Genomic DNA, 142,567 nt, shown 5'->3' with positions numbered 1-142,567 from the left:
TCAGTCAACCAAAATGAGCAGTTGGGTATTTCCACTCTGTCCCTAAATTCTCAATGCGCTGGTAACTAATTTGCACAGAGTTACAGCAGTTTGGTCTGTGGAGCTGTTTAGATTGTACAGCTGCAAGAGTTGAACAGATTCTCTAGCGTTCTGAATGCTGGTATCCAACTCTAGTTTGTCTTGACAAGCGGGTAGTGATTTAACAGAGCCTAACTGTACCTTCTGTGGTAGAGCTGGGGCTCTGTTACCAGTAGGTTTGCTGAAACTCCTGGCTCCCTGGATTTTTGATATTTGTCCCTACTTAAGTACTGCATGTATTTTAAATGGATAACTTGGGTAGCTATTTAATGCTTTTGTTGTTGTTGCTTAACTGTCTTCCTTTCTATTGCCGTCGTAGAGGATTAACCTTAGTTTGAACAGCAGTAGTTTTCCTGAGTATTTTAATTAGTAAATGGGCTTCTCAAGGTTCAGATACCAGTAGCCCTGGAATACAAATGTTTGTAAAGCCTGTGCAAATGTACGCTTCCCCCTTAAAAGGACATTCAGGTAGTCATTAACTGTTGCTTATGATCTCCTAATTTGACAATGGAATCTCCTTCAGTTTTTAGCAGGTGTCCATCTGGTAAAAAGTAATTATTCCCAGTGTGGCTCACAGAGCCCCTGTCTGATACCTGTGAAAAAAAAAAAAATCCTTAGGTACTAGTGAGCTGTTATCAGTGGTGTTGGCAGAACCTTGGGAATATAGTTAAGTATTAAACTAGCTAGAAATTCTGGTTTAATATTTGATGTTCCTTAATTTGCCATGTAACTGTGGGGAAGAAAAAAGTTCTTAAAAGCAAACATGTTTCAAATGCAGAAACATCGTTAGCCTAAACTATAGAACAAGTGCCTCTTAGCCTTCTTCAGGAGGTGAGCTGGGTAGAAGAAAATTAATTACAGCTCCAGAGAATATGCCTGGTTAATATTAGAGCCTTAGAAGAAAAATTTAAAGTTCATCCAAATGGTAATATTAGCCAGAAATTACTGAGCCCAAAGCATTTTTTTTCATAGCAGCCTGAAGAGAATAAGCTCAGCTTTGTTGGCTCAGTTTCTTGTTTTTCATGTTCTGTAAACTAAAACAGTAGTGTTTGTAATTTTACGCTAGAAAAATATTCTAGCCTATAAATGCAGGGTTCACTTTAAAACTGCTCCGCTTGATCTTAATAAACCACTTAACTGCTGAAGAGCTAATACATTAGGCTTTAATGTACACAGCTTAATGTAGTTTAAAATGCTGTAGACTGGAAGAAATAAATGAAATTCATTTTTGTATTCTTAATGCTTCGAAAAATCAGCCAAACTTACGTTGTTTTTTATAGCAGCAGGCAAGCAGCACTCATTTGTAAAGTCCAGCTTGGAGCATGAAAATAATCTAACCTGAATATAAGGCTGGCTTGTCTTGCACTTAGAGGTGTTCCGCAGGACTACAGAAAAATTAAGTGATATTCAAAATTAAACTAGAAAATAGCTCTCAGTTGCAAAGCATTGTGGTACCCTTCTTTGAGGGCACTGAGAAAAATGTGTCATTTCAATAACTATTTTGAGCAAATTAAAAAAAAATTCTGGACTATGTTACATTGTAAAGTCTCAAATTTTAGTGTATATGCTGGAGAGGTGGACATGTTAAAATGAAATTCTGCCTGTAGGAAGAGGAACACTAAATTGTAATCATTATTTAAAATACGCAGATGTAACAAAGCACTTGCCTTCTGTTTAGGTAAAATTGTTGGTAGATAGGGGGTGGGAATGTACATTAAATTTAAGTGATATTTCAAAGTAATTCCTTTCCCCTTTAAATTTGTGGCATACAAGTTTGGCTCTGATTAAAACTTGTTTTGATTTGATCATGTCAATGTAATGTTTTGACATATACTTTGGGGACACAAAGATCTTAACATATACTTATTTTTAATATTCCTATTAGTTAGCTCCATGCTATATGGTGTCTTTTATGCTCCAGATGGCCTCTCTAGATTGTTTTGTAGTATGATCAAAATTTCTTCCTTATTTATAGGCTCTAATCGATATGACTCTTGATTTTTACAGGTGCTGTGAGCGATGTTGAGATGCAGGAACATTATGATGAATTCTTTGAGGTATGAAAAAGATGTGAACATACATTAAAGTGTTTGTGGATTTGTCAACATAAATGAGTTAGATGGTTTTGGCGTATAGCACTATTAGATAGATTTAAGAGAAAAGTGCTTGTTTCCTCAGGTGTTTGTATAAAACTTACAACTTCCAGTGTTAAATATTTCCCGGTATAATCTTTGTTAGTGTGGTTTTAACTTTACTGTTTATAATAGACTTTGCTTAAAAATCAGCAACTTAAGTGGTAGTGTTTTGATTCCATAATCCCCTCCTTTCCTGTAAATTTAAAATACACTTAATTATTTGTATAGAAGCAAATTAAGTAAAACTATAGCATATAGCTTATAGGTAGTGGTTTTGGTGCATCTTACGTATTCTGTAAGTACTGTATGCATAATGTTTTCCATAGCTTTTTATTGTATGCTGTTAGTGCTGAACTTACAGATGTACGCAGTACAGGCCAAGCAAGTACTAATTTTAAAATCAGAAATGTAAAAAAAGGGGTTTTGTATTGCTTTTTTTTTTTTAAGGAGGGTACTTACTAACAGCTAAATGCAATACTTCTGTGCTTATAACTAATGAGCTGCACACTTTTAATTGGTGGCTTTGTGCTTAGGAGGTCTTCACAGAAATGGAAGAAAAATACGGTGAAGTTGAGGAGATGAATGTTTGTGATAACCTTGGCGATCATCTAGTTGGAAATGTATATGTAAAGGTAGGATAAAGAGATATGCTTATATGATCAATAGGGGTGGTATTTGTTGATTTATAATTTTAAAAGCTATGCTTGTAGATTTTGTGATAGTAGCTCTTCAGGATGTAAGTTCTTCAACTTTATAAAGTAGAAAGAGTGAAAATGTGAATGGAATCTGAAGGGAATGTTAAGAGACGATAAGCCTGCTTGATAGTCAAAATCTGTGTCATTTTCATAAAGATTATGGCTTTTTTACATTGTTATAAACAGTTACCACTGCTGGACTGCTTAGTTTACTGGGATTAATTTGGGATCTGTCTTCACACTGCCTTTTAAGCACTTCATTATGAGCAGAGGTTTATTTGCAACAGCTATGTTTATTTTCAACAGGTGCATTTATTTTCCAGCTTCCCAGTTGTAACCAAGTTACATTTGGCAGTAGCTGTGTGGTTTAAGGTGCAAACTGGAGCACTTAGGTTTAGCTCTTAAGTCACTGGTATCTCTTGAAGAATGAGTACAGAGTTGTCACCTGCAGAAATTTTTTATTGTGTGTACAGAGTGTTGGGGAGGTGCGAGAGTTTGTTTGAATATTTTTACTGTACATTCCCTTAACTGGAAAGTATTTTCATGCCTAAAATTCTCAGCTGTGTAGGTCATAATCAGAAATAAAAGTTGCTTTTAAAAATTTGCAAGTGGTTAGCTGTGTGAAGGAATTTCAAATTTTAGTTTTATATTCCTCGTAAAACAGGATCAGATTTTTGTAAATTCTAATTGAAATGAACGAGAGCTTTGGTTCTCATGCAGGTTTCTCTTAAATGTTTGAAAAAATCCATTATATTTGGAGCATTAGTGCTCTAGAAAGTACTCTTAAGCATTCACTTTGTTTAAAGTTGTACTAAGAAAACAATATCTACTATTGTATTTTTTTAATGCAAGCCACAAAACTTGAAAGACCAAATAGAACATAATTAAGAGAAACTATCAGTGTTTTGATTAGCTCTGAGTCCTGATTAATGAAAAGCTAGCTGTACCCTTGATTTGATGGACTGTCCCAGGAACTCTGAAGTAGTTTCTACTTTGATTACTAGTCCTAAGCCTCTGATACCACACAACTGATTTGATAGTAATCTTTGATCTACATCTGTTGCTTCTCTAACATCAGAAAATGTTAATTTTGCTTTTAGTTTCGCCGTGAAGAAGATGCGGAAAAGGCTGTGATTGACCTGAACAATCGCTGGTTTAATGGACAGCCCATTCATGCTGAGCTTTCACCTGTGACTGACTTCAGAGAGGCCTGTTGCCGTCAATATGAAATGGGGTAAAAAGTGACTTCCTGTTTGCCCGTGACAGTATCTTTGAAATGCTTGCACAGACAGGGTGGTTGCTTGGGTGTGGCTTTATGTGGAGCTTAGTGTAGGAAAAAAACCACTTAAGGTAATGTTAATGTGGAGGACCTGTGGTGAACCTCCCGACTTTTGCCGTCTTCTTAGGATTTTGATCTAGTAATGAGTCTGTGTCAGTAATTGATGCTTGCAATTTACTGGTTTCAATGTTAGAGGTAACTAACTACCTTTTAGACGGCTAGAGGTCCATTAGGGCTTAGGGCAACCAGATACAGTTTAGAGCTGGGGATTTTAACTGTCTTGAATTCTGTTTCAGAGAGTGTACACGAGGAGGTTTCTGCAACTTTATGCATTTGAAGCCCATTTCTCGAGAGTTAAGACGTGAGTTGTATGGGCGTCGTCGTAAAAAGTAAGTTTGCTTTTAAACACAATTAAAACAGGTAAATTAAGGATCAGTTGCTGAAAACTCTGAAGGCAAATCTTTAAACTTGAGTCCTCTCGTTTTTCCTAATGCAGTTCTGACACATGCCGATGAAAGGGCATCAAGTAAAGCTAGCAAGTGGCCAGTTCAGAACAAAGGAATAGGTCTTTGTTAAAAAAAACCCCAAAGTTATGGTGCTTCTTGCTCTGCGGTGCTGTGGACAGTGAAGGTTGATGTGGCGGGGTTCAAGAAGAACATTCACTGAGTTACTAGGTACATAGGGACCTACCTGTGGTTCAAATCTCCAAACTGTAAACTGTTACAGGCAGACATTATTTGGGAGAAGTATTGCTTTATGCCTCTTCTCTTTTACTTTTCTTCTAAATGTGTTTGCTGTGGCGTCTGTTAGAAGCAGGCTACTTGGCTGATGGGCATTTTGACAGGTTCAGATTGGCCGCTTCCAGCATTAGTCAGGCATATCTATAATGATATTCAGGACCCAGCCTTACTTGTTTCCAACAGTTAATGGCTCACTTTTCTAGCCTGTATTCATTCGTTAGTAACAAGCAGTCACTGTACTGAGCTCACTTCTTATTAATGCTAGCCTCACCATGTGACCCTTCTTGATAGGAATTCTCAGTAGGGCAAAGGAATAGTAATCTTGCTTAATCGCAAAAAAAAGTGATAATACTTTTTATTATATATTAAAATATTTATTAAGGTACCTTGTATAAAATACCTGCTGCTGTTACTATGATACCTGTCTTGTGGATGGTTGCCTTTGAACTGCATTCAATCTCCGTGCTTTTAAGACCTTGCTATTTAGGCTAGGCATACAAAATTGTTGAGCTTCCTTTTATATAGAGCACAATTTTGTAGGTTTCTTTCAATCATAGAAGGAGCCTTGGATTATGAACATATTTTTCATATAAATGTCTCTTAATTGGCAGTGTCTTAGAATTTGTGAGGATGTATTTAACTTTGGAAAATGTAGATTGTGTTGCTTAGGTACATGTATTTATGCCTAAACACTTTCCTAAAATATCCCAATTAATATTAATTTAAACATAAAAGTAAGCTTTTAACATGTGTGATTTATGAAAAAGACTAAGTATGCTCTTGTATTAGCTTTCTGGCCACTTCTATGAATCTGAGTATCTCAGACTTAGTAATGCTGTGAAAAGGTATCAACTTTTATTGCAAGAAAGATCAGACTTGTGTGTTAGGCTTTGGAATATGATTGTTTTACCCATAGCCTAGTTTCGGTCTGTGGTAAAACAAATAAAATAGCTGAATCCTCCATCCAGTTTTGTCTTTATTGGCCCTATTTAAATTCTTTGTGTAGCTAAAGCTGTCACGGGTTAGCAGTAAGGCTTGATACACAAAAAAAAAAAAATCAGTTCTTTTGTCAGTGGGGTTTCACAGGTATATTGTATAAACCGGACTGACCTGAAGGTAGTTCTACACAGTATGAAATACATCAAAGTTTTTTGAGCAGAAAAAAGGAGGGTAAACCAGAACTTTTGAATAATAGGCTAATTTAGTAATTCTGGACAGCTCAGGGGTATGCAAGAGTTATGTATGTGTCTGTCATAGTGAAATCTGTCACCGCACACACTCCCACCCCAAAACATCTCACCATGGAACAATATTCTGCAAACTTAAGACATTTGTAGCACTTGTTTCCCTGAGCTTTTTAGTTCTGCTGTAATTTCTACATCTATTTAAAACTGTACTATTTACCTATTTTATAAAATTGACTTTTCTAAAATGCTTAAAAACATTCAAATCACTCTTTTCTTTGACAAGTGCCATGTCAGCTATAAATCCATAGTAGCTGTGTTAGCAGTATATTCTGGGTGGTTTTAGCTTTCTTCCTGAACTTAAGTTATCAACCACAGAGACAGGGAAGATTATTTGCAAATGCTGATGGCTTCTGGAAGGGTGGGGGGCAGGAAAAAAAAAGGGGGGGGGGGGGGGGATAACAGAGTTGTAATTGCTAATTAATGCAGTTGATTTAATAGGAGTGGACTTACAGCTGTAGGCTTTTGCTGTGTCTTGCTAAGAGCTATTCATAACTGCAAAAGCAGGTGTCCCCTTCTCTTGCTGCTTTAACAGCTGTGTTGACAGTGCATTTGGTTCCTCCACATGCCTTTGCTAGAGTTTTGCACATCCACTGCAATGGTGACTGGCAGTGAACAGTTGAGTCTCTTAACAGTACGTGTTGACTCTTCAGTATTATGTTTGTTCAGTTTGTAAATATGTGGCTTCCCAGCCTGAGTGCCAGTTTACCGATTCTTCTAATGCCACACTGTCTCTCTTCTCGCTTGTTACCTACATCCTTAAGTGTTCCACTGTGTGGTACGACAAGTAAATTCCTGAACGTGATGAAACAATAAAATGTTCAAACTTTCTTTGAAGGCATAGATCCAGGTCGAGGTCCCGTGAACGTCGGTCTAGATCCAGAGATCGTGGTCGTGGAGGTGGTGGTGGAGGAGGAGGAGGACGTGAACGTGATAGGAGGCGGTCAAGAGATCGTGAAAGATCTGGTCGATTCTGAGCCATGCCATTTTTACTGTATGTCTGCTAGAAAGTGTTGTAGTTTGACCAAACAAGTTCATAATGAGATTTTTTTTAAAGATGGGCTTCTGAATAAAAAATTTGTAGTGATACAGTATTCTTTGTGTAACTTGTTTCTTGTGGGGGGAGTCTTTTTAACTGTCATTCCTCTATCTTGACAAATACCTGGATTAACTATGCCTGAGGGAAAGGTGGTAAATGTATTGGAGGAGCGCCAGTTTTGGTTTTGTTTTTTTTTTTATTCGGGTATAATTTGAACTGTTGATGAAAATGTGTGTGTATATAATATAAAATATTATATACATAGTAAAAATAATATACTGCTTAAGAAACAGTTACTCACATAAGTTTCCCTTTTCTGCTATGCTGTCTGCTTATTTAGGTTAGTTTAGGCACATTAAAAGGAAGGCTGTGCAAAATGCATTTATTTACCAAGTAGAAACGCTTAGTTACAAAAATGTATGTTTGTTTGTTACCAGAAGTCTGTGCTCTGTCTATCAATGTGACTGTGGCATTTACAATAAATCCAATTTCTTGGTGTAAAATCTAAAGCCTATTTTCTAAGCACTCTGGAGTAGTTGAGTTGCTACTCCTGGCTGTGCCAGAGTTCACAGTTCAGGTTTTTTTATGACTCTTGACTAAATTCCTTGTCTTTGGCTGGAAAGTTTCCTAGTGCAGTGTGAAAAAAAGTAATACTTTTATTGGAATGATTCATAATAGGCAGGTGAGGTTTTTTAAGAAAAATTCATGCTCCATGCAACATGATACATAGGATCTATTGAAGGAAATGCTAGGTCCTAAATACAAGGACCAAATTTCTTAACAGACTGATTTTTTTTTTTCACTCTATGTTCTCTTACCCGTCATTTAATGAAAAGCATTTTGTTAGCGTTCAAAGTCATAGGAAACTAATTGGATGCTAGTGGAAAATTTTTTTTTTCCACCTTTACTCACTTTCTGATGGTCTGAAATGCAATAAAAGCTAATGGATAGATGGCAGTTTCTTCACAAATAAGACATCTTTCTGTCTGAATTTTAACTGAATTGCCCAATAGCTATATATTGGAGGTTGTGTATCTCTTAAGGAGTTAAAGCTCTAAGTGAAATGTTGCTGGAACATCTTGAGAGACAATTTGTACAATGGCTGACTTGCAGTTTAGCTTCATGTCTGCTTTTATTCAAAGTGTAATGTACTAAGAAATTTTGGTCAGTGGTCACATTTCTGCAAGGTACAACTTTATGTACATGAAGCTATGTAATACAATACAGCTTTCCAATGGGGGAGAGAATTTACTAGTGCTTTTTTAGTTCCAAGTCAGATAACTTGCTTAATGATAAATCTGCTCCCTGATTTAAAAAAAAAAAAAAGAAATAGAAAGGATACAGAAGTGTCACATAGCCAGATTAACAAACCAGCTCTTCTCTGCCCCCAAAATAAGTATAAAACCATTTTGCTCACTGGAACTTGGAGTTGGCAAACAAAATAATATTGAAAAATGAGCTTTTCTGAATTAGTCTGCTTTGCCTCTTACAACTAAATTCTTGTACCAATTCAATTTGAATTTTGTTTGCACTGGATGGCTTGGCCAACCAGATTATGGAACTTTGCCAGTAAGCTTTTTAAAGAAATGTATCACTCTATGTGAAGATGGCTTTACTGCTTATGTTTCGTTGCAAGTACATAAATGAAATTTATGCTTTCTTTCACTGGAAGAAATTGAGCAGTGCCTGGCAATAAATGGCTGAACTGAAACATGTGGTATTTCTGCTAGGCATTAGGAATTTAACATTGATAATTTAGTTCTTGCAGTTTACAGGATATTGATACAGTTCCATTTCCTCTTCAGTGAGATTTAGGATTATTAGTGAGATAACTTAAAAGTCAAGCTCAAAAAGGTGAGGATAGTCTTTCTGTTTTTTTAAATAGTACCTAGTATAATGTGGATACTATTTAAAAAGGTTTAAGATCGTTTTTACACAGATTAATGACACAAGCTGGTTTGCTCTATAAACAAGTTTTAAACTAGTATAAATGTGTCCCTGTAACAGCTTTCATCTGTTTGTCTAATCCTGTTAAACTGCAGGTATATTTTTATGTGAAAAGATAGCAGAATGTTGATTTCTCCCTTTCCTCCAGTACTTTTTTTTTTTAAGAAAGCACTCTTGAATTCCACCAAATGCATTATTTTATGGTATAATTGCACAGCTACCCAAAAATTAACCATGTAACTGGAATATGTCATAATGGGCACTGAAAGCAATGGATTTTACTGGATACTCGAAGGAAAAAACTTGTGCACTGATCACTACCTGATCAGGTAACAATTACCTAGTGACAGCATTCAGCATGTAAATTAAGATCATGACATATCTTCAGTTAGGTTCACTTTTTAAGACTATATTACCAGTAAAATTCATCAAACATTAAATTTCAAGTCCACAGATTTGGTTAAACATGGTATTCAAAACTATTGGTTTACCAATACAAACCAAGTGAAAATCCGACCTTCCCCTTCTATTGTTGCTCATAATGTCTTAAAAGTAAATTTTTTTCCCCTTCTTCCCAAAGGTACCTACTTCTCTCAAATATTTCATTGTTGACTCTTCTGTTAAACAGTGGATCTTAATTTATGGAATTGCTTTACCTCAAATAAGTGACAGCATACAGTATTTTCTGAAGTCTGAGTCAATTAGGTTGAAACTGTTAATCCCAAGTGGCTTCCTCTTCTTTGTATTTGGCTCTTATTCTGTGAAAATGCTGCTTGTCCATGAATATGATGTATGTTGAGACTGTAAAACCAAATGGAGAAAACTTGTTCAAAATAAAGCCTTTTTTTATAAGAATCTGACAAAAATTATCCCTTTCCTTTAGATGGAATGCTGATCTTTAAATGACTAATGAGGACATAGACTACAAGTTTCAAATTTTTGGCTCTTGAGCTATTTTTTGAGTGATTCTTTGTCTTTTGTTTTTTAGAGCTGGTGGAGCATGTCTTGAACTAAAAAAAAAAAGCAAACAACAAACCTCTTTTTACTTGATAAAATTGAAATATCAAGAGAGTGCAACTTGGGGTTGGGAATTGGGTAAGGGTTCTGGTTGAGAGGTCCTGCAAGCTTCTGTAGCGGTGGTCTGTAGAGAACAAGAAGGCTCGTTTTTGATAGAAGGAGCATGTTTAATTAAATGAGTTAACTGAAAGGGGTCATGGCTTTTTAAAGATGATTCTTCCTAGCACTGCAAAACTTTGGGTGTAAACGACTGTGTCCATTGCTGCTATTTTACATCAGCACCTTAAACTGAGTATACTGCCTTTAATGTATTAGAAATGAAACTGCTTTCATAGCAGTTGAGGGAGGGGGTTTAATTCACTCTGTTCTCCAGATGCTTGTAACTGCTGCTACTGCTGCACTGATGACTGCCCCAAAAAACTGTCATGTTCAGGAAAAGTCAGAGCTAAAAAATGCAGCTGGTAAAGAAGTAATGCCTAATAGGTAAGGATGTCAGAAGAGAATGTTTGTAGCTGTATTAATTTGCCATTTATTGCAAGGATGAAGCTGAGCTGTATTACTCCAGAGCACAATTTTACCTTGGAGTGCATGAATTTCAATTTGGAAAAAAATCAGAATTGCAGCCAAATGTTTATAGAATAAATCAATGTATCTTCATGTTGGATTGATACATGATGCATTCTAAAACTGCACAAGTATTTCTCAATTCATCTGATTAGCCAAGGTTACTTTTTTTACAAATGTCTCAATTCTTTCTTTTCGCAATATTCAATTTGTTAGATCTACACATGTGGAAAATGGAGCATGCCTCCTGATCTATGTGGACAATCCTTCCTTGTCAGCAAGGCACTTACCAGTCATAAACATCTAATCCCCTGTTAATACATGTCATGCTTTATTTCTTATAAAATTGTAACCTCCAGCAAGAAGAACTGCTAGTGAAAGGACGCTGTCATCCTATACCGCAGTCCCATAGTACTTCTGCAGCAGCGGCAGAACCACCTTAGAAGGTGCTTGTTTTCCTGCTGGAGGTTACTGCCAAAAAAGGTGTTAATCTGACTGATTGAAAGTTTCAACTGGAAATTGGATTTGTGGAATTGGTTGAATGGTGGAAGCTAACAAACCAGTTCTGCTGCCAACAGAGGAGCTCTGGTAGCCAGTGGCTTCATTTCAACATATGTGAAGTGGGAGGGGGAAGGCTGTGCTTATCTCTAACTGTTAAGATGCAAATGACTACTTCTAGCAGTGCTCTGATAATCATGGGGTTCAGTACTTTTTCATAATTTCAGTCTTGGTGTTTGCTTTCTAACTAGATCGTTTTGACAGGACCAAAAGGCAGTTACATGCATTCATACGCCAGCAGAGCAGAAAGGTGCTAACTTCTGATGAAATGGTGGGATGCTGGGGACAGCAGCTTCTCGGGTGAGCTGGAGCCCTGGAGCAGCTTGTGTGAGTATGGTTGGCCCTTTGATCCAAGTACCTTAAAAATATTGAGGGCTCTGCAAGCTGTTCCCACGAGGAAGAGAAAATTAATATGATTCAGGTATTCCTTTGGGACAAACCCATGTGTTTTTGACAAAGGTATGCAGAGTGCTGTTTTCCTCAGCACTGTGAAATCGCTGCGCTGTAGGCCACTTCCAGCTCTCTGTTTCTAAAACTGCACGTTTAGTTAGGTCTGGAGGAAAAAAAAAACAGTTTATTCTCTGGTTTCAGTGAGCCGCAAGACAAAGTGGGGAGAAAGGCAGCAGATAACAATCAAGCTGGTCTCCCTACCTCTTTGTTTTTCACAGAAAAGCCTTTAGTCTACCAGGCTTAGGCCTGCTGTGCCTTTGCCAGCACCTGGCTTGATTTCAAGTTTTGCTACCTATGCAGCTGAATATTGGACATGTTTCAGATCATTCTCACTTTCTTCCTGGAGCTGTCTGGGATTCCGGCCAGACGGAGGGAGGGAAGGAGGGAGTTGCTCCCACTGCAGCCTGCGCACCAGCCTCCCTCCTGGGCCTGAGAGCTGTGGGAAGAGCCAGGGGGAGCGACCGCTCCTCCCTTTTCTACCCACCCTTATTTCACTTGGGAGCTAATACTGCTCGTGTCTAAGAGAAAGGTAAGAGAGAGCTTCACACATCAAAACAGTCCTGTATTTTCCATCATTTCCTCTCCCTCCTTCCACTCTAGTGAACATGGAGGATGCTTCCTCTCTGTTTCCTCTTGTGTTGGTGGAGAAAAAAGTCCTGGAGCTGCAGGAGGAAGAGATTTGATAAAGGGACTCTGAGGCAGGACATGAACAAATTTCTGGACAAAGCACAAGTAGAAAGTGAGCAGACAGCATTACTGACTTTGGAATCACATGCAACATTAATTGTTGCATTGCTGGACTGGGGATGGGCAAGGGAAATTCCGAAGTCTAAGACAGGCCAAAATCTGACCAAGTAGTAGTCTCATTAATGTCTTTTCATTCTGGAGGGGTTTGACTCATTATTTTTGACCCTTTCATGTGGCTGTGTTGACCACAACAAAGAGACATTTAATTGCCCTTCTTGCTCAGCCTCCAAGGAGGTAAGCCTTGGACAAGTCTGATTCTCAAACACACACATAGTGTCAGCTCTAACACCTTACAGAAAAAACATCTTCAGCAAAGGGAATAGATCTGTAGTGAAGAGAGAGCAGCAGGTTACATCCTCCTTGTACTACTAGTAGATGATTTGAGCAAGGTTTCTGACAGACTCTCGCTCCACCCTGGTATCCAACCTGGGTTATTATCATCTGCATAGGTGGCTTGTCAGATGAGAGAAAAACTGGCTGGGCCATTGGGTTTAGAGGACAGTGATTAATAGTTCATACCCTCCCTGGAGACCAGTTATGAGTACCATATGGGTCTGTGCTGGCATCTGTCCTAATATTTTTATCAGTGACTTAGAGGAGAAAATGAGTGCATCCTCATTGGGTTTGCGGATGACACCAAACTAGGGCGGTGCACCTGACACACAAGAGGGCAAGGCAGTCATCCACAGGGACCTGGGCAGGCTGGAGGGATAGGCCAGCAGGAACCTCATGAAATTCAGCAAGGACAAAGTCCTACCCCTTGGGTGGATCAACCCCTGGCAGGACACAGCCTGGGGACTGCTTGGCAGGGGAGCAGCACTGCAGGTAAGGCCCTGGGGGACGTGGTGAGCAGCAAGCTGGACGTGAGGCCACAGTGTGTCCTTGGAGCAAAGAGGACCAACTGCATCCTTGGCGGGATGAACAGGGACAGCCAACAGACTGAGGGAAGTGATTATCCCCCTCTACTTGGCACTCATTATAGCAGACCATTTTGAGCCCCCAGTATGGAAAAGACATCAGTAACTTGAAGTGAGTTCAGGGTGGGGGAGAGGACCTCCAAGATAGACAGGGATGGAGTGGTGGCCCTGTGAGGACAGGCCAGGTAAGCAGGGCTTGCTGAGCCTGGAGGAGGGATGACTGGGCGGGAGCCTAACAGCCACCTCCCTGTGCTATAGAGAGGTCAGCAAGAGGAAAAGTTGGTCTTTGCTAAAGTCATAAATTGAAAGAGGGGAAGTTCCAGCTGGGTGTAGGGAAAACTCCCTACGAGGACAGTCAGACGCTGGACTGGCTGTGCAGTCTCTGTCTTGAGAGGCCTTCAAGACCTGACTGGACAAGGTCTGAGCAACATGGGTTCATCTCTAGATGGACGCTGCTTTGAGCAGGAGGCTGGAGTGCAGATGTCCCAAGGTCCCTTCCAGCCTGAGCAATGCTGTGGTTTGGATGGTTATCCTAAATCCGCGTTCCTGTAACTTTGACCTTTTCTACTTTCTCCTACTCTTGAAGGAACATAAAAAATGGTTTATCCCTTTCTCATTGCCCTTTAGCTAAATGAAGTCAGTTCTACCTTTTATTCAGTTTTCTCTTCTCTGAACATCTCCACTTCTTTCAGTCTTTACTCCTGGGTTGTGTTTCTCTCTACACCTTCCTCAGGCCATGTCCGACATGGGCCATATCTTTTTTGAAATGCAGCATTCCAGATGGGAGGTGGTACCTCAACAAAGCGCACCAGAGCTGAGAGTGCCATGTGTCCTGCAGACTATATTCCTGTTTGCATAACCCTGTATGATGTTTGCTTTTTTCACAACAGCAGGGCCTTGTTGACTCACATTGAGGTTGCATGGCACTATAGCCATACCTTCCACTCCACACAATTGCAGTCCAGATAGTGGCTACTTGAGCAGGTGATTGCTCCTGTCTGGCTGTAAAATTTTGCATTTGTCCTTAATGGCTAATTTCCTATTTTACTTTCTCATTTCACTTCTCCAGTCTGTCAAAGATAATTTTGAATTATGATTCTGTTCTCCCATGCAGTTAAAATACAGAGTGGCTCTTCTTGGGCTGCTTTTTTCTCCTTTTGTATAAAAATGTTTCCATGAGCTTGTGCAATAGCCTCGTGCTCTCCCTTCCCAACAGGGCTCTGGGTACCACCAAAGCACCATTTGTTCTTTGGGTGACTTCATTAGTCGCTCACAGAAAGCCTCCTCCACCTGATCGTCCTCCTTCAATGATCCTACCACAACAGCATTTACCTTTTTTTTCCCCCTCCTTTTGATCACTGATTGCACTTGTCCAAGGGATCTCTCTCCTCAACCTTTCAGCCTTCAGCATGTCTGCTCATCACTGATACAAGAAACAACATTCTCTGCTTGCTGTTCTTAAGCAAGCTGTTTATTTCTATGTTAAAATTCCAGATGGTGTCACATTGCCGCTATGCTGATCAAATAATAATTTTGATTATATACCAATCCTCACTGCAACTCCTCTTGTTCCTTGGGAGAAAAATAATCCGAAGCATTGTCAAATCTCAGGAAATGGCTTAAGTGGCTCCACTTATGAAATTGGTAGTGACCTGCTGATTTATTGAAGTTATTTGCAAGGCTGGGTTGAAGAGTAATCTCAGTGTCCCACTGATTGGGCTCAGCTATAATGGGTCTAATTAGTGGGCAGTGGGGTGAAGAAAAGCTTTGTGTATTCAGTCCCAGAGACCATGACTGATTTTACTGCCACTAATGCCAATGGCACAGTGTGTGTCTGTGTTGCTGTGGATATATTTTAAATCAGGTTTTCTTTTTAAAGTCAAAACTCCCATTTTCTTGTTAATGTTGTCAGTTTACCTTCACCTAGCTGCTGCCATGGTGAAGGAGATCGAATTTTGAGTGCAGAGCTGTGATGCAATTACAAATCCCTCTCATTATGTTCAGATAGTTTCCGACATGCCTACCGCTGTCACTTGGTCTTACAAGTTTCCTCTGAGGTATCTGGTTTGCATTTTACAGGATCTGGCAAATCCACCTGTGCTGCCGACTTCATATCTTGATGCCCATCTGCCTGAAGTTGCAGTGGTTGCTGCGAGGCTGCCACTTTTTCAGCTAGAACACCTGACTCAGCGCCTCTTCCCTCCATCCCTCCTGAAAGGCATGAAAGGTATGGTTACCCTCCCTGGCTACCCTCTGTGGGTACGACTGCAGTTTTCAAACCCTTGCATGCATTCTGTTCCAAATATTCATGATTTTTGCTTTGCTGTGCTTTGTGGCTGGACCTCACGTGTGCCCTGGTGTCTCACGGTTTTTCTGATATCCGTTTCAAGGGCCAGGCATTCTTAACATCACCGTCTTCACGTCTGTATTCCTCTTGTGCCATTCTGTAATTTAGCTGCACCAAATGCAAGCCAGAATCTGATTCCACATGCTTTTCCAATTGATGTTTTTCCAGTGGGACTGATGGTTACTTGTGCAAACATCACTTTACATGCATATTTCAGACATAATTAGCTAGGAAAACTGTGATTTGAAGTAAATAATTGTCTTGTTCAACAGCAGTATTTTCTAGTAAATCTTTCTTTAGGAAAATGAGGATAACAACATGGAATTCAAAGTAGGTTTGCATCTACTTTGATCCAGAAAGGGGCAAGGAAAAAGCAATGTCATTTGTTATCAGCATGGATTTTTCTCTGTAATTTGTGTGGACTTTTAGCATACGTAATGAAACAGTTGCCTCAGTGTCACTGTTTATTTAAGGCCAATATAAAATACCTGACTTTTGATTTGGTTTTAATTGCTCAGTGTTTTTTCTGTGGTTTTTCATAAATTTCACCCCACATTCTAGTCACTGTCCATTTTCTTACCAGAGACACCCTCAACTTTGTAACCCTAAGACTGGTCAGTCATTCAGCTTCAGACCAGTCACATCCAGTTATAAAGTCTCTGCCGTCATTTTACCACTTGATTAAAACATCCTGTTCCTTACTCTTTATTTTTATACAGCATGCAATACTCTCCAAATAGCTATACTACGTAGTATCTATATGTACAGATGGAGGCATACAGTTGTCTCCACTCCTTCAATTACCTAAAACACATGGAACAGTTCAGGGTGAATCATGTTCTAAAATAAAGCTACCTTGAATTGCTTTTCTCTTTATTGGTTATTTTTTATAGATACAGAAAAAAATTGCTTCTTGGACTTCCTACAGCAACAAGCTACGTTCCTGAGATCTCTGGTAAGCCTTTTTGGTATCTCATGATTTCATGCAAGGATTTCGGTTTTGGTTTTTTAACTTTCTGAATAATCTGGAGCACCTTGTGATTGTAAAGAATTACTCTGTGACAATTTGCACTGAGTGTCTTAAATTCACCTGCACCCCGTGTTATATATCGTAAAGCTCCATTTACAACAGTGCAGATGCAGCCATTGTGACCCTGAGCAACTTCCCAGGCGAATACCTCATTAGCACATTCTCAGACACCATCAGAAGTGTAACAGTTACATCAGAGTATAGTAAGTATCTGTTACATTGGTGACATAAGGACTCGCAGAGATGAAGGCAATTCAGCTAGGACACAGGCCCCCCACAAGGCTCAAGATGGCTGCTCCTTCTTCACAGGCAGCTCGCAGCCTGCCTCTGTACCAGCAAGTGCATCAGCAGACGGGTGCCAGATCGTAGGCAACACAGGAGCTTCAAACAGAGAAAGTGTTTAGGTGTTTTCCAGCATCATGCTCAGGGCTTGGCACCTTTTGGGGTAAACACATTTCTCCATTTGTGGCACAGCTACTGCTAGTGAAATGTGGTGGGGGTTTGTTTCAGCGACACACTTGCGCTTGCTTTCAGTAGCACCATTTCCAGCCTGCATCTCCCAGATGGAGGATTCACCGGCTCTTTCTTGCCCCAGGCTGGGTATTTCCAGGCTTTGACATGAGACCAAGAGACGCCTGGGCCTTCTCTCTCCACCGATGCCGACCTGGGCAAGCAGAGACAGGGCCCACACCGCTGGTGGCACAAGGCCGGGTGCCCTGACGCAGCGCCCCCCGGAGACCTCTTCAGGGGCTTCAGGTGCCGGAGGAGGGGGGTCTGGCTGCAGCTCCAACTGTGACACCCCTCACAGCAGCCCCCTCGGACGCGGTGGGTAGTTTTTTTTCCCAAATCAGACAAGCAGCCAGTGACACAGGCCGTGCGTGGGAGTTCCAAGCAGTCTCTGTGCCTGTTCCTCCCTACGGCCGGTGCCCACGGGCCCACGGTTAAATGTCGCCTTCGAAGGCGGGGGCCTGGGCACCGGCCGTAGGGAGGAACAGGCAGAGACCTCGCCTCGGGCTCCGCGGAGGCCATTTGGAGACACCCGGGCCTTTTGGTCCCGGTTTCCCCTCACGGCTCCGGCCCGGCCCGGCCGCCCCACGGCTGCAGGCGGCAGGGCCCCGTGGCCGCGCGCCGCCTCCCCATTGGCTGTCTCTGACTCGCCGACGCCCCCGTGACGGCCAATCGCTGCGCGCGGTCCCGCTCCCTCCCCCTCCCTCGGCGGGCGGGCGGCGCGGGCGGGGCGGGCGGGCGGGCGGGGCCGATGCGCGGTGGGGCGGGGCCACGGCGCTCGCGGGCTCTTCTTAACCCTCGCGCCGAGGCGGCCGCCGCTGCGCCTCTGCCTCCCCGCCCTCCTCTTCCTCCTCCTCCTCCTCCTCCTCCTCCTCCTCCTCCTCCTCCTCCTCCTCCTCCTCGCCGCAGCACGGGTGGGCGGCCTGGCCGTGTCCTGGGGAGCGCCCGGCTCGCGTGGGTGAGGTGGCGGCCGTAGCGGCGGGGGCGGCTGCGTCCCCCTCGCCGCCCGTTGCATCATCCGCGGGCGCGGCGCGGAGTGGGCGAGGAGAGCTGGGGGTGGCCGTGCCCCTTCCCCCCCCGGCCGGCCGGGCCGCGTTTCCCCTCAGCGCGGGCGACCGTTACGCGGCCGGTGTGGCGTGGGGGTGTGGGGAGATCGGCCTCGGGGGGCTGCGGGCTGGTGGGTGAACGTGGTCGTGCTGCGCGGTTGGGCTTTTAGTTGCTTTTTTGTGATGAAGAAAAGAGAGACGAAGGGGCAGGTTCGGAGCTGTTCTGGGTGAGGGGGGAGCCCTGGAGCCAGCCCCGGCGCTGGCGTCCTGCGGGGAGGGCGGGAGCGCGGGGTTCGGGAGGGTGCGGGCTGCTGGGGATGCTCTGGGCAGGCCGGAGGGTGCCTGCGGGCTGCCCCCTCTCAACAGGGAACAGGAGGAAACCTTGGCCGCCTGCTTCTTATGCAGGCTTGCATGATGACACTGTGCCTTTTGTTTTTCTCTCTGGGTTTGACACCAGCTCTTCAGCCCTTCTCGGGCTGTCATCCATTGTTCTCCTGGGTACCCTGAGGTCTCTCGCCAGTGTTTTTGGGGAAGCCTGGCTAAGGCAGTGGACCAAGAGGCTTCTTTTCTTACATTTTATTTCATACATTGCCCTTCACCTGTTGGGAAGGGCCTGAACTTGACTAAAACCTGAGAGAGCTACTGGCATATTGTTGAGCCAGCTACTACTTGAAAGACAAGTGATTCTTTGCCTGTTCCTGTTTGAGTATCTATGTTCTGTATATCTCTCTAATCCTAAAGTCTTTGACTATGGAGGTTTTGGAGTACTGGCCCTATTCCAGCAAAGTTGCTCAGACTGTTTACCCTTTCAACAAGTCTGTTTGCTGATCTGAGGCATGAAAGCTCTGTGTTCTGCAAAACTTGTGCTGCAGAAAGGAGGGAAAACTCAAGGGTATGGAGATAGGTGAAATCTGAGGATTTTATGTCAGAGAGGAAAGGTATATCCTGGGAAACTGAGACCTGCTTAGAACCTGGTATTTCTCAGCAGGAGAATGGCTGTAGTGAGATTACTACAGGTGAGGTATGGTTTAGGTGCTAGGTTAGGTCCTGTACTTGGAGCGTTTGGACAGGTCATCCTTTTTTGGTATTAGTTGGTGGCTCTTTAGTATCACCCTCTGCATGTGAGTTAACCGGCCTGCTTTCCTGAAGCCAGAGTACTACTTCTAAAAATCGTGGTTGGTAGCCAGGGTCATGGGGGGCCTGTGGCCTGGAGCGTGCCAGCTGGCTCAGGTACGTCACTAGTCTGGCGCTGGCAGCATAGCAGGCTGCCAGGACGGCTGGGACGGGCTGGCCTCTGGCTGTTGGCAGGTGCCCGCTGTCTGCATGTGAGATCCATAGGAACTAGGCAGGGCGTACCGTGCTCATGGCTGCACTGTGGATGCCTGCCAAAATCTCTACAGATGTAGCTGGAGTGGGTGGCAGCTGGGCTTTCCCACAAAATATGCATCAGCCAAAAAGCTGGCTTCCTGCCCAGGCGGAGATGACCAGCGGTTCTCTGGCAGCCTTCATCTGAGGTCCCCGGGCTAACAAAAGATGTGATGCCTTGTGGGGGGGCACCATAATGCTGGGGAAGGGGAGCTGTGCTTCTACCTGTTTTACAGACTTGGTCAGAAATTGAGAGCCAAGCTCCAACTCCCTCTTTTTGTTATGCTGGGCATCTTAATCTCTGAGCCTCTGTTACCCTACCTGTAACGCTTCTCTCCCTGTACTTGGAGATCTTGGCAGATCAAGAGCACTGTTCCGGCTGTAGGTTGGTCTATCTTTGTGTGCTGACTAAGAAGAGGGAACTGGAAGCAGGGAAAGAAATAGTGAAAGCTTCTGACTGCAGCAGGTAAAAATGCAGATAAGGCACTCTCCAGTCTTTTCTCTAATGCTGTTGTGCTCCTTGAAGACATCAGTGTTCACTCAGAAGACTTATCAGCTGAGTCCAGACAGGGATTGGAGCGCACTCAGGAAATGGAGGTGTTAGAAGACACCTGCTTTAGGGCTGCATGCACAGCTTCCCTTCTGTGGGGGGAAGGCAGTCTGAACACTTTCATGTTTTCACTGTCTGGTTTCTAGCATAATGATTGCTGTACCGGTGAAAGTTGTTTTGCTGTTGAAGTTTCAGTATCTTTGCAATGTTACAGAGGCAGGGGCATTAAAGAACTACCTATTTGTTTTCAGGAAGGTTATGAGTATGCCAGTCTGGCCTTGAAAGAAAGAGTGATGATTGAGAGGACATGCATGTGCTCATCTTCTCTGTAGAAGAAAATGGAAATAAGACTTTTGATTCTTGAAGGAGCCCTTCCTAGAGCCACAGTGTCGTTAATTCATACCCCAGTTACTTCAGGTCACTTGATGTCTCCTGACACAGGAGCGATGGCTGCCTGCTACTGAGGAAGTAAGAAGGGGACACACATACCCAAAACAACAACAAAATCCCAAACCAAATGGTTGACTGTCTCCTGAATCACTTATAGCTGTGGTGTTTCTGAACAGCTTCTAAAGGCTGAATGGGTACTGCTACATCTGTAAAGGTCCTAAAGCTCTCTGAAGACCCTGCGATACTCAGAGTGAGCAGAACAGCTGGTTTGTAGTGATTGTTCACAGAGTAAAGTACCTGCTTAATGTCAAAGTTTCCCATTCTCAGGCTGCAGCGTAATGGAATCCTGTATCTCATCTCTTGCTGAGTAGTCAGCCCTTGGGGCATCTCTCTCTGATCCACCTCATACACCTGCCTTTTAGACAGCTTCATTTCTGCTTCAGACAAGACTCAAGTTAATTAGGTTCTTGCATACATGATACTCTTTAAATATCTCCATTAGTGCTGACATCATATACTGTTAACAGCCTTAGAAACTTTAGCTCTTAACATATCTGTTTGAGGATTAATTTCATTCACTGGCCTTGAACCCTGTTCTGTAGGAGTTGAGAAATAGTTTAGGTCTTGGGTTCCCTGTGGAGATGGATCCAGAGATGTGAGCTTTGCCCATGAGGCTTTCTGCATCTCGTACCTCTGTCTATGTCCCAATCCCCTTCGTGACTTAGGTTTAAGTGACTTTGTAAATCGTCTTTCTGATTTTTCTGCCTCATGTGCTCTGCAGATATAATGGCAGAAGTTAGTCAGGCTATTCTAGTTAGACTCTGCCCACACCCCCAGCTAGTTATGGGAGTGTTCTCTTTTACAGCAAACCTAAATTCAGACTGATGGAATTTCTTTCCTGAAGGTGGGCAGCTCTTCCTGCAGCTTATCTCCCTTAGACTCTTCTGAGCAGCATTCAGTTGCAGTTAGAGTAGCAGAGCTGCCATTCTTCTGCCCTGTCTCCTCAGCCTGTGTTCCTAGAAGAAAGACGGAGGAGAGGGTCAGACTAGCAAAGAAGTTGCTGTTATCCTCTGTTTTGGTGATTTCTGCTCACTCCCTTTCCTTTGTTCCCCAAAGGTCTCCACAGTAGAAAGGTACACCAGCTTCCCATGGCCTGATTTGGACCTGTAGGCATAATCAAGGGGGGAATTTGGATGTCCTAGATTGACCGCCTCTGCCCTCTATTGTGCTGAAGTTCCATCATCTAGGGCTGTAAGCGCCAGTTGGATGTTCTGGGTGGTGTGTCAGGAAGCTCATCAGTAGCTCTGAAGGAGCTCAAAGATCTGAGGTCTTCCTTTTGGTTTTGAACATGACAAGTCACTCTTGGGCTCTTGACCTGTTTCTTAAGTATAACTGTAAGCCATTGCAGGTGTTTTTATGTCTCTGTTGAGTGCTGTAGTAAGAATTCCCCTTGGAGAACAACCAAGTCTGTCCTAGGACTTTTCTGTCCTTCAAAACCCTAAGATACTAGGTTGGCCAAACTAGGACTGATTCTCTAGTAGCATGATTAGAATTTGACTTTATAAATGTGTATATATATATATATATATGCATACCTATTTACTTTAGGTTGAGTGGATGTGGAGTTATTTAAAATAATGCCTAATAAAATGATTTGAAGGGATTTATTGAACAGGAGCTTGTGTTCCTTCCAGTGAATGATGGTTAGTATTTGGTGACAGGACTTTTGTTGGCAATGTTTGTGGTTAGCTTTTTCCCTCACCTTGTTTTTGTTCACAGGTCTAGCCCAATTACCGAAGCTTTGATTAAACATCAGAGTATTGCCATTCTAAACATATGAATCTCACAGCTTAGTTGAAGGCAATAAATACAGCTTTTCCTCTGTTTCTGCTGTTTCTAGTTCAAGAGGTGATGGGTGTTGCTGTTAGTGGATTATGGATTTTTTTGCCTTGCAGCAGAGGAAATGAGATGAAATTGTCTTGCCCAATTCAGAGGGAATCCTCCAAAGGCAGCTTTTGAAGAGAGCCACATTCATTTCTTTCCTGCTGTCAATACAAAGAACAAGTACTTATTTTTTGAAACCTCTGAAACTTTTACTGCAGCAAATTTGTCTCCCTTTCTCCTCAAGTTTTGGACCCTCTTGAAGGACACTGAGGATTGGTGATTTAAAGCTTTTAAAGGTTTTGCACTCCTATTTTATGAGAGCCAAGAAGATGACCAAAATCTGCTGTGTCCTGTCTATAACGCCTTGCTGCTTTGTCTATAATCCCTTCCTGCATGTTGAAATGGTTTGATTCTTTGGCAGCAAGGTCCCTTTATTAGATGGACTTTGTAAATACTGTCCATGTTACCTGTGAGCAGAGGCAGTTGGTGTCCATGTCCAGTATTGCATGCCAGCTGTCTGAAGGAACATGTGGATGTGGCTTATAGAAAGACTTGAAACTTCTTCAGTATATTTCTTTACTAAAAAAATGCTGAAATTCTGAACTGTGAACCAGGGACCTTCTAGAAATAGAAATGAAGTCTGTGTTTCATTCTGGAATGGGAAGTAGGCTAATTTCTGGTAACAAAGACTGGTTGGTGTAAGATGATGTATATTTGTGGGATGTTAGCTTTCTTGGACTGGTGTGTCTCAGCCTAGTCCTGGTCAGTAGTCTAGGACAGGATGTAGTCCATCTTGGCTCTTGGGCATGCATTAGGCTAAATAAAATAGACTCATATAATTTTGGTGGCATGGAAGTCTTTATATCCAGAAGGAGAATTATTTCAAGCCTTAGTCTGGAAAGTTGGCCCTTTCAGAGGCTTTTTTTCCTAAAGAAGGACAGTTTAGATGCTTTAGGCATTTTCTTCAAATCAGCATGCAAGAAAGGAATTGCTGTGCATAAGGCAGTAGCGGTTAGTGGAGCATGCTAACTTGCAGGATCAAATGCTAAAGTTCACTGATACTGTGCTTCAGAATTTTTTCCAGTGTGTCACCAGACCATCAATTTTGTCTGATCTAAGCTGTATCTGTTTTGCGTGCATTTGTCAGAAGGAGGAGGGTGAGACGGGGGGACACCCTTTCCTGTGCTTTCCTAGCACAGTTCAATAATGGAAAGAGCAGAACCTTGCTGCAAAATGGTGATGAGAAAAAACAAATATTGGGAAACAACCTGCCATGCTTTCCAAGACTTCAGCCATATTTTTGTCTTCAGTGAACAGGAAGCAGGCAGTGCTCTATGAACAACTGGCTGGAGTAGGAGAAATGAACTTACTGGCTTCCATTTTATATTTACTAATTTCTGAAACAAAAAGCCTGCTAGAAGGCTTCCTTGTGGTTGAAGTGTTTGCTGCATGTGCTACATCCAGCATCACTATAGTTGCGCATGCAACACTAATTCAGGTAGGAACTTGCAAGATTTTGGGCTTCTCAAGGGTAGAGAGGCCTCTGCAAGTGTTCCTGTATAAAGCCTTTTCTTAAGTTGTCTACAGGGTCTTTTGGTGATGGCCTCATGAAGGCCTTTCACCCTTGGTGTCTCTAGAAGTATGTATCCTGTGAACTGGAGTATTTTCTATTACTTTGTGTGGCTTTCAAGCTTATGGAATTGCAGATAGTCCAACAGAGATGTTTTCTACTTACTTTACTGGTTCTGAGCTGTGGCGGGCAGGACAGAGGGAACATTAGGTAACGTGGGAAGAACAGGGTCAGGAGACCCTCAATTGGTCTTGCACAGTATCTCTGCTGGATGATTTATTTTTTTTTATCCTGTTTATACAAGTCATCTTCACTTGTTTTGCAGCTTCTTTTTTTCCCCATGGAAGTGGGACATGTGTCTTGCTCCTACAAGACTTTCCTGATGTATTTTTTTTCTAACTTCCATGATCTGTAGCTTTGAAGAAGATTCCAGTCTTGTGACCCACAGTACTCAGTCTCCTGAAAAAGGTCCAGTCTACTGTACCGTCACCTTCACCAACAACATGGAGAAGTTGATATTCAAAAGGCCTGTTTCTGTATCTAAGGTACCCATTGGTCTTTGGGGAATACTGTTGCCTGTCTTTCTGTCACCATAATTTGGGAAAGCCCTATCTGTTTTCAGAGGGATTTCTAGGTATTTTTGCTGGAATGCTGTGGAGGTAGGTGCTATTGAAACCAGTGGCCTTCCTGGAAGAGTTGTCCTTGGTGACCACAAGTAGCAATGGAGAGTCTTTGGCACCATTTTCTAATTGGTCAACAAATAGGCTTACTCTGTTCCTCTCTGCTTGGAATGGGGAGGTTTTATTCCAGAGAGCTGGCTTTTGGTGTGGGAGGGGTGTCTCCTATGAGACTAGTCCTGTTTCCTTGACATTTATGGAGGCTAGTTACAGTAAGCCCATGCTTCAGTGATTTTAAGTTCTCTTCATGTAGGGCACTGTATTGAGCTTTTGCACTCAACATTGCAGTGCAAGATTCTTGTTTTGGTGATAAGGATTTGGCAAATCAAAAATATGCTGAAATGCTTCCCTGTCTTCACAGTACTATGGAAATAAAACTGAACATTAAAACAGCCACTTGTTGTGACCTTTTTCATATAAGGGGAAAACAAGATGGGGACACTTGATGATGGGACTTGTCTAACTGAGGCATAATGTGCTCTCTCCACTAATGCATGGGTCTTGGGTATAGTGACAGGATCTCTTATAGTCAGTGGCAGAACCTGTTCTTGGATATTAAAAGCTACTTGTTGCCACTGCCTCTTTTGGCTTATAGGCTATACTGCTGTCTTGAAAATTACCACCAGGTAATTTCTGTTCAGGCTTCCCTCCAAAGAACTGCATGATGAAACACTAGACAGGAAATAGATGTATTGGTGAAGGGACAGAAACAAGAGTAAGTACTCATTAGTAACATGATTTTTTAGCTATTGTAGGGTAGGCAATGATTTGAATGGGTGGTTTCCCGTGGTGCAGAACTTGAATAACTTTGATAGTCTCAAAAGATGTTGTTACATCTGTTACAGCAGAGCATATGAATCACTCTGATTTGGGGTTTTTTTTAATTTTTTTTTTCCTTTCCTCTCCCTCAAGGATGAAATGCCTACACTTGCTTCCCAGGAGGAGCCAGATATGAACTCATGCCCTCATGCACCTGGCAAATATTTTCTCCCTGGTGGGATGGACAATGAGAACTGCAAGGCTAATGAGAAGGAAAGGGAGTGGATCCGCCCTGATACACCTAGCAAATGCACATGGAAGCTTGGGAAACCCCTCTCTGCCTCCCCTCATCGTCATACCACTTTGTAAGTATTTTATTTGTTGATTTTCAGCAGAGTGCTAATCCAGGTCCCCTCAGAGACATGTGGATTTAACAAAAGATGACTGATTTAAATTGATGCTGTTTGTCATGCTGGTGCTTCTTAATTTTTATGTATAAACAAAATTAAGAACCCAGATTAAGCATACAAGAGGCCTTGCACCAAAGATATGAAACTACATGGACTGGAACTAACTTAAGTAACCTGGCAAGCAGTTCCCTGACTAGATGAAAGATTGCACTGTTAATGCCTTTTGCTTGTAGAATAGCTGACTCTGAGCACTGCTTAGCTACTTCATGCCAGGAGGAAGCGCAGAGCACTTTGTTCTTGCCTCAGCACTTGGCTTGATGTCTGATTAATGCTTGTTTTGGATCAAGGACTTGATGTTTTGTGAATTTGTATCCAATGGGCATTCTTTTAAACCAAAATATCTAAAACAACTAGCCTGATAAAGGGGAGGGAGAGAAGAAAACTGGTTGAAATAAAAAGCGTTGGAAATACTGTGTTGCTCTTGTGTGACCTGCCTGTGGCCGCTTCTGTGAATACACTGACTTTTCTTGTATGCGTACCAGGCCAGAGCCTCTGAAAATTCTGCCAAGCATCCTGAATAAAGTTGGCAATACACCCTTGGTGCGAATCAACAAGATTGGGAAGCAGTATGGGCTCAAGTGTGAACTCCGTGAGTACTGCTGTACAGGCAGAAAATCAAAATAAGAACCATTGTTTCAGAAACATGGGTAGTCCTGGTTAGTAGTGTTGTGTAACCTGACCATAGAAGGAGTGCAGGTACCCTGCAGAAAATGGTGAGAAAAATTCCTTTTTCCTCAGCATATTTTCAGGGTTCTAGGATTTGGTCATCTAAAACATCTTTCAAGTTATACTTCATGAGGACATTTCCTGCACTTTTTCCATTTTTTGTAGAAAAAGTAAAACTTTTTTCATAGAAAATAATTTTTTAATTTTAAAAAAGTTGTATGAAGTTTTTTGACTGCTGCTTATGTTCAGAGTATTTATCAGTGTGTGTAAAATCCAGATCTGCAGTTACCACCAAAGATCACTAAAAATGATGAAAGGGTTGAAACTGTCAGTGAATGTTTTCTTGTTTGGTTGGTTTTTTTTAAACCCCAACCATACTGGAGATATCTGGAGGCTCTGATCAGAGTCCTGAAAGGTCATGTTTAACACCATTGAAGGGATTAATGCTGGGAGTACTGAAGTGGAGGCTAAACAAGGGGAGAAGCTTCCAGTTTGATCAGAAACTCTTTGGCTGGAGAATATAGCAGGGAAAAGGCAAGGCATGTTGCTGGAGTTCTCTTCCCCCGTGGTATTGCACTGGAAGAGCCCTGGGGCTTTTTATGCTGATGACTGGGCTGTAACAAAAAGGAAGGATTGAAAGGAGGGGTCATATTTTGAGGAGACTGACAGAGTATGGGTTCCTGGCTTCTGTGGCCAGCATCAAGTACCAGACTTGCTGTGTTGTTGTGACCCATAACAGCAGAGGTGGTGTGAACTGAATGCCCATCTCTGGTGTTGTAAAGCAGGGAAGTGAATTGGGCAGACATGTTAAGAGTTGCTCTTGTGGATATGTTAGGAATCAGCAGCCTGTTAAGCAAATGACTGCTGTTTAAGAACTCTGCTTGGTTTCTTTGTTTCCAGTGGCAAAATGTGAGTTCTTCAATGCTGGGGGCAGTGTGAAGGACCGCATCAGCCTGAGAATGGTAGAGGATGCTGAGAAGGCTGGGATCTTGAAGCCTGGAGATACAATCATAGAGCCAACCTCTGGAAACACAGGTAGGGGATGGAGAGACCCTAGTAAAGTGTGGGGGAAAATGCTGTGGTGTTTTTCCGGGAAGAGGCAGACTTGAGATTAGAGCATGGAGGCTGCCTGTGCAAGGAAGAAAGGGGATCTCTTCTTGCCTGCATGGTGTAGGGAGCAGCGCCTCTTCCATCTCGCACAAGGAACAATTCTGCAGTCTCCAGCTGACCAGAACTACTAGGGAGGAGCTCTGCTAAATCTGCAGGGTGTCTTTGCTTTAAAAGAAAAGAAGTGGTAGGCCAGATTCACTAGGGTCTTTAGGTCCTATTCAGGAATTAAAGTCTGACTGAAATTCTTGGAAATAAAGCACCAAAAGACTAGAGTGAATCTGGATCTTCCCCTTCTGTTTGGGAAGTCCCATGGTCCTCGTTTCTATACTCTGTCAGGTGAGGTGGGCCTGGTTTGAGAAACAGCCTTTCCCACGTGGTGCAGTTGAGATGGGAGATGAGCTTCATCCCTGCGGCACCATCTGCTAACACAGCCCTTGCACACTTAGACTGTTGATAGATCCACTTGGATCAGTGTCTCTTCCTTGGAGGACTGGAGGAAGGAACAGTCCCATTAGTCAGGGGCCAGGGCAGAGCATCTGATAATCCAAGCAGACAAGTTAACTCTGGGCTCCTGCATCACAGCTGTTGTACTTCTGTTAAGCTGCTCTACTGGTGGGGAGGTAAACATACCTGGAATGTTCCCTCTTGAGCTAGTTAAATATAGAATATACTGCCTCCGAGGAGGAGGATTCTGAGCTGAGCTACAAGCTACTTCCCTGCCTGATTTGCTCTTAGAGGGGTGTTTTGTCCTGTCCTTAAACCCTTTCCTGGGCATCCATCCACTGTTGCCTTCTGATAAACACAGGCCAAGCAGATCTTTCTCTTGTTCTTTTGATCCAGTCCAGCCTCTGTTAATGGAGGGACGGGGGTGATGAGCTGATCTGTGACCAGTTCCCCTGCCTTCAGCAGAAAACTGAGAAGTCATATCTGTTGCTGTTTGCTCAGTAGGTGCTCTGTGGGGGGAGCAGTGCAACTGAAGCCCTGTGACTGTGGCTATACTTCTTGCCTGAACAATGGCATGTAGTGGAAAATACCCATATATTGCATTTCTCCAGTATCTGAGGTCATACTATGACACCCTGCTTTCTAGGTCAGTACCTGATAAATGGTTCTCCTTGCCGCAGAATTCAAAAGATAGAAAGAAGGCAAAACTGAAGGAAGTACAGGACAATTAGTTCAGAAAGCTGTCTTTTTTAATTTAAAAGCAAAGACTAGGGCAGACAGTAACCTGAGAGAATTGGCTTTTGCTCAAGGCTACTGCTGAGCTGCTGCATATGTTAAATGTAAGAGCTAACGTGTTACATTTTTGTCCTCTCTGCATCCCACTTCTCCCTCAACCGAAGTCCTGTTTTGATGTTTGCTGTATTTCCAGGTCAGTAGCATAAGGTACAAACTGTTAGAGTTCAGGTCTCAAAATGCTTTCTTCATCACAGACCATAAGGGAAGATGCTGCATGGCTTCTTTTTAGTCGTTGACCTTAGTGAGGCCTTTGTCTTACTTTTTTTTTTTGATTTTGGCACCCATATTTATCTATAATATACAGGGAAAAGTTTGGGGTTTTTTTTTCCCTGCCCCCAAATATTTAAACACTACTTGAAGTACTTGGGGTGTGAGTTATACTTCCCTTACAGGAACAGTTAAAGATTTTTCTTTCACTCCTACACAATCCAGCACCATGTAGAAACAGAGCCAGCTTTGAACAAGCAAGTCTCTGTGTAGGGTGAACTGCCTGTGAGCCTTCGTCACAGGCATGTGTTGGTATTGTGCCTGGTACCCAGAACTGCAGGGGAGGTGCCATGCAGCCCAAGCTCAGACACATCTCAGCTAACTTGATCTGTTTAGCTTATCCAGGTGTAAGCTTCTCTTCTATGGGGAAGGCACTTCTGAGCTTAGCTCTTCAGGCAGGCAGACAGTGACAAGCTGGAAGGCAGAAATCAGGCTGGAGGTGCAGATTTTTAAAGTAGAAATGAGGTGTCTGTCTCTTAACAGTCAGGATACTTCACTGTGGTAGCAAGTTGACGTAGTGCATTAGAACTGCAATCACACACAGCATCTAAGTCATGTCTTTTTAGAAAGGACTTAGTTTTGGCACATTGCAAACTAGGGATTTAATGCAGAAGTGAGTCAATAGAGGTTCTAATACTCTTCTGACAGTATCAGAATGATTGCTGTAGTCATCTTTAGCTTAAAGCTCATTCCTTTCCCAAAATACTTCTGTAAAAATGAAATGGGTGAGACAGGAAGAAGGTGATGTGCATGTGGTAAAGCTCGCAGTTTGCACATGTCAAGTTTCCCCACCCTTGGCTAAACTTTCTGTTGGCTGTGATCCTCAAAGAACTAGCAGCATCTGTAAATCCAATTTTCCTCAGCAGCCAGAAACATTCCCTTTGCCATCCCTCTAAAGACACTGTACTCAAGCCTCTGGTAAAAATCTGATTAAAGTCAGGGCATGCCAAAGCTAGCATTGTGGGTTTTGTTCTTTGTTGCTTCTCAACTGTATGCTCTACTTGTCTTTTCTTGCTTCCAGGAATTGGGCTGGCCTTGGCTGCAGCAGTGAAGGGTTACCGCTGTATCATTGTGATGCCAGAGAAAATGAGTATGGAGAAGGTCAGATATGCTTTTATTTTCAAGAATTAAAAGATAAGCATGCTTGCACTTGCAGAGTTCCTGGTGCAGATGAGTGCTGTGGCTTTAGCAATGGAGGTGTAGGCTCTTGGCTTCCAAGTCACTGGCCAAGCAGAACTCTGCTGAGGGCCTATTGCCAGTGTCCAGGGAAATCCAGACTGTCTAGCCATGGACAGAAATGTGTTTTAGACCTGTCCCCACAGCATTGTCACTTGGAAAACTGTCGTAACTGGTTTAAATACAAATGCCAAGGGAACTTGGGAACTTGAGATTTACCTAGCACATTGAAGTAACTACCCACCCCTAGGTTAGCTGTCGCTCCCTGAGCAAAGGGGGATGAAGGAAGGCAATGTTGAAGCTTTGAATATTCTGTTCTGCACTGGGCTAATCAAGGCAATGAGGGAGCCTGCTGAGCTCCTCAGGTTACACTGGTAGGTACTGGCAAGCTTCCAAGTTGTGTCACCACAGGAACAAAGGGGAATGAAAAACCACCTGGGTAATGTCCACTTACCTTCACTATAGAAAGCACAAAATATTCAGCTCTAGAGCAAGCCCTGTCCTGTGCTCCACTAGGGTGTTGCTGCACCTGCAGCCAAAAGGAGATCCCCTGTGTTTCACAGCTGAGGCAGCAAATTGCTGTCAGCAAAACCACTTATCTCAGTTCAAACACTTCCAGCGTTCCAACTGAAAGGCAGTGGCACAAATGAGAACAATATCTCCTGAAGGCCTATACCCATTACTTGCTCTTGGCTACTCTGGAGGGAGAGGTACCACATGGCCATTGCCATGTGCCACACAGCACTAAAGGCCGCCCCTCTGAAGACAGGCCTTGTCTTAGCTCAGTGTCGTAATCCTCATAGCAGTCGAGCAGTGCATAGGGCCCTGGAGGATCTTCTTTGCTGCCTGAATCCAGTGGAGGAGGTAAATATACATAATTTGCACTTGAAATACTGGGCTACAGTAGTGTTGGAATGCAGTACATATGTGACTGGCATGAAAGAAGATGGTGTTTTGCCTGAGTGAGACTTCTCAATGTGTAGTAATAGTCCCCACAGGCCTGAGGCCTAGAATAGAAACAGGAATTTGACATCTAGCTCTCAAGTAGAGCTTAATTAAGATCAAATGGCATTAAGGACTTGGACCCATGGCTAGTGATGTGAGGTTGGGGTTTAGGAGAACTGCTAAGGAGGTTATTGAGGACCAGGTAAAAAGGAAGATATCTTCTTTCCCCTCCATCCCAATGAAGTCTTTGTTCTGGGAGAGTGTTTTGGAGTTCTGTGACCTTTGTTTGCTACAGGTGGATGTCTTGAGAGCTCTGGGTGCTGAGATTGTGAGGACCCCGACTACTGCCAGATTTGATTCTCCTGAATCTCATGTGGGAGTAGCATGGAGACTGAAAAATGAAATCCCCAATGCACATATACTAGACCAGGTAAGAGCCAACGTGTCAGAGGTGCAGGCACAGCGTGGGAGGAGGTATTGCAGCCTTGTTCCTCAGTTGTCCTTGGTTGAATGTTCAACAGCCGAGGTGTGTCTCTGGAGAAAAAGGGGTCCCAGGTCTGGAGCTGTAGTTAAGCCATCATCGTGCTGTAGAGTAGCAAGCTTTTATAGTCACTAGAGGGCAGCAACAAGCCTATGTTTGCAGAAGCTGCAGGACACATGGCTGGCTTTTTCTGCTGAATTGGCAGCCCTGTGTGGAAGAATGGGTACAAAGGTCATGTTCCTAAAAAAAACTGTCCCGCAGACAGGACTGATCTTGGAATTGGAGGGTGCTGACACCTTAGAACTACTCTTAAATTAGGTCACTTAGGAAGGTTGTATCTCCCCTCAGGCATTCTGCCTAGGTTAATAGATAAGGAAATAGTCTGGAAAGAGTATATGTAGCTGTCGTGGGGCTTGGAGAATGTTTGTCATGTTCTTGAAATGCAATGTAAATTTTGTCTTTCTGGTCTACTTAATGGCTATTCTGTCTTTCAACATAGTACCGTAATGCCAGCAACCCCCTGACGCACTATGACACCACAGCTGAAGAGATCCTGCAGCAATGTGAAGGTATGTTTGCTCTACTGCTAAGCCCCTCTTCAGTGAGTCCCTAATATTCTCTTGTTGTTAGGTACTTGGAGAATGGGACCTGAGGTGGTTGAGAAGTGCATGGATTTTGATGCAGCAAATAGAATACATATGCTGTGTGTCATTAGAGTTTCTATTCACGATTTCAGTAGCTGTAGTAATGAAATTTTTTTTTCCATTAAAGAGGGATGCTTTGGTTTTTATACTCCTCTGCTTATCATCAGGTGGAGAAAGCAGTGATGCATAAGTTATCTTTTTTTAAAAAAAAAAAAAGACATAGCTAGAGTGTCATGAAGGAACAGGGTCTTTTTTCTCTGATTGCAAATAGAGAAATAGGTATTTTTACGTTCTCAGACCACATACTCCATTACACTTGAAGTTTCTTAGTTAGGAGTCTTCAGGAGTACAAACTGTTGCTGTTGTCACCAGTAAGACCACTTTACTCTGCAGGGGTCACTTCAATGTTAGCGCTGGGCAGGTGAGTTGGAGTACTGGAAGTGATTGAGCTGTGGCAGCAGAGAGCTTTGGCTGGGCTAACTCACCCAGCTGAGGAACTGATTTGAGAGCTATTGGAGGCATTCAGTGTGATGCTGCAGCCTACCACATAGGCATTTGCCACAGATGGTAGGAGGAGGTCATATAGGAGGCTACTGACCTGCTTTATAAAACAGTACAGTTTCTGATGGGACCCTCTAATAAGAAAATCAGCTATTAAATTCCTTCTCATTAACGTGAGAACCATATGAAGGGTTCTCCTCCCCCTCAAAAGTAACTCTAGCTGTTAAGAGGATTTAGCTTGTCTTTATGGCAAATTTTTCTTTGAGTATGCTTTAACAAACTGGCATCCCACAAACTGAGAGTTTAGATGAGTTCTAGCTTTAGGCTTCTTGTTTATATTTACTTTTCCTCATAGGCCAGGCACTGCTTAGTTATTACTGAGCTTAGACCCCTGCTTGGCGTGGTGTTATTCTTTTGGCTGGTAAGCATTTGTTTTTGTGTGTGAATTGGTGACCTTTTAAAATGTATCTGTTAAAAACAAAGCTGTCATGTGGATGCACCATGGAAACTGTAGAGGGTTGCAGAAGAATGAACTATCATACCTGCACTCACTTGGAGTGCTCGTGACTGAAACAGTATTTTTCACATGAAAATGAGAGAGTAGTTGTGTTAACAGTTCTCTTAATGAATACCTATCCCATGCTCTTGGCACTCATTCAGTAGATTAACTAATATAAAGGGCTCCTCATTTTAAGTTAAAGAATGAATTATCTACTTCAGCAAATACAGTAACAGGAAAACTACAGGTGTCAGCTGTATGGGCCACCTCCAGCTCTATCCAAAGTACTACAAATTGGTGCCTTGTCAGGCCACTGGATGGACATTTCAAAACCATTGTTGAAGTAAATGGGGATTGAGCAAGGTGGTCTCAAGGTAGGCCTCATAACACAACTCTTGGGAAGCAAAGAGCCTTATATTGCCCATTTTTGTTAGAAAAAGTCCATACTTAGGTTTGAGTGGGTTTTTAATCCATCATTCTGGGGGAGATTTCACAACTTCCTTCTATCCCTCACCTTTAAACAGGAAAAATAGACATGCTGGTGGCTGCAGCTGGCACAGGAGGTACTATCACTGGCATCTCCAGAAAGCTAAAGGAGAAGTGTCCAGGTTGCAAAGTAAGTGGCAAGCCTAAAGCATTTCTCTTTAGCGGGGTGAACCTCAAACTTCTCCACTTGGCACTTCCTATTCCTTGCGAGCCTGCCCCGTGTCTCTGCGGGAAGCTCTTGGATGTTCTCAGTTAGAAGGTAGTTCTGAGCTGCAAAGAAAGTTTTTCAGACTGTCTGAAATCATCATGCTCTGGTCTCACTGGTGACCAGAGTTCAGGTTTGGCTCAGTGGATGAAAACTGGCCCTTTGATCCCTTCCTGGGGTGCCTTCATGGGATCAATTCTCTGGTGTGTACTGCAGCCTTGTGTTTCCTCTCTGACTGTTCCTTCACTAATTTGTCTGGAGCTGCTGAGGTTTTACCCAGTGAAATTTTTCTCTGCACACACCACCCTGTGTGTCTACCTGTGTGCTGTGTTAGATTTCCTCACAGAAGTTGGTATTGTGTTTCAATTGTGAATATTTTCCTACATGGGGAGAGAGTGGTAAACCAAATAAAACTTACCTGCTTACATTTGGCACAAAATATATTGGCTGTAATGATGTCCGATGTGAATGAGGACAATCATGTCTCAGGGAAACCCTGTCTTCTGTTTAAACCAAACAAAACCTGTGTAGAACATGTGGTGCCCCTCACTTAGTGTCCATAGCCTGAGGAGGCAGGACGGGTTGCCAAGGGGCCAGAAGCAGCAAAGTATTTTGCTCACAGGGGAGGTGGATGTTGCCAGGAAGAAATGAATAAGAGACTAGGTTGCTGTTAGCTTGGCTGTGTGTGCAGCTGGTGTGACACCAACAGCTGTAATGAGGCCAGCACTCCAGAGTAAATAGCTGTTCTCAAAAGCAGTGGGTCATGGTAGCCAAAGTGGAAACTGCTTCTCCAGATTATAGGTGTTGATCCTGAAGGCTCCATCCTTGCTGCACCAGATGAACTGAACAAGACTGACAAGACAATGTATGAAGTGGAAGGAATCGGATATGATTTTGTCCCCACAGTGTTGGATAGATCTGTAAGTCATGCTGCTTGGTTTACTGCCCTTTGCCCTCTGTTGGGATGCAGAAGTGAGGTGAAAGGTGGAAGAAAAACTTGGGGAAGTATTTCTTTGAGCTGAAAAGGGGGGGCTCTAGCAGACAGAACTATTCCTGTTATTTTCATCAGCAAAAGCAGTCCTCGGAAGGCTTCTGCACTGGCCACATTCATTTTACAATGCTAGGTCGAAATGCTGTGAGCAGGTAACACTTTCCTCGAAAACAGTACTTTTTTAAAAAATCCCAACAAAGCACACCAACCCCTCCTGGCCAAAAGTGGTATGACTGTGTCCTGAGCAGAGCCTGTGTCCCTGGGAAGCCCTCCAAGAGGGGAGGGAACTGATGCTGTCTGTGGCTGTCTCACAACAGCCTGTTCTCACAGCGAGGTTTCAGTAAGGAGTCTGCTGTGCTAATGTAATCGTCTTACCTTGGCAAAAGACCCCAACTGGCATTTGGAGGATGGAAACCCAGGCACATGGCTCAGTAGGGCAGCTGTTACCTCAGAGAGCATGGGCTGAATTCACACTAGTTGCGTGGCTCCCCTAGCCCTCCGCATTTAAATAGACCCTTGTTTCTGTCTTCCTGCCCCTTCCCAGACAGTGGACCAGTGGTACAAGAGCAACGATGAGGAGTCGTTTGCTTTAGCCCGCTTGCTGATCCGAGAGGAAGGACTGCTGTGTGGTAAGAGCAGATGTGAATCCTTTGGGTTTCTCTGCATAGCATGTGGGAGGCTGAAGCCTTGTGCCGGTCAGGGAGACCCCCTTCCACTTCAGAAGCTGTCTTCCTCACCCTGGGCTCCTCTACTGTCTCTCCTCCTCTCTTTCATTCTTTCTCATTTCACTTATGGTTTGACAGTTTTGCCCCTTATCTGCAATTCGGCAGGTGGCAGCTCAGGCAGTGCCATGTCTGTAGCTGTGAAGGCAGCCAAAGAGCTGAAGGAAGGTCAGCGCTGTGTTGTTATCCTCCCTGACTCCATCAGGAACTACATGTAAGGACCTGCTTGTTTTCCCTCAGGGAAAAGGGTGAGGCAGTCCCTCAGACCTCCTTACAGCAGTGGCGAGTGGAATACGTATTTCTTATAGCACCCGGTTATGCAAGCAAGGAATGTGTTAGGGGCACAGCTTCTGATGTACCTAGAGAGGGTCTGATGTGGAGTAGAAAGGAGCTTAGCCCTCTAAAAGCTGAACTCCTCCTTGTGTCTGACTTCAGTATATAATCATATAAAACTGGTTAGCATCTTCCACGGGAAGAGACTTGCTTTCACTGTTATTGGGGACCACTGATATTATCCCGTTTCTGGAAGGGTCCAGGTAGGGCTGTCTGCTCTCTCTGCCTGTATCCACAGCAGAACACAGCACGACTGGAGCAGCAGCCAGTGTTGGGGTGAGTTTACAGGTGGAAGTCTGAGGGCTTTGAGCTGTGGTGAGAAGTTTCTCTCCTACCACATTGAAACATATCCCCAAACATGATGTTTTTAGCTGTGTTTCCTGACTTCTGTTGCATCCGACACAATACTAGACAACTAGAAACTGCAGACAGACCTTGCCTGAGTACAGGTTGGCACTTCTCAATTCCGGGCTGTGTCTCCATCATATTGCAAGGGACTCTGATGTAGTTGAAACTTTGTTTGCTATGGGATTCCTTTTTCTTCCTATGAGTATTACTTCTCAGTGTCCCTGGCTGGTAAGTTTGGATGACAAATGGTAGTATATTTTCAATTATGCTTTAGCTGTTAGTGGTAGTGAGCTGTAAACAGTTGCCTCTGTAGGCTGTTAGGTTTGCTGTCAGATGTTCAGCCTGCTACTGAGCTTTTCACTTCTTGATGCTTTCCAGGTCCAAGTTCTTGAGCGACAAATGGATGATTCAGAAAGGATTCATGAAAGAAGAAGACCTTGTCAAAAAACCTTGGTAAGCATGTCAGATCCATTTGGATTTTCATGAGTCTATTCAATCAACTTTATGGCAGTTACTAATTTAAAGCTCATTTCAATTTACGCTACTTCCTTTGATTTAGCTAATCTTTCATGCTATTGTGCTGCTGTATAATTGCAGCTATTAATCAAATCTGCTTAAATTAGTTGATTTCCTTTGTGTTGCATGACAGCAGAAGAAAACGGTACTTAATGATTTTTTAAAATTTTTTTTTAATGAAAAGGGTTGTATCTGAAATGAAAAAGTAGTATACAGAGAACCCTTCTGAGATCAGAGTTCTTGAGTGCAAAGCACTGGAAGTCTACATAGGTGGAGGGGGATCTTCCCTAAATTGCTATATATAATGACTCTAAATATGGCTAACTCTTTGAGTAGGAGCACACAATTTTCTGTGTAAGATACAAATAATGAAACTAGGGAGATTAGTGCTCTCCACTATCTGTAATCCTAGAAAGCAGATGAAATTAGGAAAAGAGTTTCGGTCTTAAAGCTGCCTCACACTTCAGTGACTTTCTGATACGGAGGAGAAAACTTGAAAGCCTTGAAGCTTTACTGAATCCTGGCTCTTCCTTGCAGCCTTTTGTCATTCCTGTAGTGTTAAAGGCCACTGTACATGAACAACTGGTTCTGGTCTCTCTGTAAGACTTGCATGGTTTGGTTTTTATTTCATCCCCAGGTGGTGGAACATCAGTGTTCAGGAACTAAGCCTCTCTGCTCCCCTGACTGTGCTTCCAACTGTTACCTGTGCAAAGACTGTTGAAATTCTCCGGGAGAAGGGATTCGACCAGGTACCAGTTGTTGATGAATCTGGGTATGTCCACATATATCACTATTCATCTATATGTATCACTTCCCTCACCAGGTTCCAAGGGATGTTTTTTAAATGCTTACTAGAAGTATAATATCCTCTCACTCATATTTCTTCAGTTATAGTAACACAGTTCAGAAATGTTACGTTAAATATACTGATGCTGGACTTAATATGTTGTCATGCCAGGACTGTCCTTCCCTTCACATAATAAGCTCCTAATGATTATGATGATATACTTACTCAGTGTGTCTCTGCAGGTTAATTTCATTGGTTTTTTTTTTTAATAGCTGTTTAACTTAACAAAGCAAAAATTCGTATTTAAAACAACAGCCCCAAATGTACTCATCTCCACCACAGCTTTCACCCAATTTCTTCAGAATGCTGCATTATAGTGCAATGTTGTAGTGACCCCTATAAACCAGGGTGTCCCCAGCAAGCTGGTATGCCTTATTACCCTGTAGGTCTCCTGTAGGACAGGCCGAATAATGAAGAGTTGCTGAGTTACTCTCCAGTTACAGTGCTAACTCAAGGGATTAATTGTTGCAGGTCCCTGCAACATCCTTGCAGGGAGAAGGGAAATGAGCAAAATGGAGGCAAGCATGTCTCTGGCCCTGTCACACCTTTCAAAAGGACAGATGACGGTGTAAAACAATGAAGTTGTGCTTCTCAAAAGCTGTCTCATTGCAAGATGCTCTCCAGTTGCAAGGACTAGAGATACAAAGAGCCTGATGCTCAAAATGGCCAGGAACCCACAGCAGCTGCTGACTTCTGTACGCGTCTCCAGAACTGAGAGCTGGACTCTTGTCTCCTGCAGAAACACAGAGTCCAAGTATACCATCAATAATGTTGCTTTATACCATGAAGCAGTTGAACCGAGTTCTCCAGGCCAGCTGAGAGTGGATGCTTCTATCTACAGGAACAGCTGAGGCTTTTGTGTTGTTTAGCCCTATTTTGCCTCTCTCTTTCCCCAGGGTGATTTTGGGCATGGTTACCCTGGGTAACATGCTTTCTTCACTGCTTGCTGGAAAAGTTCAGCCTTCTGATGAAGTCAGCAAAGTAATCTACAAGCAATTTAAACAGGTAAGCAGGTATATTCTACAATTCCTAGTTCTCTGGTTTAAAGTACTACTGTGGGTGTCCTAACACTACAATGGCATCAGGCTGGGTAAGGTTTACCTGGGACTATACAGAGAAGCTGTTACTGAGCACAGATGTGCTCAGTCCCGATCCAGTATCGGGGTGGGTTCTTAAATGGTCCCAAGAGCGAGATTAAGACACAAACAGATGTGCTCTGCATCCTGTCCCAGGTCACTCAGTAGCTCCCAGGTTTGTGTTGTGACTCTATATTGTGCTGTTCCATTACTTCAACAGGCTTTCTTCTAGCATGCTTATCCTTTCTTCCTTCCCCAAAAACCCCGGCACAAATCGGGGCAATGTAACTATCCAGGGGAAGAGACAGGGAGATGTTGAAACAGCTCTTCTAAATAATTTCTGTATTGACTGAAAACAAACAACTGTCTGCCTTTTGTATCAGATGCCTGGCTGAAACAGGGGGATGGCTGCTGAAAGCTGATGTTGTCAAGATACGTGGATTTTGATGTTATTTTGATGTTAGCCAGTTTTGCCTGTCTGTCCAATGTGGTGTGCCAAGATATCACAACTTCCCAGCTGTAGGGGTGCTCTTCTAAAATACATAAGTATTGTTGCTGTTGCTTTGCTTCTCTCGCAGGAGAAGGATTTTGCTTTTAACATGGACTCCTTGACCTAGTTTTCACCAGGCTTTTAGTTTCAACACTGTCTCAAAGTAGATGAGGTGCTCTGTTCTGGAAGTATGTGTAACGCTTTCACTCGGTCTACAAACTACCAAGTCCCTGAGGTTGAGAAAGGATGCTAGTTCTTAATGGACAAATGTAAATATATTTTTTCCTTCCCAGACAGATAATCAAGCATCAGGTGGAAATGTGGTGCGTAACAAAACTGCTTAGTTCATGTTCTCCCTCACCTTAAGAGTTTCTGGGGCTGGTGGTGTGCAATCATTTCTGTAGCTACACTGGTGTTAGCTGTAGTAGCCAATTTTCTGCGTTTCTGAGGTTGTTGCTTTTTTCCATGGGCAGCTTGAAGTTTCTCATGCTTCTTCAGTAAAGAACAGCTTAACTGTTTCTTTTCTCTTTAGTTCTGACTTTTTTTCTTGGTGGAGGATGGAAGGGGAGTGACACAAAAGTGCTGGTATTGCTAACATGCTAACAAAAGGCATCATTCATTGGTTATTTTCCATTTGAATTGATGATTTAATGGAGAAACATGGTTAAATGCACATAACCTGAGAAGTGTTGTGGATTTTGCTTTTCTTACCACTTTAGTCAAGCTTATTTGGCTTGTTTACTGGTCGAATTGGGAAAATGGATCATCTGTGTTGCTGGAATGAATTAGGGTATCGTACAGTTAGGATCTGTACCACAGCATGCAGCAATAAGAAGTCAGCTTAGCCTGTGACTACCAATGTAAAGCTATCTTTTGGCAACTCAGGAAGCTTTTCTCTCTTACAGTGGAAGAGTAATGGTTATAGCTTTTTTAAAGTCTCTGGTAGGATAGTACTCTAGGGCTTTGAAACACTAGTCACAGGATAATTTGCCAATACAAACAAGTGCTGTGTGTCAGTGGAGAGGAGGGCCGTTCTTGTGGAGTCATGTGTTAGTTCTAGTGCTTTGGGGTCTCTCTACCCCTCCTTCCCCAAAAGATCTTTGCATCCACTACTAACATCTGTTAGGTGTGGTGCAGACATAGCCATAGCACAGTTCTTGTCTGCCTTTACCAGAAAATAGGGCTGGGGCATGGTCTCTGACACTTCCTTATTACTATACCTAGTGTTTAATTGTCAGCCTGTTCCCTGGTGTGTTTTAGGTTAGTGTCCTAAACCATTTAGCACTCTGCTAAACAATGCAAGGCCTGGTGTCCTCAGCATCCCTGGTGGACCAGAGCCTACATCTGGGGAAGGAGAGAATTTAGTCGTAGGGCCATGAGCAGTGCCGTGTCACTTGCCCTTAGAGCCAAACAAACAGTCCCAGTGCATAGGCTAATTGCCTTAAAGACTTAGAAAGTTTAAAAAAAATGCCTGAATGTGGGAAGACTGCTGGGAAAAATTTTTAGGGAGCTTGAATGAGCAGTAGTGAGACAGGTGAAAACTCCATGGGAGTTCTGTTAAATTTCCATTAAGCATTTCAAAACATGTTTATGTCTTCATAGTTGTCCCAGTGCTGCCTATGGGCTGCTTGTCCTGGTCATCTTTAGCCTCCTCAGTCCCTGAAAACAGGTCAATTGATTTTACACAGTCAGATGTCAAGGGGCTCTACCCCTCCAGTGAGCTTTGAACTTAGGTTCAAAAGTTAGGCTTTGCATGTAGGTTTGCACAAAACTGCTTGTCAGTGGTAGTGACCAATAGCTGACTCGATGTGGCAGGAGGTCCAGATTTTCCCTCATCCCTTGCCTGACCCACAAGCTTAAGGATTGATGCTTCAGTATGCGCTGTAGCCTGCTGGCCCCTTAAATGCAGGCTGCTGGGAATCCTTTTGATCTGTTGTAACTCACAGTATGGAGATGAGAGCAATACGTTCCAGTGCGGCCCAACTGTTCATGCTGTGGCGTTTATTCCTCAGTCACAAGCTGAGCTCACTGCAAGATACAGGCTTTTTTTTATTCTGCAGTGCAAGACTTTTCTTTGCTGTAAATTCCTTTAATCCCCTTTAATGAAAATATGTCAGATGGTGGGTGCTGCTGCTACCTGGGGAGAGTCACCTGGGTAATAGACCTGTTGCTGCTGCTTAATGTATTAAAGCATGTAGGAAAACCAGTTTTATACATTCTTTCAAATAGTTCCAGCAGGGGATCAGCTAAAGTGTTTCAGAAGGGTCTGTATTCTTTCTGTAGAGTCAACACAGGGTGCTTTCTTGTTTAGTCTTAGCAAAGTTGGACTTCACTAAAAATGATTTCTCAATTCTCAGTTCTTTGATTTGCACCTGAATACAGCATTAGCTGAGCAGTCTTCACCCTTGGGTTTCTTCTTGGCTTGTTTGGGCTTCTCTCTTCCCCTGCTGCCTTTGCAGATCGTATTCACTTCCACAATGATTTGCAGCCTGATTCATTCACTTTTTCCCAGTCCTGTTAAAGTCACCAAGTACGATGAGTTTTATGGTAACTTTTGTTAGATACTTGGAACACTTGACCTTCTTCCATCATTAACATTTTTCAGATATTCAGTATGTTCAGTATATTCGTTATGTTTATGGAACCAGAATTCATAACTTCGTGTAGTGCTTCATTTTTTCATTCTGTTTTCTTGGAAATTAGAAACAAAGAAAACTGATCTTGTAAGCTGGCCTTGATTTGTTAGTGTTTTACAATACTTCAGATGGGAGCAGTATATAAGTACTGATGTATTGTTTTTAATACTGCACGAAGTATATGGGGATTATCTAAACATATAAAGGACTGTTTTGTTTAAGTGTTGTAACTGTCTCCTCAGATTAACCTGAAAGACAACTTGGGGAAACTCTCTCATATACTGGAAATAGACCACTTTGCTCTAGTGGTTCATGAACAAATTCAATGTAAGTATGATGTACTGCGCCTTGTAAGAGGTAATCTTTGAGTGGTCACAAGAAGCAAGTAGGAGTGTGAGTGTGTAAACGGGTTCTGAAGAAGCCAAATCCTCTTTCTATGTGTGTAACTATGTGCTACTAATACTTAGTAAGACACTAGCACTTTAATTCTTGTGGAGTGAGTGTTAAATCCATTAATAACCTCACATACTGTAATGTACCTGCTTTTGGAGTAAGGTACTGCTCAGAACTGAATGCCTGAGCCTAGTCCACTGTACAGTGTCTTTGTTAGTAGCAGTAAGCCAGTGAATAAGCTCCTGCAGTACAAATGATCTTTGCTTTTTCCTACTCCTGTCATACAACTTCCAGCAGTTCCATCACAGCGAGCGTCCCAGGTTAACTACGTTTCAATTTTTTGCCTTTCTAAAGCAAAACCTTTATTACCACTTCATAAAGTTTAGTAAGATCTAGATGTCAACACTGATATCACTGTCTCAAAACAGCTTTATTTATTTTTTCCGTTTATTTTGTTTAAACTAACTTACTCCTCTTCACTTGATGTTTTGCCTCCAAACTCTACTTTTCTTTATCCTTCTCAAATCTCTTTACACTGCCTTCTTTATGAACTGGAAATGACTAAATAAATCTTCAAAGCTATGGTATATCACTGTTACATGTGAATAATATTTCTTCCTGTTTTATCTTCCTTATAGCAGGCAACTTGCAAAATTACAAACACTGAGAAACTAGACTAAAAATGGTATTAAGACTCACCAGATAAACTTATCTGACAGCTATCTCAGTTGTAACTTGTAAATGAAGAATAGTCATCAAATCTGGGCTTGTTCCTGACAATATCCATAAGGATGTGTTCTTGACTCTGTGCTGACTATTTATAAACCTAGAATCTCACTGGAAGCTTACAATGGAACAAAGACTGAGTAAATAAATGAAAAGTCCAGGACAATCCAGCTGGCTGAACAAACTGAGTATACAAGTAGGCTAAACATCTCGGTACAGCCAGACTTTAGGGACAGGAAACTTGGACCACAGATAAAGGACCAGAGGTCACGTGGTTCCCAGGTCAGAGGCTTATGCTCACAATGAAAAACTGCTTGAACCTGTGCTGTCAGTGCAGCAATGATTAGATCATTGTTAATTTTTTTTGAAATAAATGGGGAAATGTTGTATTGTGATTTTTGTACTAATTCTGTATTTGACAGTGGTGTAGGAAGATGGTGGTGTTGCATGTCCTCTAGTGGCCCTGGCTCAAATGAGGGATAATGTCAGTTTCAAGTAGAGCCACAGAAACTAATGTATGAGGAAAATATGCTTTATAACAGAGGATTTGGTTTGAATTTTCATGTCAAGAAGAAGAAATCTTATGGACTCTTATCCTTCCTTCCATAATGTTTCAGTTTCTAAATCCCTTTTGTTGAAGAGCCTTTCTGAAATGAAAATCCTTGAAACTTCCTGTGTGACTGTTGGTCAAGATGCCATTTGGGTTCCCCTTCCATGTACAAGGGTCACTAGTGATAACCAGCTCCACCAACAGGCCCTGACATGTGGAGCTGAGGTGGCTTGGCACCTGACTTTACAAACAGTGCCATTAAAACCAAGTGGGATGGTGTGGGTTTGTGCCTCCTAAAGCCAGAATCCCCTCTTTGTTTCTGTGTAGATCACACTGATGGTTCCTCAAGTAAGCGGCAAATGGTGTTTGGCATCGTTACAGCCATCGACCTGCTTAACTTTGTGACTGCACGAGAACGGGAAAGAAAGTCCAACTAAAGTCAAGTAGCAACATGGAGCCTCTTCATCAACATTTTGCAATCTCCAAAGAAGTATCAGGTTTATTTCTTAGGTAGAATGGTCTGTCCTTAGGATGTTTTTTCAAAAATTCTGAAAATAAGCAGTTAGCTATCCTGGTGTCAGCTATGCAGCTAGTGCATTTTACTGTATTGCACAGCTTCTGGGGACTTGTTTCTTGATCAGGTTACACAATATTTCTTATCAAGACAGTTTATTTTTTTACCTATATATATGTATGTAAAAATATTGCTTAAATTAACTGGTGTGTTCCTTACTTGTTACCTCTAAAGTCTGACTTTCCAAAACATTGTTTCAGATTCATAAAATGTGTTGAAATAAAGAGTTACTGAAGCAGAGGCCCAAAAGAGCTCTGGAAAGTTTTGGATTTTTTTTTTTTTTTTTTTGGTGCAGGGTGTTAAGTTAGATAAGACCTGTGTGGAAACAAAAATGGCACTGGGGCATGGAAAGAAGAAAGAGGGGTTTCCGTTTTGGTGAAATCAGTGTAAAGCAGGAGGAAATCCTGAGGGCTGGAGTTGAGGCTTGTTTCAAGCAGCTGCTCTGAGGAAAAACTGATTTGAGTTGGAAGCCTGACAGAGAAGTGATTAACATAAACTAGTGACTTTGTTTTACATGGTGCTCCCACTTTCAGTGCAAAGGCAGACCTTTCTTTTTTTCCAGTTGTACTCTGATAAGTAAGCACCAGTGAAAAGATTAAAAGGTAAGATCAAGCTTCTTGCCTGAAGGTTTTTGAAAATCATGCTGTTTCATCTAGTGCCTTCTCCTTACCTCCCCACCCTCTTATTTCTCTTAAAGTGCTGCTTCTTATGCCAGTTTTAGAAGAGCCAAAGGTAACCTGTCAAGAGCTTTCAAGTCCTGTTCAAGTGCTCCTACACTGTAGTGCCTTATTCCAGGAGAAAAACCCTACTGTTAATTGAATTCACTGTAGCCAAGCTTGGAAGTAACTGGCAAATGTGATGCGGACTGGCACTGTCAAGAGTACACAGACTAATGTAGAGTAGGTGTGTGCAGCTACAACTTTTCACCACTTCTGTAACTCTGGATTCTTCAGTAATGTTTGATTGGCGTAGCTGTGGTGGAGTTTGGCACTAGCAGCCCCATCTGTTTGCTGCTGGGCTCAGGCTACCGACTGCTGCTAGTAGTAATGATGAGTGGAATCATCCTGTGGTTACAAGAGAAAAGTAGTTGTTCTTCATCTTCATAAAGACTGTTCTAATCTTCTGACTGACCTTTTGCCAAGAATAGTTTTTGATCAGCAAGGAGTTACACTTTTAGATTGTCTCTCTTTCCACTGAAGTAGAAAAGTACTATTTAGGCTGGGGCTATTGCTGGTAAGATAGCAAAGTTGTGGTTTTGGGTTGTTTTTGTTTAAAAAAAAAACAACAAACAAAAAACTGAAGGGAGTTGTGAGTGAACTAAGGGAAAACAAAGGGGTTATTTAAAAATCACAATTGCTATCTCCTGTATATAGATTTCTTTCTACCTTGCTGGCCTCCCTGTGGCAGTGGAATTTGCTGTACATTTTGGAAGTGTGTGCATGGAGGACAGAGGTGGTGGAAGCCCCCCTGTCCCATGTCAGTGCTGAGCAAAAAACATCAGTTGTGCCTTGGGTGATGCTGGCCTGGATGAGGGAGGCAAGTGCTCAGAGCCAAAGAAGTGACACCAGTGGTGATGTCTGCCTGCCAGCACTGGGGCAGCCTCGTTTGTTTTCTAGCTGCTTCTCTCTCACCTTAAATTTATGAATGTTGAGAACTTTGTTGTAATAATAAAAAGCCTCAGACTGATTTCTAATAATTCTATAATGCCATAGTGGTGAATGCTGAGTTCATTCTGCCCTTTTTCAGTTTATTTCCTTAGACATTGGCTGTCCCTTCAGATCAGGGCTATTACTGAAGTAACATGACTCATGCTTACCTTAAACTATGGTTTAACAATCAAGTTCATATACTTATTTAGGATTTAAGACAACTTTTCCTAAGGCTCTGGAATAAACTACTATAAAATCTAAAAATGTGCAACTTCAGTAATAATTGGTTCTAAAGGATGGTTGATTTTTTTTAAAATTTTTTTTTTTTTTTTTTTTACTCTTATGCTGTGCAGTGATTTCTTTCTCACTGTTCCCCCTCAGTGTAGTAGCAACCCCAGCTTGGGTGCTTTGACTAGTGGAAAGCTGAACTAGTGTGAGTATCGGATGTGTGTACTTGTGTGTTAAAGACACTGTTTTCAAATCTGGATTAGCTTTTCTAGGCTAAACAGTTCTGTCTTACCTCTGTTGCTGCTTGCCAGAACCTAGTAACTTATCTTTCAAAGTGTATTTTTGATCTACTTCCCAAGGGGTCGTGAATAGCTTATCATGATTAAGGGCACAGTCTTTGCCCTGAGTGTTTCTGACATCCTATACGTTTCTTAGTGTAGACAGTCTGTGAATGGTCACTTGTATCCTTTGAGACATTAGTATTTCAGCCAAGCTTCTAAACTCCTTTCCCAGTTATTTCAAATACTGTTGTCTGATATATTTTCATATTTATTCTTAATTTACAAGGAAGGCTGAGAGGGACTTACTTCTTTGATTATTTGTATTTTTTACTATATCCTTTGATTCTCACACTGTTAAAAGTGCTTCACTAGATGCTACTAACTGAAGGGTTTGCTGCAATCGTAGTTGCACTGCTGCTAAATTTTGGCATTACTCTTGCCCTTGGAAAATTTACTTTACTTGCTTTTATCTGATTTTTCCCCTTTTCCATCTGACCTTTGGTGGCAGTGGTGGGAGGGGGAGTACTTAAGTGTTTGGGGTTTTTTTTCCTTTTTGTGCCTGTAAAAGCTCCATGTCCCAGCCTAACTGAATTCAACAAGAAACAGGAGGAGGGTAGAAGGAGATTCCCAAAGTTGCTTTCCAGAACAGCAGTACAAGAGAGAAGTAAGATTGCTGTGTTAGAGTTGGAGCAACAGAAGATTAATGGGTGGCTTTACCTGTGACACAGAGAAGTGTAAAGATTTTAATTTGCTTTTTGAGTTTACTGTTCATAAATTAGTCTCTGTAGTGTTATGAAAACAGGGAGTATTGCTGACTGAGAAAGAAGAGGTGGTCAGAGCTGGTAGGGAAGAGGGGATGTGAGTCTAAAGCAGTCAAGTAAGCCAACATATCCAAAGAAATCTACCTGTGTGCCTCTGTCTGTGCGGTTTGGCAAGAGCAGGAGCTGTCTGCTGTTCTACACTGGCACAAGGAGAAAACGGTGGCCACCAGCCACTCTTATGCCCAGTAGCAACTGTCTTTGACCAGAGGAACTGGGGAAATAGATGGGGTTGATGAATGACTGAAAAACTTTCCAGAGCTCTTTCCCACAGTAGGGATGAAGGCGGCAAAGAGAAGGGGACAGGGAGTCCTGCAGGGCTGAAGTTTCTCTGATGCAAAAGCTTACGAGCGTGATGCTTTTTTGCATGCACGAGAATGTTGTTATGAGCCTGGTCCTGGTTAGTAGTGGTAGGGTTGTAATAACTGTGGACTCTTTGTTTCAAATACTGTGAGGACCAAGAAAGACATTGCAGTTTGGTGTTTAACCTGAAGTTCAAGTCCAGAGCTTGAACAGAACTGTTTTGGTTTGGTTTGTTTTTTCTTCTGAAGTGGGTGCCTGTGTCTTCTGTTTACCTGTGCTGGTTAAGCAAGTGCTAACCATATGTCTGAAAATTATTTTGCACATGGATATTTATATCAACAATTTATGCTGTATTTGTTTGTCACTATAAGAGAATATCAGTCCTTTTGGTCTAATGTTGGCTCTGCAAAAATACTTTTTATTTTCTTACCTGAAGACAATTAGCCAGTAAAATCTGTATAATATTTTGCAAACAGCTATCAGGCAATAACTTGAGGATCATTTTGAAGTTGTTGTGTCCAATGTTATTTCCCACTTCTTGCACAAGCTGTGGTTGACTCCAGAACTCTGTCTAGCTGAGGTTCCTCTAAGCAGCCAGACCAGTCTCATCTGCCCACCAAGCTTGTCGCTCAATGGTTTCTGAACACCACTTCTTGCTGTTAACAAATGTCACACAATATGCTCACGGTGAGGTGTTGCCTAGCACTGTCACTGTCATCCAACAGCCTTTCTTACCGTGTAGTGTCAACACACTACCATGACAAAGGGAAGTCCTTTTATGCTTTAAGGAGCTGGGAAAAATCAATACTATGCGCTGTATTTATTGCACAAATGTTCACAAATGTACAAGATAAAGTTCAATAAACACTGTTTGATTGCAGAATGACTCTGGGTTTCTTAATGGCAGCTCAAGTTCACAGTGTATTAGACTGTAGCCTGTGAGACGTTTCTGTCAGCTGCAGAAGACCTTTCGCTTTCAGTGTGTGGACTGTGATGCTCCGCAGTTCTTCTGTCTCCAGAGAGCTGCTGGTAGGGCAGGACTGTCAATGAGCCAGCCCACGATCTGCTTCTCAGGGCTGGCTTTGCTCCACTCCCCGTGTTTCTGTACAGCCTGGGAAAGGAGGGATGTTGAGCTAGGGCTCAGATGCCACTGGGGAAGTTTCTAGAGCAACAGGTGCCTGTGTGGCCAATTGGATATTTCTGAAAAATTCAAGGGGTGTGGGCCAGCCAGTGTTTCTGTGAGAAGGCAATGTCTTTTGGGAATTAAGGTGAAGCTGTAATGTTAAAAGGTGCACAAATTCAAGCGAGGTGCATGGGTGGTGTTCTGTGCATGAGGAGCAGCCTGGAGAAACCAAAGGAGCTGATTGTGTATTTGTGCTGCTGCTCAGCGTTTTGGTCAATTTGCTCAAGTTAAACCATGGTGGAGGTGGTTTATGTCTGCTGGGCAAGTGAGTAAACTCCTCATCTCCCTTGTTTTTTCGGTCCCCCTTTCCTTATGCAGTCAGTCCTTGCTCAGCCCTGTCCAAATAGCTTAAGCCCCTGTCGCCCAGTCTCACTGGGATGTTGTTCCATCTCGCAGAGACGGGGGAAGGCTGGTGGGTGGAGAGGTGCAGGGGGGCTTCCTCTGCCTGCCTCAGGGGCCGGGACCAGTCCCACAGGCACATGGCATGAACTTGCTGGCTCATTCGCCTGCATTCTGGGTTTTTGTATTGGGGCACAGTTCATTTACCTCCTCACACACACACAGTGCTCTGTCCTCAGCTTTATCTTCTTACTCCTGATGCAGTGTGCTCTCCAGCAGCATGGGGTGACTGACACAGCAGGAAAATGATATGCTAAACTTTCTTTACCTTACACATCCTTTTCATGTGATTAGTTGAAATGCTGTCATTGCTGGCAGCAATTGCAGATCATTACCTTACCTTTACCTTTTGGCAGTCCACTCAGAGGCAGAAAGGATCCTGACATTGCAGTCTGATACACAGAGGGCTGATGTTGCTCCTGGGCTCGCCCGTGCAAGGCAAGAGCGTTTCAGCAGAAAGGCCAAAGGCTAACCAGGCACAGAGAGCAGCAGGCAGCATGTGGGATCAAGTTCCACCTGCCACCAGGCTCAAGGCATGCCTGGCCCAGCCGCAGCCCCTGCTCCATGCTGCTGCTCCTGCCCCTGGCCCAAGGTCACAGTCACAAACAGGGAGGCAAACCAGTTAAATACCCTGGTAAGGTAGAATAGGGGTGGTTTTAGCCAGTGCAGCTATTGAGAGAAACATCCAGGGCTCTTCGGCGTGCCCCAAGGGCATCCCGTTAGCAGCAGCCCCCAGGTTTGAGTGTTGGATGCAGGGGACTGCACGCACCCTATTTTTGCAGGAGAAGGCAAGACCTTTCCTGACTTCTGAGGAACTGCCTAATGTCACTGCTAGAACTGAACTGGCCCCAGCTGCGGAGGTGCCCCTCCTCACGGGTCACCAGCACAGGGGAAAATTACTGGGTACAATCTGATGTACTAGCTCTGGAGATAAACAGAGGACTTCAGTCCAGAAAGCTATCTTACAAAGGCAATAAATTCCCTTTGGGAAAAAAAAAACCAACAAACACCAACTCACACTTGTGTTGCTGATGGAAGTGCCGTTACCTTTTGCTACTGCAAGGTAAGGCAGACGTGTTTGAGCTTTGCTTATGAAATATTCCTGAAGGCGTCCTTTATCTATGCAGGCTTATCAGAAATGGACCTTTGGAGAGGGAAGGGGCTGTGTGCAGGCAAGCAGAGGCACAGCCCCTTCAAGGGCACAAGGAGCCTGGCCTGCACCAGGGTGCTGGCCCCACTTGCTGAGGGGTTAAACACATACAGCAGGGATGCTCAGTGTGCGTGTGGGTCCCACAGAGCCCGGGTGGGCCCTCTCCCACAGTCTCTGGCAAGCCTGTGCTGCAGCCATGCTCACACCCTGCCGTCTTGCCCGCCGGGGCCCTGGCTTGGCCCCAAAGCTGTGCACAGTGAACTGTGTTGCAGATGACATCCAGCTGAAATGCAGCTTTCCCCCCACACCACATTACCTCATCAGTGAAATCAGTTTTCTGGTTTGTTTTTCTAGGATTCCCTAATGGAGAGGGCAGTGTGTGAGGGGATGGCTGGAACAAGGGTGGGATGGATGGCTGCAGGCAAGGGTTGCTCAGCTGGGTATGGCTGCTGCATCAAACAGACTCCTACAAATCTGGACTGTCCCTGTGCCTTCCCTAGGGTCAGGGGGAACAGTGGAGGAGAGCCATGTGTCATGGCTGTGTCCAACCACTTGGGTGCCAAATGCCAAGAGTCACCTGGTGGCTGTAGTGCTGGAGGACAGTGAGCGAGGGGAGAGCCTGCAGGACCTCACCCATGGCATGGCAGTAAGAAGAACAGCCAAGTCACCTTCCATCACTTGCGCACCCCTGCCTTAGACTTAAGAAAAAAAAAAATCTGCCCTTATTTAGGGGAGAAGCCAAGTGCTGTTTACACTGCAGGTTACACTACTCTTTCAGTAGCTAAAAATACACCATAGCTTCTTCAAACAAATGCACCTTCCTCTTTCACACCTGCTAACTCTCAGGCTTTGAAAAGTCACTGCTTCTTCTAGTGGTAACCAGCTGGATCTGTATACCCAAATAAACAGGGCAAGTGGCCTGCATGCACCGACCGTCCCTGTCTTCCCTGCATGGTGGGGCATGCAACAGATACTCCATGTCCGTGGGGAAACTGGAGTGAAGGCAATATGCTAATTCATCACAGTGAGACCGCTGCCTTTTGGGCCCGTCAGGCTATGGGAATGCGCTGATCAGCCCCATGGGGCAAGCACAGCGGGACTGACCTGCGAAGGGTGGGAAACCCAGCGTGTTTGGAGCTGCTCGTGCCTTGGGTTCCTTCCAGTGTCCTCCTAAAAAAGGCTAGCAGGTCTGCTCTTCCCCTGTCTGTCTCTCGGTGCATTGCTCTCCCTACAGCCACCAACAGTAGATGCCTCAAAGGCAGCACATCAGATGTGCTGAAAACATCCATGGGTTGTACAAGCAAATGCTGACCTCTCCTGAAACAGGTGGATGTGAATGGCTTCTCCAACTCGGTAACAAAAATGTAACTTTTCTAATCCATTTCTGCCTTGGACTGTGACAGGCTTGGGCTAGTGCACCTCACACCGAGTACCTCACTCTGTCCTACAGATCCCTGCTGAGGTGAGACTAGTCACAAAACACAGTGCTGCTCAGAAGTGTCAGTGGGGTCTAGCCACTGGCAATTAAACTCTTTATCTGTTTTTGGTAAGACTTAAATTACAGGGAGGAGGGCTTCATAAAATCTGTATTTTGGACAGATGGCATATGTCATATTTCAGCTGGAATAGTTTTGTACTAAAATAAGGCTTTTACACCAAGTGTGTTGAACAGGTGAAAAATACGTTTAACAGCAGGTAAGATCCTCCTTTTTTCCTAGTTTACCCACGTAATTCAGGTAGTGGGTATTCTGATCAGTATTCCAACTCACAGTCCCAGTCAGCTTGGCCAGTAGTGGTTTTGACCCCATGTCCTCACCATAAAATGGCTTTCTCTGATGGCCAAAGATAAGCCAAGAGCTAAGAAAGCCTGTTCTGCCCTGAATTATCTGCTGGGCCTCCTTAGAACATTGCTAACCCTTCTTCTCCTGACATCCTATCAAGCCCTAGCATGGAGCTTTCAACTGCTTTGACAAAGCCATTTTGATTATTAGACTACACGGGAGGAAAAAACGTGGTACGGTAGAATGAAGAACATTTTAAAACCAGATTGTCTCCTCTAGGAGAAAAATTCACCAGAGGGATGGCTCTGTGGTCATGAAAGATCTCTCCTTCCAAGCACCCAGAAGTAAAACATGAATGCTGCATCCCTTCCGACCCTGCCAGGATGGGCACTATGAAACTGCCTCTGCAAAGAATCTTGATGCTTTAAAAGCAGAGGCCCTCTCCCTCTGCATGGGCATGAACTCTCCTGTTACACTGTCATGTGAGAGCCAGGAGCCGTCCCGGTGCTCTTGCCTCCCTCACTCCCTGTGCCTCCCTCTCTTTTTATGGCTGGCTGGCCAGTTCTCTCCAGTCGTTGCTTCCCAGTCTGAGGACGCTGCTGTTTAGTCAGCGGGATCCTGCAGGGTAAAAGCCACAAGGTAACTCTTCAGATAAAGGACAGGGCGGTGCGAGCCTGCTGTGGAATAAACAGCTGTGCGATGTGCTCTTGTGTTTTTTCAACTTAGTAATGCTTAAGTACAAGCACCGCAGAACAGCAAGGTAAGATTAAGTACCCACGGGCCACATTTTTATTAGGTGCAACAGGCTATGAAGCGCCTGGTGTGTCTGTGTGGACTGGAAGCATGACAAGGGTGCCACTGAAAACCCCAGTCAGACCCCACAGACCAGCTCCTCCTCTGCCCTTAGCCCAGGCACAGGCAAAGTAGGAAACCCCATCTCAAGATGCCTGCCGTCCTCACCTGCCAGGGGCAAAACGGGCTGCGTGACCACCCGTATGGCTGGTGATGCCAGAGTCAGACTGCATAGCAGCTCGGGGGCGGGGTGGGTGGTGGTGGGCAAATTACCTGAGCATTTGGATAAAGTTTAGCAAGCTTTTACCTCACCCAAAAAAAGGGCATGGGGAAATTTTTCAAAGTCCCCAAACTTGTCATTTAGATCTTTTGTGAAGAAAATGTTTCATTAAAAAAAAGTTTTATTAAACCAAGTATTTTATTTCAAAATTATCTTCTGTCCCTCCAAATGTGCATCCATATGTCTGTTTATTTTAGGCTGAAAAGATCTCTGTTTCTTGCAGTTTGGTCACTGAATCTTTTTTTTTACTGCATCTTCTCTTTGAGCAGGCGCTGCTTCAGGAGGTAGCCAGGAAGGGGTGGCTGGGTTATTCTGTAACTGCAATGCCCAGAAAACACAATTCTTCCTGGGGTTAGGGTTATTTGCAACCTCTTTATGAGAGACCTGCATGCTCTGTGTCACATCAGATAGCCCACAAGATTTTCCTACAATGGATTACCTCTGGCAATGTTTTCCAGAGAGTTCATTTATTGCAAAAAGACCAAAGGTAATGTCATTCCTGTGCTAATACCTACAATAGTCATGTCTTTGAAAGGTTTAATTCCAAAATAAGCATTCCAGTAAGCCTTATTCTCATCTGATCATCTGAATAGTGGTGAAGTTTCCTTCACGACTGTGTTTTGGGGGAACATGGCCCCAGTGGCTCTGTGTACTGCCCCAGCTGTGGGAAGGAGTGGGGGAAGGAGGGACTGAAATTCCCATGGGCTTTTCCTCTTCAGTAAATCTTCACCCAGATAATTTCCTAATTGCCCAGCCGGCATTTGGGAACTGCAGAGCAGAAGCTGTTTGCTGATTTAATATTAATGCAATTGCAGGAGGAGTGGGAGCTAGCACAAGAAAGAGGTTTAGGGCTGGAGGTGGTGTGGAGACTAACCCTGGGTTCCCAGAGGACACAGGGAGTCCATATCAGACAGCACCTAACCTAATATGTAATTTCTGTCGTTGCTTATGCCTGATACAACAAGGCACATGCTGACACAGACAAGCCAGGTTTAAGCAGCAGGTTAAGTATGAGACACGAAATCAGATCAGAAACAAAATTCTAAAACCACCACAAAATTGCTGAGGGATGGGTGGAGAGCACTTCTGAAGATAAGTATGAATTAAAACGAACAATAAATTGCTTATCTTTTTTTATACCCCAATCATTTACGCTCTGAGAGCAATCAGGTGCTGGGCATAATTAGGTGTGAGGCAGGACCCAATCAGCGTCCCTCCGCAGAGCGCTTACCGCCGCTCATTGGTGTCCCCTGCCACTGGGCACATATAAGCTCAGTGCTAGAGCACAGCGGAGGCATTCGGCTGATACACTGAATGTGGTAAGTATGGCTTATCTATTACTGAACACGCTGCTTTTTTAATGGCAGACTGCATGGGAGCCATGCCTACTAACCAGGTAACTTTGTTGTCGTGGAGAGGCTTGAAAAGAGGAGGAATCTGGTAGCCTCTGCTTCTCATCCTGTTCAAAGGTTGACTCTGATCCAGGGAGTGTCTGCGCTTTCAGCAAGATCTGAATAAATCTGAAAACTGGGGAGGTTCTGGCTTTATGCTACTGACTTATGTCAGTCAGGTGGTGGAGCAGGTTGTCTGGAGAGCTTGTGCAGTCTCCATCCTTGGAGTTTTTCAAGACCCAAGAGGACAAAGCCCTGAGCAACCTGAGCTGAACTTAGTGCTGAACCAGCTTGGAGCAGGAGGCTGGACTGGAGACCTCCCAAGGTCCCTTTCAGCCTGAGTCACTTTGTGATTCTGTTAAACTGATGTTGCATTTGTCTTGCTCAGCGACAGCAATACCATTTCTTTAAAATAAAGCAAGAAAATGGCATTTTGCTTTGTCTGGGGCAAGTTCACATGTAACTCTGCCCTGCCGAGTTAATCTTATTTTCCTTCAGTCTACTTAATGTCTTGATTTTCTTCCTTTTGAAGTTATCAGTGCAGTCTGATAACCTAATAATTGCAATCTCCTATCTGCAAAGTACTCTATAAACATTAGCCTATGCTCTTTGTCGTGTATTTTCAGTAAGTAGCAGCAGCTGCAGAACTACGTGTTAGCATGCCCGGTCTCTTGGCTTGCTTCCCAGCTCCAGTGGATATTTCCATTTATCCTTTGTCCGGTCTTGTGCCGTCTCAAACTTCTCAATTTAGAAGAGAGTAACGGGGCTGTTGCAGGACACCTACAATAGGTCAGATGTATTTGATGGTTGATCAGATGATAGCTGAAGCTTCAAGCAGTGGTTAGGGGGAGTACTGGGACATAGGTTAAGAGTTTTGGTAATCAAGAGAGAACGTATCTTTGCTTTGTGATATAAGGTGATTTAAAACTGCACTGGAGGCAGCGTAGGAAGATGTTTGCACTGGACACTGCTCCTCTCAGCCATGCTTGGCTGCAGTCAGACCGTCCCCAGTGGCCCCATGCCCCTTTCTGCTCATACTTCCCAACCAGCCTGTGTGTTCATGGGGTGTAACTGCTGAGACCATCAGCAGGGGAGCAGCTTGCTGGTGTCGTGTCAAGGCCTCTGAAAGATACAAGAAAGTCAGATTCTTCCCATCCTTTGGTACCCTTTCAGGTCGCTTGTTGTCTCGCAGAGATGGTATTGGATTCCCACATTTCAGGCATTTTTTAAGGTTACCTTCAGAACCACAGTGGTTTTAGACATATCTTAGTTTAAATATGAATCCAGACCTTGGGCACAGCCATGAAGATGTTTTAGAATGACTCATAACTGGAAGGACATCTGTGCAGTTCTGCAGCACCACACCAGGAATTAACCAATGCTTGAAGAGATAGTTGAGAAATCCTCCAGCAGAGAGGAATGTAGATGTTGACCTAGTCAAGGGCCAGGTCTTGTTTCTTTGTTTTCTGGGCATCTAGAAAATACATTTGCATACACTTTGGGTGAGCAAACAAATGAAAACTCCATTCTTGCCATTTTTTTTATGTCAGACGTTACGGGAACTGAACACAATGAGCAGAATGCAACCTTATTTTAGAAGGCGGAAAGCCAGTAGTGCTCTTCCTTCAATGAAGTCCTCCTGCACCAGCTGCCTCAGCATGGCATGCTGCCTCCAACCCTTGGCTTCAGGGCCAGGTTGGCTGCTCCTGGCAGGGGCAATGCTGGGGCCTGTGGCACTTCTTGGCGGTGGCAAGGGAGATGCTTGGATGCTGCCATTCCCAGGTGGGTGCTTAAGGGGGCATCAGGGTGCTCCTGAGCCCCCGCAGAGGTTGCCCACCTTCACCCAGGGCTTGGCAGGTGTCCGTCCCTGCAGCCAGACACATGGCGTTGGCTCCCCTTGTGCTCAGGTGAAACATGTAGTAGCTCTGGGGCCACTGCCCTAAAGTGGGGGTGCAAACCCTCACCTGGAGGGTAGCCAGTGGCACTGGGCCCTCTCTGGCAGTCCCTGCAGCTCGATGTCACTCCTGCAGCTCCACCGAGCTGCCCCATGGAGAAATATGGGGCACACATAGTGTGTCCATGCAGCCGGGGCTGGAGAGGAGAGGGAGTTTGCGCGAGGCCCCGCTGCCGATGCCGGCCTCCCCCAGGCCTGGCACCCACCAGGGCAGGGAGCCACATGCCAGCAAAGGTGGAAAAGACCAGCAAAAGTAGTCTCCTGCCTCTCCTCTCTTTCCACTCCACTGCAGAATGGTCGAGATGGGCATCACCAGCAAAAAAAAAAAAAAAAAAAAAGAAAAAAATACTTGTAAAATCTAGTTTGCCAACATTTTGGTTGGTAACCAGTGACCTCAGTTGTGAAAGCATGCTAACTGCCTCAGATACACGGTGGCTTATCTCTTCTTTACCCACAAGCGACTTTTGCTCCTTCCCAGTTAATTCATTAGGTAAACAAGGATTTGCTTGGGGAGATATACTCAAGGCCGACACAAATCCTGGCTTGCAAGGAAATTAACTTTTTTTTTTTTTTTTCCGTTAATCCCTCCCAAAAAGCAACAGGTTTGGCAGTGGTGGGGAAGAGCACTGGGAGGCAAAGTTTGCCAGGAGAGATTTTGTCGGCTGCAGGGTCCAAGCTGTTTTGGCGTGACTGCCCTCATAGTCTCTCACTGTTTTGTGAGGCTGGAGTCAGTGCTTCCAGAGGAGAAAAGGCAACTCAGTGCCTGGCATGGAGGCAGCCTGGTATCCCCTGCCTTCTATCCTGCTTCAAGCTCCAGTGGCAGGACCAGGCGGCGACATGAATTTGTTGACCTCCATCTTCAAAGATGCCCTAGGACCTCTGGCTGAGAAGAAAGCTTGGCCACACGCCACAGGCCATTTCAGCCCTCCTCTGCTGCTAGTATAACAGTGTGGTGTATTTCTGTGTTTCAGGGACAGCCTGGCACTCAGGGAGTGAACCACAGCTCCATCCTCCCGGCTGGTGGGGAAACCACCGGGAAAGCACAGCGCAGACCTCAGGTAGTCGTGCTGTGCTACTTCAAAGAATCTCCTGTCAAGTGGGTGAAACGAGCAAGCGAGCAAAAGGAGAATGGCAGAAATGGTAATTAAGGCCTCCCTTGGACTCACATGTTGAGCCACAAATTAATTAGATAATCAGGACCCAGCCATAACAGCGTGCTGGCTGCGTGCCTGGCTGCTGTGACTCAGCTGGTCTTCACAGGTGCTGCAGGCAGCCCGGCTGTCTGGGGGGCAGAGCCGTGGCCTTATGGCCTGAGATGAAGATGATGCTCTGCAGACCTGTTTGCCTCCTCTCTCTGTGCAGTGCATGTTGGCTCCAGCATCCTCCTGTCAGCAGCCCGAATTCCCTCCCCGGGGCAGTAGCTAGAGTTCATTCCCACATCCCCTCCCCTCCACGTGGCAGCAGGCCTTGTCCTTCTGCAGGCAGTCCTCTGCGTTTAGAAATGTAGAGGTATTTCTTCTTTGTGTCCCTGGTTTGGTTCTATCAAATTTCAAAATTATGTCTTTGTTCTCAATCTGAAGTTAAATGTGAAAGAAGGTCCAATATCATGCCCTTGAGAATTTCTACTACAGTGAAGTTAACGAGAGCATTACACTTGTTCTAATAGTAAAATGCACCACCATGGTAGTGTAGGAAGATAGGACAGGCTATGCTACAACAAGCAGGTTATTACCAACTTTCACCATCAACTGTAAGGAAGACACAAGTCTCCAACCATGACCCTACTGAGTTGCAAGGTCCCTTTATTCAACAAAGGCTGAATCAAGACACATTCATTCTGTGAACAAGCCAGAAAAGAAACTTTCAATTACCAAAATCATGTGTCTTTTCTCCATGTGGCTGATTTCCTTAGCACAGAAGGTTGGCTGATGAATTTCAGAGAGGGTTACACCAGAGGGGGTCACACCAAAGCTCCGTGTAACTTGTTTCTGCTATTGGTCAGTAGCAGATGCAGAGAATAAACTATAAAACCAGACCCCTCCTTTTCTTTGTAAATGCACCAGCAATACAGAGAAACCAGCACAGCAAATTACCGTGTTCACAGAGCACAGGTACCATCAAGGCCAGTGTGTTTAAGAGCCATTAATGAACTCGACCTTTGCAAACTTGCTTTACTCTTTTCTGGTTCCACTTCTACCTGCTCTGCTCCTATGGTTGTTTCTGATAATTTCATTTTGCCTTATTATTTGATGCTGAAAAGCAAAAAAGTGTTTCTCGGTCACCTTCTCCCGATCCCCCGGGATTTACAGCCCGCTTTCACCACTAGCCACCTGTCTCATTTCCAATCTGATGAATCCTCCTCTAATTAAGCTGTTTTACTGTAGAACTCGCTCTTTACCCCTGAGCACCTTTGCTGCCCTTCCCTGTTGTTCTGTTTCTATCAATTCTCTCTTTTCCTTTTAATACTCAGATACCAGAGTCGAGGTGTCCTCTGGTGCTTTGAGGCCCACTACCACCATACAAATATACTCAAATTATTGCTGGGTAGACTTATCTACAGTTTCTTCACTGCTAGGGTGAAAAACACTGCTCTTGACCAAATAATTAAATACAGAGCACCAAATTTTCTAGTGGAAGGAATGCTTCAATGTACATTAGACCAGGGGAAGACTTACTGGAGATGGTGGCCAGGTGATGGTTTACTATGTATGTGGTTCAGTACACTACTCGAAAAAGAGCAGTTTGATGCATCTGTAGAACTGGTTTCTGAAATGCTGCTGCAGGGATGCCCCATGCAGGCTGGCTGCTCTGCTTTCACACCCAAACAGGGAAGTCATTCCTTGTCTTCAGCAATTATTGCTCAGGTGCCTGCCTGCCTCCTTGTCCTCCTAGGTGACTGTGGGTCTCTATTTCTACAACACAGGAGCTCACCAAGACGTGCCTGCTCGTGAACGGCAGTTGTGTGGGAAGTCAGGAAAGCAAAGCTGACAGCGCGTGGATTCTTCCCAACTTGCCTAGTAAGTGCACATGGACAGCTGCAACGCCTGCCACCAAGTCTCCACACTCCTGTATGCCCTTGTAAGTAATTCTTTCATGCTGGTTATTTCAGAGTGCAGACAGCTTGCTATCTTTTTCTGAAGATGAAGTACTACTGTTACACCAGGATGGTCAAGTCAGTAGTTTGACAGTATGTTACATTAATGATGGTTTGTTTTCCAGGAGGCAAAACCCACCTACTATCTCCTCTCCAGGAAGAACTTTCTCACTCCCTTTAATCTTGTAGAAAGATGTGTCTGGCTCAACACTCAGCTATGTGTTTCCCAGCACACATTTGAAAGCGTCTGCTAGTTTGGGATATCTCATTTTAGAAGAATTAAGATGAACATATTTTAAAGGTAGATTTCAACCAGGCACTTCTACACTTCTGCAAAGTGGACTCCATGAGGTCTGGTGCACAGCAGAAGTGAAGCCACTCCCAGCTTCTAGGCACTCGAGGAGGTGCAGCAATGGCTCTCCTGGCTGTAGTGTAATGCATGCATACACCCCAAAGCTGTTGCACCCATCCGTTGTACAGCACAGGCAGTAGCAGCCATACATTCATGTGCAGTGGGTTTCCTCCCATGGTAAGATAAGCCTGCCAAAGTGCCCAGACTAGACTAGACGAGATGTGCTTTAATGGCCCGGCAAACCAGACCCAGACAAGCTATTAAAGATAAGGCTGTCCTATAAATGTCAAGGGAACTGCGGTCACATCCCTGCTGTGCTAAAGATGTAAAACATGAATTCAGCTCCAGCACGTGAGGAACTGGAGCCCGTGGAAGGTGCGGCACTGCTCTGTGTGGATGCCTGCCTGCCTGGGGGAGCTTTGTACAGCATGCCAGGCAGGACACGGCCAGAGCACAGCCACCAGGCTGTTGCTTCTGGGTCTGGCCGATGAAGGAGGCAGGAGTGGGCTCCACAGCCTCAGAGCTGACCCAGCAAACATGCATCCAGGCAGTCACCCAGTAAATTCCCTGTGCCTCAGGATAGGATCAGCTCTTTTTAGTCAAACTTTTTTTTTTTTCCTTAGTTACCATGCAGAGCAGGATAACATTCTTGGTTTTTAGTAATTTAGCATCAGGGTGACATGGGGCAGCAAGGCGGGGCTGATGCCAGGGCCCATCCCACCCCCCAGTCAGGAGATGGGCAGCTGGGGAGGTCACCAGGGCAGCCACAGTCCCAGGCATCGGGCACCTCCCTGGGGATGGGGTCTGGCTGAGGGGGCCCATGCGGTGTCGCTGCGGCAGGGACTGAAACATAACTCCTGTACAGCAGTGAGGAAAATACACTAGGACACGTCACACTGGAGGGGGGTGTTTGGTTTCTCTGCTCTGGGTAAAGCACAGGTGGCAGCCAGTGTAGCCAAAATCTCTGGACTTTCTGCGATTCCCATGTGAAAACTGATTGAGTTTTGGTGGTAGAAGCAGAGGATGGGTGTGAAGGGAGAAGACAAGATGTTATTTTAATTAAGAATATTAATTATTTAAATTTTTCCAAAGATACAGAGGTAGACTAGTTCTGATATCCCTTAAGCCAATTCTGACCCTCTAAACCCTCAGTAAGAATCACTTCATTTGCCAGGACTGTTTTTCTCCTGGACATCTTATGGAATAACATGCCATGAGTAAAAGCAGGGATCTTAGAGAAAAACCATCCTTGTCCACTGCAATTCTGAACTGATAATAGCAGCTGCAGAACTAGAGTGTCCCCACCACATCCTTTAGAAGGCATTTGCCAGAGATCCTTGTATCCCCAAAGATCTGCTGCCTTCAGGCACATGTACAGAGCTCATGCAGCTGGGGAAGGAAGCTGACCATGTTACTATTATTTTTGTAGTAAAATATGGCAGTGATGGGGAAAGGAATTTGATAGGAACTGCAGAAAACTTTATCCCAGAGTGAGAGAAAGGCTATTCTTTTTAGGGGGTGGTAGCTAATTGCAGTGCAAAAGAGCAGTGCAGTTTCTGGTTGCCACCTTTGCCCTCCTGCCAAGGCTCGCTCAGGGATGCAAGGCAGCACAGGTTGCCTTCCCCTTCCCTCTCCCCTCACCAGGCTCCATCACTGCAGACCCTGGAGCTGCACAGCACCTCATTATGCCACATCACCCCTTGCTGGGGTTCAAAGGGCACAGTAGCATCTTGTTTACCACAATTACTAGCTGAAGGTAAATAAATGGCCTTACTTTCTTCTCTTGAAGACTTCCAGCAATCTAGATGTGTAACGTAATATGCAGGTCACTCTCTTGAAAGCCAAGCTCTAGTTAAAAGCTGCCTGAAGGAGCTGGAGTCTCCTCGTGCCATGGGTCAGCTCCACTGAAATCCCTGAGCATTTTGGTGGCTTTTAGAGCAGATGGAAAATGGCTGCGGCTGTGGGTGAAGCTCATTTATTGAGTTATTGCCTCACATTTACCAGCACTCAATAGAGGTTGCAATGTGCGCAGTTACACTTTCCATGGAGGGAGAAGTAACAGCATGCATGTAATACTCCATCATTTCTGGGCTTGAGATGTAAGGAGGCTGGCTCCTTTTGGTAGTAAAGACCTGCACTAAACCACTACCCCCATACTCTTGCAAAGCAAAAAGTGTTTATATCATGCTTGCAAAACCTGGAAGGAGGTGTGTGTGTCTTTCAGTAAATCAGCATGTCAACCCTGCACCATATGGACTTTCTGTCAGCAGACAGCCATCTGCCCAGCTGTGATAGCAGACAAGGATAACCTGGGTTCAAGGTTCAAAGGATGATAGTAGGCGAGAGCTGTTCAAAGGAGACCTGAGCAGTGAGGGGGTGGGGCTTTGTCACCCCACTCAAGAGAGAGACGTGCTGGCTATCAACCAGGGGCAATACATTTGTGGCCCCAATAAACACAGCCCTCATCAGTCTTTTCCCTCCATCTTTTAAAAAGTGTAAGGACACAAGTTCACTGGCTGCGTAGCAAGATGAATTCAGCTGTGTGTTGTGCAAACAGGTCTTTTCCATTCTGATTGCAATTGCTGTGACATGGTTGTTGGCTTCTGTTGGAGTCTGACAGAGACTAGCAAAACTGGGAGGCTGGATTGCACTGATCCAAGAGCTTAGTTCAATTATTTGCAAAAAAAACCTCCAGAGTCCTCTGTGGCTTGGGACTTTCTGATGGCTTGGAGCCACTCTTGCAAGTCTGTGAGTCCTGGCCAGGCAAGCAAAAGAGATAGCTGAAAATGCGAAAAGCAGAGGTGGTTTTTGGTAGGACAGAGAAAAAAGGGGGAGCCTTGTATTGTGCACAGTCTTCCTGCTTTCTCACCCACTACATAAAATCCTGAAGCTTGTCAGCTCTTCTCACTTCATTGAGTTATAAGCCTGGCCCAAGGCCTTGCAGAACAGGACATTTCAGAAAAGCCCTGAAAATTAATTACCTTATTTTTTATGCAAAAGAATTAATAATTCTTTGTAAGAGTGATGGAAAACTGTAACTAGCTCCTGTTGCCATTAATTGTTGATGGGAACCTTTTCTCTTGGAGTTGGGGTGTCTCTCAGTGGCCTTGAAAAAGTTGCTGAAACCTCACTCAGATTTTATCTTGGTTCATGTTGCATAACAGTTGCTTTGATTTGACTTTTTTTTTCTCCTCTCTGCATTATTTCAGGCCAGAAGAAACAAAGATCTTGCCCAACATCCTGAAGAAAATTGGCTGCACCCCAATGGTCCGAATCAACAAGATTGGGAAGTCCTATGGGCTCAAGTGTGAGCTCCGTGAGTGTCCCCTTTCCACCCGGTTTTTCCGTGCCACGAGGTGAGGGTGAGGGGCGGTGTTGGAGGGGGGCTTCAGAAGAGGCTCTGTGGAGAGCAAGGACAGATGGGGAGGGCCAGATGTGGCACGTGTTGGGTACTCCTGCTTATTAAGTTATACTACAGTCATTTGTCAGACCAAACAGGATGGTTTCAAGCTGCAATGAGCAGGGGCCTAATGGTAGTGGAGGCAGCATTCCTAAATAACTGCAGCATAAGCCCAGAGCAGAGCTGGGCTGAATTTGAGGATGGGCAGATGACATCATGGCAACGGGCAGGGATGCTGCAGCGCCTGGGGTAGCATGTGCCCAAGAGAGACTGGCCAAACCTTCCCAAAACGTGGTGGCTGGGATGGGGCGATGGGCATGGCAGGACTCCTCCCGTAGCCTGCCCGGACAGAGGGAGCAGCTTGGGTTGCTGGGGACACACACCAGCACAGCCCCCGGCCACCAGGCATTGCTCCCACGCAGGGGGGGATCCGCTCTGCTGTGGCATCGCCTGGCTGTGCCACCTCCACTGGGTCAGCTGGAGCCGGGCCAGGCGCTGCTGTCTGCTGCATCATTGTCCCAGGGGCAGCGACAGCCTCTCTTGGGGACCTTCCCAAAAGGCAGCCCCAGACAGAGCAGCGGGGACTGCGGACGGCTGGGTTTGTCAGCAACATTCATGCCAGGCCCTGGTGCTAAAAGCCAGGCCAAGGCACTGGCTGCTGGGGCAGGTTTTCCAGCAGGACTCAAGTCCTCCCCTGAGGGGATGTTAGCGTAGCGCTGGTGCTGTCTCATATAAGGGTTATTTTTAGCCTGCTCGCCTACAGAAATAAGGATGATATGATTAGGCTGTCTCTGTGTATATGGACTTTTCAGTCTCCTTTCCTGTAATTTTTAACCCTATTTAATTAATTTCAGCCAAATTGGGCAGAAGGACAGTAAGATTCAGGCAGTAAAGTTCATGAGTGTGACATAGCTGGGTAGGAAGGAGACTTGGCAAGCACTCGTGCTCAATAGAAGGGCACAGCGGGACCTTGTGGTCCTGTGTGGCAACAGGGAATCCACCTGGCAGCCAGCCTCCATGGGCACACGGCCGCATGGAGCATGCTGTGCTCTTTGACCAGATTCCCCTCTCAGGATCTGGGATCCTCAGGCCCCTAACCCTGCAACATCCATGCTGCACTGCCTCTCGCTTCCCAGAATGAGGCCTCAGGGAATGTTAGGGGAAAGTGGACAGAGGTGGCAGAGGTGGGAGGACAGGTCTGCGGTGTCTGGTCCCCCTCTGAAGCAGTCTGTGCCTTGAAGGATGTCTTGCTGGGGGAAGAGCCTAACGGGTGTGGGAGGATTTGGTGCAAACAGCAGCGGGAAGGCCGGGGAGACCCTGTTTGCTGGGATGGTGTCTCCTCCCCTGGCACAGGAGGGGAAGGAGAGCAGGACAGGCAGAGTGGCTGCATGGTCCCCTCTGAGCTTCAGGTCAGCACAGAACCTTTTACCAAGCAAATATAAGAAATTGCAACAGTGCTGTGTCAAGGAAGCAGTTATGGTTGGACACAATTACCTTGTAATCTCCGTGCCTCCAGAAATCTCTGAGTAGCTGAAGTTTTGGCAGTTTGGCATTCTAAAATGCAATGATGAGCATAAGATTCTTTACCCCATTGTTGTGGCTGCTCAGGTATCGGGTTGATTTGTCAGCCTGAAGTAGCTGTCTCTGCTAGGATGAAGTGAATGATACCCTGAAAGTACCCATTTCTTCCTGTTGTCTGTAAAACAATGCTCAGTACCATCAGTTCAGATGTAGATGCTCATCAAAACCCTGGTGCAAAGAGTCCTGCCCTGAGCGTTAGCAGTGTGGAAGGCCCATTTAGGAACAGAGTTTGAGTGAGCCTTGGGAAGTCTCCGTTACTTGGATTTTGGTAGCTTGGCTAAGAAAGCATAATTTTGGATGACACCTGAAAGTGCCTTTTCTATTGTTTTTCTTTATGGCACCCCATTCAGGACTACAAATCATCCCTACAGAAGGGCACCTTTTTAGATACCTATTAATAACAAGCTGCCATGCCTCAGGAAAGACCATGAGACCTTGCTGTTAACCCTGGCAGTGCCTTGCTCAGAGAAAAGTCCTCAAGGCAGGGCAGCAAGGTGTATCGTACTGGTGTGGGGTCTTCCACCTAGCAATCACTCTATGTCCAGTTGATTTTAAACCCATCCTGGACTTACCAGGCCTTCTCATGCCTTCAGAGTGCTGCAGGTAGATGAAACATGAGGAAAGATGGACTATGGGTGGGTACACTTGTGGGTAATCCCATGACAAGCTGTGGCGCCCTGTAAGCAGATGGTGGTTGCGGTCCCCTGAGCAGGGGAGGAATGGGTGTCCTCAGATAACTGCAGCGAGGGCTAAGGGATCAAGGAACTGGTGCTCCCGGCTGAAGCTTGTCCCTGATGGAGCCTCCCTTTTCATTTCTAGTGGCAAAATGTGAGTACTTCAATGCAGGAGGCAGTGTGAAGGACCGCATCAGCCTGAGGATGGTGGAAGATGCAGAGAGAGCCGGGATTATAAAACCAGGAGATACACTGATTGAACCCACTTCAGGAAACACAGGTGGGAAGGGCAGGGATGCTCCCTCTGACAGGGTACCTGGGCAGGGTGGCATTTCCAAGGGGCTGCAGGAGGAGCAGGCATTTCAGGAGCTCTTGCACATGCCTGAAGCTCTGGCTCTGTCCTCCTCTCAGCTCCCCTCCCAGTGGCCATGGGCATCCTAGGGTGCTGAAGTGCCCTGTTGCTGAAATTCCCAAGGGCCTGTGAGGGTCCCATGAGGGTCCCGTGCCTGGACAGGCGTGCCTGGCAGGTTACCTTGTGGCAAGGCAAACAGCCTCAGGAGCTGGGGCAACCCCAGGTGTTGCTTCCCCGGCTGGGAAGCTCTTGAATATTCAGAGGTTCCCAGAAAGAGTTTCACTGACGGGCTGGAAGAGAAATCGTCTGGTTTTTTTCCTTACCACTGTCATCCTGCTCAGGCATTAGATTATGGTGGGGTATGAAGATGAAGGAGGAGAACAGAGGAGCCTCTCCCCTCTTTTGCAGCCTGCACAGGACCATCAGTGCAAGTTTCCATGTCCCTTTGCTGGTCCCTGCACCAGTGTTCCCACCACATGCGTGTGCACAGCATGCTTTCCTGCAAAACAGAGGCTGTCAAGGGCTCTGGACAGAATTGAGGCCATGTCCCTCGCTGCGCTCCCCACCTTCCTCTCACTAGCCATGCAGAATGGGGCTCATCTCTAGGAATTTTGCTCCTTACTGTCCTGTTGCTGCAGGTACCTCAAAGCCAGTCCCCCTCGCCCCGGCCCCCCCCAGACAAGGGGATGAGGGGACCTGTGTGCCCCCAGGGCTGTTCCCCAGGTGGCTGCACTGGCTCCCTGCCCATCAGGGGCAGTTGGGGCGTCACTGTGCTCCCTCCAGCCTCTTGCCAGGACATGCTGCTCCAACCTCACCTTCCTCCTCTAGCTAGGGAGCAGCTGGCTCCATCCATCACCCCCAGTGACATTGGAGCAGCAGTCCCCTTCACCTGCTCTCCTCAGGGTGACATGTGCGGCTTTGTGTGTGTGTGTGTCCGACTGAGAGCACTTGAGGGGGAGGGGAAGGCACTCCTGAAGCAAAATTACCTCTCTCCTGTGCTTCAGAAAACAAAGGAAGAGGCCTGACCCTTGGTGAGGGGAGGAAAGGGGTCCCTCTGTGCCATGCTAACAGACTCCTGGGAGCAAGAGGGATACTGCATCTCAGCTCGCCTGTTAGCACATCCCCCCGTGCTCTCTGGAACTCCTGGAACATCCCAAGAGGCTCGTGGAGGATGCCCTCACCTGTAGCTCATCCGTGGACTTTTCTAGGTTATATTCACTGGTGGGAGAGAGGAATGTAGGAAGAAAGCACGTCGGTCGGCCTTGCCAAATGCTGTTGTTAACCAATTCCCTTTCCTCCCCATCACCTAGGAATCGGGCTGGCACTGGTAGCTGCAGTGAAAGGTTACCGCTGCATCATTGTCTTGCCGGAGAAAATGAGCATGGAGAAGGTCAGAGCTTCTATTACCCCACAGCCGGGGAACATCTCCTTGCCTGTCTCTCTCTGCCTCTCCCTTTCTAGAGACAGAGTGCCCTCTCCTTTAAAGGCTAATGATCCTTGCTGCACACACTGACATAGCTTTGTAGTTATTCAGAAGATTTCCTCTTGATGAATAAAAAGCACACTGTGATGGCCTGGCTGATTATCTAGCATCAGCAGTGCAGCTTGGGTCATGTGTTAGACAAACATGGTGTGTGACTGCAGAGAAATGGAGCAATATCTGCTGTCTGTGAGGGCAAGGGCTGGATGGAGCAGAGGAGAGGCTGGTCCTGCTAACTTCCCCTCTGACATCTGGTGTGTCACTTGGTCTCTGTGTCTTTACTGTTTTCTTTAACCTGGAGATGCTTATGATTGTCTGAGCTGCTTTCTTGAGATGGTGGAAATCAAGTCACTTGCATGAGAGCTAATGATCAGGTAAAACTGCCATCCCAGAGGTGGCAGAAACTCTGCCTTGGGGATCCAAAAGTCTCACAAACTGTTCAGCTGAACTCATGCCAGTGAAGCCAGATCTGGACTCTGACATGGCTCAAAATTGAGCCCTTCTCCAAAGCACCACCCTCATTTTAACCTAAATCTCACTTAAGCTTAGTCTGAATCAGATGCCACCTCCAGCTGCCATGGGCTTCATCTCCAGGTGCTGCAACACTCACACATCCTTCTCTTTTGACCCCTTCTCCCCCTGACAGCCACATCTCCCAGTGGATTAATACCATAGGGCTGATTTGTAATTGCTCCTTCCCCATGCTTGATGAGAGGAGAGAAGGGACTTGGGGAAAACCAGCTTTAAGACCTCCTCCTTGCATGCAAGGGCTCAGATCACAGCACATAGGAGATGCTGCTCCCTACCCTGGTTCCCTCTGCCCCTTCCCCCAGGCACCAAGGAGCAGCATAGTGTTACCTACTGCTGCTGTGTCCCCAGCCTGCCCAGTGAGTAGGACAGGGCACGAGGCCAGGCTTGAATCCCTGTGCCAGCTTAAGGCAGGAGGCCCTGGGTGCCAGGAGGATGTCAGAGATAGTGTAACTGAGAATCGGACATTGTATCTTCAAATGCTAAATGTCTCCTGCATGCAAAGCTCCTCTGGCATCTGGCGCTGCCATGAGCCCGCAGGTTTGCATTACCATTGCTACGTGGGATCAGTTACGTTACATCTACTCTCTTCCCTCCCAAAGGTCGATATTCTGAAGGCACTGGGTGTTGAAATTGTGAGGACCCCGTGCACCCGCTTTGATGCCCCGGAGTCTAACATTCGTGTTGCCTGGAAGCTGAAAAATGAAATCCCAAATTCTCACATCCTTGACCAGGTAAACGCTGTTCCTCCACTGACTCTCTTTCCAAACATGGTTTATAGTGTGTGCTCCAAGCGTGCTGGTGTTTGGGGGCTTCATTCAAACTGGCAACGGAGGCAGATTTCGTCAGTGTTTTATGGTGTTTGAAACTTAATCGCTCCTCTGTAAAGCACGGGGTGACAGAAGCAAAATAAGGGACACTTCCAAACCTGTAATACTTCTGCCAAAGCCTGGATGTGGGCGAGGCTGTGTTTTCTTGCACAATTCAAAGACTCCTCAAATTGCTTCAGATTTAACTTTGACCTGAAAAAAAATTACTTTTTATGCCTGGCTAGCAGCCTCTGTTCTGCCTCAAAAATAAGCCTCATGTTGTAAAGGGCAAACACTGATAATTCACGGCAGCAGTTTCTGCAGCACTGTGGAGGAGGGCACTCCACTGTCTGACCCCGGTGCAGGAAGGCACCCCTATAGCGAGTAGGGAGCCCTGTAGTGCAGAAAAGTCAGGCAAGCTCTTTCTTTTTAAGAAAAAGGGAGCTCAGTGCCTGAATATGCTTTTCAGAAGCAGCCTGATCTATGGGTGTGAACATGGGGCTGCACACATTTCAGTGCTGTACCTGTGTACCCCTCTGGTAAATCCCTCTGTACAGGTAGGACAGCTACTCTGGCCCACAGTTCCCAGCCACCTAACTTGCTGCACTGTCAACCACAAATGCCCTTAAATGACAAAGCAGCTCTCAAAATTAGATATAGATATGATACTTGAAAACAGTTTTCTAATGCGGCTTTTGAGGAAAGATTTTTTTGTTGTTTCCTGAGCTTTTTAGGAGTATTGTGGGGCTGTGTTTTCAACTTTTTCAAGGCAACAGGAAAAGTTAAAATGTTTCTATCTAAGCAATAACTAAAATACCAAGGAGCTCTCTCCTGTCTGGCAGCTAGGGCTTTAACAAAACCACCAGATTCCACAAAACCTGGCAATGCAGCATATGGAACAGCTGCACCATCCCCACACCGAATAAGCACCAAGTGCCAGAGATTGAGTGTTTGTGGGCACGTTTAATCTTTCAGTGTGGACAAATTCCACGTGTCCTTGGAAATCTGTCACAAAGTGACAACCAGGAGGAATACCTGTGACCTGGCCTGGCCGGGTTGCAGTCCACCCCTTGCCAGGGAGAGGAGGGGGAAGTTGCATGCTTTGGGTAAAGCTTGGCAGGAGCTATTGCTAGTTTGGTATTTGACCTACGTTTCACACAGTAATTCATGCTGTTCTCTGTTGAAATAAACAGTACAGAAATCCAAGCAACCCCCTGGCTCATTACGACACCACAGCTGAGGAGATCCTGGAGCAGTGTGAAGGTACCATCTGCGCTGTTGTTTCTACGTGCTGAGGATGTGCAGAGGGCTATAGGCCCCTTTGAGAGGCTTATTTTACATCATTTATCGACCTAAATGTCTAGAAACAGCCAAAAAGTCACCCTTAATAATACTGACATGCAGAGTGTAGCAACTTCTCATAATCCACTCCAGATACACCTGAGCCTGCAGGGCTTTCCTGCTATGGCCTCCCATTTCAAAAGCCTGAGGGAGGAGACCAGAGGCTTAGCGAATTCAGGCTGTACCCAAGGAGGAAGAACCCGTCTCTCAGTGGCTAAAACATCTCTGTGAGCTGTCAGCTGGGAACACAAGATGTCCCAGGAGGCCTCGCTGGGGAATATAAATCCACCAGGGCATGGCAGGCTGCATCTGATCCTGCACACTCATTTGCAAATCAAAATAGAGAGAAACTTCACAGACTAATGACATTTGATATGATGGCTGTGGGAGGACTCTCCCAGTCCATGTCTGTGCAGATAGAAGTGAAATTTATTGCCAGTATTGGGAGCACTGCAAAATGTAAACAGGACTCAAGGATTTTAACTGGAGACCAGTTATCATAACAGTAAAGCAGTCGGGTAGCAACAGGAACAAGAGACTCCCAGCCTCCTCTCCACTACAACGTTTAGATTTGCTCTTACTGGCTGTCAGCAGTGCATTACAAGTCCCCTTTTCCCAATGCAGTTGCAGCATAAGGCTCTGAAGGCTTGACTCTGATTCTGCTCCTACCAGTCCTAAATCAGTATAATTCCAGGATGCCAGTGGGGCTACATCTGACCAACACGGGTGCCAGGGCAGAGCTCTGCCATCTCTCCACTGTGGGTGCTAACTCTAGCTGAAAAGTTGTGCCTGTTATTGATATGTGTTGCTATTCATGCGCGTGCTTTGCTTCCACATGGTGTGGTTTGAAAGGGCTGGAAGTGCTGAGATACTCCCTCCCCCTTAAGCCTGTAGATGCCAAAGACAGAGAAATCATGGAGACCAGCGGGAGATCTGGAGGTCACCTTCAGCCCCCTGCGCTGAGGCAGGATCAGCTGTGCTCAGATCCTGCAAGCTCATCTGAGCTTGTCCACAGGACCACGCTTTGGCCTCTAGCATGACCTCTGCCTATCCTTTCTGCAAATGGGGCTCTAGGAGCCAAGGGACGTGGGCTCTGCATCTGCGCAGGCCCCTGAATAAAGGGGAGACCATGCTGGAGGCCATGCTGAGTCCCTGCAAGCCTCCCTCTTTCTTGACCTGCAGGCAAGGTCCACATGGTGGTGATTGGGTCTGGTACAGGAGGTACCGTCACTGGCGTTGCCAGGAAGCTGAAGGAGAAGTGTCCAGAGTGCAAGGTAAACCGGGAGGCAGGGCTGCCCACAGGGAGCCATGGCCCCCCTGGGTGTTCCTGCTGTGCTTTTGATTGAGCCTAACCTTCACCTGAGCTAGCAGCTGTTGTCTCCACCTATTTGTTTTTTTCACAGAGAGCTTGGCTTTTGTTGGAAGCAATTTGGTGTTATGCTCAGCTTGACCTAGATCCATCTGAGTGCCTTAGAAGTCAAAGGCTCCACAGCCCCATTACTAATGCCACCCTGCCTGGTGCCCTGCCCTTTGCAGGACACTGTCAGACATCCACCGCAGAAGCGGCTGGCCCTGCTGACAGCATTACTGCTCCTGGTTAACCTGACTGGTGGCAGTTTCTGTTCTGGCGGTTCTGCGGGACATGCAGACTGTGCAAGTGCTTCTCATCTGCCATTGCAAAAGCCTCCGTGCTTCATGGTTGACACCAGTCATAGATGCTCATTCTGGAGAGCTTGTGCTTCAAGGCAGACTGGAGGCCTGACAGTTACTGCTTCTCAGGTGTAGCCAGTGTGTGAGCCATCCCTGCTCCACCAGAGGCAAACCAAGATGGTGTGGACCCAGCCACTGGAGGACCTGTGCATAAGATTACCTCACCGACTGCTTGAAGCTGCATGTGGAGCAGTGTCACCATCCTTTCTTAAGTTGTGTGCTGAGGAAGGCAACCTCGGCCCAGATGTAACGCTATAAGCAACCAGGGTGGTGCCACTGTCAGCCAGCACAACTAGATCCAGAAAGGATGTCTATAGCCGCAGCTTCCCACAGGTTTGAGCTAGCTGAATGGCTTTGCACTGGAGCAGAGTAAGGAGCACTCACGCTATCCTAAGGGTTGAGCTTTGGAAGTAGCAGGCTCTGCTAAAGGGGTGATGACAAACACCTTGAGAGTGCTAACATTTTAAACCACCAGTCACTTCTGTAGCAGCTGAACACTAGCTAGGATCTATTTAAAAAGTCAGTGAGAAACTACCCTTTTATCCTGGAAGCTATCCATGCTGCCAGTGGATAGGAATATTAATTAATATAATGGGAAGGAAAACGTTGCTGATAAGGGCGTGGGTAATTTTTCCTCTGAGTTTTGACTATTTCTGAGCTCCCTTTGTGGTTTAACAAAACTTTGTTCCCTCAAAGATAATTGGTGTAGATCCTGACGGGTCCATTGTCGCTCTGCCCAGTGAGATGAACAGAACGAACACCACAATCATTGAAGTGGAGGGCATTGGGCATGACTTCATCCCTACTGTCCTTGACAGATCAGTAAGTAGCCATGTGATGAGAGGCTTCTCTCTGATCTCTGGCTTTGCATCCAGCCTGTTCCCAAATTCAGAGGTAGCCAGCCAGCTCTGGCACCCAGCTGTGGCCCAGCCCTAAGGCTACTTGTGTACCTTCCTGGTGCAAAACGAGCTGTTGTGGGGGGACTGGGACCCCAGTATTAAAGCATCTCTCTGAGTAAATCTGATTATAATTGACCTACAAGGAGAAGGCAAATACAGGGGCAAACGAGGAATATGGCACAGTACCAGCCTCCTCAGCTCAGCCTCACCAATGTTCAGTGTGCCTCTCACTAGAGTCACACAGAAGAGGTCAGTGCTGAGGCTGCTCTTCATCACATTCATGTTTCCTGAGGCTTTGCTGCCGCAGGCACCTCACGCACATAGCAGAAACCTTGCACCATTTATGGGCTGGAAGACAAGATCCAAGCCATATAGGACAACAGGTCATGAGCCTCGTGCCGTTTCTTGTCAAGTTTCTTCTTGGTGTATCAGTTGCCACCAGGCACAGAGCTTTAAAGCCTTAATTCAAGCTGCCTGTGTTCCCTGGTCTCGATCTTAGAAAGGTCCCCCACAGCCTCAGACCCCAGATTCTTTCTGCTTTCAGTTTTGTGTTAACCACATCTCTGCTGTTGACACATGACTAGAACCGTGACCTGTAATAACTCAAAATTCTTTTTGTAGTTGGATCTAATTTTGCCTGCCAAAATCTTGACCATTAGTGTAGCCTAGCCTGTGACATCATGAATACCACTTCGTCTTCTGCATCCTGATTCTGGACCTGTCAGACATCCCTAACTCTCCAAGGAAAGGGTGCTGGCTGGAAAGACTAGAGTGGGTGCCAGCAAGCAAAGACACACCCACTGGACCAAGGATGCCCTGACAAATGCATTTGCTTTTGTGGAAAGCAGCTCAAAGCTTCCAGATGTTGTAGGCATCAGCACTTCAGCATGCCTCAGAGGGTCAGGACAGCCTGAAATAACTCTGCCAAGATCCAATCTTCTTGCTTTCTCTTCAGGTGGTTGATCAGTGGTATAAATGCAATGACAAAGACTCGTTCCTCATGTCTCGCAGGCTCATCAGAGAGGAGGGATTATTGTGTGGTAAGCACCAATGACAACAATTGCTTCTCTTAACAAACTTTCTGAACCTCATTCTCTTGGGACCAAAATGCTTCGGGGTAGGTGCTCTCTGCATTTTGTGTCTGCTAGGTTAGCAGAGCTGAATGGCCAAACCCTGAGCTTGTGTGTAGGTCACTGTAGACTTCAGAGGTGTGGCAGTGAGCCTGTAGTCTGGGATCTGACTCATCGGCCACAATAATTATAGAAGCAATAACTCTCCTCTTACGGGAGCACTTTTGTACATGGAACTGGATCTTTAGGCCTAACTCTGTGTGGTGTAGTATTACATGTGCTGAAGAGAGGATTAATGGGACTTGAGGCAGGACAGGTGGGCTAAAACTGTCGCTCCGCTAACAACTCTGTGAGGCTGTACTCTCTGTCGTTGAACAGTTGCCACGCTAGAGGTGCCAGGTTTGGACCAGGACAGTTTGAAAGTAAAGAAAGTGTAAGATGTTCTTACTGAGTATTTCTGCCTGTGCCAACAAGCTGTAAGTGATCCCACCAGCTTTCCAAAATGAACAGGTGCCCTCAGACAAACCCTGCTTGTACCCTAAGAGCCTCTACACAGCATCAGAGTTTTTCTGCCTTCCCTGCCACCGATCAGATAGCTATAGGTTTGCATCCAGGACCAGACAATATGTAGTCTTGTAGTTACAGCTGATAACAGTCCTGAGCACTCACATCAAGGGAGTTTTGAAAAAGATCAGGCCATTTGTAATGAAACACTTAAATGTTGATTTAACCTATCAGGCACAGAGTCACTGTGTTTCAACAGAAACCCCTTGCTGAACTCAACTATAATTTGTGAATAGCTTCATGTTTCCTGAACTGCATTTTTCAGGGCCTTTCCTCATTTGTTTGAAAAATGTGACCCAGTGCTAATTAACCTGCTGTAAAATACGTGCTGCCTTGAATGCAGTGTGTAATTGGCACACAGATAGTGGAATGTGTTTGACTTCCAGTAGTCAAACTATTGGTGGAAGAATTGCCTCTGTAAAGCAGGGACCTGCTTTCCCTACGTGCAGCAAACCACATGCATGCACACAGACACAGGGAGCATTTAAGTCTTCCCATCACGTTGGCCTGGTATTCCAAGCATGAATGTAATGTTTATGGTTTTTTCAGTCTTTACAATGCATTTCAAGCCAATCTTTGATAGCGAAATATGTGAGTCAGAAGCTCTAGATTTGGCATGATCTTCTCCTCACCCAAAGGAAGGGTGCAGCGTGGGCAGCAGTGGTACACATGTCCCCGTATTGAACCTTTCAGCCCTTGGCCTGCCCGTAGTCACTTCTTGTGAAGAAGTGGTTCATGAAGTTCATAAGGTGGCTCTTATGCTGCCTCTAAAGCCCATTGCCAAGAGACACCATATGAACATGTCCCTTCAGTCCCTACTTCTTCCTCATGATAAAGCCTCCAAGGCTGTGGGACCAATTGTCCTTCCACTCCCAGTGTCTTTAGCTGCCCTGGTGTACAAAGTGTCACCTCTGCTACTGCTTTGCCTGGGTGCCTCTGCGCTGTTAGCCAGGGCAGCACTGTGCCCCATGCACCAAGACTGTGGCCCTACATTCTGGGCAACCCCAATGCTTGTCTCTCTCTTCTTGGTACCTATCTAGGTGGCAGCTCAGGCAGTGCCATGTCTGTCGCCGTGCGGGCTGCCAAGGACCTGAAGGAAGGTCAGCGCTGTGTTGTCATCCTGCCTGACTCCGTCAGGAACTACATGTGAGTTTCTCACTTCCTCGCCTGCTTTCCAACATTGGGTTGGGAGCTCCCATAGCCTTCTCCCTCACTCTCTGCATATGGCCTGGGTTGGGGCCATGGGGCCCTTCACTGGCATGAACTTAGCACTGCTGAGCCCAGGTGGTGTGGGTTGCTGGAGAACCACCCCAGTAACTCTGACAGCATGGAACCCAGAGATGGCACTCTGCCTCGAGCAGTTCACAGGAAAAAAACATAAATAAAGAGCAGGGAGAAAGAACATACTACCGTGGCCAGCACCAGGGGCTGGGTGTTGGGACACTTGGGTTTTATTTCCTCTTGTTAGTGACTTACTGCACGGAGCAGAAATCAGTCAAGCTACAGTTTTTGAACTTGCATGCCTAATGTTAGGAAGGCAAATAGCTGGCATGCTTCTAAGAGTTACTGAGCACCCGCAGCTCCCGTTGACCTTAAAAGGGGCTAAGAGCAGCCAGCTGCAAAAATCATGGGAGCCCTGGGGCAGTGCTGTGGTCTAGTGCATGAAACAAAGCACGACTTCTTCTGGTAGGCTCACAGACTCTCTCTTTGTTGGTGATTTCTAGGTCCAAATTTTTGAATGATAAGTGGATGATAAAAAATGGTTTCCTAAATGACGTCCAGGAGCACAAGCCTTGGTAAGACAACTTCTGCCGGTATAAACTGTACTAAGGGAATCAGCTTCCTGAGTCTGGAAATTATTATCTTCAAAGGAAAGTATTATCTTTCAGTATTTAGAAAAAATGCAGTTAAGTCCAGATCCCTCTGGGGAGGCCGTAATGTCAGCTCCTCTCTTTTGAGTGGTTAGATATCCTAGTTCTCCAATCCAAGTATAAAGGAGCTGTTTCTGTCCTGAAGTTGCTGATCGGCTCCCACAAGGCAATCATTGTCCAGCTCACCTAAACCCTGCTCAGCAGAAAGGCTGAGGTGGACATCTAGCTCCACTCAAAACCTTCTCTCTCTACTCCACAGCTGATGTTCAAAGGAACAACAGGCCAGCAGGGAGATGGGTCCCTCCTGTAGCAAGCACCCTTTCAAATAGCTCTGGAAGTCTTTTCAGGCAGGAAACAGTAAATTTTCACTCTCCAGAGCTGCAGGCCAGAAAAGATGACCAACTCAGCTGTCTCTTGGACACCATGGGGAGAGAGTCCCCTCAAGGCAGGGAATCACAGACAAACTGCTGATGCCAGTTGATATGTGGCTGGGCAAATAAGGTTGTTCAGAAAATGCCTAGTCTCACTTTACAGACAGCAGGTATTATTCATGTCAACTGCTCCTTTGGGTTACTATAACCAAAGGTTATTGCAAACTATTTCCTAAAAACATAATACATTTCCAAGGCCTCTCATGCTTGGTTAGAATTGCTCTTGGCCCTTCCAGCCTCTAGCATTGCCCTGCCTTTTCTGCAAGGACCAAGGGCTGAGATGAGTTGGGAGTTGCCTGTGGTGTCCAGCAAAGAAGCGTAGCTTGTCCCTCCTAAGTCACAGGAGCATCTCTGTCAGGCTCTCTCCTGGAGAGCTGCAAATGCTGTGTTTTGAGGACCAAGGATACAAACCAATGAAATAAAACTGGTAGACTTCCCCAGCCACAAGCTTGAAGTGAAGCCCTCAGTAGCTTCCTTAGATTCAGGACAGCCTAGCCCCTTGCCAACTGCTGGCCTCTGCCCTGCCTCTGGAGTTGTATGAACACCAGCTGTAGGGAAATCTTGGCTTCCACAAGACCTGGCCGTGGTGGACTTGTAGCATTACTGCTTTGGGGATAAGAGTGGGGTGAGGTTTGCAGTCAGGCAGAACGTCTCTGCGTGGTTGGTGTCATCTCTACTGGCCTTGCCTCCCTCAGCAAGGCCCACAGCCACACAGCAGAGAGTAACAGCTTGGTGCGCCATTTGTCTTTCAACAGGTGGTGGAACATCAAGGTGCAGAAACTGAATCTCTCAGCCCCTCTCATTCTCCTCCCAGAAGTCAGCTGTCAAAAGGCAATTGAGATCCTCCAAGAGAAGGGATATGACCAAGCTCCTGTTGTTGCTGAATCAGGGTAACTATTTTCAGTCATCACAGAGGTGGCCATTCACATAGGAAAAGCAGCCATGATGAAGTTAAAGAAAAAGTCCCATTTATTGACCCAGTGACAGGGCTCTTGCATTGGATTCTATGATGCATATTTTTTAAGTATCATCTGCCTCCTTGTGAAGATGCATCAAGAAATTTCCCTGTAAATGATCTAGTTAAAGTCAAAGCCAAATCCAGTGCCCACCAGACTCAGCTGAGGTTGAATCAGTGCACAGGCAAGGGGAGGCCAGAGGAGAGGTGAAGGCTGGGTGGGAAACCCACACATATAAGCAACTGGAGAGCACACAAGTTTTCCTTCTCCCAGCTGCTAAGTCCTGGACTGCAATAGCAGACTTTAACTACTGTTAAACCAAGAGCTTGGTGAGGACAAGGATCTTCTTGTCCTGCTCAGATAAGGAGAAAGCTGGTGCCTCCCACTGATGGCAGCAGCAATTTAGTCACAAGGGGAACAGTTCAACCCCTACGTAAAACGTGTGCCTTACCTCAGGTCTGACCTTTTGTAAAACTCCCTGTTTCCTTACAGACTTATTTTGGGAATGGTGACCCTCAGCAACACCCTCGCCTCAGTTCTGGCTGGAAACGCACAGTTCTCAGACCCTGTTACGAAGGTCATCTATGATCAGTTCTCAAAGGTACTGCTAAGGCTGTGGCTGGTGTCAACCGCTGTCCAGAGACGGGGAGAGGGGGAGAGGTGCACCACCACCCTGAGGTCTGAGAGGAGCTGGGAGAAGAGGACAATGAAAAGACAGAGAGGTGAAGGTAGAGAGAGGTGGGGAGGGTGATGGTGACATCATGAAGATGAGAGTTAAGGACGGGCACCTGCAAAAATGCTGCTGAGCCGCTGGAGTTCAGACATGGCAGTTTTCACACCAGGATCAAAGTGTGTGAATATCCACCCCCAACCTTACATTGTCAGAAGACTTAATCCAGCTGGGGAATCAGCACCCTCTGAAATCAGAGCCCAGCCATCGCCAGGGGTCAGCACCCTGGGGCAACAGGCACAGGCTGCGGTGGGACACAGGGCAGGTCCTGTGGGTGTGCAGGGGAGGGATGCCTGGGTTGGCTGGCAGTGGTCCAGAGGTGGAGTGAGCTAAATGGATGGTGTTTTAGGGGAGCTGGAGCCATCACCTCATGCTGACCCATGGAGGCCCTTTGGGCTGTCGGGAGACGGTGCTGTATTTCAACTGCAGCAAAGCCAGGTTTACAGGTTGCTTGCATCCCCTCCCATCTCCCCAGAACAGTGCGGGTGGCTGAGGCGCACCTGATCCTGGTCCATCTGGGTGCCACCCTGCCTGCTCATGGCTACAGTCAGAGGCAGGAGTCAGGCTCCACACTACTGTCCTTTAAATGTGAAGCAAAATGTATAATGCCTCTTTTTGTCCCATTTAGATTGGCCTGGAGGACAGCCTCGGGAAGCTTTCCTCCATCCTGGAGAATGACCATTTTGCTATTGTTGTACACGAGCAAATGCAGTGTAGGTACCTATAGAAGCACTGTACAGGCTTTGCACGAATATTTGAGAAGGGAAAGGGAAATGCTCAAACCGAGTTTGGTAGGTATCAGCACAGCTGCTCCACATGTGCAGCCCCTGAGCCTTTGCAGGAAGGATTTCTGTCCCATGGCTCTGCAAAGCCCTGGAACTGCCAACTAGTCACCCATTTCCTGTCCTGACACCACAGGGATGAGGGAAGAGGGGGGAAGCCTTAAACACAGGAGCCTGGGACCAGCAAACTACTGGACAGATCCTGGCCATGGGAGCTGTGTTGTCCCCCCATGCTGGGGTGACGCTGAAGCGGCCGTCAGCTCCATCCCCTCCCCTCATCACATGGTTTCCCATGGAATCCCACTTTGGCGATGGGAAGGTATTCATTATGTGATTTCATCCAGTCCCCTCTGACAGCCAAGGTGGGCTGTAGGTAGCAGCTTGGGGTGCTGTGCCTTTGCTGCACAGCTGTAGGCTCAGGCTTCTAGTACTCCTTTAGTCTCTTGACCTTAAATTCAAATCACTGCCTTGCTGGTTGTGGGCAACAGAGGAAACAAGGGGGAAGTCAGGGGCCTCCATAGACTTAGCATCTCAAGGACAAGGGCAAAAGGAACGTTTGGGCACATTAGATAAATCTTAGGTGGAATTCAGGCATGTAAGTGCAAGGGAACAAACTACACAGTCTGCATCCCACTGCTTAAAGACCTGCCCACCCCTGGAGATGCAGTCAAGAGATGTCCTTATGCCTGTGGGCCCCAGAGGGTCTGGGTAAATTGATATGTTAAGTATGTTAAGGGACCTTGGGTGCTGGGTGCTATCAGACACCTACCCTGGAGATCCAGGGAAAGTCAAGAAAGCTGAACACAAATGTGTTGGACCGTGAGCAAGCCCTGTGGCAGGAGCACGTGAGTCTGGAGTCAGAGGGCACAATGCACATTGATGCGTGCATCCTGGGGCACCCGGACCATGTCTGGGTATAGGGTTGCTCTGTCAATTTGGAAGCACCATTAGCCTAGTCCAATAAAGCAGCTGTACCAGCAGCTTTGGTTTATTCTCAAGCCACTGTACAGCCACCCCCTCCTTGGTGAAGCAAACCGACTCAATAGAGTCATGTGCAGTAGGACCACATTAGCATGAGGGTTGCTGACACATCCATGGCAGCAGGGATCACACCTTGTCGCTCCCCTCACCAAAACAGGTATGTTGGCAGGTTCTGTTCTACAAATATGACCTAACACACCTTTCCAGTACAATTATACCATAAAACTTCTAGAAGTACAAATTTGGCCTTATCTCGAGGGAGTTGCTTTGTTTAAAATGTTAGCAATGTGAAAAGGCAGTCAGAAGACCCACATTTAGGTCTTCTAAATTAGGGCTGAAGGGTGTAATTATACTGATTTTACGGGATTGCACACTGAACATGCAAAGCACTGCTATGGTGAGCAGCATGCAATATTGCACTGTATTGACTGCCAGCAAAGGGTTGCCTGCTGAACTCGAGGCCTCTGAAACCCACCATGCACAAACATCCCAACACCTCTGCTTGTACCTCCGTGGCCTGCCGTCCTGACACCCCATCAGCTCTAAAGCTGGCTTGCAAGTCTAGCCATTTTCCCACAAAACGTTGCAAACAAAATTCTGTCATTTAAAACTGCCTTTGATGCACATTTCCCGTTCTCTTACCAAAAATAATGCTAGGCAGAATTTCCTTTCTCAGCTGTGTTGTCATAAAATAATGAAAATCCATTCTGTATCACATTTCAATATAAATTAAATGGTATCTGCAAATGAAATGGTACCAATCAAAAAATGTCAGCCAACTGTATGCAGTGCCTCCTGCCCTGGTTTTCAAACAACACTCGTTTTCTTTTCCAGAGCTGCATTTTAATGCCGTCACAGTTACCCCCTTATTTATTACTTTCTTCCCACCACCTTCAGAGCTTGCACTGTATCTCGTGTTTGGACTCTGGTGGCCAGTTTTATTTTTATTTAAGGAAACATTTATCAGACAGTTAAAGGAATTGTTGCAATGCTGTTTTATTAATGGTGGTGTAGGACGTTATGAGAACAGAGCAGAAAGTGTCTCACTGCTGCTCTTAAAGAGTCTCATTAGTTTGGCCTGAAAAGCTTTGTGGTGATAGAAGCAGGACTGGAACAGAGGTTGGGTAAGAACAACTGGGAAATTAAGATTCCTGCTCTGGTAAAGAGTGCATTATTTGCAGCTAAAACCTCCCTGATGTGATCCCAATAACCCAACCAAGGCTGCATTAGTCATTTCTGTTGAGGCAGAGCAGAGACAGCTGCTGTCCCCATTAAGGTTTTCTCTTAAGAAACAAATACCGTCCTCTGCACAGCTGGGGGTGTGTGTGTGTGGGTGTGTGTGTGTGTCTTCTTTCCCCCCCCCCCCACTAAACTAGCATTTTCTGTGCTTACAGTCAATGGAAATGGCAGTTCCTTCATGAAGCAGATGGTATTTGGTGTGGTCACAGCGGTGGACCTCCTCACCTTTGTCAGCAGAAACGACAAGAAGTAGCACAGCGGCGTGGCTGCGCCCAGCTCCACTCCTCCGGCAGGGCCAGCTGCGCCCTCCAAGCCTGAACCACCCAGCGGAGGGTGCCTTCTGGTCTAATCCAGCTCATAGTTTCTCAAAATAACTAGGGGAAAATTGTAATGTAATAACCATTTGTCTGCTAAATGCCACCCAGAATATCACTAAAGAGACGATAACTAAAGAAATTGTGTTTAATAGCCATGTGTGGTTACGTGGAGCTACCCAGGGCTGGAGAGGTAACGGGGGGGAGGGCTGGGAAGGGGATGGTTGCTATGGCCCAGATTTTAGCAGGTGTGGGGTTTGGCGTGTTTGCCAGCAGGAGCTACCTATGCACTGCTGGTGTTGTAGCTGCCGCGAGCTGTCCTGGTCCCATCAGTGCTGGAGCCTGTCTCTACCATGAGAAGCTCCAGCTTTCTTGAGGGCTGGGGGCAAGCCATGTCATGGCTGCTCCTGCTCCTCTCCACCTTCAGGCACTCCCCCAGAGAGCTTTCTTCTCACCGCCTGCTCTGTCTGGGGGCCAAGGAGGCAGCTGCTTCCTCCCCTCCCCAGGTGCGAGTGGGAGAGGCAGAGCCCTGGAGGAGCAATGAGGACGGGAGCAGGTGGGACATGGGACATGGCACCCTGGCATGCGAAAGGGGGGGAGCTGGGCAGGCATGGACAGGAGGGACGGGAAGGGACAGGCGAGGGCTGTGATGGGCAGGGGGGATGAGGTGCTGGGCAGGTGGGGAACGATCACTCCTGTAGCGGCAGCTGGCCTTTGGAAGGCACCTTCCTCACCTCTGGGGGAGCTGGTGGCACCAGGGTCTCGCCCACGGTGCTGTGGGAGGGGGCAGTGAACCAGACCCCTTCAAGATGTGAAGACTCCTTCTCAAGATACAGTAACTGAGAGAGGGGATATGGCTTCATCCCTGTGTCCTGTAACAATCATCTCATGAATATCCTGAGAGTTCGTTATGGAGGGGTAGAGGGGAAGGAGAGGTTGATCTTAATTTTGCTGTCAGAGTATTATGTTCCAGGAACTGATAATGAAGGTCTGAAGAGCCATTTGCCATGGCTGAAAAGAACATAAATGAAAGCAAATGTGAAAGGAGGGCTGTGGGACCAAACTGAATTGCCATTGAAACCCAGTTTGGGGGACTTGATCTCAAAAGATACTAAGAGCTTTGCAATCTTTCTATAAGTCTTGGGAGCTGCTCCAAGGGGACAAGAACCAGTTTTGATTTTGGCTTGCTGCTAAGTGGGCTAGTCCGTACTTTCAATCTAATCTAGTTTATACGAGATTTTTATTAAATTATAGAGTGCTTAAGTATTTATATTTAGGAAGAGTGTCTCCACTGTCTTTTGTTTCCTGAGTGACACAAGCTAGATCAGATCTGCAAGTTTTTGCTAGAGCAATAACCATATTTGTCCAGAAAAAGTAAAAACTGATTATCTCAACCTCATTGTATTGTATTTATTTTAGCAACTCTGTTGCAAACTGAAGGATATTAGTCCAAATGATAAAGTCTTAAAGTGCCCCATAACTTCATGAAGCCCAGAACTGAGTCTGGACCACTTTGAAGCCTGGGACATGCCAGACCCTTCCTGATGCCTGTAACTGCAGTATGTCCTCCTGTGCAACAGACCTGCCTGCAAGAGGAGCAGAGATTTGCCTCCACCCAACAGCCAGGGTCTCTTTGCAGGGAGCTCCTCTTCACTGGGAGTTGGGACCCTCCCCTCACCTCCAACCCCCAGATCCCCCACCTCCGATGGGAGTACCCCAATGGGACGGCTCTTGTCTCAAAGGCAGCTCATGAGTTTTAAGGTCAGGCGTGAGACAGCTCCTTGGGCTGCTCCAGAGACATGGGCACCTTCAAAGGGATGACCTATTTGTGCCTGGAGACCGCTGCCACCTTGCCCCAGAGAGAGCCCCTCTACGTGCACATGGAAATCAGATCCTGCATGCTGGGCAGGTCTTTCCCAGGGGGTCACACCCAAGAGCTTTGGAGCAGGAATGAGAGAGCTCCAGGCTGCTGCTGCGTGTGTGTGCAAACAAGAGCTTAAGGCAGCCCTCCTTTTGCTCTAGCAGTGCCCAACCTGATAAAAAAACCAATCAGATGATGGGCTAACAGCACGTAATGGCTGCCCAGACTTCTGCTGCCCTGAAGCTCCTCTCAGTCCACATGGCCGCTATGGCTCAGCCCAAACCCAGTGCTCCCAGCAGCAGCAGCCACAGCACTGCGGGGCGGTGGCCACCAGCTGCAGGCAGGCGATGGGGCAGGCAGCTGCACTTCAGCAGAGGGTGAAGTAACTGCTGAATATTAACCACAAATATTTACAGAGGCTTCTGTTTGTTAATTATGAATGTGGGAACTAATAAAGTTGGGTGCAAGCTCCAGACATTCTGGGATTGCTCCACTTGGGCTGGAGCCAGCCTCATCGAGGGGTTCCCAGGGCCCCTAGCCCCCTGCCCTCAGCAGGCACATCTGACAGTGGCATTGCCCTGTCCAGGGGTGTCTGTGTTGCATCTGCTCTAGTTTGCCACAGGCTGTGACCCTGAGGATGCAAACGTGCCCCACAGCACATGCCGAGGGCAGAGTACTGCCCCACTGGCACCCTGGGTGGTGAGAGGGACTGGCTGGTGCTATCCTGCCCGTGTGTCTCTGGGGTGGAAAAGGCCTCAGGAAGCAGGGGAGGAGGTTTCATTTGCCTTGTCTGCAGAACTCCCTGCAGGACCTGTGAACACATGCCCGTGCACAGGTTGGTGGCAGCAGCGGGACCTAGCAGTGTTTCACCCACCACCCACCTTCCCTTCTCCCCGCGTCCCCAGGGCTGCCCTCTGACAGTGACAACCCCTTCCAGATAACTGGTCTTGCGAGTTTGTTTCCCTTCCCTCACCACTGAGGCTCTATCAGTATTTTACATATCCAATGAAAGGCAGCCCCCCAACTCAGTGCAGCTCAGTGCTCTCGGGCTCTGCGGGGTGCAGGGGTCCCATGCACCTACCAGAGGAATGGGGATTTTCAGTCTTAAGGAGCCGTGAGAGGGTGGTGGGAGGAGGGCGAGGCCCAGGCAGCATCCCATCCCACTGCCCTGAGCATGGCACCCAGCTGCGGTGCAAGAGATGGACCCCGGTCCTGCAGCACCAGCCCACGCTCTTTCCCAACACCTCCTGCTTCAAGGGGTGCGCGTGTGTGTGCATGGGGGTGCGGTGCTTCCGAAACTCTTGCTGCTCTCCACAGTCCCGTGTGCTGCAAGATGTCTCTGCTTTTCATCCCACTGCTCTTGCAAAGTTGGGGGACACATTTCCAGAAAACTTATTAGTACCTCAGGCTAAGACATTTTCACACCAGGGAGCAAATGGCCCCCGGGGGAGCTCAGGCTGCCCGCACTGGTCAGGGAACACACGTTATGCCCATATGTGAAACTCATGCATACCTCCTCTGCTGAGATACATGGCCTTGGCTCCCTGCAGCTTAATCCAGAGGAAAACAGCCAGGCAGGGCCTAAAGCACTTTAAATGGTGTATGTCAGCTGTGCTGCATGGGAGGGCTGCCCTGCCCTGGGAAGCTGCATGGAGACAAGAATAAAACGTGTGTCCCGAGAAGGTCCACACCCACCTCCGGCTCCTGAGGAGACTGTGGGGTACATCACCCCAGAGCTGGCTGCCCTCCACCTGTGCTGCCTTGCTAGAGCTTTTAAATCATTTTGCTTTCCCTCTGGACACTGGTGTCCAAGCCCAGGGGGATGCTGACGCTTCAGAAACCCTGGCTGAAGTCTGAAAAGAGGGGCGTGGGGAGAGATGACAGACCTGCAGACAGCTGGGAGATGCCAGATTAGTCAGCAGTCGGTCAAACTAAACCAACACCACCAGCAAGATAAGCATCTTGCTGGCCCTGCCCAGCCACCTTTTGTGTTACCGAGGCTTCCCCGCCTACCGAGGACTCCCCCCACCAGTGTTCCATGGTGGAGCCACCACCTACAGCACATAAATAGAGGGCCCCGGGCGGGCTGCAGGATGAAGACAAGAGACACCACTCGGGGTCCCACACTGAACCCCAGCACCTGTCCCACCTGGCCGTCCACCCTGCAGGTAACCAGCACCGCGTGGCATGGCCCCATGGCCGGGATCCACGGGGACCTGGCGTGGAGCAGGGGTGAGCGCCTCAGCCAGCCCACAGCCTGGTTTTTCAGAACTAAGAGGGAGGATGAACATTTCACTAGGAAAAGTGGCCTGGCACAAGCCGTTCCCGCTGCAGCTGCCCAGTGACAAACTCCATGTTGTGGTTTTGCTGGAAATTGGCTCTGTTGCAGAAGTCTGATTTCATTGCTAGGTGGGGTCAGAGGTTTCGGTGGTGAATGGGGCTGTCGGGGCTGGGCAGAGGTTGGGGTGTGCAAAACCTTTGACTTAATGGTGTCTGACGGCGGTGCCCTGCTCTGCCTGTGTGTGAAGCCCAGAGGAACCAGGTGGCTGAAGCTTGGGGCAGTCGGGAGGGGGCTCTCGGCATGGGGCTGCGGAAGGGAGATCCTTGCCGAGCGGCAGCCGTTCTGTGGGGAGTGGGTCTGTGCTGCTTGGCACAGCGATCAGTCCACTGGGAGCAATGGTAAAGTAACTGGTAGATTAAAATGTGTGAATGAAATGAGGGGCCGGAACAGTAGGTTAGAGCAAGGATGAAGCAGTTACCAGTAACTTGAACAAACAAAAGTTTGCTTTTAAAACAGGAAAGTTTTAAAGTCATTCTTTTTTTCAAATTGAAGGCGGATGCAGTTCATGCTTTCAAGTTTTATTTTTATAGTTATGCAATTTGGAAATAGCAAAGGCTTCGCAAGTTGAAACAAGGATGAGGTGACCCCCTTGGCTTCCCGTGAGGGAGTGAAGTGGCTGGAAAAGGCAAGCAGCGAGCTGCCAGGTGGTGGGTAGCACAGCATGAGGGGCTCAAGCTGACACCCAGACCTTGTCCGGGGAGATGCAGGGCTCTGACTGCCATAGGAGCCATGGGATGAGACACCAAAGCAGACAGTGCTTCTCTGAGCCCTTCATGTGTTCATGCCTGAATGCCTCTCAGGAACAATTAGTCATTAAAATGTAAATTATTAGCATCGATATAGGGGTGAACAAGTGCCATTTGCTGGCTGGAGCAACCGTGCCAAAGCTCAGTGTGTGCTGCAACATGGACTTTGCTAACCCAGTGCCCATGCTGCAGCCAGCCAGGATGAGCATTCGGGCACAAGACTTTTTGTTTTAGAGCAAACCACCCGGGGCCCAGCAAGCTGCAGATGACCAAAACTAGAGCTAATGGGCACGTTGGGGAGAGGTGGCTGCATCCCGCTCATTTTAAACCTCGGGGGGGTCCAAACCTTGGGCATGTGGTGTGCCCATGCCTACCATGATGCCTGCACCTATCTCCCCCTTTCTCTCCCCAGAAGCATGGCTCTCGCCGGCACCCTTCGCCTGTCGCTCACCTGCCTCCTGCTCTGCAGCGCTGCCCCGAAACCCACGTGCGACCCCAGCACCTGCACCCCATGCTCCGAGAGGGACGTGGAGGGGCCGACCATGGCTGCGGGGGGCTGCTGTCCGCCCTGTCCCCCACCATGCGCCTGCCCCCCCTACCTGGAGAGCGACTGTGAGATGCAAGGCTTTGCCAGTGGTCACGTCCCTGCTGGCCGCTCCTTCTACATCGACTTTGCCCGCAAGCTGTGCACCTGCCACCTCGGTGGGGACATCACCTGTGCCCCGCTGTGCCCCCGCCTGCCCCCCACCTGCCAGGCCGTGGGCAGCCCCGTGGCTGATGGCTGCCCCCGCTGCGTCTGCTACGACGAGGAGGAGATGGCGGTGCCCGCTGGCACCATCACCACCCGCGGTGACCGGATTTGCACCTGCCCCCCCCAGGGGGGCCGGCTGCAGTGCAGCAGTGGCGAGAGCAAGGAGTGAACCTCTTCTCTCCGCCAGCTTGAGGGCAGGGGGACAGGGGAGCCTCTCTGGCAGCAGAAGGCTTTCTGCACCGTGGGGCATCCTTGCTGAAAAGCGTTAAATGCTTTAAACTGTCCTAGAAGACTTGGCAAATATGGCCATGCCACAGAGCGCTGAAGAGATGCCCCATTGTATGTCATTTATATGCCAGGGCAAAGCATCTATAGTGGGTGAGCTTTCTTTGTTGTAAGGTTTGTTCCATGACAGTGGGCTATGAGAGGTTAGATTGCTGCTAGCATGTAACTGAAACAATGCAGTTATTTATTTATTTGTAAGATGATGGGGCTTTTTGTACGTGTTTTTGTTTATATAGTCTGTTGATATAGCTTGCTGGATAAACTACCTCCCAGGAGCCAGGTTTTCACTTCCTGTAATTCCACCAAGTTCAAAGTGGTGGGACCAAAATCAGAAGATTGGCTGACATCCCCCTCTCCAGACTTTTTTTTGTGGTGGGAGGAGTAGGTGGGTTAGTACATGACTGTGTTCTTAGGAGGAGACACACCCCTCTCGTGCCTCCATCCTCCATAACAAAACCTTGAAGACTCCCGTGAGGATGTTGGCAGTCAAGGGTCGATCCTTCACAGCCACCCTGATGAATCAGTGACCGTGTTGTCAGTCCCTGCTGTGTCCCAGTTCAGCAGGAACACCCCACATTGAGTGTCAGTGACTGTCTCCTCCTCACTCTTGCTCTTCCCTTACCACTGCTGCAGACATAGGATATGGCAGGACTGCATCTTCTGAATGCTTTGACATATATAGATATATACACATATATTAAGGTACAGGGAGATTGTAATAAAAAACATAGCTTCATCAGGCTGAGACATTAACAAGTGTTAATTATGTTCCTTCAAGGCGCTGAATAAAATCAATTTTACCAATATACTTTTGAAAACTTTACTGATAAGCACACATACACTTTCCTCATGCCATTAGTTGGTGTTACTTAGACGAGGCAAGCCTCAAGCCAGGCCAGCCTCTCTCCAGTCACCTTGGCCCCGGGTATACCTGGAAACATTAAACGTGCCCCCTGGTTTCTTTTCCTATGCCTCTCTACTGCTCTGTCGGATGCCGTTCAACTGCAGAAAAACAGCAAGCGCATAAGAATCAGGTGAAGGGTTGGAGAAAGATTGGAGGAAGCAGGTGAATTTGCTTTTCAAGACTAAACAAGGGTCCCTGTCGACTGGGGCTGTCGGAGGCTGACCCTGCCCAGCTCCAGCACAGGCTGAGCCCCTGGCCTCACGCCGTCACTGCCCTGTTCCCAGAGGATGTGTTTCTGTCACGGTGAAGGGGGTTTTACTCGGTGTCCCATACCCCTCTGCTCTTCTACATCTGGTTGAAAAAACCTCTTTGTTTTTAATAAGGTTAAAGCTCACTGTCACCTTACGGACCAGACACCAGACATCCCGTGCTGCTGTTGAAGCCAGCAGTGCAAAGAAATTCCTCCTATTACTGAGGTTTTTAATTACATGCTGTGCAGGTATTTGCAAACGGCTGAATGCATTCACATCCTGTATATGCTTGCAAGGTGTGAGTATTTTAGCCTATGGGGTTACCTCTCGTTCGTGTTTGCCAAGCATTTAAGGAAATCAGTGTGCAAGCATTGTGATCAGTTTTGCAAGTGTAGTGATTGTTTGGAGGGAGCCACAAGTGACTTGGGTAGACTCCGTGTCGCCTGGGGAGGGCGGTGGTCGGCAGACGATGTTTATTCTTTGTCACACATCTTATCTGCCACAACGCTTCCCCCCCCCCCCCCCCCCCCGTTTTGTGACTGATAACCTTTGAATGAGAGAGAATGACTGACAGATGGCAATCCCTGAATAATATTGGTTGTGTGTGAATGCTCTTTATACAGCACAGGAACAGTGAGGAGTTATTCATCAAACATCTGTGCAAAAGGTCCCAAACGGCTCCTTTGCAAGCTGCCCGTTGGAGGTGGTGAACAGTTTCCTTGCTCTGCCACCATCATGGATATATTTGAGGACAGCATGCACCTCCAGCCTCTGGCTGGAAGTCTCACAGGATCTCTGTCTACATTTCATGACATTGAAATAAGTAGCCACGTGATTTACTTTTTCCATAAACAGCTGCACCAGCACAGGGAGAAAAGAAAAAATTCAGAGATTACACCATTCAGTTGTCAGAATTTATTCACTTATGTTTAAACGTCTTGGGTTTTGGCATGCTTTATTTAAATGGGTGCTGTGCTGGATTCTCAGTATTAATCACCCATGTGTGTCTGCACTTTGGACACAGTATTGCTGGTATGGTTATTTATATCTTTCCAGCTCAGATTTTCCCCATGGACATCGCCGTATTTTTATGGCTACCCATTCACATGGTCGCTGTAGTTTTGCATCACAGCTAGGCACGTGTTTGCAGGTAAGGAGCCATACGTGTTTCTTAAGTGCAAAGCAGCATACAAACTCTGGTGCCTCCCTAAACTAGCCCTGAAAATTGAGTCAAAAGCCGGAATTTGCAACTCCTAAAAAGAACTTTTACATATAGTGCAATCAAGTCTGGTGGGGGTGTTTGTGTTCTTTGGTGTCCCGTAACTTTGTAAAAGATCATTACTGCTGCTTAGTTATTGTGGAACTAACATAGCCTTTCTTCAGTGTATTAATGATTTAATCATTAATTTAAACAGAACCATGTTTTAGGCATCAGTCCTTCTAACATGCCCTCTCCATCCCTGCCTTGTGAGGCTGTAAAATATTAGGGTAAAATATTCATGAGTGAAGGCCCATTAGGAGGTGTCCTTTTGGCACTATACCCAGTGCCAAGAAGTTAAAGTGTTTGTCCAAGTCCTTCTACCTTTCCTGACACCCTGCCAGAAGTGAATTCCTTCTGGGTGGTTCACCAAACAGCTTTAGCATCCCTGCTGCTCCACTCCCCCAGCCTGTGTCTGCAAAGCCTGTGCAGGGGGATGGCTGCCTGTCATTTTGTCTAGGTGTTATGTCTTAAATTATCAGAAATCCTGATCCTGTGGCAGGTTCTGTGCTTATGATTCCTGATCAGGATGAAAATGTGACAGAGGTTTCTTAGAGGATCCCCTAATTTAACTAAACTGTACCCATCAGTGTTGGTAATGGAACTGATTACATCCCTATAGAATACTTTAAAATTTGGGGGCAGGAAAAGAGGTAACATTTGACACTACCTTTTGAATTTGTTCACTGCCTTTTGGATCTGTTCCTTATAGGAAATTTTAAGTGCATACAGTTGTCCTGACATGCCTGCCAGCATGCCAGTGATGCAACGTACTACCCAACACACAGCACACAGATGAAAACTAAATTCACACAGGCACATGTGATTGGGTCAACATAAAAAGACAAACAGTATGAAGTAAAAGTTGACCCACACCGGGACATTGAGCTGAAGAGGACTTTTTTAAGCGTGACTCCTTCCTATATCCCTTTGTTCAATATCACAGTGAAAAAATCATGGAGGTATTTTAGAAGAAACTGCAAACAATATTGCATGGTATTAAGATAAGTCCCAATTGTTAGATGTTCTCTGCGTTACAAATAACAGCCTTTCCTTCATGTCGGTGGGCAGGGAGGGACCAAAAATGTAGATCTGGCATTTAAAACAGATGTCTTCTGGGAAGAGCAGAGGAGCTGACACTTGGGTTATCTTAGTCAAAATTACATAACAGCAAGCAAGGGGCTGCATAAGATTTACCAGTCAGGAGGTTCAGGGCAAACTCAATATACACACACTTGATGCAGTATATATTTTGCTTCTGAAATTTAAAACAAAACTAGATTTTTCTGACTCTTTAAGTGTAATTTCTTTAAATTAAGGATTTGCATGCTTTAATAGGGAGGGGTTTTTCATGTTTCTCTAAGATGTGCATGTTTTGTGATGCACAGTATTAAAATATGCATTCCTATGCCTAAGACCTTTTACTGGAGCAAACACAAACATTATTAAAAAGCACGTACATGACAAAAATGACACACATTTGTTTGGGAAAATAATGTACAAATTGTTTTATGCCTAAAGTGATTTAGCTTTAACATTGTGCATCTATGCTAAGGACAGGTTATTTTTAGTTACCACTTCAATACTGCATTCATAAATAGCAGCATCCACAACTCAGTTCTGTAAAGTTGTTGGGCTTTTTCCAGCAAAGCTGGCTTTGAATCTTGGAGTGATTTGTGGAGTCATTATTCAACACTATTCATGGTTCAAAAGCTCAAGAGACACAGAAAAAGTCTAGGGTATATAATCAAGGATTAATTGTTGCCAGCTTTCAAAGAAAGGAAGGGGGGAGGAAAGAGAAAGAATAGGAATACAAAAAGAGTTGCTTGAAAGCAGAATGGAGGATCTTAGAGGAAAATGATTATTTCTGTAGCTGCTTAAAGTGTCACTGCGTTTAGAAGTGAGTCAGGAGTACTGTTCCCCCCAGCATCTGAAAAGATGAAAAGGCAGCACAGGTATTCTCTAACAAATACCATCCCAGTTCCACAAAATCTCTGGAGTTTTTCAATTCTGAGTTTCATTTGATGATGCTTCTTAAAGTTTTCAGAAGCTTTCAGGTTTCAATCCAGCTATAGTACTGAGTTAAGAAAGTTAATCAGAATCAGCTGTGCAAAATAGTCCTTTTGTGTATTAAAAAAAAGAAAAAAAAATCACCCTCTTGTTCCAATATAAAAATACAGTGAGACACCAGTAACAGAAATATTCTCACCCCCCCCTTCCTGGCCTTAATTTGAATCTCAACCATGGAACCACAGATACTCCTAAGTATCTTCAAAAAAACAGTACCTGTGCAGTAATTGATTTTGCTTATGTAATTGCACATCTAAGTCCCCTTGTATTTTCTGTGTGCTAGCCGCTGCTGAAAGTGGTCTAAATCTTAAAGACCAAATAAAGTTATAAACTGTGCTACACAGAAATGCGTAGTAAACATAATTTGATGAATGTTAAGACATTAAGGAGAGTCTCTGCAGTTTGCAGCTCATAGTGAAAGGTTGCGGGGGTGGGGGAGCAGAGCAAAAATGGCATGTAAATCAGTCACTAGTTTCTTACATATGATCTGCATATTTTTCATGACTACTAAAAATTTAAGTTTAAAAATGCTTGGATCTTAACAAAAACGTCTCTAAATTAAGTTTTATTACCACACTCACATTTAGTATATGCATCAGTTTATATTTAGGATTCAGCGCTCAACAAAAAGTGGGCTGGTCAGGAGTAGTCCAAGGGCCTAATATTCTGATTTGTGCTAGTAGTGACACAAAAATCCAAAGACCAACAGAGAAGATAAATATCCATAGGTTTTCCCCGATTACTTCATAAGCTCTAGAGCAAGTCTTAGTTACATCAGGAAGACAAACCAAATCTGACCTGTGAAGGTCACATTGCTTTCAGGTATTAGTAGCGTATCTAAATGGTGGTTTGTCATTCTGTTTTTTAAACACAGCTCAGGTTTAATCCTGCATACCTTGCACACTCTGAACTTGCATGAATTTAAGTATGGATTTTGAATAAATAATACAGTTACCTAGCGTGTCCCCCCGCCTTATCTGTTACTTTTTGCAGAATCCTCATTTTCCACTGTGCATGTTTATTTTCCCATATTGCTCTGGTTTTCTACAAAGAGGGGTATTTAAACAGCCCTAAACTGCATACTAAAGGATTACTGTTTTGTAAACAGGTGCTCCACAAAAGCAAACAGGCTCATCAGTTACTTATGACTATGCTTCTGGTTGCTGTAATGCCTTCTTGAAGAAGGTGATTCATCTTTCAGGGAAATTTGAGACCAACAGACTAGGAATACACTATATTGGACATAATTTAGGTGAAATAATCTGTTTTACAGGTTGGGGGGTTTTTTTGGTTGTTATTTTACTCTCTTCAGATTAAGGAAAAAATTGCTCCCTCGGAGCAGTGGAGTTAAAACTACTTCCAACGATATCACCAGGAATTATTCTCAGGCGCTCATTTAATGTCAAAGAAATGATCGAGTGCTCTTTTTACAAGGCCATGTAGTGATAGGACGAGGGGAAATGGTTTTAAACTGAAAGAGGGAAGATTTAGGTCGGATATAAGGAAGAAATTCTTTATTGTGAGGGTGGTGAGACACTGGCACAGGTTGCCCAGAGAAGCTGTGGCTGCCCCCTCCCTGGCAGTGTTCAAGGCCAGGTTGGACGGGGCTTTGAGCAACCTGGTCTAGTGGAAGGTGTCCCTGCCCATGGCAGGGGGGTTGGGACTAGATGATCTTTAAGGTCCCTTCCAACCCAAACCAATCTGACTTTATGGTTAAATACTCCTGTGTCTAGAAGACATACTACTCAGAACACATACTATTCAGTTAATCACAGATTAACCCTTTAAAAACAAAATATCATTCAAAATCCTCGGAGACATATTCTCAGGTAAAAAGCTGTAAAAATTTGGCACGGCATCACGAGGCTGTACCAGCCCTAGCCAGTACAGTCATATACAACCGCTTCAGCCAGAGGTACTGGGCTCAGGGCTGCACTGTTCGGGGATCACACTTGGATGACACCATGCCAGATGCTGGGGAAGCAAGAGTAGGAATAAATAATGCTTCAGTGCTAAGCAGAAGTACATCTTATCTTCAGAGCACCCATGTCTGTCTTCATCTTTGCTGAATAAGGCTCATACACACTGGATGAAAGAAGTTTGAGTTTCTTGCTAGAGAAGAATCACTATCTTGCAATAAAAAGTCTGCTCATTTCCTGAAGATTTCTGATCTAGTGGAACACGGTGATTTTAGAAATTTAGAATTACAATCTATCTGCCCAAGCAAGTTAACACATGGGACTTGCACAAGGGGAAGTCTTTTCAAATGAGTTGTCACTATATATGCTTGGAACCATTATTGAAAGTTTGATGTCCATGCCATTTTAATTAACAATTTTGAAACAACAACAAAAAAAACCCAAGTCACACATATTATGGAATATTTACCTGCTAATTCTTTCATTGAAGCTGCTCCTGCATTACAAAAGCATAATAAAAATCCCCATACTGGTAAGAATTAGAAAACATTTTTCTTCATTTGCATAAACAGGAAAACCCAAACAAATGAAAAGGCTGAGGATTGTCCCTGGCCAGGAACTGGTTAAGCTTTTTGAAAGTGTGCTCAAGATTTCTTGAAAACATTTGTCTTTCAGCCAAACAATACTGTTAAAGAAATGTGAATGCTTTGCTTTAAAAATGTGCTTTTTCAGTTCACAGAGAACAGTAGTGTAAAAATAAATCATCCATGAAGCATATTCTGATTTTTAATTTTATCCCTTGATAGATAAGTTGCTGCAAAATCCCTTAACAACCAAGGAAAAAAAAAAGTTACAGGGTTCACATTTTAAAGATTGTCGATTGTGTAGACCAAGTGTTGCTAACTCACAGAAAGATTTATGGGTGACATAACCTGAAAACACCGGATTCTATTCACGTGAAGTCAGTATCTTTATAGTAGTCTACAAGGTTGGTAAGGCATTTCATTGCTTTCTCACACCTTGCTTTTCTCTGGCAAGACCAGCTGCGATCACTCAGCAGGTCCTAAAGAACTAAGTCACAGAAAAGGAACAGATTTTATATTTCCAGGTGACAAGAATGAACAAATAACATGATTTGGGCAATCACTTAAAAGCACATTAGTGCCAATTTCACTACACTTTACACTGGATGATCAAGTTGCTTTAGGACTTAAAAATTAAACAACCCAAAACCTATTTGAAGGAGCTTAGCAAGCCAAAGGCGGATGGGGGGAGGGATTCACAATGAGTTTGAGTTTGGCAAAACAAACCTGCTTTACTATTCAGCTACACTGAACAGTAAAAATCAAAGTGTATTCAGCACAGGGCTGATGATTTGATCATTTGCACACTACAATTAAACGTGCATTTTCATGGATATGCTCTGTTTTTAGGAGGTGGTGAGAGTTTGAATTTATTATTAGGAAACCAAAACATTTCACTTAATTGTTTAACATGCGAGATTTTCATGAGGGAATGGTTACTTACATTTCCAACAGGATTCCAAAATTACATTTTGCCTATTCAGCTCTAAAAACTAAGCTGAATATAAGGCTGAAAAGTTTAAAAGACTGATCAAAGTAACAGAAGTCAGAAAGACAATAACAATACAGCACCTAAAAATGGGTAATTCACACATTTTTGACACCTGTGTCTTGCATAGACAAATACTTACTCATTTTTTTCTCCCAAGATGACTCAGCTTCAGAAAATAAATCTTAAATCAACATAGTTACAATTAAATGCATGTGTTCCAATTTTTCAAAATACCAGGGTGTTTTGGCGTTTTGTTTAAGTGCTACAAGTCTAACGGTTTTATGAAACTATCACCCTTTGAAAAGGCTTTGTTTCATCCTTTGGGCTGTCAAGTTCATAAAGTCAGGAAGCTTAACTGCCTTTTAATTCTACCAGAAACAAATAGATATATTATTCATGCATTAAGTCTTTGTGGCCCTACTCCACTAGAATATCCATAAACCTGAAGCTACTTTTAAAGCACAGGAACCGGGAACTCCTAATTCTGCAGTGTAGGTCTGCTTTCTGGCCATATTTTGAACATCAAAACGGTATGTGGTGCACACCAGGTCAACATGAATTGCTGCTCTTCTAAGCCCTTCATCCACACCCTGGTTTCCACTGATAGAAAACCTAGCTATGCAGGCAACAAAGTTGGAGAGTTCTACAAAGGTTCCCACTAGTGATCAGGGACCAGAACAAGGAACTGATTCTCTTGCAGGTAAGTGCAGCCCGACACGCAGCCTTACAGAGCTTCCCTGAGGTCAGCAGGACTCCACTTTGACCCAATATCCAGATTGAGGAACTCTCTGCAGAGCCAGAGCCATGCCTGTCAATTCTAAATGCTTTCCAACATGATTATTTCTTTGGAACAGTCATTTAAAAATACAAATACATCCTAATCGATTTGGAATTAATTTCCTAAAATGCAGTGTTTCCAAAGTTAAAGAACAGGAAATTGCCTTGCCTGTTACAGAAATCTTGGAAAAATTGGATTGAAACCCCTGTTTTGGATTAATGACCAAGATTATCTTGAAAAAATATTAGAAGTTTCAATAATCATAATTGCAGAAGAATTACATTGATTTTAAAAACAAATTAGTTCTATTGCATATGAATAGGACTTTAAGGGGGGGGGGGGAATTATACATGGGTTTAAAGTTAGTTTCCCTGTAAAGACTTTTTAACTAATGTGAACATGTACCTTTCCTGAATAGTGATGCTTTGCTTAAACCAGCAATCTTTCTTACACATCAAAACACTAAGGACACTACTTTTTTTTTTTTTTTCTTTTTTAAATCGTGAAAAGAACAAGTGTTTCTGTGCAGTTCATACCCACTACAGAATAAAAGACAAGGTTTGAGTTCCCTATGTTAAGCAATACCTTTGATTGCATCGGTAAAGCCTTTACAGTTTTAGGAATTCACATCCCTATGTTTTTCGGTTTCTAATCCGACAGTAAAACTATTCCATATTCCCCCCCTTTCACAGTAAATTTTGTCAACTTCACTTTCTAGGTATTGATAAACCAGCTGAAGACAATGTTGCAAATGTTTCAGAAGAATAAAACTTCTGCTGCATGTAAGGTAGGGGGAATAAAAAAAGCTAACCAGGTAAGAGTTTCTTTCTGTAAAATAAACTTCCGTAAGTTTGCAAACTCTGATGCCTAGTTGTTTCCAGTTGAGTTCCAAGTGGCACATAAACCACATATTCCTGAACTCTCTTCCAGCCAGCTGTGTAGATATTAAATTATTTTAATACCTTTTAATACTCTTTTTTTAAGATCTCAGTTCTCATAGTTTTGAAGTGTGGGCAAATGCCCATTGCCACATTATCTCCAAACCACAGAAGTTTTGCCCGTTTTGGTTTACCCTTCCCTTCACTGCTGGCTACTTGCTAACCCAACAGTTCTGTCAGCTTGGCTGCTTTCTAGACTACCTTGAAGCAGGCTAGGGAAAGCTCTGCTGGTAGAACTGAGGCAGCATCAACTGGTCAGGGAGGGAAAGGAGATAGTGAGAAATGGCCTGTTCCTCCAACATAGGTTGATTTGGAAAAGCACGTATTTGTCCATAGGCCTGCACACACTGAAAAAGTAGACTATTCATCTGTCTATGTGCTAGAAATACAAAGATTAATGAGCTATTAAATATGAACAAGAGTAACTGAATAAAAACTCCAAACAAACCAACAAGTATAACCCACTATATAATGGAAACTGTGGGGGTGGTGAAGCACTTACGGAGTTAAATCAAAAACAACTAAAAAGAAAAATACAGAATCTGTTTCTCAGTTCTAGTCATCTCAGGTATCCTTTGCAGCAGCAGTACGTTGAATGTTTCCAAAGGAGCATAATCTGTACATGATAGCTGTCTTTTTAAATGTTTTGGGGTCAAACTGGATTTGACAATAGCCTTTGACATAGTTATGCTATATCAAAGCCTTCCGAATTAAATCTTTCATTATTCATTTACTATGCTTTTTAACAAACATGGCATGTTAGTGGCAAAGCAGAGAAGTTAGAAGAAAACAAATTCATCAGAAATTACCACTCCAGCTGGAGTAGATCATTACAGCATTTGAACTAAGAAGCAAGATCTGCAGCCAGGAATAAGCAAAAGCCATAGCAGAAGCATCACCTGTGTTGAGTAAAAGCCAATGCCAATTTTTCAAAATAGCTACTAGTCATTGAAAACTAGTATTATTCTCCATGTACGTATGCCAGTGCTACTGACCATACCAACTTACACTTGCCTTGGAAGACAATCTTTAGAGACCAACTTCCAACCGTCTGAGTATGCCAAAAAGTACATGCGTTAATCCTGCTGAAATCAATGGGACCTAAGCTCATGCCTGAGTGTTTTGTAAAGCAGAAATTAAGTATTCAATTAAATATTTGCATCTGTCAAAGGTCTTTGTTCAAATACAATGTCTGAAGAGTCTAAAAGCTAACGTCTTCTTCCCTGTCATGTTAGAAATGCAACTAGATTTGGTCTAAATAAGAAGGAAGTTCTGGCTTTGATCTCATCCAACACTGTGACAAATGGACAGGGGGGAAAGAGGATGTTGATCATACCATGAGACTCTTGGAGTCTGTTATTTGTACTTAACAACGGGAACTACAAAGTTCCAAAAGTAAGTGTTCATGGATAGACAGACACAGACTCCAAACTTTGGGAAAAAAAGAAATGAACTGTTAGCACAAAAAAAATGCCTTTTCATCACTAGCTTTTAGTTTTTAAATGACACACAAAGATTTTCTACTCTAATAAAGCCTGCTGTATATTCTGGTAGTGACCTTCAGATTTGAATAAATTTTATATAAATCCGTAAGATATATTTCTTTTTGCATTAGGGGAAAATATTTCAAATGCAATAAAATAGCAGAGTGATAGCAGAATTCATGACTGTATAGTAGGCAACTTTTCATTTTTCAGATTCAGTTGTATAAACTATAAACTGTTAAGCTTCTCTAATAACTGGAAAAGTTGTGGGTATTTGAATTTACTTACCTGAATAGTCATTTAGCAAATATCTTCAGATACAAGTCTAGATACAGAGTTAATGTAATTTGAATATTAGTTTACACATAATATAAATCAATGTTTGACAATATCAAAATCCCATCGAACAGTGGGCCCTTCTTATGCTATTATCAAATATAGTATATCACTGTGGGATAGCTGAGAACCATAGAATGCTAGTGTAGGCTTGTTTATTAAATTTGGTCAGTTTTCAGACCTTCCAAATAGGAATACTAAACATTTATTTTTCCCCTCTGGAAATTTTTTTTTTTTTTTTCCCCTCCTGCTTAATACAGTCGTCATCCCAATTCCTAGTGAATTTATAAAAATATTTTTTATCCAATAACCCCGGCAAGGTAAAAATAGGAGTTTTTATAGCAAATGATAAACAGGCTCACGGACTATGAGAGAAACTAAACTTATTTAAATTGCCATACATTCGCTACTGAATCACACATCAACATTTTCTTTTTATGTGTGTTGCTGTCCACCTCAGACTAGCAGTTTTTAAGGTGCAGAAGCATCTTTCAAATATATGCATCTAACTTAACGATCAAGTTCCACACACTAGTGTCAACATGCTTTAAATTTACATCACCTGCCCATCAAGAGCTGTGTTAAATAACAGCACTAATTGAAACTGCGTAACTTTTTAGAAATTGCAGCACTTCCAATTCATAGAACAAAGGGGTGCTTATGTGGTTCTTTATATTACTAGATATAATTTTCTGAAGTAAGAAAAAGGAAAAGAAATGAAAGAACAACACATTTGAAAGAAGTTGCTGCACCTGCAAAAACACTCTTTAAGCTTACTATGAAATACAAAAAAGTGCACCCTTCTATATCTACATATAAAACATATTAGAAATAAAACTTGTGTAAAATGTTTGCTGTGCAAACTATAAAAACAGTCAGTCAGTCCATTCTTTTTCCTAAACATTTTGTCACACTCTCTTGCTTCCTACTGCAGAGAATCACTGTTATCCAAGACCAGCCCACTGATATTTGTTGTTGAGAGATCTCCATCATCTTCACCGCTGTCTACAGACTCATCCTCACTTTGCCCTGCCATCATAACTTGCTGAACAGCCAAAGTAGCACCATCGGATGACAAAGACTGGAGACTGTCTACATTCATGTTGACTGGAGCTGTAATTGTTACAACAGCACCTGGAGAAGCATAATTGTAATACTTTAGCACCCTTCTTGGTTTCTAATCTCAAGTAACACATATTTATATATAACAGAGTTTGTTTCTAATCAACAGGAAGAAAACCTAAGGAACTAAATGAAAATAAAAGCTATATAGGTTGTCAAACACTTAAATATCAGAAAATGCCAGAATTAAGTTGTCCAGGAATTTTAAACTTAGCTGTGTTATGGACACCCATTACAGCAATTCTCCAGTGAAGGCATCACAAACCCATTTCTGCAAAGTATTCCAGCTTAATTCATTGCAGAAAAATGGGAGTGTTCACAGAGATCCAAGGTGGCTTAAATGGATAAAGCTGTTGTCAGATCCAGTGGAGGCTGAGGGAAAAGTTGCTACAAAATGGAAAGCAAAAAAGCAGCAGGCAGCAGGACAGAAAGGATGGTCCTGAGATTAAAGCAGTTACTTATCTTTCTGAAATTAAGTCTATTTGTTTGATCTGATGCTAAGAAAGTTACTTCAGTCTAAGTCCTTGGAGGCTCTATTACATTTCTCTGCTTCTCAGTGTTCAACTTGAAACACATGAGGCTTATATAGAATTGCAGAGGCTCAGTCCCTCCAGCAATAGTGAAAGGAACACGAACAGGAAGAGGACTCACAAAACTGAAATTGCAGTCCAATACTGCTAATCAAACAGAATGCTGCTGACATGTGTACACATACTGAGAAAACTTAGTTGGCACATCTAACCTTTGTTCTGTCGGTTCAGAACTTCTGAAACAAAAGCAACAGTCTCTCAACATGAATTCCAATAAAATACCCCCCAAAACACAGAATGGTTTTGAAGAGAGAAAAATTGACACATTTCTGTTGCTTTTCCAGATTAAAAACACATTTATACTGAAATATCAAGAAGCTCCCCTCCCCCCAAAGGCATCAAACCCTTCATTTCCCTGTTACAGAGGAATTAACTTTATTATCTGTGGTTTAGCCAGTTCTCCTTACCATCTGACATCGTGAGCTCGTTAGACTGCTGCTGAGCAACTCCTGAGGCAATGGAGTCAGGCCAGAACCTCTGAACTGGTCGGTTCTGAGCTGTTTTCTTCTTTGTTTTTGGAGTTTCAGAACAACTGGAATCCAGCATCGGCTGAAGAATTCGCCTTCTAGCATTGATAAACCTAAACACAATCAAAGGCAAGAAGTACTTATGACGAGTTGGCTGTAAATTCTCTCTCCCTCAGATTCTGAAAGTATGCAGCAGGAAAAAAAAACAATTAAGAATATAAAATCTTCTCCCTACCAGCTTGGCTTGACACTCCTTTTAACATGTAAAACTGCTTCTAGAATACTGGCATCCTTTGATTTTGGCAAACTAGCTAGGAAAGTACTTCTATCATTTTGCTGCTAGCAGCATCTTCCCCCCCCACCTCAGAAGGGGAAATTCTCCAGACAGCATGACAGATGTACATTTCAAGATCTTATTAAGAACTAAGCACCAGAAAACTTGCTGACAGCACAGCTCAGAAAGCCGATACTCCTCTCATTAGGGTTCACCTAAAATCTAGCCCCTGCCTAACCTAGTTTGTTTGGTCTGGTTTCATTTACTTCCTTAAACTCCTGTATTACTTATTTTATAGGCTTTACAAGGTCTGGTTCCTGATCCAAGAGACAATAGCAAACACATTTTTCAGATCTTTCCCAATTCCTTTTTGTTCCTTGATTTTCACTTGTTTATTTTGCATGCTAATTGCTGCCCTTCCCTTTTCTGCTAGTGAACAAGAAGATGATACTTAAATCACATCTCACTTAGCTACCAGCAGTTAACTGAATCAATGTCAACGTAGCCAGGTGTGGCAAGGAGCTGTGACTGAGGATAGCATCCCTTGCTAAATCTGACAAAACACATCCAGGACCCATCTTTACCTGCAATGGAAGGAAGTAGGGTGCAGCTGGCAGGTCCACATGGTGTAATGCAATGCTTTGCAGAGACATTAGTCAGATCCCAGTACCACAGAGCTCCGTTACTACCATGTCACACAGGCATAGTTACACTGTTCCACTTTTGGAACCAGTGTACTGCCACTATCTTGAGTATTTCCCTACCAGAGCCCCTCTGCAGTCATGCAGCCAGCGTCATCTTTGAAATCTGAGGAAGATCCCTGTTGGACTTAGCTGCAATAGTTTTAGGAATGAACACCACAAGCAGAATAGGATGCATGTCAGCACCCTCGCTCCTTCTTCTGCAGGGGCAGGTGTATTATCTTAAACCTCTAGTGAAGATAAGACATGCTAAAACATGTTGAAACCATGAACTAGAGTAGTTGAGGTACTGACACTCTCCATTTGGACATTATTGCTCAAAGGATACCACCCTCTGATAGGAAAGCAGACTGCATATCTGTTGACATAACTTCTTAACATTTGCAACCATGATTACCAGAGAACACTTTTCAGACCTTCAGGTCACTAAACGCCTTTAAACCTCAATTTCTTTATTTGCAGAAGAGACATAAGAGTACTTCCATCTTTTTCAGTAATAGAACAGAATGTAATTCCTTAATGTTGCAAAGTTTCTGGAGTCCTTATATAATTTAAAGGGCACAAGTATTATTATTCTTTACCATAAAAATAACATGCTTGTGTATCAGTGCATAATTCTTGTATTTTTATATGTATTTTGTAACACAGGTAAACCAGGAAACTCAACTCCAGATGTCCAGGTTATACCCTTAACTATTTCTCTATGTTGTAAGCATGTGGAGACAGTGACAGATATTAAGTAAGAGTTTTTGCTCTTACCAATTGTTAACCTGGAGTAGTGTCAGATTTGTTTGTGCTGCAATCTGTTTCTTTTCATCCTCTGTTGGATATGGATGCTAAACAAGACAAAAAAAGCAAACAAAAAAGGCATAAGCTTGTTTCATCTCCTCATCAAAAATAAGGACTCCTTTATTACAACTGATTAAAGCTGCTAGATTAAGACCATCTGACTCATTAAAAAACAAACTTTAGAAACCTCACAAACTTTTATAGATAAAAATCATTTAACAAAGAGTGCTTTACTACATGAAACTGATTTTATCCCTAAAAGTGTATATGATACCATTAAACAGCTGATGTGTAATTCAGAAGAAAAAGCTTCTCATGGCTGACAGTCTTTATTAAACAGCATGATCCCTGGGCAACACAGCATGTGACAAGATCTGATTAGTTATGCTGTCTAAAGGCAATGTCATATGAGAGTACTGACACACATTTTCTAGTTAAATAAAGCTATTCTGAACTAAATGGATGAATAGAGCGTACGTAACGTAAGAAGCGTACACGCAGTTTCTCTGTATCATTTGTCTGTTGTAAAATAGTTGTAAAAGACAGAATATCAATCAACTAAACATTGTGATATAACTTGAGACCCATTTATCCTTTCAGGATAAGTATTTATGCAAAAGAAAGACATTCTGCTGAAAGTACAAGTAGACAGTAACACACTTGGTATGCATTAGAAGGATTGTTGGAAAAGGAGATAAAGCCAGAAAATTTGAAATTCTCCTCTACAAAAAAAACCCCAATCAAAACCACAGATGGAACTACTTTCCCTTGTGCCATGAACCAGGGTGGAGAGAACGTTAAGTCCTCAACACAATGAAGAAAGATCCCTTTTGAGATCATGATGTACAAATGTAACTTACTTATTAAAATAATAAGAAAGTCAACCAACGTTCAACTGTGGAACTACTCCAAATGACTTCAGGGAAAACTGAACTGAGATTACACAAATGACAACAGAATAAATTCACCTTCTTTATGAAGTAAAATCATAAGAGACCACATAAAAGAGTTACATAAAAACCTGTGACTCCTGGCCATGTTCAGTACTTACCCCTATGTGCTGAAAAAGCCAAGATCTCATCACATTTGTAGCGTGCTTGGGAAGAACTCCTCTTTTATTTTTTGATGAGCCATCATCTTGATGCAAGATGCCAAGATCTTGGTTTAATTGCAACTGAAGCTGCACATATAATTTTAGAAGAAATAAGGCAGTTAACACAGTAATAGCAGTATTCTGTATCAATGTATGAATAACTCATTTATAGAAGGAATGAAAAGAAATTAGGCTTGAGGCATGCTGCTTATAAAAAGCTACTTTATTTTCTAGGGAAGACTTACAATAGCAGCTCTCCTACAATAGCATTCCAAATATCTTTATCCAGAATAAATGTTGTATCAGATTTCTACAGTTTTCACATTTCATGTAACTTCTGTTTTAAGAATTACAGCTGCTATCAGGCTGTGTACGTGATCCTGTGACAACAGTCAAATGCTGATTTACTGTAATTTAGAATAAAATCCACCTACGTTAATGATCCTCTGTACTAATCTACACTACCCTGGGGATCTGATTGCCTTGTCACTCTACGTAGTCATTTGCACATGTGAAGAGCACTTGAAAAATACAATGCTGAATATACTTACTGTGTGCAAACATAAGCAACTATGAAAACACTAAAACAGTACTGGATTTAAGACTTAAACGAAGGACTTAAAGTAAAACTAATTATTATGCTAGAGGCTAGAGTTGCAAACAAAGATGATAAAGGTCCTGCTAAATTAATGCATTTAAATTCTCAAAGAGCAAGAAGATATACATGGTAGAACCCTTAATTCACCTTATAACACACTTACTATTTTCCTAAAGGTTTGTATTTCTTTCTTACTTTTGCTTTCTTTTTCACTTCCTATGGATACATCAAATAATTTGCACATCGGTTATCTGAACATTAGGGAATACGTTCTTAAATGCTTAAGCAGAGATAAGAAGAAACAGCATATAAACTTCATATGAGATTATATTTCAGATAATTATAACTGAAATAATTCTAAATCAGGTTTTTCAGACAATATGGAGCAATTTCTTCAAGCCGGTCATTATGCCTATGTCCTGTATGAAACAAGTTTTAAAATGAGGTTTAAGTTATCAAATTACAACAAATATATCTTTGGAGCATACTTTTATTTCCAAAATGTTTTGCATTCTAAATAATCTGCTTGTATATGGAGGCTTTATAATAAACTTTCAATAGCACCTCCACAGCATTCTGAAACACTGAAAAAAGAAGAATTTGAAGAAGCATTTCCTACGGATGACAAGGAATACAGGTCCAAGCCTACGCATAAGTGAGTTTGGAGATTCCAAAAAACATGAAGAGTAGCCACAGATATATAATGGAAGGTCAAGTCCTTTTTTTGTTTATAGGCATTATTTTCCACCCAGCACTTTTTTCATCAGAGGTATAAAAAGCATTTTCCTTCAAAACCACTTAAGTCTAAGAGAGTAATCCTAAACATTTCTTTCTGAAAGGCATCTGAGGAGAGAATGGCATACATTCTAGGGAAGAATACCGGCAAGTACATACATTCTACTGCCAATAAGAAGATAAGGATACTCTAAGCATACTTTTTTGGTTGGAAGGTCAGAAGAAGAAGACAAGATGGTGAGTCAGTGATTACCAACAGATTTTATGCTGTGATGATGGTAGCTCCTCATTCACCTTTTTAATTGACTCCAGATTCCTGCTCCAAGAGAAAGCTAGCAAGGTTTTCTGTAACTGAAGATGGTCTAGTTTTCATGTTTCCTTTTCCTCAGTTGTTTCTTTGAGCTCTCCAGATTCAATTCTTAAGAGTCTCCCCCAAAAAAAGAGTGCTGGCCCTTATCTTTTAGGGTATATGAGCCCAATGTGAGGATCTCCCATAGTCTCAACTGAGTATTTTAAAGGTTTTATGGCAAAATGCTTCTCAACACACATAAATTCTGAAACACATACAGTTTCACAGTACTAGTGGTTGCCATCATGACAAAAAGTCAAAGTTCTGACAACAGCAGTGTGGCACCATAATGCAATATAGTAATCTATCCAACCATAAACCTAGTTCAACAATTAGAAAAGTTGTATTAATTGAAAAAGTATCTATTTCATTCAGAGTGGGTTTTGGTTTGGTGGGTGGTTTTTTTGTTTGTTGTATTTGGGGGTGATTTTTTGTTTGTTTGTTTTTTTAAATCCATGTACCTACACTTTTCTCCCATCAGCAAAACAAGATATTTAACAGGTAGGAACTACGATGACCTGTCACAGCAAGGGAGATCTGTCTGGGACCTTATGCCAGGTTATACAACTTGTAACTCCTACAGCAGTGCTTGCGTTAATTTTACGTTAGTTACTATGTATGTGTACACAGAGCTCATTCTGACAGTGTGTCAAATTTAAACCAAAACTCTTAAAACCAGTAAGATTTATTTCAACCCAGAATACTATTCTGTGAAGCCCAGGAAACAAACCTGAGAGTTCTGGATCCGAATAGTCCCAGGTGACAGTGCTTGTGTCACCACTTGACCTTGTGGAGTGACCACAGTGACTGGCTGATACACTGTTCCCCCTTAAAACAAAACAGCAACAAAGATTATAGGTAAGTAAAAGACCTTCAAATATTATTCTCTTTAAACACACAAACACATCAACGCTGCAGACAATACAACAATTTTGATAACACATCAACTATTCTTTTCTGGTAAGCATGCAAGATGTGCTCTATGCTACAGTAAAATTTTTCCCATCCACAAAAATCTGTAAGAAATTTGATTATGTTTCCCTGTATTTTAGGCATTCTAAATCTATTTTCAAAGGAAATCTATACTATCACACTATAAAATAGTTCACCGTTTTAATTGAGCTAACTCTTCAGCCAACAAGGGTCACAACACCAAAACCACACCTCTGTGCGTCAAGTGATTAGGGCAGTCAGCTGGGTGACACCTAGACTTTTGGGTCAACTAAGATGACAAAATCTTGGTGAATGGACAAGGGGGTCCTGGGACCAAGGCCACAAAGCACATACTGTGTCTCGGGATAACCTCTCTGCAAGTATATGCTGTGGGAGCAAACTGCATTGCTTGGTTGCATTTGTAGTCAAAGTTTTTTTTCTGTTTGTTTGTTTTAAAACCTTGCTCAGAAGCAAGATAAAACATTTCAGTTCAAATGAATACAATAATAGAACAACTTGGATATCAAAGATTTCACAGACTTGCAGGTGTGGTTCCAAACTCCATTAAGCATGAGACAGCTAACAAGTGCAATATTTTAGGTAATGCAATGCTTTGTCAAACAGAATTCTTTTTTTTGAAGGGGGGGGGGGGGGGGGGAAGTAAAAAAAAAAAAAAAGAAAGAGTAAAACACCCCAGTCTCTGAAATGTCTTTTAATGAAAGTAGTGTTGCACAGAAAGATCTCATTATTATATATGTAACCTCCACTCACATATGCATACTTGGTACACATATAAATTAAATGAACATTCAGAAACCAGTAAGGCACTCGACTGTATTATAACAACTTTTCAAGTATTAAAGTTGAAACACATTTTAAAAACTATTTGTGTATTTTTTGTAACAACTATAAAACAAACCAAAATTAAGAGCAAAGTGCCGGTTTTTCTTTACGGTGTCATACCTGCTACTGTTGCCATAGTTACATTTCCCTGCTGCAATGCTGATGCTGGCACCATAATCCCTTGGGGACTGAGTGTGCCTGCAATGGCACTTGGAATTTGCTAGAAAAATAAAACAATTAGTTGCTTGCCTTTTTTTTTTTTCTTAAAATTTTTTTAAGGAGATAAAGCATACTTCTGTAATTTTGGCTCTAAAAATACATTTGGAGTTTAATCACAGGATTAACTTCAAAGAGAAAGAGACTTCAGTAGAGGTTCATCATTACCTACATTAACTTTCTCATTATCACCAACCATTACCTTTGAAAACCCTCATGAAAGCAACTGTTAGAAAAGATGTAAAACTATCTTGAGAAATTTTAGGAGATAAATTATTCTAGGTATATAAACACTAAGAGAAAGAGTTTCTGAACGCACAAGGGAAAAAGGACAGATGAAATGGACCCTTGATGCTCTCTTATTACAAGCATCAAAGCTTTAGAATTTTAGTTACTGCCCTAATTCCTTCAGTTTCAAAATAACGTATATTCAACATGCCCAATATGTTTTACTCTGCTCAGGATAGTTCTTACTCAGCCCTGACCATGAAACCTTTACACATTCCTTAATCTCCATTGTTACGAAATGCAAAATTCAGTCTCTCCTGTCTCTACAGAAGACTGTAACAAACATACCAAAAAAAAAATATCTTTTAAAAGTTGTTTTTATCTGATTTTAGATTCTCCTTTCCACGCTTCCAGACACCAAAACCTAAGTAAGGAGTCCAGACAGTGAAGTTTAAAGGTCATTATTTTCAGTATACAGAGCATCAAACACATCAGTAAGTCAGAGAAGAGCCCTCCTCTAAGACTAAATATCTAGTAGGTACTCAGATGGCAGGGCTCACCTTCCAGCACCTAACAGCAGAAGTATCAACCATAACATACTAGCTGTTGTTAATTAACTGTTGTCAATTCACTACAAAAAATGCAACTGGCTATTGCATTTAGGTAATGTCAACAATACATAAACTGAGGTTCACATGTACAGAAATGGGTACTGTTCATAGCTACAGTCACCCCAGGTGACATGCAATGACATACATCTCAAATATTGCAACTACAATCCATTAGACATTGCCTATTTGTTCCAGAATACAGATTGTGTATAAAAAGTATCGGTCCTCTCAATATTTTAATGAAGCAGACCAGACTAAGGAGACCTTCTTAACAAGGAATTTTTTTTTCCTTCTCCTTTGTTTATTCTGTTTCCTAGCCTCCTTCCAATGAAACAGCAAATCCAGGCTATTCGGAATATCTCCATTTGCTGAACTGAGGGAAAATCATAAAAGGAAGACAGACTGAAAAGGTAACTCTGTGTTCTGGCACATTTCAACACATGTCCATCAGACAGTGGCACACAGGTGTGCACAAAAAATACATCTGTTTCTACTCAATAACAGATTTTGAGAAAGTGAAAGAAACTGTAGAAACTCTGTTTGCAAGCTAATAGCAACAGAAGCTAGTTATAACTTCTTAAGGAAATTTAAGCAAAAATACACTTAACTATATTTGAAACATACCTGAGATTGCACAGGTGAATAAGGACTTCCAGGCTCTCCACTTAATAGAGTTTCACTGTTCATTTTTGTCTTCAGGCAGGCAATGTAACGACTACAGAAATCCTTGCAGAGTTCATTAACCTTTTCTAGCTCAAGCAGATGGATACGTAGAACTTGGATTGCTTTTACCATCTAGGGAGAGAATTGGAAAAAAAAAAAGTTAGAAACAAAACAACTGTTAATTTAAAAAACAGTTAGTGTGAGATTTAAGCAAACACTACTTTCCAGTAAAAAAGACCATCCAATTAAAGCAGAGTTACTATTTGCTAAGTGCTGACTAGAGTTCTCTAGCTCTGACCATTATGCTTCTGAAATGTGACAGGAGCATGTCTATACGCAAAACCTGTATCCTTCCACTGCATAAGTAAACTACCATCCAGGGGAAACAAAACATGACAACAACATAGTCTTTGTCTCTGGGACACATTAGAAAGACAGAGTATAGTTAAGCTGTACGTGGAGCACAGAATGAGCCTGCATGTCCACGTGATCTTTAGCCCCATCATACAACTCTAGGTCATATACCACACAAGACTGAAAGTGAAGGAAAGTAATCTCATCCACACGTATTATTTGGAAAGCATGGTTGGAACAGGCTTGGGAAGCAACAGCCATCTTGAGCTACATATCAAAAACATCAGGTTCTGTTCCACATTACACCCTGACCCAAGAAAACCAAAAGTGTACAGATGAATTTGAGACACACTGAGAAGACCCTTCTGGGACTTAGCACAAATTTATCACACAGATTGCTAGAGGGAGTGAAAGGTACAGTAAACAGCCTGCCATCTCAGTATAACAAAAACACAATAGCTTTTATTTTTCTATAAAAATCAGAATAAAGAGGTCCCAAAGTTTGTCACATTGTTCAACAAAGCTTAAAGTAATCAAACAGTTCTTCAGTCCTAGAGCTCTGAAGTTCCTCTGCAATTGTATGTCAAAGATTAATAAATCTGAGGTAAGATCTTGTAGTAACTTTCAGGTGAGGAGACTGTTTCTGAAATATAAACTATTAAATACAAAACACTAAACCCAGTAACAAATCCATGTTTAAACAAAAATTGAAGCACAGGAGATATGTACGTGATGAGAATACTTACCGAGCTTACCACCAGAAAAAGACTCGTAAGCTTGGATAGCTAATGGTATTACATACAGCATAAAAATAGTTTAGGTGATTCTAAGGGTCATGGCAGAAGATCAAAAGCTAAAACCAAATCCAGATGGTCTAAATTTTCATGAAGCAGCAGGAAATTCAGGACATTCAAATATGTTCATAACACACTGGCAGAGTAATTAATTACTTTATTTTTCATACAGCATGCCATCCCCAACATGTACTTGCTATGCTAGATCTCCAAGAAAAATATCCTTCAGTTTTATGAAACTGAATATATTATAATTTTGAAACACAGTGCAGAGCTTGATTTTAGCAGTATTTGGAAAAATCTGTCCTATATGAAGGATCATTTAACTGGCCAAAGCACTGAATTCAATGACCAGAAATGATAGCTTACTAAGTAATACACTTACTACTTTGAACTAAAGAAGCCAACTGGGAGCTGAAGTTGCCTTTGTTCAAAGCACATGAAGGAAATCAAGGCAGGCAAACTTCTGGGTGTGTTCCCCCCCCCCCCAACTGTGACAACTTTAGCTTTCACTGTGACAGATCTTTTCCGTGCTTTTTCAGTAGAAGGTATTCCAGTTGTATGACACTCGCTCAGTGTAGACAATTGCGTGTTAAAATAAACAAGAGAAAAAGAATGAAGTGATAACAAAAAAGTAAATCTTACCCGTTCTCAGGGCTAAAAAGAAAAAAATCCAACATATTATCTTTAAAAGCACAGCTGCAGAAAAATCAAGAGCTGTAGACTTGAGGCAGTTGATCCAAATTAGTATCTGGTAACTCTTATGACCTACGACACCAAAAGCCTTTGAAATAGTAAGTGCAATGGCCCAGTCCTGGCGTATATAAAACGGCAATCTTCTAAAATAGCCCTCAGCAGTGGTTGTTGTTTAAACTGTGTTTAAGCACCTTTAAACACAACCAAGTTAAACTATGCAAATTTAACTAGATTTTAACACAAAACAAATGTCATCTATGTTTAAAGATATTCTGCTCCTTTCAGAATTATTAACGATTGTTTTGTAATACTGCAATAGTCAGAGAGTTTCAGAGACAAAAAAATTATAGAATACTTCATGTGTGGCAGACCAACAGCGAGCACATGTATTAGTGAATGCCTCAAACATTCAGCTAAAACTGAGGTAACAAAAATATGCCTTTGAGTACATAATATTTGATCGTATTAGTGATTAGTTTTGCTCAGTCAGGAGGACTTTTTTTTCTTAAACCATTACCCATGTTTATATTATGTATTTATCAGAATTTGTTTGGAGGAAGAATAAAATTCCTTCCTTCAGCTTATATTTAGTTTCAAATTGATGGTTGATTCTTGAAGTGAAAATTGAATTAAAGTCCAAATTAGTCATAAACCAAGAATTAGTAACCCTATCCAGGTTTCTGCAGAGCCACACACAGTCACACTACTCTTACAGGAAGCTGCGCTACTGTGGTTAGGAAGGCAAACAGAACTTTGTAAATACGCTGTGCCTGTCACCAGAACCTATTTACTCATTTACAACTACACTAATTGTGGCCATATGGCTCCTGCTCTCTTGCAGCATGGGTGGACCAAACTTAAATTTGCTGGCAGAAGTTCACTTTTTCCTTGAAACTAAAAAAATCAGGAACTCCTGATAAAATCACGCATGCTGGACAAAGGTAATAGAAAGAAATGCTTCCAGACAGATCACAGCAGCAGTAATATTTCATTCCTGTGTTCTTAAAAGGCACACCTTAAAAATCTACAATAACCATGTTTTTGTTATGTAGTGCTACTGAGTAGAATATGTCTCAGAACAATGAATTTTTATAACCCAATTGATTCAGCCTTTTCAGCTGTAGAAATAAACCTGGAGCATAATTTCAGAGAAACACACAAAGATGGAAGTAACCATGAGATGTATGTATATTGTTGAAACCGTTGTAAATAAAGATAATGGTAAACTATTAAGCAGAGAAAGATTAGCAAGTACTGGAAGTTTTTGAGTAAAACTGCTACACAAAGAATATTCACATATAAATATATCATATACTAAATTTGGAGACATCTTTAGCCCTAAAAATGCTTTAGATCGTGCCTGTGTCCTGTCTTTTTAGTCCCTTAAGCATGTGATACAAAGGGCAGAGAACACACTATGCACTACTTCAGTCATAATCCCCAACTCACCTTTGTTTATCTAAAACATATACCCACAATTTTTTTATGGATTTCAGGGCTCATAGCATAAGCATATAGCAAACGCATATGTGGACAACATACATGAAAGAATCTCCATATACTGACAAGTAATCTTCTCACTCAAATGACTCTTCTCATTTGCAAAAGAACAATTAACATAAATACATTCACAGCTCACCTACCTTCCTGAGCAAATCCTTCCGGGGCGATTTAGGTCTTCAGAGGAAGAACACAAACTCTGGGAGAGGGGGTATTTTGTTTTCATTTGTTTTGATTTGATAAACTGTCTCCCCTGTTTTGAGTCCCCAGCTATGAGACATAGCTATGAAACGTATGGCTAGAGGTTTATGAGACAGTTCTGCACATTACAATAGTAAGAACACTTTTCAGAAATGCAAAAGTATGGCTTGTTCAGTCAAGAATATTCAAATGACATCTGCTGGCTTCACCATCACTACAACTTTTCCTGGCACAACTAAAAATTCAGTAGGATGGTCTTTGAGAAAAGGGTACTGAACCAAAAATCCTTACCCCAAATGAAACAAAAAACTCGTGGGGGTCTTCAAAAAAGGCAGTGTCCTGTTCAAATACAAAAGTGAGAGTATATTTAACACCCCTTATTTCATACTGTTTCTAGACTTGCTAAAGCCATAAGTATCCTGCTCTGAGTTCACAGCTGACCCTACTCTGTCAAGGAGGTTGGACTACAGAACTTCTTGAGCTTGTAATCCAACCGGCATCATCCTGCGGCCCTATGAATGTGGGGAAATTTAAAAGGCCACTCATATATGGGAAGAGCTTACTCTGAAAAGAATCTATACAAGAGGTAGGAGCCATCCTGAGGCAACATGATGTTTCTGCAGTGGCTTGGCTAACAGTAAACAACAAAAAAGTGTTAAGTACTGCTGCATGTCTTAAAACATAATGTAATCTGTGAAAGCTCTATAATTATCTGCAAATACTCATGCTGAACAACTTCTTAAACATGGAGGAACCTGTCCATGTAAGTCCTAAGCACTAAAGGATACTAATGGAGAAGATGGTTCATTGGTTCATTCCGAGATCCGTTTTATCTGTGAAAATGAGATAGAGATGGCAAAGGGTAAGGAGCTCCAACAGATGATACTCCATGTTATGGAGATACAGCTGAGTGTGGTTCCAGAAAGAAGCAAGTGCACTTGGGAACCTCTGGCTAGCAATACAGACTACCAAGATTTGGTTCTTAACAGCAAACACATCTCTTCTGGTACTGATCTTCGATATAAGGACTAAAATCTATGTAAAGTAACAATCCAAAATGATATGGAGAACGTTAAAGCTCTGGGAAAGAAAGCACATGTCCAGTCTAGTAAGTAAAACGTAAGCACAACCTTCAGCCTCCACTTCCTTCCCACAGGGACTAGGATTTGAAAAGGGGAAATCTGCAGAACTTTTTGCGGCTAATCGGCACTTACATCAAGTTCAGAGAAGATCAATGGAGACACAGACAGCATAAGCGACCAAGAATCAGAAAGAGAGAACAAAATTGTTGAAAATCAGAAGAAACCTGTAGAAGACATTCCAGGACAGAGGATAATTCTGGCTCAAATAGTATGCTGTGGCACAGATATCTTCTATAAGAGCTAAATATTTACTGAAAAAAAAAATCATAAACTTGCACCTCTCTTTTACCTCCCTGAATAGTCTAACTTGCGTGGTCATTCAGTGAAGTTGGAAGGGAAAAGTTTCAAAGTTCTGTTCACAGCCAACAGTTCTTGAAGAGCAAACCACAGAAAAGCCATTTTCTTTGTGTATTTATTAGGGATGTACTGGAACTTCTGGGAGAGTTTCAGTCCAAAGACAACTACCTCTTCTGACTGGAAGATGAACCTGCGTTAAAAGTAAAGACATACCTAGAATGACAAGACTTCCTACATCTCAGAGCAAGCTGCTAAAATCTGTCCAGGAGCTAGCACTGAAGCTTCTCAGTTTTCTTTCAACAGATCTTAGAATTGAACTTTGCATTTTCCTGTGATACGCTCTTCCTTGGAAGGAAAAGAGACATCTTTTGCACTTCTCAGACAAAGGAAGAGACAACAATGAAACTTCACGCTTCAGGGAAGCCATAACACAATTTTGTGGGTTTTTTAATGCTGCGGGTTTTGAACACAAACCATTGCTGACTATTACATGAATGCACATACAGAAGAAGAATAGCAACATAGCAATAGATCAAATAAAAAATATGCTGAATCCAGGTCATTTCACAGAGTACCTTAAAAATTCATTTAAGGAAAAAAAACTTCCACAAGAAAGTGCCATTTTTTCCAACTCTTTTCAAATTCTTACAATCTCTTCTGAGAAATTCTCACTCTTCTAAATATGCTGAAGCCTAATACCAAAGTTCTGACCTGATCCAGAAGTCATCAGTACTTATAGAAATGTTCTCATCCATTTCACTGCAAACATCCTATTTTCATAGGATCATAGACTGGTTTGGGTTGGAAGGGACCTTAAAGATCATCTAGTTCCAACCCCCCTGCCATGGGCAGGGACACCTTCCACTAGACCAGGTTGCTCAAAGCCCCGTCCAACCTGGCCTTGAACACTGCCAGGGAGGGGGCAGCCACAACTTCTCTGGGCAAGCTGCTCCAGTGTCTCACCCAGAGCGTGCTTTTTCAGATTATACCTAATCTGAATCTACCTTCCTTCAGTTTTCACAATGTGTCTGACAAACTCAGACTTGGGAAAGACACTGCAAAACCAAAAGGCCTCATAATACTGTTTCTGTGTTGACCATAACCCTTTGCCATGCCACTTCAATATCACCAACTGACGCTTTTGGAGTGGTTAACTAGAAAGAACAGAATCCCTCCATCTAGATAATAAAAAAGGACTGAAACTTGGCTTACAGGCCAGGTTTAGCAATATATGGATATCCTTAAAATTAAATTTCAGGTGGATGCTACCTGTATTTCCCACTGGTGAAATCCTTTATACTACTAATGCAGGAAACCACCAATTAATTTAGAATGGGAACCATAATACCAAAGTAACAAAGTAATCTAGACCACAGTTTACTAAGAGCTACTCAAGTTAGAACAACCATACACCGCTCTTAATGAACTTCCTTTCTGGTCAAACTCATCTAATGCCTGTGCTGTCCACATTAACAGTCTGTGGTCCCCTGGATGAAATCCAGACTTTTCCTTTGGAATATTCATGGCATTTCAAGCGAGTGCACAATGTGAAACATTGCCAGGATTGCAAGAGGCCCTACAATCAGTATCTGTTACCCTTCATAATTTCTCTTACCTAGGCAACTAGCCTATAAGCAGTATGGAGCCTAAAATGATATTCTGCTGTTTTGAAGCCATTAGTTTAGGCTTATTCACAAACACTGTACATTGTAGTTGAGTTCTACATGACACTTCCAAAAGAAAAGGAAAACGCTGAAACAGCTGAATCAGTGCCCAATTTCCTTACTCTAGGCAGGCCTGTGACTCTTTTTGGGTAAGTACTATAATGGTCAATTCATCTCAGTTTAGCTCTGGCTCCAAATTGAATGACTGCTACCAAACAAGCATTTACACCTTATTTGTTTGAGTGCTGGGGTCCAATAAGAGCACAGGCAGAAAGCAAGCTGTTGTCTGGCCTACCTGCTCCACCCTTCTGGTTTGTTCTAATTAGCAGTCTTCACTAACTTCTCCTTTCAAGTGAATGGTTGATTTAACCTTGGAGTTAAAAAGGGAGAGAGAGCAAGAACAGAAGACATAACAAAGGTGCACAGTATTAGAATCCCTCCCCACTAAAAAGAGATTTTTCATCTATATAAAAATGTATATATTTATGTGACACAAGGCAGAAAAAACTGCCCAGCTACAGCCTTCTCTGTGCAAGCAGAAACATTTCAAGCTGAAGAAGAGATTGAAAACCATACTAGCTATTTTGCAGCTTGACAGAAACTCTTCTGTTCATTGCCTCTGACAAAATTAACAGCTTGTCAGAATGTCAGCTGCTTAGAGTCCCCAGCCTTCAGGACAGGCAGAGGACAAGTCACACTCACATTTCATTTGGTATCTAGTAACAGAAAGTCATAGCTAGCAATATGATTACAGAACAGGAGTTCAATGCCAAAGATTTTTGACTTTGCAATGTGGTTCCAGTTTAAGACAGTACTGACAGCAGCCACGCAATGCAAGACAAATACTTCCACATCCATCTCAAGCAAAATCAGCCAGATTTGTGCAGCCCATTAACAAAGACGAATACCACATAAACCAAGAGACTTTGTCACCACTAAAATCAGAAACAGGTCAATCAGTAGGAAGGACTATTTGAACACAGCAGACCCATCTACAACCAAAGGAAGCTAGTTCTGAGAGAATGTTTGTGTACAACCAAAAGTATGTGAAGCAGACCAAAGCATGTAGGACCTTTGGGAAACCAATCTTTGAAGGCTCACAAAAAACACATTTTAGTTGCAGTTGGAAGGGACTCCTGGGATTGTTTAATCCAAACTCCCTGCACAAAGCAAGTTCAACTAGGGCAGGTTGCTCAGGGCCACGTCCGGTTGGGTTTTGACTGTCTCCAAGGATGGAGACTCCACAACCTCTTTGGGCAACCTGCTCCAGTATTCAATCACCCTTACAGTAAAAATGTTTATTCTTATGTTTTAATGGAACTTCCTATGTTTCAATTTATGTCCATTTCCTCTTGCCCTTTCACTGAGTACCACTGAGCAGAGTCAGAGAGTCTGTCTTCTTTACTCCCCCAGTAGGTTTTTAGATACATCGATAATATCGCCCCAGACCTTCACTGCTGTAGGCTAAACAGTCCCAGCTCACTGAGCGACTCTTCACGAGAGATGCTCTAGTCCCCTGATCACCTTTTTGGTCCTTTCCTGGACTCACTCCAGTGTGTCTATATCTAGTAGTGGGGAGCCCAGAACTGTATCCAGCACTCCAGATGTGCCTCACCAGTGTCAAGCAGAGGGAGAGGATCACATCCCTTGACCTGCTGACAATGCTCTTCCTAACACAGCCCAACTATGTTGAATTTCTTTGCCGCAAGGATGCACTACTGTCTCATATTTGACTTGGTGTCCACCAGGACTGTCAGGTCCTTTTCTGCAAAGCTCCTTTCCAACTGGTTGTCACCCCAGAGTCTATCGGTGCATGGGGTTATTCCTTCCCAGTTATTCTGTTGAGCTTCAAGAGATTCCCGTTTGCCTATTTCTCCAAAAGAGACAAAATACCTCTGAATGGTGGCACAGCCATCTGGTCACCAGCCACTGCTCCCAGTTTTGCAACATCTACAAACTTGCCAAGGGTACACTCTGTCCCATCATCCAGGTCATTAATGAAGATGTTAAACGGCATTGCTTCCAGTATCAGTCCCTGGAGTACACCACTAATGACTAGCCTTCAACTGGACTTCATGCTGCTGAAAGCAATTCTTTGAGCCCAGCAGTTCACCCAGTTCTCAGTCCATCTGACTGCTCATTTATCTAGTCCTTATTTTTATCAGTTTGTCTATGAGAACATTACAGGAGACAATGTCAAAAGCCTTACTAAAGCCATGATAAACTACATCCATTCCTCTTTCCTCATCCCCTGAGCCAGAACTACTACATTCCAACTATTACATTTCAGATGTACTTCTGAAAATAATTTGGGATTAGACAGATAAGGGAAAACTATATTTGTATTGAATTCAGAGTTACAAATTAAAAGAAAACCTGTGGCTTAGCAAGTCAGCAGTCCTGCTTCACGCAGAACAGAACTAACTATCATTTTTGAGTAAAGTATTGGAGGCAAGCATATTCAAAAAAGTTTCTGAAGAAAGAGCCATGGAGAATTTTGCTGGTGTCTTCAAATGCACAGCTGATGTGGAAGAAGCACTCTGGAGGTGTCACTGATAGCAGTAACAAAAACCTAAACATACTACAGAGTGGAAGAGATAAAGAAAGAAGCAATTCCAAAATGATAGGCATTCCTGGTAGCCAACTTTCTGGATACCTGGGTCAAACCACAAGATCCTGAAACCAGTAAGTTATTTGGGGAATTCTGTGTGCAATTCATTCTTCAACAACCAGATTTTGTTACATGTACAAATTAGCATCTGTTACAAACTGCAGGTTTTAGCCTGGATTTAGTCTTCCTCAGAACCTAACAACTCTTTAAAGTATTTATGTCCTTCTCCCTCAATAATGCACTTTCCCCTGCCCTTCCTCCCCCAAATTTGCCTGAGTGCTTTCCTGTTCAAGAAAGATCAAGAATGTTGGTACCAGTGGCCCTCAATCTCCAAGGATTTCTCCACCCCAACGGAACAGCCATACTCTTCACAGACAGATCATCTCATTGTAACCCTTCTGAAGTACTTACTTCTGCTTACAAACATAAGACAATCATTATATTGTGCTACAAGTATTTAATAAATATTACACCACTCACATTTCAAATAAAATTTTAAAAAGCAAAGCACCCCACACCTCTGCTGCTCACACTAGGGCAGTAACTAAAGAGAATTATCATTTATGTCCCCTTGCCTTTATTTTTCTTCTTTCATATTCTATTTTTAACTCCTACAGTTGACAACAGTCATTCTGCTATAGGGTTTGTTCATGGAACTGTTTTAGTAGGTATGCCAATGCTTCCTCCTACTTAGAAAACTAAGTCACTGTCTGTATCAGTAAGTATTTCTCAGGTGAGCTGCATCAAAATTTGCTCACAAAGATCAAATGTTTAAAGATATTAAATTGAGATTTTGGGGGTTCAATTCTGTTCTAGTTGTAACTTTGGTCAAAGTGGCCAATGCCTGTTCTTCAGTTCTTCATTTATAAACTGAGAATTTTTACACTAATACTGAGAGTATCATTATGCATAAGATTATGTGTCCTCCTTTAGCTGCTTTTGATTCATTCTGAAGGGCAATGTTTTGGGTCACCTTCTAACACAAAAACTTTATTTGAGCCCCAAAAATGTTTCCAAACAGAAAACAAAAGCTTCTGTAAGACAAACAGCTCCACAGCCAAAGCTGTAAGAGAACTTTTTGAAAGCAGTCTTGCAGGTGGATTAGTGCAAAGTGAATTGTGTTAATTTGATCCATCCTTGAAGAAGATTTAATCTAAGGTGACTGACTTTATATTTACATAGACTAAGATCATTGACGCAATGTATTAAGATATTTCAGTCCTGGACATTGTAACCTACAGTTAAAAGGATGTAACAAGTAGCTACGAAGGTAACTTTTTATGACTCTCTGAATAGAGCTGTAAAAGCCTTCCTCACTCTAGAACATACTGTTTTCTGCCTTCTTTACTCTCACACTGGTCTAATTATACATAGAGACACTTGTACCTTTATTTTCTATGATACTATTTAAATACTATCTTCCCAGAACTTAACTACACTAACGATTGGTCATAAATTGCTTGGAAAGAAATCAAGTTACGTAAAATGACTATTTAGGCTGCTTGCAAAAGCAGCCAAAATTGACTCCTTTTTTTGCTACAATATGTGCCCCTCCTAACATGCTGTTCACTGCAACAGTCCTGCCAATTCTAAACAGCATCTCAGATTAATTTGTTGTTTAAGTCTTGGTTTTATTTAAGAGTTTTCTCCACGTACATTACCTTCGCCTCCCACACAGGGTATTATTTACCCACGTAAATCTTTCTAAGTATCAGCTTTAAAACATTACCATTTCTGTTGTTTACAACCTCACATCAATTTAGTTTGTGAACTTCCATACTGTAAGTATCTTTTTCTCCTATGAGGTAGACTCAAGGATGAATACTTGTTTTATTAACACAGTCCCCTTAAAGGAACAGGTTTTCAAAAATGAAACAGAACACTTGATCTCTGTAATTCTAACACTCTTGAATGTGATAAAATCTAGATGCAACATGACTCTAAAGAGATGAAGGCAGGTAGACAGTTTAGAAATTAGCATTCTTGGGAGATGTGATTCAAGAGGGAGACTAAGGGACTGGGGAAATCACAGCTTGATCACAGGAAGGACTTTCAGAAACCCTGAAGGAGACAATGACATGAAGAAAAAATTTGTATGTGATGAAGAGTTTTTAAGCTCATCTTATAACAGCTCTTCTCCCACATTAACTAGATGAATCCTGATTAAAAAAAAGTTGGAAAACATTTAAATCAATTACGTGGTTTTGATAAATATGTTATACACTTGACACTCTCAAACTGATTTGCAGAGTCAACCTGGCTATGGCAAGCATATGTTTCCGTTCATCTTTAATACACTGATCTCAGCCAGTTTAGAATGGGAAATAACTGTGAAGGGCCCAGTGTAAGTTTACAGGTCAGAGGCAAAAATGGAGTCAGAAGAAATTTTAAAAAAATGTTTCTCAGCATTAACATGAAGAAGAATCTCTCGTAGGAAGAAAAACGTGAGGAGAAACTGTAAGTACCAGTTGAGATCAGAAGTTCGGAATAAGAGGCAAATGCGATGATTGTTTCAGAAATAAAAGAGATGGCTTATACTTACCAAATTATCAGTTTCTGGATCTTCACAGAAAAAGGGTTTTCCTTCTTTCTCTTGCTTCCTTACAAAATTTTCAATATCTACATCAAAACTAGCAGAAGTTGTGCCTTCTGAGCCTTGTGTAGATTGTTCACATTTTTCAAATAATAGTGCTAACAAGGGAAATAGTGGGTGCCTAGAATAAAAGTTAAAATACATGAATAAGTATTTTCACTTATGTGTACACCACTGAAAAGTAAGACATCTAGCTCACGTAAGGTACAGTTACTCATGTAAGAAACAGAAAGACAAGTCCTGAAAGAGACTGCTATAACAAAACATGATCAAAGTTTGGGTTTTTTTTAAATTTTGGTTTACCACACACTCTAGAGGCAAGTAAACCAGTAAAATATATATACTTAAATGAACAGAACAATCACAAGCTAAAAAGCTATGCCATACTATTTAATTAACTGTAACTGAGTGGCAAGAGATACATTAACACAGTGCATTAGAAATAAGGATTAGGATTTACAAATAGGATGAATGCAGATTTAAACTATGAAATAAAGTCTGATAATATTCATTTATTCTTCAATGTGGGCCCTATTTATACATGACAAATAACTTCACAGAACTGAGAATAGTATTCAGGCTGTATGCAGAGGCCTCCTATGAAATCATGCTCAGAGAAGACAACAATTTTGTTAGCACAAGTCTGTAAATGAGCAGATAGATCCTTCCGCTTCAGGTTTTTGGTTGTATTTTTTTTTACCTGAAAACTAGTAATAATTATGTCTTTATACAGCACTTAAAGTGAAAGAACACTTAACCTCATCAAAACTGAGCATGCTGCTTAGCACAGCATGTAACTGGAAAAATCTCAAATTAGCACATTTATACATCAACATTTAATCCAGTTTGAGCTAATTACTGGGCAACAGATTGTCATCCCTAAAGAAAAGGGAGTAAAGATTGACCTAATTACAATAAAGATAAAATCTCACATTAAAGATAAAAACTACAGTATAACAAATAGTGACCATAGTTCAACAGTCTGAGTAGCTTGCTAAATTTCACTTGTGCTTTAAAGGCAGCCACCTTTAGAACATCCTTTAAAACTATGCTGAAATTGAAGAATCCCACAATAAAGGGATTTTTTTGGTTTTGACTGAAGACTGACAGTGAAGCTAATTTGATCTCATTCTTTCCCTGCAAACTACTGGGACAGTTAGCCAAGAGACCATCTGATTTTAAGCTACTTATTATTAATTTTTTAAAAAAAATTAAATTCTCTATTCTTTATCCATCAAAAGACAGAACACGAGTCCATTACTACCTGTAAATGGCCTGCTTGTCTGCATCCATTGGAGTTTGAGATTCTACAGGGGCAGGACTCACCCCTTCTGCATCAGTTTCAGAGCAGTTGGGATCTTGTTCAGTTTTTAACTCTGTTACTACTTGCATCTGTAGAAAAAGAGTAAGTAAATCTCTATGCTTGACGTAAAATAAGTGTACTGTTTTCTAAGGAAATAGCAATGCAAAAGGCTACTAAATTGCCAGAAGGTTGGTATGACTTGGCAGTTACACAAAAAGCCATAGCAGTAACAAAACCCCTCTTTTAATCCTTGGCACTTTTTGATGGGTCGTGTAAAGCTCACTTCAAGTTTCAGCACTCAGCTTTAAAATGGGAATGACAGATATTAGTAAATTGTTAAAGCATTTTGTCTCGAAAGAGGCTATTTTTGGAATAGACTAGCAAAAAATAGGAATTTTTTGCTCCAAAAAATTTATGGGGATGTCTGCATAAAAAGCCTTTAGGATGAAAACAAGAGCAAGGAAAGTTTCTCCTCTAAAGTTTTCTTTCTCATTTCTTACTGTACATTGTATCAAGATACTGAAGAGATCCTCAAGCTTTCCTGTCCATTAAAATGGACATTTTCTTACAACTGAAATATTCTGTGTCCCCCCAACCTTTCAATTATCAGGACCATAACCTCCCCTGACCTTTACCACTCGAATTTACATACTGTAATAACATATTATTTTAGGAATGTCAAGCTACTGGAGAAAACAGCAGTAACTCTTTTATAAATCCATTTAACACACAATCTGCCACCACTGGAAAAACAACATAGAACCACAGCTTCCACCGAGCACCTCCTAAATTGCACTAGAGCCTGCTAATACCTTTAAGGTGCTTTGAAGGTGTTGAAAGTGGTTTTCCAATCACCTCCAGCTAAATATCTTTCAAACTAAAAGGTCTTAAAGGAACCTGACCTCTGAAAGTCATAGTTTCCACCACCCCAACCCAAACTCCTTGGTTTTCTCCCCTTTGAGCACTAGGAACATGTGTACAAAGACAAGAAATGACTGCAATATTTTTTTTTTCCTACTTCAACCCTACCAAGTTTTATCTCGAGGACAGACACTGTTCTAGATATCACCAGGCAGCCAGAACTGACACCTACAGAAAGGCAGCATACAGAATGCAATCCTCTGTTCTCTTTTCCCATGAGATGTACGTATCACATCACCCACAGGAACCCTCCGAGATGAGAGCTGGCCTCCAGAAACTATTAGAGAACTTCACTCTGACAGAATTTAATCTATTTCCACACAGCATAAGCAAAAGGAATTTATACTATTCCCAACAAGAAGTCTGGGAGAACCAAAAGGTTTGTGCTTTATTATCTGTCGGGGCCAAGCCACCTCCCAGCAAAATCAGAAACTGAGAAAATGCCAGCATATCCTACCCAACAGAGCAGCCTGCCTTGCAAAAAGCTTCCTCAGCAAGCATAGATGGTTTTTAAGCCAGAATGCTTGCAAAAAAGATACAACTAATGGACTCATTTCTTGGCTAATGCCAAGAAGGAGGAGCAAAACAAAAGGGGATGACTCATACAAGTGATTATAAATGTTGAGCCATACATCTGCAGAGTTTGAAAGGGGGGAATATGTTCAGTTAGGGCTCTATCTCACTAAAAGGAGGATATAGCTCACACAAAACTGCAAGCTATTTTCTGTGGGCCATTTCCAAACTACAAAAGCAGAAGACACCCAAATTACCTGTCTATCTTGGTCACTGAGAGCTTAAAATACAAAACAAATGCAAAGAAAATGCTCTCTCCCAATCCATTATTTACAAAAAAATGTATTACTTTCACTGATCTGTCACAGGATGGCATGTATTTGTTGGGGGAATAAAGTAAAAGATGTAAGGTAGGTGAGAGGAGAGAGAAATTAGAATTGCAATAAAAGAAGCAAACAACAACAACAAATCAATAATCCCAGATTGCATTCAGATAAATATCTTTTTTTATAAGAGTTGGGAAAAGTTGCTGGTTTTCTTCTGTTCACCACTGTTGCCATCTGCTGACAGAAGTACTTGCATTTACTGCTTAGGGCTGACACACAGTAATGTAAAAATGGGTTTTTTACATTAGTAAAAGTACAGGCCACAGTATTTTAATTTAGGAATTCAAATTTTTGCAATATACAGCCTGTTGTACAAAAAAGAAACATCATGACCAGACATATCTGAGTATGTTTCACTATTCTAGCTATTTGTTAGCAGAAGTAAGAAACTGGAAGCCCACTGACCAGCTTTCTAATTAGCAATTCTAAACAGTAACCTCATTAAAATTAATACAAGTATTTTACCAGTTTTCAGCCTGCAGCATAATTGCATCAAATGTAGTCAAAGTAGCATGTAATTCTCGATAACTAAGTTTATCCTTCGCTTGGTCAAGACCAACAAGTCTGTGTAAATGTCATCAATCTATTGTAACTGTAAACATGTAAGAACACTGAAGCATCACATACACAAAATATTACAGATGCCCATTTGGTTTTCCTAAAAACAGGAACGTTACAGAACACAAATCATCTAGGGCAGATTCAGAAGAAAACTTATCTAACCATTCTTCCAGAAGTTAAGTGAAGTCATGCAAAGATTAGCTAAGCCTTTAATAAGTATCCAAGTATTAAAGAATAGCAGCTTATCACTTTAGAGATCTTGTTTTACAAACAAGAACAGATTCTTAAATAATGCCAAAGCAATCATTAAGGAAAAGTCACTACCTTTTTTTACTTGCTAACTGTATTTAGTTCATAGAGGAAGAAAAACACACTTACCTGTTGTCCATCTTGATAGTTGTCTATACTTAATGTCTGTGTTGCCATCATGGTTAATAAAACATTAGTTATGTCAAATCATCATAAGTATGAACAAATATTCTTTAAAAAAAAAAAAAAAACACAATCAATTACAAAAGTGACTACTTAGAATCCAGTTCTAAAAGATGAAAAAAGATATTATGCACACCTCTGTCCAAAAGATCAGCAAGTTTATTGACAATGACAGTTATGTGCATTTTCTCAAAAAAAAAAAAAAAATTCACATTGGAAAATGCAACAGGTTTCATCAGCAGAAAGTTCATTGTATCATTTTATATTTTAACATAAGATTTTTAAGAAGAGGCTGAGGTTCTTTTACATTCACAAACTTCAAGTAAACTTTAGCATTTAGTTTTGCACTACTTAACTAATACTTACTCTAAGGTAATACATAAAATGTAGAAACGAGCAAAAATTTATGTTTTTGTGTTTTGAAAAGGCTAACAACACATCCAGCATTACTGTAACTGAAACAATAATAGTCTACAACCAATGAACCAAATATAAAAAGTGTTAAGGAATACCCTATTTACTCACGAGTATGAAACCATATTCTAAAGTTAGGGCCTGAAATTACTTTTAGAAACCAAAGTCTCAAATCACTTCTGACATCAGGAATCTACCATTCAAGTCATTTAAGGCTCAACAAACAATGGAACAATATCTAACAGCTTTTAAACAATTGTGCCTATGTGATTATATAGTTTCAAAAGTGACCTTGGAATTCAGAAGTCTCATTTCTGTAGACATTTGATAATTTGGGTAATATTAATTTTAATGGGATAACACACGTAAACTTATGTACTTTATTCCCTCTAAGCATAAGCTGGAGTTTAGTGCCCAGATGAGTTAAACATTTTTTTTTTTTTTAAAGTCAGACATCCAGTAAATTAAAAAAAAAAAAAAAATATTTAGCATAGCAACACCACCAGATAAGAGATTATCCATCAAATTACTAATTTACATTTCATTTTCTTGTCAGAGTACCAGCCATTACAACTGAAGTCACATAATTCATTAAGCTATTACCATTAAATATTACCATAGAACTTAATTTTCTTTGACACACTGGAGTCCTAATGTTTAGCTACTATAAAAAAATATTCATATTAGAAGAGACAGAGCTCATGCCTTGAAAAATATTACATCCAGGTATTAATTCCAGCTTTTCTGTTCTCTTCCACTTGTATCAGCATCAAAGAACTAAGTTTTAGATTTTTCACCAGTTTAAGAACTGAAACAAAACCTTTTTTCTTTGTAACATGTTAAATCACTACAAATTTTTCAACTATTTTTAAATCTTTCCTTCATCATTGCATACGACTACAGTATATGACCGTTTTGAAGACCAATTTTTACATTTCTGGGTATTTTCCCCTACAGATTATAATAGTCTCAAGTAAATGTTTCATTTAAGAAACACAGGACAAATTTCAGGACTACCTTCTTTGTTTACTTAACAGTTTCAGGCACAGAGACAAACCTAACTCCTCAGGACAAACCTCAAGCCTTACTTTGCATCAGGTTCTACTCAAAGTACGATTCCTAAACATTACTGCAATTTTTTTTTTTTTTCCCCAGAGAAGTTCACCAGGATGATGTAAGCATGATTTCCTTTACAAACTAGGTTATTGACTTTCACTCACTCATGCTTAAATAGAGCTGTTACTCTTTGGGAGTCTATGCTATTTTACACATACAAAAGCACGTTGGGAACCACAAATGTGAGCAGACAGCAAATCTTGGTTCTGGCATTGGGTCACGTGCTTGCAGAGCTGAACAAGTTTCTATATGGAAACAACATGCACATATCAACTTAAGTAGTCTGTGGAATACTAGCTAAAAGGTATGCTACAGTTTGGGAACTCCTACGCTAAAGTATGCTTTTCTTAAGAACACAATTTACAGAGGAAAAGAGTAAAGACTGTGTTTAGAGTTTTTCTGATAGCTTTAATGAAAGCATTTTCTGGTTCTAGTTTGTCTATCTGTCTTTACAGAACATCAGTATCTCTTTCTTTAAAACTCAAAAAATATTACTGATTTCTCCACCAAAATAAAAAAAATAACGACATAAATGCACTCACTGATGGAATTACTTCAGATTCTAAATTTTTTTAATAGATATGAATAATTTAATGTTAAAGTTAAATCAGCATTTGCCACAATAGCAAGATGAGATATCTTTCAAAATACTTTAGGGGGACACGTTCTAAAACATCAGCCCTGTAAGCATTTGCCTTACCTTTAAACATTTATTTTCTTTCAAAAATGGTAGCTTACAACTGAGGCATTAGTGTCTTTCTGTATTTATAGAGTGAAGGGGCACATACAAAATGCTGCTTTTCTTCCTCCTCAAAAGGCACACATTTCATTTCTGACTGTAATACCCAAAGCACAGACCAGACTACCCTCAAAATAAAGTACAACAGTTGAAGAGATCAACAAAAGAAGTGTAAACACTATTTAGTGATTGTCTGAGAAATTGAAGAAGTTCCTCACAAAAAAACTGTTAAAGAAATTCTTTGGCTGTGGGAGAAAGATGAAGTTTTTAGTCAGAAATGAGGAAATAGGAGGTAAAACAGTCATGGAAGAGGAAGAAAGTCTTAAGAGTTAGCAAGGAAGTGAGATCGTATTAGTGACACAAAGAACAAGATGGAGAGAAGCAACAAAGATAACACATGTAAACTGGTGTAGACAATAGGACATGGCAAGACTTTCTGGAGAATCAGACAAGCTGGACCAAATCTTCCTTCCAGATTTCCATAAGGAAAAGACATTCCACATCTGGAAATCCCTCAAGCCACACAAAGGAAGAAAGAGGTGCACAGCTTTGAGACAGATCCATAGATTATTTCATCAAGAAGGACTTTTGCCCTATTCTCTCACAGGGGAATGGCTGGAAAGAATTCTACATGGCTATGTCCTTTATTTCCCATAAGAGCTTCCCCTCTGACTTATAATTACAGTAGAAGAAGATTAAGCTATTAGGCAAGATAGCAACTGATGAGATTTAGTGAAGACAACTACTGCAAATCAAGAAGAACAAATTGAGCTAATCACATACTTAAATTGAGGCAATTAACTGAGGAATTACTTTGGTTCACTAAAGAGAAACATCTCTTCATTACCCAGTAGTGGTAAGAAACAAACTATGTTAAACTTTAAGAAAAATAACTGAAAAGGTATTTACACATTTGGCTTTTATAACCTCATTTAAGATACAACATCCAGTTCTAGTTAGCAGATACACAGCCTAAGCAGATGTTCATTCTGCAAGCAACGATGTTAGATGAAGCTGGTATCGCTCCCAGATGTTTATCACTGCCACCCTGCCAGAGCTAATTACTTCCACAGCTTCTACCACTGAGCTCACAGAACACGTGAATGATTTCTGATCCTTTTTACATGAAGTCAGCTAGGCTAGTTCAACCCGCTGTTAAAGGTGGCTATGATTTAAACCAGCTGACTTTGTCTGAAGCACATTGCTCTGCAATCATACAACCCCTGCTCTTGGCTGACCTATTAGTGTGGTAGTTTCTGGCTCATGTGTGGCGATTATCAACTCACAGCAGGACTATCTTTAACCAGCACAGCCATACCCAGTACTATATGGCCTAAGGTATCTGAAGTGAGCCTAAGAACATATGACTTCTGGACAACTTAGCTTTAAAAATGCCAATTATTCTTTGTTAAAGAAATGGAGAGTAGAAGGAAAACCGTGCATTTGTGTTATATTCAAGGAGTTACAAATAACAAAAATAACCCAAGGCTGAGAGAGTTAGTCAGTCTGCTTCATGCAGAAGAGTACTGACTCTATTTATTTTGAAAACAAACTGTGAGGAAAACCCAAGGAAATGTTTTAAGGTCCATTGATACCTGTGGTGAAAGGGAATTCATAAAAGCATTGTGTTCTGTAAAACAAAGTGAAAGGAAAAAATGCAAACCTTTAATAAAATCAAGTATGAAGGTAAAACATAGAGTAGAAAGAAAGCTAAATTAAGAGGGGTAATCATAATTAAGAATTGTGGAGACTTTGTTCAAGTTAAGAAGTATTCAAGAGAAGAGATTAAAGGTGAGCTGAAGCATATACACAAAGTGATCACTTAACATACATCACTCCTCACTTGCTTTACTTACTCCTTCGTAATTAAGAGCAAAGGGACCACCCAGAAACGTTAACATAAGGTGCAAGTAAGCTGTTGGAGTTCAGTAATATCACTTTTAACATATACAAGCTACAACAGATGTTTGTAAGAGATATAAATAGTTATGCTTCAGGGTATAAACTAACCACTAACTGTCTTAGGGTTGTGAAGAAACTACGCAACAGACTTGTTAACAAGTAATCGTTCCTTCTAATTTTCCCCTATATCCATTCCTTTGAAGTCCTTCACAGAGAAATGGAGAGATTGGCAGATTCAGCATGGCTATTTGCTCATTCTTATTTAACTTTAGTCCTGGCACTTGCTCTATAAATGTAAATCCTTATATTCACATACAAAATTAAAAGGAAACAAAAATCAAAACAGCAAGCCCCTTTGACACATGAATAGCATCTAGAACTAGCTTTACTTTGCACCAAAATACATTATGATATTTGTTTCCAGGGTACACTGCTTTCTAAAGGAGATAAAATATGGCCGTGAGAAAGCTACTTACCCTTTTCCTTCAATGGGTTGAAGACAACATTATCTTGTTCCAGCAGAGCGATCCCACTAAAGTACAATGTAGAGGACAGAAACCTAAAAATCAACAGGGAAATATTCAGAAGGAGATAACAACATAGAACATACTTTCAGAGACTGAATATGATTAAAGAAAATATTTTGGTTTATTACGTGGTTCCCTCCCCAAGTTTAAAAAAACTGACAGGATTTTTTTGCATGTTTTACAAAAATTTTTTTGCATTTTTAATAATCTCTAATTGCACCCACTATTCCATGCTATTATTTGAACTTTCCCTCATCTTATTCCATTCATTCTCCGTATTTATCTTTGTCTCTGCTGACACTTCTAACAGAAGGCTACATTTGGACTGCTAACTCGCTTGCTGTTCAACCTTCACATTTTACTCTCTGGCTCAGTGTCTGCTTAGACTAGACAAGACACATCCCAAAAATAAAACTACGAAATGCAAATAGGAATAACTCATGAGTGTTGCAAAAATTAAGCATGAAACCAAGAAAGGTGAAAGCCTTTTTAAAAATTTAAATCTTCTTTATAATCACGCTTTGATATTACCATGGAATGTATTCTAAAACAGTTATGATCAAGTAATCTGCTACACGATAAAAACTAACAGACTATAGGAAGGAGCACAAGCCATTGTTAGCATCGTGTGTTCTGTGAAGACAGGTTCTGCTACAGGTTTATTCAGCAACTTTTAAAAGCTTTCAGAAACTACCACTTAAAATTACTTTAATTATATTTAATGTAATAGCACTTGTTTGATATATTAAAGCTACTTTAAAAAAGTAGTAATGATTGTGAAAGCGAAGATTGTGAAAATACATTTAGAAAAGACAACTGCTGAAAAGCATTAAAAAAAGCCTGCAAAACTCTCCCAGGGTAAATTCCAAATGCTAGCGTTGCACAAAGGCCATCTGAAATTATATGATGGCTAAAACACACAGCTGAGATCTTGAATCAGATTATCTGTTTCTCACATGGACAAAGTTCCTGTGTTCCCAGTTTTCCCAACTGTGTAAGAACTGGAATGAAAGTAAATCAAACATTTTTGAAAGTGAGATGAAGTTTGTATTTGGATTTGAGAACCAAAATTTATCCATGTGTAGCGTAGAAATAATGTTTTTCAGACAAATTCACAGAAAAACAAACTGCTAAGGGCCACTCAATATAGATGCCATCTTTGGTTCATGAAACCTAGCTCTAAAAGAGCAGGGAAGATACTCTGAGGAGTTATAAGGCAGTATAAGCTTCAGCGATTGGTTAGAGATGAAATACTGACCTAGGAGTTTCAGTCCAACTGATACACCTGGCCTTGAAAGCCTCAAGGGGCAGATGACACATCAGAAGTTTTTACACATTCTCTTAAACTGTCAAAGACCTATGTCCCCAAAGAATGGGCTTCTCATTTTTGGAACTTCTTAAGTCTGTTCTGAGAAGACAGTGTACCCTCTTAATCCCCTCTTAGCATGCTATTTATCTTCTATAATTTTGGTACTCATTTTCACCCACCTCAACTTACTGGGCTATTTTCAGATAGAGGACTTCTCATTATTCATAGCATCTTCTGAATGTAGGTCACTGCCAGATAAACTGGGATTATCTATTCCTTGTCTCTGCTCAGACATAAAGAAGGGCTACCTCACTATTGCAAATCTGAAAAACCTGCTCCCTTCATTCAGAAACAACTGCAGCAAAGAACTGATTGTGCCACTGCTGCCAGATATGGTCAGTCAAAATATTTCATGTTTTAAGAAGCAGCCCTTGCCTGCAAAGCCTTCAGCTGGAACTCTGGAAACAGGCAAGTTTTTAGATAGTGTGTGAGATATCAAGGGCAGAAAAAAAGAGGTACTGAAGAAATGCATGCCCAGGTGAAAGATGCTGCAGAGGAAAAGGTTTGGCTGAGAAGGAGCCAGAGAACATTGCAGTCATACTGTCTTCTTCCAAGAAACACTTGACAGCAATTAAGATTAGAGTCTACCCTAAAACATATCAGACAAGAAAACAAGAGAGAGCTGAGCTTGCATATTATGTCCTTGCGTGTCTCAGTGGGGACAAGAACAGGGAGCAACCTGTTAAAGGACGGAGACAACACCAAGGCATTGTGGAGCCTAAACTTGGAATTGCTATTGCCAATTTGTTTTTTCCTTTTATTCCTCTTGCAGACAAGCTTTAAAGTCATGTTATCATAATAAAGAAGATACTTAACTGTGAAACCAAAACCAAGGGCAACTTGCTTTGTCACTTAAAAAGCGTATCATGATTGAAGTTTTTACTACAAAGCAAAATATGACCTTGTTCATTCAAGCGCAGAAGAACCCTCTTTACAGTCATTGTCTCATTTTGCACGTCAGCTAGTAAGAAACAAAGACCTGTGCACACATTCACATACACAAATACTAGCAGACATTAAGATCATGACATTTATATTTTCATAGATTCAAATAATAACAAAGAAGCAATACAGAGAGTATATATGACAACATGCCATCAAGGGATTCGTTCTACCTTTGCTGCAGTGGTTATCTATCTCCATCAACCTGCCTACAAAGAGACGTTCAGTACAATTAAGACAAACAGATCAATATGAAGTTGATGCATACAAGTTTATTAAAACTGTGCTCAATGACAGTGTACTCCTTATTCAGCAGCAAGGTGGCTTCCATTTCCGCTATCTTATGTACTTGCAAAGTATAGTCATTATTTAGAAAATTATACTTTTAGAAAGATGATGTTCCCATTCAGGAATAAACTACCAGCCCCAGGGAGTTGCACTACACAGATACAGCTAAACAGTTATTAGACAACAGCTATGCTGTCAATTTCCCTGGGAGACAAAACCTAAAGAGCCACAAAACCAATTTTCGGCTGCAGTAAAATGAGATTTACTTTGTGTCACTTTTTCCCTTTACTATTTGGTGGTGCAATAAAGTTATTTATATATTAATCTTGATCAATATGAGATTACATTAAAAAACTGAATGCATTTTATACTTTAAGAAACTGAAAATTAAAAATAAATTAAAATCCACCACTGAAGTTAAATTTCTTCAGAAATACAGGCTACACTATAAGCTATCATCAACCTGTCTTTTCCTGAAGAATTTTGAACATATATACTATGTAACACTGACTTTATTCAGCAAGACCTCTCCAACACTATATATACTGCTTTGTTGCCCCATCAATCTCTCATAGCATCCTCTTTTTGTATCATCCCATTTCAGAATTTATCAAGCCATACAAAGTATTTGTATCACAGACTATCTTCCGTGCATCACCACACAATGTCACACAGCATGACAAACATCATATAGTCTCATGGAAAGATCTGCGTTCCTTTAGTACTCTGTGTAAACTCTGCTTTCGGAATTCTAAAGGAATTCTGGAAATTCTCCTATCTGCAGGTACTAAGTATGAAAAGGGGTATTATAAAAAAATGTGCCACTTTACAAGCTAGAATTGCATATGGAGCAACTGATAAAATGGATATTACAGATGCACAAGGTAGTATCAATTTCTCAAGGCACAACAACAAAGCAGAAGGGCATCTGGGTCTTTCGAAAAACTTCCAGCTCCTTAATTCTGCATACAGCCTTTGTCTTTACACCAGCTTATTTCTTGGGAAGCATGTATAATCATGGTTCATGTTCATGGTTCGTGTAATCCCCAATTTACCATAGTACTTCTTAACAAGAAGGAAGAGAAAGATGAGAAATCCTGTCCAATCTAGTCATAAAATGTCACCTCAGTATGCTAGGTATCCTGCCTTCAGGTAGCTCTTGGCATTGCAGAAAGAAATCCTTGGGTTGCTCTCCTACCTTCTGCAAAATGAAAACCTCCTTCTTCTATTAAAAGATTCTCAAATTCAAGAAACTTCTGGCAGCATCTCAGTTTCTCCTACCCATTTCACACTGTAATTTGACCCTGCTTTATTAGCTCCATAAAGTAAGGAATTAAGGGGACTAAACAGAAATTTTGGTAAAAGGAAAACAAAACGGAGGGGAAAGGAAACCTCCCGTCTTTAATTGCTCCAATTAGCAATTGGGATTAGGGTATGAGGGAGCAAAAATACCTACCATCACTCCTTCATCCATGCCTGATGTAAATGAAGATTCCTTTAGTGTTTTTTTCCTGTGTTCTTAACACTGCAAACTTAAGGATTTTTTATGGTTCCTGCTTGCGAATCCTGGTATACACATCATGAATCCTCAAACATATCTATTTGCCACAGGACAGAGAAGTATTTTTTTCCTCTCAGTATTACCCAATGTGCTGTGATCATAATATTTCAGATCCCAAATCAAGAAAACAGTATAGTACCTGCCTTGCTGCTATCGTGGTAAGAGGACTGCATTAGAAAGACTAACAAAACCCCCTTACATACCAGAGGACACGTACCAGCAGTTCCACCGCTGGAACTGATTTTGGTACAACTTTCCTACTTAATGATATTCAATTACTTTTTCAAACACAATTTTATCTAAAAAAAAAAAAAAAAGGCAACTCCACCCTCCACACTTCTCCAGCATTCCACATGGATAAACAGGTTTGCGTATGTGCTAGACTCAATTCTGTTCCTTTGCCACTGAAGCCTCTGGAACATCCACACAAGCCTGCAGTCACTGTTACTTCTGGAGACACTCGTTTTATCATATCCTTCCAGGCAAATTAAAGCAAAGCAACAGGAAATCCCATTTTAATCATGAACTGTATCAGCACCCAATAAACTATAACTGAAATTAATCTTGTTTTATGTATATACTTTGTGGTTTCATAAAGAAGACACAGAATAGCCACCAATCTCACTATGCCTTTATGGCTGTTGATTACAATGTTAGCAAGCAGTTTATGTAAGCATATGTAAGTTTTCCAACATTTTTACTATAAAAACCATAGTTTCTAATGATTCTATGAAAGACTGAATTCCTAATGCTACTGAAGTACAGCTAAAGAATGAAGAAGAGTTTTATTTAACTAATAACTGCATTTAAAATGGACTTGAGATGTTGAATACCTAAGAAAATCCCCTCTACACAATTTTGGCATTTAAACACTTCATCAAGATTAAGATGTTCCATTGTCAATTATTTCATTTTGATGTCCTTTATGATTTCAGAAATAATGAGCCTGTCAGTGAACCAAGCATTATCTTGGATGAGCTGAATAAACTAAAGTGACACAAAACCCTGGTTCTGCAACCCTCTGTCAAATTTGGTTCCTATCAGTCAGTAACTTTTCCAGAATATTCCCTCTTTTGACTCTTAACATTTGGTCAAATGTGAACAACTTTGTTTTGCTACTAAGTTTAGGCCCTAAAATGAAGTGTTATTTTCTTTTCAAAATGGTAATTAAATAATTCTTCCTTTCCTGCTCCACAACTCTTCAGTAATGGTGACACAGAAGCAATCAGTTCAACTAGTTTTTGCAAGGAAGACGTGCTGTGTTCCAGCCTCTTCTGTTCCTGCTCCCAACACTTTTCATGCTTCCTTTTCTATCCATGTTCTTTCTGCTCTTCAGTCTCCTACTCACCTTCTCCATTGTTCCTCCCACACCAGCATACAGCTTGTCCTCCTTCTCGCCCTCTCTTGTTCCCCCACTTCTGACAATTTGTAATTTTGCTAGTACCATCCTTTCCAGGTTCCCAGGCCTACTGCATTTCCACCAAGCTTCAATCGCTGTTCCCCACCTCTCCCCAAACACCAGTCTTCATCCCTCCATGAGTACAACTGCTGCCTAAGCATTCTGGGCTTGGGGGAGAAGCACAGGTAAAGAAAGACTATTTAGGATTAAACTTACCCATCACCTACTGCTGTGGGATGCATCATGCTTAACTACTTGGTCCAGATGATGACTGCACAGTCAGGTGACATGCAAGGACCAACAGACAGGAAGATACTTGTGTTACATGGAATATTCAGATAATTTAGTTAATAAATATTTGCCAAGTAACATGCATGAACCAGTTTTTCACGAGCTTATGATTTGTTGGAAGTTTCTTGAGGAACCACCATACACGCCGTGTGAATGCTTACACTCTCTTCCCCTCTCTCTTCAGCAATGCTTAGTTCCAGAAATCACTGATATGCTCTTACGCAAGACAAACAGGCACACCCCCCCTCCTTAAATTAACATATTTACTTTCTCTTAAAGGGATTTTCAAAATATTGAGTCATTTTAGCTTAAAGTTTATGGAATAACCCTGCTCAAACATTCATCATGGCAAGTTTCAGTATGACTAAGAAATAAACTACTGGAAACACCACCTCAAAACAAAAGAAAAATATAACTGGGTAACCTTACTCCTGGCATCGCTAATATCATGGCCTAGAACACACAAAAACCAGCTACAACACATATAAATTAAGTGATCACAGACTGACCTGGAAGTTCTTTAGCTATAAAAACATACAACACAGCACACACATTCTCTAGCTATGTTAAACATGTAAAGCTCCAATTTGGTTTTTATAATCGCCTCTGTTTCCTTTGAATATAAAAGTTTTGGACTTTATTTTTCAGTAATAAATATTATAATATCCTTTCCCCTTTGCTTTGTTTGCTATGTAATTTGACAAAAGCTAAGCAGGATGTGAAGTATAGCCACATTTCCTAACTTCCTCCGTCCTCAAGAAAAAACACAGGCAACTCCAAAAGATCACAAATAAAATATAAATTGGAATTTGGTGGTTTATAAAAAAAATTGATCCCTCTTTTAGTACACCAGCAGTAAGCTACCATATTCTACTTTTTTGCCTGAATTTACTGTCAGCCACAGAAGATGAGTTACAGACCCATGGGTACAGCAGGCTAAGTGACAGTACATGATTATCACAGTCAGTTAGCTCCCATTTTCAAAAAATCACCTTCTGACTAAGTATTTAAATGGCCTTCCTGTTTAATAGCAAATACCTCTTATACGCATATGTAGAAAAAATTTAGAACGTTATGGCCTGGAGTAGCTGCTGTATTAAAAATAAACAAGTGCATTCATAGGAAGGATGATAAGCAAGCATGTGACAACAAGCAGTCCTAGGTTTTATTTCCACTTCTAACACCAACTTCCTTCTTGTCCTTCAGCAACATACAGGACTTGGTATCCCCACACTGCTGGCAAGGGACCCAAGTTACTGCCCTTTACCAGCTTCATTAAAACATGCCAGTGCTCCATTAACAACAAAGATTGGTATATCCAGATTCTTGGTGTCTTTATTTTATACTCCATGCCTAGTTCCACTTGATGATACCCATGTTCCACAGTTATGACATGAAACAATCTTATTGAACAAAGTGAAGAACATGTTAACAAACATGAATACTTCAGCATTCCGTTACTTGGGGAGAGCTGTAATGGTCTGGGTAAAATACTTTGGTAACATCTGGCACCAAGTAAGCAAAAGAAAGAACTCTATCAGCAGCTTTTTCCCTTTCTCTTGTAATCCTCTTGCTTAGAAGAGTAGTAAGTCGTTTTACATTTTGTACAGCATTGAGCTGTGGTAAAATACCTCCCCCCCCTCCCCCGAGACTTATAATTTGTAAACCTACAGACTCTTAACAAGTGAGACTGAAATAACCAGCTGCAAGAGAGAGAACTAACATTTGTGGAATTTTAAATTTCACACACAAAAAATAACTCAGTCTTACTTACACCAAATTAAAAATATTAACCTTCTTTTTAGTAAGCTTTCACATGTGCCAGTTTTGCAGAGGTAACCTTTGGCTCCCAAACCACTACCTAAGATCCTAAGATTTGGAAATACAATTTGGACTACATGTCTCTTTATTCAGGACATTATCAGAGCCATCAGACCAAGCAGTTCCATTATCACAGTGGTGGTTCTCTGGATAATTCACCCTTGACCGTTAGTACAAGGCTTAATAACAGCAAAAGAGTTACTCTTTTCCAGGAAACTGAATTGCTCCTAAACACTTCTAAACTTGCTGTGGTAGCAAAGAGAATTATTATGACTTTATTACAGCACTGCATTTACAGTACAGGGAAAGGCATGAGAAAAATACAGTCAGAAAGCAAAATTCTGAAAGTACAGCTTCCAGAAGACATAACCATTTTATAAGACTGAAGTATTTAGAATATGTACATTTCATTAAACACCTTTCAACTACACTAATGGAAGACTGAAAGGACTGCGTTTTAAAATGTTATTTTTTTATTCAAAAGATAATCTTTAAAATCGTATCTAGATTAAGAAATTTGAAGAATTCTCAGTTTTCCTGTTAGCACATAGGAAATGGTAACAAGGTAAATTCCAGTCCAGCAAAGCACTTCAACTACACAAGACCCACTTCACGTATGAGCCAGGCTTTAGTATTCAATTTATGCAGAGAAGGATATATGGGCAGATAAAAAAATGCATGCCCCAAAATCACTCAGGAGATCAATGAGAATGAACACTACCAGTCTTCAAAGTCTCAGTGCAGTGCAATAGCCTCCACACTACCTATATTTACCCTGAAAATGAAGTAAATGGAGCTATGCCTTTCGCCACTTAACTGAAGCTCCCATTAAGAAAAACATAGTGAAACCCCCACTGAAGTTTTCCTGTGGATACTTTAATCATAAGATGACAAGAAAATATGTAAAGTGGTAACACTTAACGGTAAAAAAAAAAGCATATACTTAATAAAATAAACCAAAAATAAGTACATAAAAAAACAAATCAGAATTACTTTGGCTAGATTAAAAACAATGGCATACCGCAAAGTGTGAAAGTGTTTCTTCAGACTGAATAAATGCAAAACATTTGGGTTTTTTTCCTCACAAATTTTTGAAAACTTAACGATAATATATGGCTACACACAGACTCACAAAAGGATAATTCTGTAATTTTATTTTACAGAGCTATCTAGGAAATGCACTCAAAATGCATTTGCTGTTGGCTTGACACTCCAGCAATGACAAGGTCTGGAAATATACAGAATCACAACAATTCGTTTTCTGGTTCAGTATAATCCGTAATAATTGTATATGCAGCTAATGGGGACTAACCAGGACTCATTCTTAAACAAGACTCCAGCACTTACCCAGCTGCAGAAGCCCTATCACTTTAACTACACATATATAACTAAAGGGATAAAACCCCATAGCACAGGCAGACCGTAACAGTTTATATCCCACGGAGGAAAGGGAAAAGCCTGTAAGTGTATTCATAGTATGGAGAACAGCGAGGTGCTTAAATTCCTTAAGCTACAGTTGTTACAATTCCCCTAATCAAACAATCTACACTGGTGAAACTTTGCGCAGAGCATGCTCTAGAATAAAATTATGAACAGTAACTATATGAGCATGTTTTTGTAATGACTAAGGAAGAATTCTTCAGCTTTTAAAAAAATCAATTAGATGAGAGAGTTAGCATACACTGAAAATGATGTACACCCCCCTCCTGCCATTCTCCATAGGAGGCTGGCTCAACTGTTTTCCAGCATCCACACACCAGAACACATTGTCCATGCTCCCTATTCCTGCTATCTGTTTAATGGAATGCACACATCATATTCCAAATGGGGGCAAGGACAAAAATCAATCTTGTCTGGACAGCTCTTAACTGCATGTGACCAAAAAAAAAAATTCATTGCATGTCATAAAAATTTACTTATAAGGGTATCATACTGGATCTAGAGTCTCATTCTCCCCCCCAACACCATCCTAGTAATTTGCTTAGACATAAATGACAAAAAGGGGCCACAAACTGCAGCAGATTAAAAAAAACAAAACACCATGACCGTGTCTCTAAAATTACATGCTATGTTGCCATTTAGGACAACAGAAAATATCTAAGAAATAATAAAAAGCTATAGCAGTAAGTTACACATAATAGTATCGCATAGATGTGTTAACTACTTATCCTGTTAACTGCTGAACTCTGGGCCATACAGCTGGCGTTGTGGGAACGAGGGAAAGCTATCGACTACTCCACGGAGACCCGGGACATGTGGCTAATTGAGGCAATATTTCAGGATAAAACCAGCACTTGATTTATTATTGTTTACACACATCATAAGCAGGGCCTCTGGGCAATGTCAAGTTTCAGCTCCTAATTGCGGCTGTGTAAACACTCAGGAAGGCTCTGTCTAGGTGTCAAGAAGCCTCTCCTCATAACCGAGCCAAGAGACAATGAGGTCACATCAAAATAAGTAAAAAAAAAAAAGGAGAGGAAGAAACCACCTCACGCCAGAACTGCGCACACTGCCCCAAGTGCCAGCCGCTAACAGAATCTGCTTTCTATGAATAAGCGGGGAGGCGCGGGGGGATGCACAGCCGAAGACGCGCCAGCCCCCGCTCTCCCGTGGGCCAGGCCGGGCTCCGCCGGACCCCGCCGCCAACGAAGCGGCACAGGGGACGGGTCTGGAAGTCACCACCCCACCCCCCCCCACCGCCGGCACCCCACGGGGCCCACGCGCGGCCCAACTGCCGCCGGCAGCCCCCTCCCTCCCCCCCCCGCCCCGGGGCCGCACCCGGCCGGGCCGGGGCAGGTGCGGAGGGGCGGCAGCTGCCGCGACCGTTTCATCCCCGCCACAGGCGAGGGCTCTTCGGGGCTGGGTTGAGGCCGGGGGCCCTGGCACGGCAGCGAGGGGAGGCGGGGGCAAGAGGGACCCCCGGAGAGCCCCCGCCGGGCGCTCGGCTCTACCTTACCCTGCCCCACCCCCCCTCCCCCAAGGACCGCCTGCCAACACGGCGCTGGCCCTTTAAGAATCACGTCGCCTCCCCCCCCCCCCGTCGCCCCCTCTCCCGCCTCCTCCCCCCCCCCGCCGCCGCGTCCCCTCCGCGCGGCGCACGAGCAGCGGCCCGCGCTCCCTCTCGCCCCGTCTACACTCCCCTCCCCTCCGCGCGCGCGGGGCGCCTGCGCGCCCCCGCCGGCGCGCGCCCGCAAGAGACAACGGTTACACAGCGGCCGTTCCAGAATTTTCCTCGCTCCCCCCCCCCCCTTCCCCTCCCCTCCCTCCCCTCCCCGCGCCTGCCCGCCACCGCCCCTAACCCCCCTCTTGGGCGAGTTGCGGAGTGCGGGTGCCCCCTCCCCGCTGTTCCGCGTGCCGGGCTCGGCCCCCCCCCCTCTCCTCTCCCGCCCCGCTCCTTCCTCAACCACCACCCCCCCCACGGTGTGGTGGTACGCCTGGGCCCGGCCGGCGGCGGCGGCGGCGGGCGCGCCGTGATGGATGGCTGGCTGGCTGGCTGGGAGCGGGTTTGAGTGACAGCGCTTACCTGGGTGCCAATCTTCGTCACACTGACAAGCGGCTGCAGCAATCGGGACCCGCACCGCCGCGACACGCGTCACCGCGCACACACGCACCCGGCCAATCGCCGGCCGCGCCGCCCGAGACGACACCACGCCGCGCATCACGCCTCATCAATATTCACCGCGGGGGGCGGGGCACGCGCCGGCGTAGGGAGGTGGCGCGCGGCCGCCCCGCCCCGCCGCGGTGGCGGCGGGGCGGGGCGGCCGCGCGCCACCTCCTTACGCCGGCGCCTCCCGGCTCGCGCTTATGAATATAGATGAATGGGGCGTAGCCCGAGCGGGCCCGGCCACGCCCCTCTCCGGGTCGGGGTGGCGGGGGGGGTGGGGGGGAGAAGAGGTGAAACCATCTCCTCGGGGTGGGGGGGAGGAGGGCGATACCAAGTGGCTCGGCTACGCGGGGAGAGGGCGGCAGCCGTGAGGCGGGGGCCGCCGCAGGCGTCTTCCCGCCGCTCCTCCTCAGTCCAGGCCCGCGGCTCTCCACGGGGCCGACTGGGGCGGGCGGGGAGAGACCCGGCGGGCCCCATGAGCCTCGAGTCTGGGAGCCTGGGGTGGAGGCAGCTGGGGGGGTCTCAGTGGAGGCCTCCCCGAAGGCAGTACAGGCCTGTGTCCCAGAAACTCGAGGGGGAACTTCTCCTCTGTGCTGTGCCTGCTGCAACTGCCTGGTGAAACGGCTCAGCAGAAGGCTGTGAGCCTTCCTCCTCCAAACCTGCTCCCGTCTTCCTCCAGACCCCAGTCCCACTGCAGGCTCTGAGTGAGGGCAGTATCCCTGCAAGCAGCGTATCCCCAGGACTTGAGGATCCCACCCTGAGGTCCTGCCGTGACTCGAAACAAAGGTGTTGGGTACCAGATGCCTTTTACTGAAACGTGGCTTCCTTTCTCCACTTGGAAGAAAACAGCATTATTCCAGCTCTTCCCTTGTGTTTTACCACTGTTTAAATATGCCCTGTTTTCCCTAAACTGCTCTTAAGTAACGAACAGGAGAATCAGGGAAATGGTGTTTCAGAGAGTTGTGTGCCTTGTGGCTTAGCCATTTTGGTGTTGGGATATTTTAAAAAGTTTCTCTCTTGCAGCTTCTCTGCTGTGCAAAAGGGCTTGGATGGACACCTTTCAGTTGGGGCACTGAGATGATGTCATTTTTACCTTGCTCCTCATTCTTAAGACATCTGAAAGA

The 142,567-nt window shown here is 43.2% G+C and overlaps 4 protein-coding genes across 21 annotated transcripts in view; 3 read left to right on the top strand and 1 right to left on the bottom strand.

Annotated features, from left to right (window-relative positions):
* U2AF1 (U2 small nuclear RNA auxiliary factor 1) overlaps positions 1 to 10,012 on the top strand; it is a 17,685-nt gene extending 7,673 nt beyond the window's left edge. For all 6 annotated transcript variants that reach the window (XM_074814460.1, XM_074814459.1, XM_074814458.1 and 3 more), the window contains 5 exons: positions 2,086 to 2,135; positions 2,747 to 2,845; positions 4,009 to 4,142; positions 4,484 to 4,576; positions 7,010 to 10,012. In XM_074814460.1, the coding sequence (XP_074670561.1) occupies positions 2,086 to 2,135; positions 2,747 to 2,845; positions 4,009 to 4,142; positions 4,484 to 4,576; positions 7,010 to 7,148 (515 nt within the window). In that variant the 3' untranslated portion in view covers positions 7,149 to 10,012. The remainder of the gene's footprint in view (positions 1 to 2,085; positions 2,136 to 2,746; positions 2,846 to 4,008; positions 4,143 to 4,483; positions 4,577 to 7,009) is intronic.
* An 8,153-nt stretch (positions 10,013 to 18,165) lies between these two features.
* Positions 18,166 to 48,588, top strand: LOC141919259 (cystathionine beta-synthase-like protein). Of its 8 annotated transcripts, none has more exons than XM_074814453.1 (18): positions 18,166 to 18,252; positions 24,515 to 24,644; positions 25,689 to 25,900; positions 26,488 to 26,594; positions 27,572 to 27,706; positions 30,309 to 30,388; positions 31,704 to 31,838; positions 32,389 to 32,458; positions 34,058 to 34,149; positions 35,019 to 35,144; positions 35,760 to 35,844; positions 36,046 to 36,151; positions 36,997 to 37,071; positions 37,772 to 37,906; positions 38,878 to 38,986; positions 39,841 to 39,870; positions 42,426 to 42,510; positions 44,180 to 48,588. In XM_074814453.1, exons 2-18 carry the CDS (start codon positions 24,603 to 24,605, stop codon positions 44,287 to 44,289), a joined length of 1,734 nt encoding a protein of 577 aa, XP_074670554.1. In that variant the 5' UTR covers positions 18,166 to 18,252; positions 24,515 to 24,602; the 3' UTR covers positions 44,290 to 48,588. The 8 variants fall into 8 exon arrangements, 6 of the variants coding, with proteins under 6 accessions (XP_074670554.1, XP_074670556.1, XP_074670555.1 ...); XM_074814455.1 differs by lacking the exon at positions 18,166 to 18,252 and adding an exon at positions 18,398 to 18,471; XM_074814454.1 differs by lacking the exon at positions 18,166 to 18,252 and adding an exon at positions 19,912 to 20,171.
* A 9,175-nt stretch (positions 48,589 to 57,763) lies between these two features.
* On the top strand, positions 57,764 to 81,948 carry LOC141920170 (cystathionine beta-synthase-like). The gene is made up of 16 exons (XM_074816872.1): positions 57,764 to 57,775; positions 59,559 to 59,713; positions 63,291 to 63,397; positions 65,882 to 66,016; positions 67,399 to 67,478; positions 68,699 to 68,830; positions 70,099 to 70,168; positions 71,429 to 71,520; positions 72,653 to 72,778; positions 73,811 to 73,895; positions 75,530 to 75,635; positions 76,214 to 76,285; positions 77,547 to 77,681; positions 78,240 to 78,348; positions 79,106 to 79,190; positions 81,635 to 81,948. Exons 1-16 carry the CDS (start codon positions 57,764 to 57,766, stop codon positions 81,730 to 81,732), a joined length of 1,599 nt encoding a protein of 532 aa, XP_074672973.1. The 3' UTR covers positions 81,733 to 81,948.
* Positions 81,949 to 94,556: 12,608 nt separating this feature from the next.
* Positions 94,557 to 141,551, bottom strand: PKNOX1 (PBX/knotted 1 homeobox 1). 6 transcript variants are annotated; one of them, XM_074814445.1, is made up of 14 exons: positions 141,363 to 141,551; positions 135,944 to 135,998; positions 130,118 to 130,200; positions 125,417 to 125,518; positions 122,619 to 122,746; positions 121,304 to 121,475; positions 113,339 to 113,386; positions 109,464 to 109,634; positions 107,905 to 108,004; positions 106,739 to 106,836; positions 104,285 to 104,413; positions 103,204 to 103,280; positions 101,410 to 101,582; positions 94,557 to 100,424 (listed from the first exon to the last, which is right to left on the bottom strand). In XM_074814445.1, the coding sequence occupies exons 4-14, from the start codon at positions 125,465 to 125,467 to the stop codon at positions 100,216 to 100,218; spliced, it is 1,356 nt and encodes a 451-aa protein (XP_074670546.1). In that variant the 5' UTR covers positions 125,468 to 125,518; positions 130,118 to 130,200; positions 135,944 to 135,998; positions 141,363 to 141,551; the 3' UTR covers positions 94,557 to 100,215. The 6 variants fall into 6 exon arrangements, with proteins under 6 accessions (XP_074670546.1, XP_074670545.1, XP_074670547.1 ...); XM_074814444.1 differs by lacking the exon at positions 135,944 to 135,998; XM_074814446.1 differs by lacking the exons at positions 113,339 to 113,386; positions 135,944 to 135,998.
* Positions 141,552 to 142,567: the final 1,016 nt, after the last annotated feature.

Source organism: Strix aluco, chromosome 2 (assembly GCF_031877795.1).
Source record: "Strix aluco isolate bStrAlu1 chromosome 2, bStrAlu1.hap1, whole genome shotgun sequence".
Taxonomy (NCBI): domain Eukaryota; kingdom Metazoa; phylum Chordata; class Aves; order Strigiformes; family Strigidae; genus Strix; species Strix aluco.
This window is presented reverse-complemented; position numbering and strand designations above follow the sequence as displayed.

Excerpts from the sequence above, each read along its gene's own strand:
- PKNOX1 (XM_074814445.1), bottom strand. The coding sequence starts at position 125,467 with ATGATGGCAACACAGACATTAAGTATAGACAACTATCAAGATGGACAA. Across the intron at positions 106,837-107,904 it reads AACTATGGCAACAGTAGCAG|GGGGAACAGTGTATCAGCCA; the intron begins GTATGACACCGT and ends TTTTGTTTTAAG. Across the intron at positions 101,583-103,203 it reads CTACTCCAGGTTAACAATTG|GTTTATCAATGCTAGAAGGC; the intron begins GTAAGAGCAAAA and ends GATTGTGTTTAG.
- LOC141920170 (XM_074816872.1), top strand. Across the intron at positions 70,169-71,428 it reads GATCCTGGAGCAGTGTGAAG|GCAAGGTCCACATGGTGGTG; the intron begins GTACCATCTGCG and ends CTTGACCTGCAG. Across the intron at positions 73,896-75,529 it reads AGAGGAGGGATTATTGTGTG|GTGGCAGCTCAGGCAGTGCC; the intron begins GTAAGCACCAAT and ends GTACCTATCTAG.
- LOC141919259 (XM_074814451.1), top strand. The coding sequence starts at position 24,504 with ATGATCTGTAGCTTTGAAGAAGATTCCAGTCTTGTGACCCACAGTACT. Across the intron at positions 26,595-27,571 it reads TGGGCTCAAGTGTGAACTCC|TGGCAAAATGTGAGTTCTTC; the intron begins GTGAGTACTGCT and ends CTTTGTTTCCAG. Across the intron at positions 34,150-35,018 it reads AGAAGTGTCCAGGTTGCAAA|ATTATAGGTGTTGATCCTGA; the intron begins GTAAGTGGCAAG and ends CTGCTTCTCCAG.